General features: G+C 41.2%; 2 protein-coding genes across 2 annotated transcripts; one reads left to right on the forward strand and one right to left on the reverse strand.

The window, feature by feature from the left end:
* The first annotated feature begins 1,579 nt into the window (after positions 1-1,579).
* Positions 1,580-68,326, forward strand: LOC119895795 (myotonin-protein kinase). Its single transcript, XM_038709113.1, has 14 exons — positions 1,580-2,218; positions 10,412-10,495; positions 10,684-10,779; positions 10,916-11,064; positions 11,281-11,374; positions 11,558-11,755; positions 31,919-32,167; positions 37,242-37,321; positions 37,416-37,512; positions 37,662-37,816; positions 63,308-63,405; positions 64,194-64,255; positions 64,545-64,619; positions 67,323-68,326. The coding sequence occupies exons 2-14, from the start codon at positions 10,427-10,429 to the stop codon at positions 67,422-67,424; spliced, it is 1,524 nt and encodes a 507-aa protein (XP_038565041.1). The 5' UTR covers positions 1,580-2,218; positions 10,412-10,426; the 3' UTR covers positions 67,425-68,326.
* An 8,721-nt stretch (positions 68,327-77,047) lies between these two features.
* Positions 77,048-100,265, reverse strand: LOC119896173 (putative transcription factor ovo-like protein 3). The gene is made up of 3 exons (XM_038709661.1): positions 100,137-100,265; positions 79,621-79,810; positions 77,048-77,579 (listed from the first exon to the last, which is right to left on the reverse strand). Exons 1-3 carry the CDS (start codon positions 100,263-100,265, stop codon positions 77,257-77,259), a joined length of 642 nt encoding a protein of 213 aa, XP_038565589.1. The 3' UTR covers positions 77,048-77,256.
* Between the last annotated feature and the right edge of the window lie 8,060 nt (positions 100,266-108,325).

Consider the following 108,325-nt stretch of genomic DNA (forward strand, 5'->3'; position numbering starts at 1 on the left):
TACTGATACTATTATTACTATTAGTAATGCAGTAGTTACTACAAAAGCTAATACTCCTACGACTAATAATATTTCTTGTACTACTACCACCACTACAACTGCACTTACTAGTACTACTACTACTACTACTACTACCACCTGGTACTACAACTACCACTACTACTATTAGTAATGCAGTAGTTACTACCACAGCTGAGAATACTCCTACCATTATTAATACTTCTTGTACTACTACCACCACCACTACTGCATTAACTACTACTACGACCATCACACTGGTTCTACTACTACTATTAGTACTGTTAGTAATGCAGTAGTGCAGTAGTTACTACAACAGCTTCTAATACTCCTACCACTAATAATACTTCTTGTACTACTACCACCACCACTACTGCACTCACTAGTACTAGTACTACTAGTACTACTACCACCTGGTACAACTACTATTACTAATACTATAAGTACTATTAGTAATGCAGTAGTTACTACCACAGCTGCTAATACTCCTACCATTATTAATACTTCTTGTACTACTTCCACCACCACTACAGCACTACCTACTACTATTACCACTACTATTAGTACTATTAGTAATGCAGTAGTTACTACAACTGCTAATACTCCTATGACTACTAATACGTCTTGTACTACTACCACCACTACAACTGCACTTACTACTACTACTACTACTACTACTACTACCACCTGGTACTACAACTACCACTACTACTATTAGTAATGCAGTAGTTACTACCACAGCTGCTAATACTCCTACCATTATTAATACTTCTTGTACTACTACCACCACCACTACTACTGCATTAACAACTACTACTACTAACACCACCTGGTACTACTACTACTACTACTACTATTAGTACTGTTAGTAATGCAGTAGTGCAGTAGTTACTACAACAGCTTCTAATACTCCTACCACTAATAATACTTATTGTACTACTACCACCACCACTACTGCACTCACTAGTACTAGTACTACTACTACTACCACCACCTGGTACTACTACTACTACTACTACTATTAGTACTATTAGTAATGCAGTAGTTACTACCACAGCTGCTAATACTCCTACCATTATTAATACTTCTTGTGCTACTTCCACCTCCACTACAGCACAAACTACTACTACTACCACTACTATTAGTACTATTAGTACTGCAGAAGTTACTACCACATTCCGTCCCATCCGTTTCCATTATAAACTCAGAAACGGCTTGAAATCTTTGTAAAACTAAAACAGGGACTGTGAAAAAACTATAGAAGATATCAAAAAGTTGAATACAACATTAATAGCTTAAAGATTTTTGAACAATTGACAGTTGAACTGATGAATGTAGCTGAAAGTTTGCAGAAGTAGTAATTTGAAGATGTTTAAGGAGGAGTTGAAGATTTCTCCACTGACTTACATGTTAAAAAAATTACATGAAAAGCTTAATAGTTTAAAAAGTGTAAAAGGTATAAAAGTTATGTAATAGCATAAATGTCCTTAAAAAGCTGAACATTTTAATAGTTGAATGGTTTTTGTAGCACAGAGTATGCAGAAGTAGTTAGCACTCAAAAAACGTACGGAAGAAGAATTCAAAATAATATAGATTTGAATAACAATAGTGTGCTGCTTCACAGCATTCACACTAATAATAAAGGTTAGCAATAGTTGTCTAGTTGTTCTTGTAATTGTCAAGTGTCCCATCGCCCTTTCACGGTCACTCTGTCCCTCTGCTTCACTGTCACACGCCTCCTCCTCTGCCTGGCAGTGACCATGGCTATCCTCTCCTTCTGGCTATACTAACTAAATTGGCCCCAAGGTGTGTCGGACCACCAGGCAAATGCCAGATTACCAGTCCAGCCCTTGACAACACAAAGAGAGCCTGCAGGCTATGCAGAGGTGGTAGTACACTATGTGCTCACCAAGCAAGGTTTCGGTGCAGACAGGGCAGCAGATCTGGAAAAGTCTGTTTGCTCTGTTGAGAAGCATCAGTTTATTGGCCAGACAGCATGTGCCAAATGTACTTATGAGAGTGCAGTTTGAAGTGATTTATACCATAATTTTTAATACAAATAAAACTTTTGGTAGACACAATCTCTGTCTTCTCTCCTGCAATCACAGCTGAGACCCTGGTGAGGCAGGTGAAGAGGACTCGTATCAAAAGAGAGGACTTTCACATCCTGAAGGTCATCGGCCGAGGCACGTTTAGTGAGGTGAGCAGGAATAGTACTTTTGAAAGTATTTGAAATCAGCATGTTCTGACTCAGCATTGATTTAGAGTATTTATTTAGCTGCTTATACAATTTTACTTTCTCTTTTTATAAGCAATGGCATGGTGTTTTAATTAATAAATTGTCACCGGACCTGACTGCACTGGTGCTGCAAAGCAACATTATGTAGTATTTTTATCTTAAAATTTAGCTGAATTTGTTGAATATCCAAGATATTCTTGAAATATTAATCAAAGTATGAATATTCAAAATATTAATTATAATTAATAAATCTGAGGCACCACCCTGGAATGGACCAATAACCCAGTATGAGCAAAATAATCAGTCTAAATGGTTTTATGCACCTATAGGTGGCAAACAGAGAAGGGTGAATCTGTACACTGACCGTGGTAACCAACTCTTGCTACAACATTATACACAAAGAATCACAGCCAACGACTTGCCAACAATCTCTCTCCTGAACTACAAAAATGGTGACGCACTAGCGGCTAGCTGCAGGGGTCATATGGCGTGTGCATGTGGGGTTAATAAGCAGGAGGAGGAGAGAAAGGCACAAAGAAAAGCTATATATACAATATACCACAATCTATCCTTCAGCCACCAGCAGTGAACATTCATTCTGCAGTGGTTGCTGGCTTTGGATTAGATAGAACAGGGGTCAGCAACCTTTGGCACATGTGCCAGTGTGACCTTCTCTATTTTGTTCTGTCTGCTATCCCCAAACACTTCGCTGGAGTCAAGATGGATTGAGCACTCAGAATAGTTTATTCAGCAACAATGGGACACAAACACAACCACAGTTGCTCAGTATGAATGAGAAGTTGGTCAGAGGTCCACTCTTGCTTGAACCATAGCATGGCATTCCCAACTACTGTGGGTCACCCATAATGCGATCGTATAGTGGTACAGTTATATATAAAAAATATATAAATGTGAATATAAAAAAACATAAAAAAAAAAAAAGGTTACAAAAACATACGAAATTAAAACATATTCTAGGCTTTGTAATAGTAAGCTATCAACAATAAATGCAATAATATTTAATGACAATATTCAAAATAACTCGCCATAGACATATTACATGGATTACATTTTAACCCACTAAGGCTCCGTTTTATAAATATAGAACCAGGATATGCTGTGCAATGGAGTATAGCAGGCCTGTCGGCAGCCTACACAAATTTACTCCTGCCAGTTTAACTCGTCAACTACATACACTGCAATAAAATGCTTAACAGTTTTATATATAAACATACCTGCAACAATGGGACACAAACACAACCACAGTTGCTCAGCATGAATGAAATGTTGGTCAGAGGTCCGCTCTCGTTCGACGAGAAAGCACGGTTCCAGATTAATAGACTAGTCTGTCACGTACACCACAGAGCTCGTTAGCAGCTAGCCAAAATGCTATTTGTTACTACACATTCAACAAACAATAGCTTGTAGAGCACTATAACTACGAATTTTGCCAGTATGTCTTTGAAAATCAATATCAATGGTTAATGCTGACAGTTTTTACACCTCATAGGAAACGTAAACTACATTTATTGCTTAATATGTGTCCGAGCAGACAAAATCCCAACTTACCCATAGCATGGCATTCCCAACTACTGTGGGTCACCCATAATGCACTGCATTTAGCTCAAAACAACCTTTTGCTGGGAATTTCTGTTAACAAAATGATACCGCTGAGTAGATAGACCATGGTTAATAGTCCCAATTTTAACAGGAATTTAACCATAAACATATGTTAATTATTTACACTGTTACATACACCCCCTTAAATTCTGTTAAACTCCAGGCAACATCTAAGCATTACCAGAACAATTAAGGTCAATATGAAATTCTCCCATAAGGAGTGTAAAAGGAAAGGGTGGTACCATGCCCCATACTTATTACAGACCAAAGAAGATGCCATTTACATCTCCTGAACATCTAACACCACATAGCTCTCATTACATACTTCAAATCCAACCGAATAACAAAGTCCTCACTTGACCGAGACCCATACAAAACTTAAAAGTCTGATAGGCTAGACTTCAAACATTCTACTGAAAGTGAAAACAGAACTCGAGACAGGCAAGCTATTCTCAACCTTTTGTGTTGACATCTCATAAATCAACCTATTGGGGGGGTCTGACATGTCTCCCCAATCTTGTAGTGACTGCCCCAGTACGACCTGCATGTAACCTATGAGGCTGCGTGCTAACTGCGGAACATTGGTCAATGCCATCTGTAGAAGTTAAGCGAGCTACATCAACAGAGTCTGGATCAGGTAATTGAGCTGCACTGAGAGGGTCTGGATCAGGTAGGTCAGCTGCACTCACTGAGTCTGGATCAGGTGATGGGATCTGACATCGCCTCAGCCTCCTCCATTGTAGCGAAGCCATGTGCAGGACAGTCAAGAGTTCCAGCAAGGACATCGTCGGGGACGGAATCACTTCTTGCATCAGGGGATAAGTCACCATTCACAACAGGATCCAGAACTTCAGGATTATGCATGAGCCAGTCCATAGTCTGGGCATTGCGATCCACATTGCCCACCACCACTGAATCCTGCCCACTTCCACCAGCCACATCAACAGGGTATGAGCCCACAAGGGAGACTGGTGTTTCGACCACATCCAGGTAAAGAAAGTCAGCTGGGAGTAGAAGGTTCCTGTGCACAACTCTCTCTCTGCCAGTTTGAGCATCTTTTATCCTGTACACATTAATCCCGGACCTCACTGAAACAATGTCATAAGGGGATGAATCCCATTTATCAGCAAGCTTCCTCTTGCCCCTTTCACCACAATTGGCCAGCAAGACTCGATCACCCACAGCCAATGGGGAGCCCCTGACCTTGCGGTTATAGAGCCTGGCGTGACGTACTTGCTCTCCAAGACTGTGCTGTCGAGCAATCTGTGTGGCCTCACACAAGTCCTGCTTCAAGTGAATAACAAACTCATTACGGCTGACCACTTTTTCATCCTGGAGCACATGCTGGAACATGATGTTGATAGGAAGGCGCGGAACCTGCCCAAACATCAAGAAAAATTGGGTGATGCCAGTGGTCTCGTGTACTGTGCAGTTGTAGCAGAAGATCAATGTCTGCAAAACCTGTGGCCACTTGGCTTTTGTTGTCGGGGGAAGGGTTCTCAACATATTTCCAAGAGTCCTATTGAAGCATTCTGTGACACCATTACCCATTGGGTGATGGGTGGGGTGGTACGTGAGTGTGTGGTTTGTGCACCCCCGCCATCTCCAAAAGGTTTCTCATGAGACTGCTTTCAAAGTTGGCACCCTGATCCGAATGGATTCTTTTGGGGAAGCCATATACACAGAAAAAATCATCCCATAACCGACGAGCAACATGTTTTGCAGATTGGTTCCTACAGGGGAAGGCGTGTGCCATTTTTGAGGGTCCGTTACTACCAAGACATCGACTGTTTTCTTGTTGCTCAGTTCGGCAGACCAAAAGTCAATACACACTAATTCCATCGGTGCAGATGTCTGAATGTTTTCAAGGGGTGCACGAGCCTCAGATTCAGGCGTGTTGCCAACAACACATCTCTCACACTGGCGTACATGGTTCACTATCTCTCTTTCCATTCCAGTCCATAAAAAACGTTCCCTGGTGAGGGAGAGAGTACGTGGACAACCCTGATGGCCAGCAGCATCATGAATGCAGAGCAGGATCTGATGTTTAAGGCCATCCAGTACAATAAACTGGAAGAGCTTCTTATTCACCCGGTGGTTTTCCTCACTCTGTACAGGATCCCATTTTTTAGCTTTAGCTTTTTCCAGTGTCTGAGGAGCTTAGTGATGCAGGCAGGTTCAGATGCTGCTTCATGTCTGGTAGATTTCCTATGACGTTGCACATAAAATAAAACTCTACTTATCGTTGTATCCTGCTCCTGAAGGCAGACAATAGAAGGGTCCTCACCAAGCAGCTGTGGCAACGGTGGGTAAGCGCTAGGCAGACTGGCTAATCCACAACCCCCTTGGGCATCCAGCGCAGCTGACACCTCTTCTGGACTAATGGAACCCCCCACGTGCTGAGACACAGCCCCAGCACCAGGATCTGGCGACTCTGGCCCTGACTCCCGTACATCTTGACAATTATTGGTCAGCCTAAAAGCATCCTGCACTGTGCCCCTGACAATGCCATTGACCTCGTTCAGAAGTTGAACATAAGATTCTTTCAGCAATGGATGACTAACACATGATTGGACAAAGGGCTCACTGCTCAAGGCGTCTGCAACAGTGTTCTTAATACCTGGTACATACTCCAGATCAAAGTCATACGCTGCGAGCTTGGCCATCCATCTTTGTTCACAGGCGTCCAGGTGGGGCTTTATCAAGATGTAGGACAGGGGATTGTTATCTGTCCAAGCAGTGAAGTGCCATGTTAAGTCTGTTGTAACAAACCTTGGAGTAATAATGGATTGTGATTTTAAAATGGAGAAGCAGATCAATTCTGTTGTGAAAGTTTCTTTCAACTTAGGCTTCTTACTAAGCTTAAGCCCTTTTTATCCCTCACAGACTTTGAGAGGGTTATACATGCATTTGTCACAGCACGCCTTGACTAGTGCCATTAATGCTGCAATTAACGCCTTGACTTAGAAATAAAGTTTGATTGATTGATTGATTGATTGTCACGGCAAATATCTACATATGCAATTCATTATTAATTATTTAATTAATTACATTCATTTTTTTAATCGCTTGAAAGCCCTAATTATTATTTGTCTATTATTAACAGAAATTCACCACATGAAGCTTGAACAAGTAAGTTACAGTCAGGGCTTTACATTAACTTTTTTGCTCCAAAGTTACTAGCCACAGCATTTTAACTATCCACATTTTTGTTGTTGAGAAATTACATTTTATATGATTATATATTATTACATATGATTGTTTAGTTGACTATGGTGTGCTAAAACTGGCATGCTAAAATTTACTACCATTATCATTAGCTCTGATAAGGTTGTGTGTAAAGCTCCTTTTTCATGAAAACATGATAAGATAGACGAGACAAGATAAACACGTAACTAGAGTACCTTCTTATTGCATATAATAAAAGTGCTGCATTGGTGTAGAAGATTAATTGAAAAGATAAAAACTAAACATGAAAAAAAATTGCTTCAGAAACACTGTTTAAATATTCATTTATGACAGCATTAAAAACTGTATACAGGGTAGGAAAATGATCTGCATTAGAAACAAAGACCAAAGAAGAAGAAATACTTTTTGTCTAAGAAAAAATCCACAATTAAGGCAGGATTCAAATTTTATGTTGGCCTATATCATTTAGTGCGCTTTTGTTTTGCATCTGGATTACCTCAGAACTCTGACTGGATTTACATTTATCATTCTAAAAATGATGCAGAAAAACTAGTCCATGCATTTGTTACTTCTAGGCTGGATTACTGCAATTCCTTATTATCAGGCTGCTCGAAAAAGTCCATTAAGACTCTTCAGCTGATCCAGAATGCTGCAGCACGTGTTCTGACAGGAACCAGGAAAAGAGATCACATTTCTCCTGTTTTAGCTTCTCTGCACTGGCTTCCAGTAAAATCCAGAATAGAATTTAAAATCATTCTTCTTACCTACAAAGCTCTTAATGGTCAGGCACCATCTTATCTTAAAGAGCTCATAGTACCTTACTACCCCACCAGAGCACTGCACTCCCAGAATGCAGGGTTACTTGTGGTTCCTAGAGTCTCCAAAAGTAGACTAGGCGCCAGAGCGTTCAGCTATCAAGCTCCTCTCCTGTGGAACCAGGTTCCAGTTTGGGTTCAGGAGGCAGACACCATCTCCACATTTAAGAGTAGGCTTAAGACTTTCCTCTTTGATAAAGCTTATAGTTAGGGCTGGCTCAGGTAGTCCTGAACCATCCCTTAGTTATGCTGCTATAGGCCTAGACTGCCGGGGGATTTCCCATGATGCACTGAGCTCCTCTCTCCTCTACATTCTCTCCCTCTGTATGCAACCTCATCCCATTATTGCATGTTACTAACACAACTTCTCCCCTTTCTGGTAGTCTTGTGCTTTCTCGTCCCTCTCCTCTCTCCTCCTATCACTTCCTGCAGGTTTTCTGGCTCTGGAGCTGTGGAGTCTGGATCTGTGGCTGCGGGTCACCTGCTGCCCCCGTGTTCCTGCTCGACACCCTCTGCTGCAACGACTATTGTTGCTAGTCTTATTGTTATTATAATCATTAACATTACGATGGTTACCATTAACACTATTATAAATATCTGTACCATTTTTCATTTAGTCTATAGCAACATTACCTTCACTGTGTGTACCTCTGTGTGTATATTGTGTAGGCTGCCTCCCTCCCCTCTCTCTCTCCTTACATCTCTCTCTCCTTACATCTCTCTCTCTCTCTCTCTCTCTCACCCCAACCGGTCGAGGCAGATGGCCGCCCACCCTGAGCCATGGTTCTGCTCGAGGTTTCTGCCTCTTAAAGGAAGTTTTTCCTTGCCTCTGTCGCCTAGTGCTTGCTCTTGGTGGGAACTGTTGGGCTTCTGTAAATAACATCACAGAGTACGGTCTAGACCTGCTCTTTTATGAAAAGCGCTGTGAGATAACTGTTGTTGTGATTTGGCGCTATGTAAATAAAATTGAATTGAATTGAATTGAATCATGAGCTCTGGTCGCTCTGAATAACTGCGTCCACCTGAAACGAGTATACAGGTCTTTATTTTCCAGATTATTCCAATAAAAAAGCATCTACTGCTTTCCTACATGACATGAGTAGCCTACTTGTATTAAAACATAGAATCAACTCTGGAAAGATAGTTGCGATGTGATGATATGATGGGATGTGAGTGCAACCCTCCTGTTTTCTTTTTAAATACCACCATGTCCCTTAATCATGAAGATATCTGTAATTTTGCAGCATTAATGGCACTGTCCTCCTGCCTTTTCTCTTTCTCTTGTTCTCCTGCGCATTTTTCTCCACACTGGTCAGCCACGCACACTCACACTCATGTGCATCTCCACATCTTGTTTCCAGTGTTGTCGGTCAAGACAAAAGGCTTCACGAATGTACCAATGAGCAAACACTATGTGCAGGTATTCTTCATGGTGCCGTTGTTGTGCTGTAGCGTCACATTGCAATTAGTTTGTTATTTCAAGTGCCTTTTGACAAGATTACAATTTTTCAACACGCCAAAGTGGCTAGTGAGAGTGACTGTGTTACGTACCATATCTGAAATCTACCCGCATTTGGCAGGTGTTAATGTCAAGCCCTAGTTACAATAACAAAGTTATAAAACTATCTGCTGCCCAGACACAAGCCTCTTACTCAGGTCGCTTTTGGTAGCAACGATGATAGTGTCAGTCCTCTTTAGGAAGCGCAGCAAGGAGATATTTACCTCCACTGAGGAACTTGTAATGGGAGAGAGCTCTGGGCTCGGGTTCCTTTTATATCTTTGAACACAAAATGGCTAGGTATGAGTAGCTTGTTCTTTGTGTAAAGACTATAGCCAGTCTCAGTTACCTGAAGGCCCGTCATTGTCATGGATGTGAGGCCCAACAACGGAGAATACGCAGCAAGTCTGTTTTTGACAGCACAGAGCGATCCGGGCAGGAAGTCATAAACAGAACAGCATTGAGAAACCGGTCAATTTTCAAAATAAAAGACCCTGTGCAGAATCCTGATTGAATTTAAAATAAACACAATTAAAACAGCCAAAAAGATAAACCAGTTAACTACGTAGCCAACTTAACCATGGTAGAAGCAGAAAACCAAGCACTAATTAACAAAGCAACAAAATCTAAACATGTCAGCAAAATCAGGCAGGCAAAATGCTCTGCTTCAGCAATGGAAACCATTTCTTCTACAAAAATTGTTGTTTTGTGTTCTTGTGTCGTTTTATTTTTTTATTGGTCTAATTATCCTGGATATTACTAGGAACACATGTGCAACTAAATGCAATCCAATACAATTGGCCAGCTATAAATCCCACCTTTTGAAGGTTTTATTCAGTTTTTGTTGACACTGTGTCAGATACATGTTAATTCAACTCAACTCCACATCACTCTATCAAACAGTTTAAGATGACTCAGTGATTAGTCCTGACTTAAGCATGCATTGATCTCATGTCTTCAGTAATTCTTGCATCCATTTTTTGTATGCATGCTTCATGTTATTGTGGTTGTTTTTTCTTGTCACTGTTGCAGGTTGCTGTGGCCAGGATGAGAAGCACACAACAAGTTTATGCTCTGAAAATTATGAATAAGTGGGACTTGCTGAGGCGAGGAGAGGTACACACACAGACACAAAGCTGCAGTCACATTCACAGGACAAAAAAACATAGGAAAAAAGGAAAGAAAAGTCAAATTGTAGCATATGCTCTTTGATTTAAGATGGGTGTCCTTCAGTTATTTGTAGCTCAGTGTGACATTCATCTGGCCATCTGTCTTTCTGTTTTTTATGTTTGTGTCTCATACAGACAGCATGTTACCAGGAGGAGAGGGAGGTTTTGCTGAGGGGTGACAGACGCTGGATTACAGAGTTGCACTATGCCTTTCAGGATGACAACTTTCTGGTAAGTACAAACACGGCCAATAAGATGTGTCAATTAAATGTTTTGTACAAATATGACCTGCTAGGCTACAGCATATTCTGTATTTAACTTAAATCTCACTGACATTTTCCTCACCATCTGCTCTCTCCTACCCCAGTACCTGGTGATGGATTACTATGTAGGGGGGGACCTGCTGACTCTGCTCAGTAAGTTTGGAGATCGCATCCCTGAGGACATGGCTCAGTTCTACCTGGCTGAGATGGTCATGGCCATTGACTCTGTCCACAGACTAGGTTTTATACACAGGTAGATTATTAACTAAATTATAACTAAAGTTGGTGATAATATTGTTTTGATTGGATTGGATTTTAGTTTCAGACTGCAACATATCTCACAACATATGCAATCTCTCCTGGAACTGTAATATGACAAGTATAAAAGCACTGCAAACAAACTATGCCATGGTTTTGATATCTGACCTTTAGAGGTGACAATTGCCCCTCTACCCCATATGTTACACAGAGACATCAAACCTGACAACATCCTGCTGACAGCTGATGGACACATCAGACTAGGGGACTTTGGTTCCTGTCTGAGACTCCTAGAGGATGGGATGGTGAGGGTTGACACTTACATGTTTCAAGAGATACTCTCTAAACCCCAATCCCAACCCTAAACAAATCATGGTTTAAACATATTTTCATGTGAATAACAGTTTCACACAACATAACAAATGCCTGTAGACACTTTTTTTTTGTTTTGAAATACATTCCAATCCAGCCTACTGATTTCCTTGCAGGTTCACTCATCTCTAGCAGTTGGGACCCCTGACTATTTGTCTCCAGAGATTTTAAGGGCAGTAAAGGGAGGTGGAGGTTATGGTCCTGAATGTGACTGGTGGGCTCTGGGTATCTGTGCCTATGAGATGTTGCTGGGGAACACACCCTTCTATGCAGAGTCCATCTCTGAAACTTATGCCAAGATCATCCACTTTCAGGTACACTGACAAATTCTGCAAACAACGGTCATGTCAAAAATTGGCATATCAATTTAAATCTATCTATCTATCTATCTATCGTAAAACTTGACATGATTTGAGCTTTGTGACATGGTGCATTATCCTGCTGGAAGTAGCCATCAGAAGACTGTGGTCATGAAGTGATGGCCATGGTCAGCAACAATACTCAGGTAGTCTGTTGTGTTTAAACAATGCACAATTGATACTAAGGGGCCCAAAGTGTGCCAAGAAAATCCCCACCACCACCAGCCTGAACAGTTGATACAACGCAGGATGGATCCATGCTTTCATGTTGTTTACTCCAAATTCTGACTGTACCATCAGAATGTCGCAGCTGAAATCGAGACCCATGGGACATTATTTCAGCCTGTTACCTGGCAGAAATACCCTTCATACGTGGTATGGATACAACTGGGTTCATGAAAATTGTTATAAAAGATTAATTGGTAACTTGGATTAGAGATTTCTTATTCCTTCACTGCAAAATGTCCAATTTAAATTGTGTTACTGTGCAAAATGCTGACGGACAATAAAATAGTGGACAGCAATTATTAGTTTTGGAATATTAATATCTCAGTGCAAATGTCCTCTGCTTTTGTCTGCAAAGTAACTTCCATTTTTGATAAATGAAAGAAATGAAAAAATAATTGGATTAAATTGGAGTTCAACAACAAGCTCTTGGTGTGAGATAACAGCGCTACTGAATCTCTAGACAAACGGCAACAGAAATCAACGGATCACAAAATGACTCCTGAAAAGTATCAAACTGTGTGTGTGATTTCCTAGTCATGTTTTTACAGTACCAATCCTGATCTGAGTCCTTAAGTACTAAGTGCCCATGCAGAGTTTAAGCACGACCGTGCGAGGTCCCTATTGAATTTGCTCGGATTATTATTAGGGCCCGAGCACGACCGTGCGAGGTCCCTATTGAATTTGCTCAGATTATTAGGGCCCGAGCACGACCGTGCGAGGTCCCTATTGAATTTGCTCGGATTATATATATATATTTTATTAGGGCCCGAGCACGACCGTGTGAGGTCCCTATTGAATTTGCTCGGATTATATATATATATATATATATATATTTTTTTTTAGGGCCCGAGCACGACCGTGTGAGGTCCCTATTGAATTTGCTCGGATTATTTTTAGGGCCCGAGCACGACCGTGCGAGGTCCCTATTGAATCTGCTCGGATTATATTTAGGGCCCGAGCACGACCGTGCGAGGTCCCTATTGAAATTGCTCGGATTATATTTTATTAGGGCCCGAGCACGACCGTGTGAGGTCCCTATTGAATTTGCTCGGATTATATATTTTTTTTTTTCTGCAAAGTAGGCTCAACTGACATGGCCTAAACATTCTCGAAAACTCACCAAAATTTGCAAACGTGTCAGAACCGGTGAAAAATTTCGTATTCTACAAGTTTCGCACATGGGCGTTGCAAAATGACTCGCTAGCGCCACCTAGAAAATTGGAAAAAATTAGCCCCTCGTTCACGTTCAACCTACATGTACGAAATTTTCTGGGGACATGTATCATATCAAGACGCACAAAAAAGCCTCAAGAACCCATAGCCTAAAGTCAACAGGAAGTCGGCCATTTTGAATTTTACGGCCATTTTTGGATGATTTACACACTTCGTACTTTAACGAACTCCTCCTAGGGATTTAGTCGGATCGACGTCAAATTTCTGCTGTGCCTTCTAAAGGCATTGACGATGAAAAGTTGTGCTATTTGCGCGTTTTCGTCAATGGGCGTGTCCGTGGCGTCGATGATTCGCTATGAAACAGGAAGTTGTTGTAACTTCAGTGTACATGCTCACATCTGGACCAAACTGTACATCTAGGATGATAGTCCCGCCCTGAACACATGTACATGCCGACATTCACCCACAGTCATAGCGCCACCTGCTGGCAATAGAAAGTGACCTTTAACGAAGCAGCCCCCGCCGCATGTTTCACCTACGTGCACGAATTTTCTGTGGTACGTGTATCTTGTCCAGACGCACAAAAAAGTCTCTTGGAGCCATAGCCTAAACCCAACAGGAAGTCAGCTATTTTGAATTTTATGTCAAATTTTGGATGATTTACACACTTCGTACTTTAACGAACTCCTCCTAGGGATTTAGTCCGACCAACCTCAAATTTCTGCTGTGCCTTCTAAAGGCATTGAAGATGAAAAGTTGTGCTATTTGCAAGTTTTCGTCAATGGGCCTGTCCGTGGCGTGGCGTCAAAGATCAGCTCTTCGCCATGACACGGAAGTTGTCGTAGCTTCAGTGTACATGCTCACATCTGGACCAAACTGTACATGTAGGATGAGAGTCCCGCCCTGAACACATGTACATGCTGATATTCACCCACAGTCATAGCGCCACCTGCTGGCAACAGGAAGTGACTTTTAACGAAGCAGCCCCCGCCGCACGTTTCACCTACGTGCACGAATTTTCTGTGGTACGTGTATCTTGTCCAGACGCACAAAAAAGTCTCTTGGAGCCATAGCCTAAACCCAACAGGAAGTCGGCCATTTTGAATTTTACGTCAAATTTTGGATGATTTACACACTTCGTACTTTAACGAACTCCTCCTAGGGATTAAGTCCGACCGACCTCAAATTTCTGCTGTGCCTTCTAAAGGCATTGAAGATGAAAAGTTGTGCTATTTGCAAGTTTTCGTCAATGGGCGTGTCTGTGGCGTGGCGTCAAAGATCAAGTCTTCGCCATGACACAGGAAGTTGTTGTAACTTCAGTGTACATGCTAACATCTGAACCAAACTTTACGTGCTTGATAACTCTCCCACCCCGCTATGGAGGACCGATCCTGACACAGTCAGAAATAAATACAGAAATAAATAAATGCTCAATAAATAAATAAGCATCCAATTAAATACACAAAAAAATAAAGTAAATAAATAAATGTAGGTAGTAATTAAATTATACAAGGAGACATAAATGTATATTTTAATTAGTGCCTTTACTTATTCACCTTTGTTATAATTACCTTATTTATTTATTCTCCGTTATAATCTTCAACTTTATTTATTACTAATTTTTAAAATATTTATTTATGTGTGTGTTTTAATATTTTTGTCTGTTTTATTCTTCCTTTGTATTTTTCTACCTTATTTATTTTCACCCATGGTATTTATTTCTGCCTGTCCTTTTTAAATTTCTGCCTCATTATGCAAATGAGGAGGGGCTGTGTCTCAAGGGGTCATCTTCTCTGCTATTGGTGGACCAGTCAGACAGGAGAGCTCTAGGCCTACTCTGCCTGCAGACATCAACGATCTTGCCCCTCACACAGTCAGATGGCTTCCTTCAGTGCGCTGAGGTGTTTAACAACTCTGAAGACACTACCAGCCATGTCTTCCTTCTCTTTTCACGTAGACGCTCCGACAGACAGTGCTTTCAGTTTGCTGCATGCATGGACACAGAACTGCGGTACAGGGAGAAGCACACGGTCAGCTGGCTGCAGCTAAATCTGGAGTGCACTCGTATTCAATTCTGTATGGTAAATTCAGTTTTAACGGAGCAGAGCGAGCTGACAGGCAGAGTTAGAGACTTTTTCTGTCCGTTTCTCTCTTTACAAAGACGCATGTTGCAGTCAGAGTCTTCTCTGAAGAGGGCAATGAAGTCTCAGTAGTACCCGATGCGAGCACCACATACAACACAATTTATCAAATTACACAACGGATATACAGTATGAAAATAAGACTGATTGGATTATACTCACAGGAAGTATAAAACCTGTTACATGCGTAACACAGTAATGTCAGGGAAATTACTTTACTTAGAATTAAGTACTGCAGTTGTACATTTGAAATACCTTCCTAACTTTCTGATAGGAAGCCTTCTTGAGGTGGTATAAAACATTTCTTCTTATATTCTGATTTGAGTTGTGGACAACTATGACCACATGAATTAAAAAAATAAACATTTCACTGCCCAAGTCAGCTATAACACAAGTCTTGTTCATCAGACTACATGCTGTGGACAGATTTTGTCCCAGGATTTATTATGCATTTCTTCTTCTTCGTTGCATGATTTAGAATAATAAGGTGAGAAATGGGTCTATTCTGAGTTCATCCTGCACTGCAGCAGCTAATAAAGTCCATTTAATCCCAAAAACGCTTTTCTTTTAGGCAGGCTGGAGCAGAAAACAACTCACCTTTCTCAAGTTGTACAGTAATGTCACATGTGTATGAAGGTGGATCAAACCAGCTAATCTTAAATGTCAAAGTAGAGAGGAGCCTAGTAGGCCTATTTATTTTCATTCATTACACAATATGAATAAGCTATGCAGACAGTTGTAAAGAAAGAACATCTTTTTCTTCTGTTCTCTACTTGTTATAGTTACACAGTATTAGGGGTGTGGGCTGTATTAAAAGTATCCACTGTTCTCCCATGCTCTAACACACAGTAACGATAAATGTGTGCTGTTCTCACATTCTTCCTCTGTATGTACACATAAACAACAAGGCAGGGAAATATAAAAGGAATTTATTTTATTGTTTGGGTACATTATTGTTCAGTGTACATGTTCACATCTGAAACAAACTTTACGTGCTTGATAACTCTCCCACCCCGCAGACATCTACACGTCAATACCGATTTATATTCATAGCGGCAAGTGCTATGTAGCTCCACATAGGGGACACAGGAAGTGACATATAGCACATTCATGCGGCGTCGGAACCGCGTAGGAAATTCACAGCCGCACCGGCAGAGCTCCAGAATATGCGACTCGGCCGGCTCACACGCGGACGCGCTACAAGTGCGAGGGCCCGCCCAACGCTGCTTGCAGCTTTAATTAGGGCCCGAGCACGACCGTGTGAGGTCCCTATTGAATTTGCTCGGATTATTAGGGCCCGAGCACGACCGTGCGAGGTCCCTATTGAATTTGCTCGGATTATTTTTTTTTTTTTTTTTTTTTTTTTTTTTTTTTTTTTTCTGCAAAGTAGGCCCAAATGACATGGCCTAAACATACTCGAAAACTCACCAAAATTTGCAAACATGTCAGAACCGGTGAAAAATTTCGTATTCTACAAGTTTCGCACATGGGCGTGGCAAAATGACTCGCTAGCGCCACCTAGAAAATTGGAAATGATTAGCCCCTCGTTCACGTTCAACCTACATGTACGAAATTTTCTGGGGACATGTATCGTATCAAGACGCACAAAAAAGCCTCAAGAACCCATAGCCTAAAGTCAACAGGAAGTCGGCCATTTTGAATTTTATGGCCATTTTTGGATGATTTACATACTTCGTACTTTAACGAACTCCTCCTAGGGATTTAGTCGGATCGACGTCAAATTTCTGCTGTGCCTTCTAAAGGCATTGACGATGAAAAGTTGTGCTATTTGCGAGTTTTCGTCAATGGGCGTGTCCGTGGCGTCGATGATTCGCAATGAAACAGGAAGTTGTTGTAACTTCAGTGTACATGCTCACATCTGGACCAAACTGTACATGTAGGATGAGAGTCCCGCCCTGAACACATGTACATGCCGACATTCACCCACAGTCATAGCGCCACCTGCTGGCAACAGAAAGTGACCTTTAACGAAGCAGCCCCCGCCGCACGTTTCACCTACGTGCACGAATTTTCTGTGGTACGTGTATCTTGTCCAGACGCACAAAAAAGCCTCTTGGAGCCATAGCCTAAAATCAACAGGAAGTCGGCCATTTTGAATTTTACGTCAAATTTTGGATGATTTACACACTTCGTACTTTAACGAACTCCTCCTAGGGATTTAGTCCGACCGACCTCAAATTTGTGCTGTGCCTTCTAAAGGCATTGAAGATGAAAAGTTGTGCTATTTGCGAGTTTTCGTCAATGGGTGTGTCCGTGGCGTGGCGTCAGAGATCAAGTCTTCGCCATGACACAGGAAGTTGTTGTAACTTCAGTGTACATGCTCACATCTGAACCAAACTTTACGTGCTTGATAACTCTCCCACCCCGCTATGGAGGACCGATCCTGACACAGTCAGAAATAAATACAGAAATAAATAAATGCTCAATAAATAAATAAGCATCCAATTAAATACACAAAAAAATAAAGTAAATTAAAGCTGCAAGCAGCGTTGGGCGGGCCCTCGCACTTGTAAGCGCGTCCGCACGTGAGCTGGCCGAGTTGCACATTCTGGAGCTCTGCCGGTGCGGCTGTGAATTTCCTACGCGGTTCCGACGCCGCATGAATGTGCTATATGTCACTTCCTGTGTCCCCTATGTGGAGCTACATAGCACTTGCCGCTATGAATATAAATCGGTATTGACGTGTAGATGTCTGCGGGGTGGGAGAGTTATCAAGCACGTAAAGTTTGTTTCAGATGTGAACATGTACACTGAACAATAATGTACCCAAACAATAAAATAAATTCCTTTTATATTTCCCTGCCTTGTTGTTTATGTGTACATACAGAGGAAGAATGTGAGAACAGCACACATTTCATCGTTACTGTGTGTTAGAGCATGGGAGAACAGTGGATACTTTTAATACAGCCCACACCCCTAATACTGTGTAACTATAACAAGTAGAGAACAGAAGAAAAAGATGTTCTTTCTTTACAACTGTCTGCATAGCTTATTCATATTGTGTAATGAATGAAAATAAATAGGCCTACTAGGCTCCTCTCTACTTTGACATTTAAGATTAGCTTGTTTGATCCACCTTCATACACATGTGACATTACTGTACAACTTGAGAAAGGTGAGTTGTTTTCTGCTCCAGCCTGCCTAAAAGAAAAGCGTTTTTGGGATTAAATGGACTTTATTAGCTGCTGCAGTGCAGGATGAACTCAGAATAGACCCATTTCTCACCTTATTATTCTAAATCATGCAACGAAGAAGAAGAAATGCATAAGAAATCCTGGGACAAAATCTGTAGTCAAATACTGTACAGCATGTAGTCTGATGAACAAGACTTGTGTTATAGCTGACTTGGGCAGTGAAATTTTTTTAATTCATGTGGTCATAGTTGTCCACAACTCAAATCAGAATATAAGAAGAAATGTTTTATACCACCTCAAGAAGGCTTCCTATCAGAAAGGTAGGAAGGTATTTCAAATGTACAACTGCAGTACTTAAATCTAAGTAAAGTAATTTCCCTGACATTTTGTGTTACTTTACTTTTAATAAACCATGTAAGAGGTTTTATACTTCCTGTGAGTATAATCCAATCAATCTTATTTTCATACTGTATATCCGTTGTGTAATTTGATAAATTGTGTTGTATGTCGTGCTCGCATCTCAGAGAAGACTCTGACTGCAACATGCGTCTTTGTAAAGAGAGAAACAGACAGAAAAAGTCTCTAACTCTGCCTGTCAGCTCGCTCTGCTCCGTTAAAACTGAATTTACCATACAGAATTGAATACGAGTGCACTCCAGATTTAGCTGCAGCCAGCTGACCGTGTGCTTCTCCCTATACCGCAGTTCTGTGTCCATGCATGCAGCAAACTGAAAGCACTGTCTGTCGGAGCGTCTACGTGAAAAGAGAAGGAAGACATTGCTGGTAGTATTGTCTTCAGAGTTGTTAAACACCTCAGCGCACTGAAGGAAGCCATCTGACTGTGTGAGGGGCAAGATCGTTGATGTCTGCAGGCAGAGTAGGAGCTCTCCTGTCTGACTGGTCCACCAATAGCAGAGAAGATGACCCCTTGAGACACAGCCCCTCCTCATTTGCATAATGAGGCAGAAATGCATACAAAAATTTAAAAAGACAGGCAGAAATAAATACCATGGGTGAAAATAAATAAGGTAAATAAATACAAAGGAAGAATAAAACAGACAAAAATATTAAAACACACACATAAATAAATACATTAAAAAAATTAGTAATAAATAAAGTTGAATAAACAAATAAGGTAATTATAACAAAGGTGAATAAGTAAAGGCACTAATTAAAATATATACATTTATGTCTCCTTGTATAATTTAATTACTACCTACATTTATTTATTTACTTATTTTTTTGTGTATTTAATTGGATGCTTATTTATTTATTGAGCATTTATTTATTTCTGTATTTATTTCTGACTGTGTCAGGATCGGTCCTCCATAGCGGGGTGGGAGAGTTATCAAGCACGTAAAGTTTGGTTCAGATGTGAGCATGTACACTGAAGTTACAACAACTTCCTGTGTCATGGCGAAGACTTGATCTCTGACGCCACGCCACGGACACACCCATTGACGAAAACTCGCAAATAGCACAACTTTTCATCTTCAATGCCTTTAGAAGGCACAGCACAAATTTGAAGTCGGTCGGACTAAATCCCTAGGAGGAGTTCGTTAAAGTACGAAGTGTGTAAATCATCCAAAATTTGACGTAAAATTCAAATGGCCGACTTCCTGTTGATTTTAGGGCATCGCTCCAAGAGGCTTTTTTGTGCGTCTGGACAAGATACACGTACCACAGAAAATTCGTGCACGTAGGTAAAACGTGCGGCGGGGGCTGCTTCGTTAAAAGTCACTTCCTGTTGCCAGCAGGTGGCGCTATGACTGTCTGTGAATGTCAGCATGTACATGTGTTCAGGGCGGGACTCTCATCCTACATGTACAGTTTGGTCCAGATGTGAGCATGTACACTGAAGTTACGACAACTTCCGTGTCATGGCGAAGAGCTGATCTTTGACGCCACGCCACGGACACGCCCATTGACGAAAACTTGCAAATAGCACAACTTTTCATCTTCAATGCCTTTAGAAGGCACAGCACAAATTTGAGGTCGGTCGGACTAAATCCCTAGGAGGAGTTCGTTAAAGTACGAAGTGTGTAAATCATCCAAAATTTGACGTAAAATTCAAAATGGCCGACTTCCTGTTGATTTTAGGCATCGCTCCAAGAGGCTTTTTTGTGCGTCTGGACAAGATACACGTACCACAGAAAATTCGTGCACGTAGGTAAAACGTGCGGCGGGGGCTGCTTCGTTAAAAGTCACTTCCTGTTGCCAGCAGGTGGCGCTATGACTGTGTGAATGTCAGCATGTACATGTGTTCAGGGCGGGACTCTCATCCTACATGTACAGTTTGGTCCAGATGTGAGCATGTACACTGAAGTTACGACAACTTCCGTGTCATGGCGAAGAGCTGATCTTTGACGCCACGCCACGGACACGCCCATTGACGAAAACTTGCAAATAGCACAACTTTTCATCTTCAATGCCTTTAGAAGGCACAGCACAAATTTGAGGTCGGTCGGACTAAATCCCTAGGAGGAGTTCGTTAAAGTACGAAGTGTGTAAATCATCCAAAATTTGACGTAAAATTCAAAATGGCCGACTTCCTGTTGGGTTTAGGCTATGGCTCCAAGAGACTTTTTTGTGCGTCTGGACAAGATACACGTACCACAGAAAATTCGTGCACGTAGGTGAAACGTGCGGCGGGGGCTGCTTCGTTAAAGGTCACTTTCTGTTGCCAGCAGGTGGCGCTATGACTGTGGGTGAATGTCGGCATGTACATGTGTTCAGGGCGGGACTCTCATCCTACATGTACAGTTTCCGGATGTGAGCATGTACACTGAAGTTACAACAACTTCCTGTTTCATTGCGAATCATCGACGCCACGGACACGCCCATTGACGAAAACGCGCAAATAGCACAACTTTTCATCGTCAATGCCTTTAGAAGGCACAGCAGAAATTTGAGGTCGATCCGACTAAATCCCTAGGAGGAGTTCGTTAAAGTACGAAGTATGTAAATCATCCAAAAATGGCCATAAAATTCAAAATGGCCGACTTCCTGTTGACTTTAGGCTATGGGTTCTTGAGGCTTTTTTGTGCGTCTTGATACGATACATGTCCCCAGAAAATTTCGTACATGTAGGTTGAACGTGAACGAGGGGCTAATCATTTCCAATTTTCTAGGTGGCGCTAGCGAGTCATTTTGCCACGCCCATGTGCGAAACTTGTAGAATACGAAATTTTTCACCGGTTCTGACATGTTTGCAAATTTTGGTGAGTTTTCGAGTATGTTTAGGCCATGTCATTTGGGCCTACTTTGCAGAAAAAAAAAAAAAAAAAAAAAAAAAAAAAAAAAAAATCCGAGCAATTTCAATAGGGACCTCGCACGGTCGTGCTCGGGCCCTAATAAATAAATGTAGGTAGTAATTAAATTATACAAGGAGACATAAATGTTTATATTTTAATTAGTGCCTTTACTTATTCACCTTTGTTATAATTACCTTATTTGTTTATTCAACTTTATTTATTACTAATTTTTTAATGTATTTATTTATGTGTGTGTTTTAATATTTTTGTCTGTTTTATTCTTCCTTTGTATTTATTTACCTTATTTATTTTCACCCATGGTATTTATTTCTGCCTGTCTTTTTAAATTTTTGTATGCATTTCTGCCTCATTATGCAAATGAGGAGGGGCTGTGTCTCAAGGGGTCATCTTCTCTGCTATTGGTGGACCAGTCAGACAGGAGAGCTCCTGCTCTACCTGCAGACATCAACGATCTTGCCCCTCACACAGTCAGATGGCTTCCTTCAGTGCGCTGAGGTGTTTAACAACTCTGAAGACAATACTACCAGCAATGTCTTCCTTCTCTTTTCACGTAGAAGCACCGACAGACAGTGCTTTCAGTTTGCTGCATGCATGGACACAGAACTGCGGTATAGGGAGAAGCACACGGTCAGCTGGCTGCAGCTAAATCTGGAGTGCACTCGTATTCAATTCTGTATGGTAAATTCAGTTTTAACGGAGCAGAGCGAGCTGACAGGCAGAGTTAGAGACTTTTTCTGTCTGTTTCTCTCTTTACAAAGACACATGTTGCAGTCAGAGTCTTCTCTGAAGAGGGCAATGAAGTCTCAGTAGTACCCGATGCGAGCACCACATACAACACAATTTATCAAATTACACAACGGATATACAGTATGAAAATAAGATTGATTGGATTATACTCACAGGAAGTATAAAACCTGTTACATGCGTAACACAGTAATGTCAGGGAAATTACTTTACTTAGATTTCAGGACTGCAGTTGTACATTTGAAATACCTTCCTACCTTTCTGATAGGAAGCCTTCTTGAGGTGGTATAAAACATTTCTTCATATATTCTGATTTGAGTTGTGGACAACTATGACCACATGAATTAAAAAAATTAAACATTTCACTGCCCAAGTCAGCTATAACACAAGTCTTGTTCATTAGACTACATGCTGTACAGTATTTGTGGACAGATTTTGTCCCAGGATTTATTATGCATTTCTTCTTCTTCGTTGCATGGTTTAGAATAATAAGGTGAGAAATGGGTCTGTTCTGAGTTCATCCTGCACTGCAGCAGCTAATAAAGTCCATTTAATCCCAAAAACGCTTTTCTTTTAGGCAGGCTGGAGCAGAAAACAACTCACCTTTCTCAAGTTGTACAGTAATGTCACATGTGTATGAAGGTGGATCAAACAAGCTAATCTTAAATGTCAAAGTAGAGAGGAGCCTAGTAGGCCTATTTATTTTCATTCATTACACAATATGAATAAGCTATGCAGACAGTTGTAAAGAAAGAACATCTTTTTCTTCTGTTCTCTACTTGTTATAGTTACACAGTATTAGGGGTGTGGGCTGTATTAAAAGTATCCACTGTTCTCCCATGCTCTAACACACAGTAACGATGAAATGTGTGCTGTTCTCACATTCTTCCTCTGTATGTACACATAAACAACAAGGCAGGGAAATATAAAAGGAATTTATTTTATTGTTTGGGTACATTATTGTTCAGTGTACATGCTCACATCTGAAACAAACTTTACGTGCTTGATAACTCTCCCACCCCGCAGACATCTACACACCAATACCGATTTATATTCATAGCGGCAAGTGCTATGTAGCTCCACGTAGGGGACACAGGAAGTGACATATAGCACATTCATGCGGCGTCGGAACCGCGTAGGAAATTCACAGCCGCACCGGCAGAGCTCCAGAACGTGCAACTCGGCCAGCTCACACGCGGACGCGCTACAAGTGCGAGGGCCCGCCCAACGCTGCTTGCAGCTTTAATATATATATATATATATTTTTTTTTTTTCTGCAAAGTAGGCCCAAATGACATGGCCTAAACATACTCGAAAACTCACCAAAATTTGCAAACATGTCAGAACCGGTGAAAAATTTCGTATTCTACAAGTTTCGCACATGGGCGTGGCAAAATGACTCGCTAGCGCCACCTAGAAAATTGGAAATGATTAGCCCCTCGTTCACGTTCAACCTACATGTACGAAATTTTCTGGGGACATGTATCGTATCAAGATGCACAAAAAAGCCTCAAGAACCCATAGCCTAAAATCAACAGGAAGTCGGCCATTTTGAATTTTATGGCCATTTTTGGATGATTTACACACTTCGTACTTTAACGAACTCCTCCTAGGGATTTAGTCGGATCGACGTCAAATTTCTGCTGTGCCTTCTAAAGGCATTGACGATGAAAAGTTGTGCTATTTGCGAGTTTTCGTCAATGGCCGTGTCCGTGGCGTCAATGATTCGCAATGAAACAGGAAGTTGTTGTAACTTCAGTGTACATGCTCACATCTGGACCAAACTGTACATCTAGGATGAGAGTCCCGCCCTGAACACATGTACATGCCGACATTCACCCACAGTCATAGCGCCACCTGCTGGCAACACAAAGTGACCTTTAACGAAGCAGCCCCCGCCGCACGTTTCACCTACGTGCACGAATTTTCTGTGGTACGTGTATCTTGTCCAGACGCACAAAAAAGTCTCTTGGAGCCATAGCCTAAACCCAATAGGAAGTCGGCCATTTTGAATTTTACGTCAAATTTTGGATGATTTACACACTTCGTACTTTAATGAACTCCTCCTAGGGATTTAGTCCGACCGACTTCAAATTTGTGCTGTGCCTTCTAAAGGCATTGAAGATGAAAAGTTGTGCTATTTGCAAGTTTTCGTCAATGGGCGTGTCCGTGGCGTGGCGTCAAAGATCAACTCTTCGCCATGACACAGGAAGTTGTTGTAACTTCAGTGTACATGCTCACATCTGGACCAAAGTGTACATGTAGGATGAGAGTCCAGCCCTGAACACATGTACATGCCGACATTCACCCACAGTCATAGCGCCACCTGCTGGCAACAGGAAGTGACTTTTAACGAAGCAGCCCCTGCCGCACGTTTCACCTACGTGCACGAATTTTCTGTGGTACGTGTATCTTGTCCAGACGCACAAAAAAGCCTCTTGGAGCGATGCCCTAAAACCAACAGGAAGTCGGCCATTTTGAATTTTAAGTCACATTTTGGATGATTTACACACTTCGTACTTTAACGAACTCCTCCTAGGGATTTAGTCCGACCGACTTCAAATTTCTGCTGTGCCTTCTAAAGGCATTGAAGATGAAAAGTTGTGCTATTTGCGTGTTTTCGTCAATGGGTGTGTCCGTGGCGTGGCGTCAAAGATCAAGTCTTAGCCATGACACAGGAAGTTGTTGTAACTTCAGTGTACATGCTAACATCTGAACCAAACTTTACGTGCTTGATAACTCTCCCACCCCGCTATGGAGGACCGATCCTGACACAGTCAGAAATAAATACAGAAATAAATAAATGCTCAATAAATAAATAAGCTTCCAATTAAATACACAAAAAAATAAAGTAAATAAATAAATGTTGGCAGTAATTAAATTATACAAGGAGACATAAATGTATATATTTAATTAGTGCCTTTACTTATTCACCTTTGTTATAATTACCTTATTTATTTATTCTCCCTTATAATCTTCAACTTTATTTATTACTAATTTTTTTAATATATTTATTTATGTGTGTGTTTTAATATTTTTGTATGTTTTATTCTTCCTTTGTATTTTTCTACCTTATTTATTTTCACCCATGGTATTTATTTCTGCCTGTCCTTTTTAAATTTCTGTATGCATTTCTGCCTCATTATGCAAATGAGGAGGGGCTGTGTCTCAAGGGGTCATCTTCTCTGCTATTGGTGGACCAGTCAGACAGGAGAGCTCTAGGCCTACTCTGCCTGCAGACATCAACGATCTTGCCCCTCACACAGTCAGATGGCTTCCTTCAGTGCACTGAGGTGTTTAACAACTCTGAAGACACTACCAGCCATGTCTTCCTTCTCTTTTCACGTAGACACTCCGACAGACAGTGCTTTCAGTTTGCTGCATGCATGGACACAGAACTGCGGTACAGCACACAGTAACGATGAAATGTGTGCTGTTCTCACATTATTCCTCTGTATGTACACATAAACAACAAGGCAGGGAAATATAAAAGGAATTTATTTTATTGTTTGGGTACATTATTGTTCAGTGTACATGTTCACATCTGAAACAAACTTTACGTGCTTGATAACTCTCCCACCCCGCAGACATCTACACACCAATACCGATTTATATTCATAGCGGCAAGTGCTATGTAGCTCCACATAGAAAGTGACATATAGCACCTTCATGCGGCGTCGGAACCGCGTAGGAAATTCACAGCCGCACCGGCAGAGCTCCAGAATATGCAACTCGGCCGGCTCACACGCGGACGCGCTACAAGTGCGAGGGCCCGCCCAACGCTTCTTGCAGCTTTAATTATCTGCATATTTTTCCTTAATAATATGGCTGCACAGTTCACCATAGCATAAAATGCAGGGGGAGCAAAGAAAGCTGTCACTTCACACTACCGTATGAAGGATATTTGTCTTCATCCTAACTGTTAAGATAAAGGACACCCTACGCCTGCACAAATCTCAGACAGTTGAAGTCTGAAGGTACTATACCTTCTTGTTTCCTAATCAGCGTATTTTCTGTGACAAGATAGAAACAAAGGTCAAGGGCAAAACTGAACATCTTACGAAGTTCAGAGCTGGAAACGCAAAGAGCCAGCCTGGAAAGTTAACAATACTATTGCTTGAAGTGGGGTGGTACGCTCCGGCACCTCGACATTTTACTCTTTGGCGTACCGGGAGATTTCTTTGTGTACCAGGACTTCTCCCAAGCTGCTGGTACTCTCCTCTGCCCTCTCCAAAATCAGGTTCTCTGGCGCTACGTGATGCTCACCCGTTCTCGCCTGCCTGCCTGCCTGACTCAGCAGAGAGACGAGGGAGAAGAGAATTTTCACTGGGGACAGGTCAGAATCAGAATGTCTCCATCACTTTTTGAAAGCTTTTGTTAAAAATGTTCTGAACAACAGCAACAATAAATGGTAAATAACAAATGAAATGATGGACAAATTGTAATGCAGCTGAAATATAGAAGAAGCAAATGTGCATTGTCCAAAAGTTGATTACTCCATTAGATTCCATAGTATTTTTATATTTTGAATTGTCACCTGCCACCTTAATTTTGTTCCCCTTCATATAAATAAAGACATTTCCATAAATTGGTACAGAAAATGCCTCAAGAATGCAGGAAAGTCAGTATTTAATACACAAAGTCGTTAATGTTATGTAATGTTATTTACTAGTTTCATGTTACGGGTTAGGATAGAAGTGGGGGGGGGCAGGGTTCTGGCACCTATTTTTGTCAACTTCAAGCACTGATCAAGAATAGGTTAAGGGAACTGAAAACGAGGCTCTTTAGCACAAGGTGAATTCTAAATACCTTTTGTATTGTAACAAAGTCCAACCCTGTTTCCAGAAAAAGTTGGCATGCTGTCCATCCATCCATCGTCAACCGCTTAGCCTGTGTACAGGTCGTTGGAGGCTGGAGCCAATCCCAGCTTACATCAGGTGAAAGGTAGGATACACCATGGACAGGTCGCCAGTCCATCCCACACACATGTACAAACAACCACTTACACTCATACTTACACCTAAGGACAATTTTAGAGACACCAATTAACCTAGCCTGCATGTCTTTGGATGGTGGGAGGAAGACTGAGCATTGGCATGCTGTATAAAATGTAACCAGAAACAAAATGTAATCATGTGCAAAATATTGATACCCCTATATAATTGAAAATAGCAGAGTCAACTTATCAAATGTTGAAACTGAGACATGTTATTGTTTAGGAAAAGTATATGCCTATTTCAAAATTTTCTGCCAGCAACACTTTTCAGAGAAGTTGGGACAGGCTCATGTTTACCACTACGTTACATCACCTTGTCTTTTAACAGCACTCTGTAAGCATCTTTGAACTGAGGAGACCAACTGCTGTAACGTTGAAAGTGTAATGTTTTCCATTCTTGCCCAATCTAGGATTTCAGCTGCTCCACAGTTCGGGGTCTCCTTGCTGTATTTTATATTTCATAATGCGCCAAACATTTTCAATGTGTGACAAGTCGGGATTGCAGGCAGGCCAGTTTGGCACCCGGACTCTTTTACTACGGAACCATGCTGTTGTTAATTCGTTTAGAATGTGGTTTGGCATTGTCCTGCTGAAATAAGCATGGCTGTCCCTAAAAAAGACAGCTTCTACTTGGCAGTATATAATGCTCCAACATCTGTATATATCGTTAGCATTAATGGAGCCTTCATAAATGTGCAGGTTACCCGTGCCATGTGCACTAATGCATCCCCATACCATCACAGATGCTGCCTTTTACACTGGGCACTTATAATGAATTGGATGGCCCTCTCCTCTTAAGTCCAGAGTATGCGAGGTCCATGAATTCATATGTGGACTTGTTAGACCACATGCCAGTTTTCCACTTCGCCTTAGTCCATCTTAAATGAGCTTGGGCCCACAAAAGGCAGCAGCATTTCTGGTTTATATACAGTTTCCTCTTTGCATGGTAGAGTTCCAGCTTCCCTGTCTGGTTTTGATGCAGTGCTGTCTTAGAGCCTAAAGCCCACGGCTATCCAATAGCCTATTGGTTTTCAGCCTTATCCCTTGAGCACAGAGATTTCTTCTGTTTCTCTTAATTACTGTAGACAATGAAATGTCCAGATACATTATTCTTAAATGATGGAATGCTGGAATGTTCTTTTTACACCCAATCATGTTAGAAACCGGTTTCCAGATAACCTCATTAATTGTGAGATGTTCCACCAGGTCTATGTTTGTAGCTTGTAACTTTTCCAGTCTTTTATTGTCCTTGTCCCAACTTTTTTGAAAGGTGTTGCTGGCATCAAATCCAAAATGGGATTAATTTTTTCAAAAAACAATAACATTTTCAAGCTTCAATATTTATTAAGTTGTATTTGTGCTATGTTCAATTAAATATGGGGTATCAATGTTTTGCACAGGCTGGAAACAGGCAGGCAGGCAGGCAGGCAGGCAGGCAAGACAAGACAAACAGCAACCACAACACACTACAATGACCAGACAGAGACTGAACAGAAACAATAACATATATACACAGGGTTAATGAGCAGGGCGGGGGCAACACAGGTGACAGAGATGAGTCTAACAAGACACAGTCAGGCAGAGAGAGCAGGGGAAAACAGACATTAACTGGTTGCAAAACACAAGGCAAGAATCTAATTGGAACTCAAAACACAGAACACAAGCAGACAGATCACAAATAACCAACAGGGAAACAGAGTGGACTGGGATCAGACAAAAACACAGAGCAGATCGCCATCACGCAGGCAATGGAAAAAAACTAACTAACTAACACCGGCAATACTGAACCCAAAACTAAAGACAAAGCTGAAACCTAAGACAGACTAAATAACAGATACAGAAAAGACTAAAATACCAAAACTAACAATAAACTTAACAAAGCAGGCAGGCACACAGTGTGACATTTTCATGTCATTTGAGCACCTGCAGAGACATGTTACTGTTATCTCCAACTAAGATCCTTGCTGAGAGCTAATTTGGGTCCTGAAATGACTCCTGCCTGTCATGAATGTTGTTGAAAGATTTCTTTATGATGGGAACACACATAAATTTATTTCCAAAATGTATCGCCTGTTGTTGAGTGAGGGACCAAAACCAGGCGAGCATAAGTCTAGATGAAATGGGAGTCAGATCTCAATGTTACAATTGATGAACAGTTTGACAGAATTATGTCAAAACTGCTTGTCAACTATTATCAATGCCTGGTACAGATTGATTAACTATAATATTCTACATCAATTATAAAAAAATTTATAAAACTTACACTCAATTCAATTCAGAGATGTGCTTCAGGTGTGAAACTGAAGTTGGTTCCTTTTTGCACTGTACCTGGCTGTGTATGAAAGTTAGGCCTTTTTGGCATGATATCAGCTCCACTCTAACCAGGATCACAGGAGTTAATGTTCCTGCGGACCCTGAACTTTTTTTTATTGGGAAACTTTACAATTATTCGTAGTTCTCTAAACAATGCACAACTGCATGCATTGCAAGTTGTCCATTGTTTCATTTGTTATTTAACATTTATTGTTGCTGTTGTTCAGAACATTTTTAACAAAAGCTTTCAAAAAGTGATGGAGACATTCTGATTCTGACCTGTCAGTATTTTTAATATTCCCACCCTATCCAGGCTGTGATTGGTCGGTTCACGACAAGTGACATTGACAAGCTACATTCAGCACACGGCCACTTGAAAGGCACCAAGCTTCTCTTCTCCCTCGTCTCTCTCCGCCGACGGAGTTTAGCAGGCAGGCAGGCGAGAACGGGAACAGGTGAGCGTCACATAGCGCCCAGAGAACCTGATATGGAGAGGGCAAAGGACAGTACCGGCAGCTTGGAAGAAGTCGTGGTACACAAATAAATGTCCCAGTACGCCAAAGAGTAAAATGTCGTGGTGCCGGTGGTGCGTACCGCCCCACTTCAAGCACTTCTATGTGTGACTAAGAAGTGCATTGCAGTGTCATGGAAATTTGGCTCCCTTCTTGACAGGTGGTCTGTTGAGATGAATAGTTGTTTTCCCCTGGGAAAAAATCACTTATTGTCTCAGGAAACGATATAATACCTTTGAAAATTTGACATCTATTACTCCAAGTACTTAATGAAGTCGTTTGTATTGACCTTGTACACTGAATTTTTTTTTTGTGGGGAGGGACCGTAAGGTAAGGTTTGTTATGTCAGTATACTTTTGGTATACTGACATGTTTGTATGCATTATTTATATAAAACTGAAAATAAAATATTTCAAACAAACACTGACATCTGTACACCAACCTTCGTTTATGTAGAGACAGAGTCCCCTTGTCTTTCCCGTGAGCTCAGATCCGCGATCCGCATGGAAGGGATTAAATCCCGGTAGGTGAAGTGCACTGAAGTGCGGATGTGCTCGGTGAGCCAGGACTCTGTGAAACAGAGGGCGGCAGATCTACAAGAAGTCCAAGTTAGTTCTGTTGATTTGCAGCAGTTCATCCATTTTGTTTGCCAGAGAGTGGACATTTGCCAGGTGAATCGAATGGAGCACAGTACAAAAACCCTGCTGTCTCAGTTTAACCATTGCGCCAGCACGCTTTCCCCTTCGACGTCTGTGGTAGATCCCAAACAGAGCTGCCGCTCCTCCAACTAATAACTCTGGGAAAGTTCCAGGTTTAATAAGGAGTGGTGGAATAGTGTGAACAGTTAAAAGTCCAATGTTTGAGAGGTCTTCTCTGGTAAATGTTACCAGAGAGGGACGGCAGAAAACAGATTTAATAAAAATAAAAATATTTAAAAAATAAAAACACAAAAAGCACTACGGAGCGTAATCCATCCGCGGTGGATTTGAGTTACTGTTGCCTGCCTGTCATCTCGAATCAGTCTGCCCATTCTCCTCTGACCTCTGACATCAACAAGGCATTTTCATCCCCACAACTGCCACTCACTGGATATTTTCTCTTCAGACCATTCTCTGTAAACCCTAGAGATGGCTGTGCATGAAAATCCCAGTAGATCAGTTTCTGAAATACTCAGACCAGCTCGTCTGGCACCAACAACCATGTCACATTCAATGTCACTTAAATGCCCTTTCTTCCCCATTCTGATGCTCGGTTTGAACTTCAGCAAGTTGATACAGGTGTACCTAATAAAGTGGCTGTTGAGTGTATATATATGTGTGTGTGTGTGTATACTGGAAAACACTGGATTATGTACAGTAGAACTTCAACTGCAAATCACCCTCAGTGTGTTTTTTTTTCCAGGTTAAAATATAACATCACAGACAACTATGAGACTTTTTTGTTTGTGTGGTTTTGGTTATGCAAATATGATCACTCAAATTGGCACAGCTAGCAGCGATAATAGGCTACTACTAGTGGTATAGGAATTGATAGTGAAAATACCAGACATCTAAAAAAAATCTTTTCTTTTTTAATCCTAAGGAGTATTTTGAGTTTCCTCCTTCTGGCCCTAAGATTTCAGACAAGGCTTGTTTCTTCATTACTGGGCTCATCTGTGAGAGGGAAATCCGTCTGGGTAGGAAAGGCTCCAGTGACTTCAAGAGCCATCCATTCTTCTATGGACTAGATTGGAGTTCCCTGCATAAACTCCCTGCCCCTTTCCTGCCTGAAGTATCTAATCCAACTGACACTGCCAACTTTGACATCCTGGACGACTGTCGCAGTGAAATGGTATTGTCTTGACTTGAGAATGTTACTTACCATGTCACGCACTTATGCTGGAATCTAGGTTGTGTCTGAAAGAAAATTACATACTTACACATACTGTTAGCGACTTGGTTAACCATTCACACTTTTCTATGAGGAATGCGAGAAACCTAAGTATTGCGTTGCGCCATCTTATCTGCAGCCCTACAGATACAAATTATGCATTTATTGTTGTCTTTATGACATAAGTTCTCTAGAAAGGACCACACCATAAACAAGATATATTTTGGCTGCTTTGTGGGGAAGCTTTGGCAGGGGGTCCGCCATAGCACCAGGCACAGTCGACTCCCTCAGGACCCTACGAAGAGTAGGGAAGAGAGGAAGAAATAGGAGAAAGAAAAGGGGTGGGGGAAAGAGTGCACAATACAAGAGCAAAAGAGGAAGAGAGGGTTAGGAGTGCGTGAGTGCGTGTACATACTTACATACACTGCAAAAACTGAAATCTTAGTAAGATTACTTATCTTAATTGAAGGCAAAGATATTTCTTCTAACCAGGCAGCTTTCATGTTAGAGAATTTCACCTGTTTCAAGTTTTTTTGGCCTTAAGTAGCAAATGAAATGTTCTTGTTCTGTTGGCAGATAATTTTGCTTATTTAAATATTTCCCCCATTTTAATGCTGGTTTTTGAGAGCTCAGTTTTTGCAGTGTACATGACTGTCTAAAGTGGCAACATTGAGGTATACAATTCCAATACGGAACGGTAAGGCAAATTCCTTCGTTTTTGTTGTTCACTGAAGTTTTTTGGGTTTAAGATCAAAAGATGAGTATGAGACAAAAGTTCAGAATTTCAGCTTTTATTTCCTGGTATTCACATCTAGATGTGTTAACTTAGGACATATAGTATTTATATTAGACCACAGCATTCTGAGGTGAGCAAAAGTAATGGAATAAATCATCTTAAAGTAAATAACATTTAATATTTGGTGGCATAACCCTTGCTTGCAATAACTGCCTCAAGCCTGCGACCCATCGACATCACCAAATGGTTGCATTCTTCATTTGTGATGCTACTCCAGGCTTTTACCGCAGCTTCTTTCAGTTCTTGTTTGTTTCGGGGTGTTTCTCCCTTCAGTCTCCTCTTAAGGAGGTGAAATGCAGCTCTGTTGGGTTAAGGTCAGCTGATTGACTTGGTCAGTCTAAAACCTTCCACTTTTTCCTCTGATGAAGTCCTTTGTTTTGTTGGCAGTGTGCTTTGGCTCATTGTCCTGCTGCATGATAAACTTCCTCCCCATTAGTTTCAATGCAGACAAAATGTTTCTGTCCACTTCTGAATTCATTCTGCTGCTACCATCAACAGTTCCATCATCAATAAATATTAATGAGCCTGTTCCAGAAGCAGCCATGCACGCCCAAGCCATGACATTACCTCCACCATGCTTCACAGCTTGTTTGCTTCGGATCATAAGCACTTCCTTTCTTTCTCCACACTTTGGCCTTTCCATCACTTTGCTAGAGATTAATCTTGGTCTCATCAGTCCATAAGATTGTGTTCCAGAACTTTTGCTGCTCAATTTCAATCTGGCCTTCCGATTCTTGCTGCTGATGAGTGGTTTGCATCTTGTGGTGTGGCCTCTATATTTCTGTTCTCTGAGTCTTCTTCCAACAGCGGATTGTGATACCTTCACCCCTGCACTGTGGAGGTCGTTGCTGATGTCACTTACTTATGTTTTGGGGGTTTTCTTCACAGCTCTCACCATATTTCTGTCATCACCTACTGTTGTTTTCCTTGTCCGACCTGTTGGACGTCTGTTGCTCAGTACACCAGTAGTTTCTTTCTTTTTCAGGACATTCCACATTGTTGTGCTTGCTATGCCCAATGTTTGTCCAATGGCTCTGGTCGATTTTCCTTCTTTTCTCAGCTTGACAATATTTTTCTCCCATAGACAGCTCTCTGGTCTTCATGTTGGTTTATCCTCTTTAACAGGAAATGCAGTCTTTATAGGTTTGAATCAAGGATGAAAACTTAGATTAGTCATGCAGAGCTATTTAATGTTTGGACAATCAACCTAAAAGGCAACACCTGGGCAACAAGAAACATCTGGCAGTCACATGTTCCAGTAGTTCAAACAAAGGGTGGTTTGACCTGAGTTATTTAACACATCTAGATGTGAATACCAGGAAATGTGAGCTGAAATTCTGAACTCTTGTCTCATCCTCATCTTTTGATCTTAAACCCAAATGTCTTAAGTGAAAAACAAAAACAAAGGAATTTGCCTTACCGTTCCATTACTTTTAGAGGGGACTCTAGTCCTGCTTCTGAAACTTTGCTGATAGCCTCAGTTTACTAGCAAAGACCACACTATGAACAAGATATGTTTAAATGATTTATAAACAAAAACAAAAAAATAGGAGCAAAGCTTGGACTCTACAGCTCGGTCTAAAGCTTTGGTGGGAAATGTGCTGTAGCACTTGGGCACAACGGACCCCCAAAACCTTCAGCGACTTGAGGCAAGATTGAGCACATCTGAGATCTTTAAGATCTGAACGAATGTGGCAATGATACCCTTGGGAGGACCAATGGTCCATGACATGAAGTGCTCTGGGATACTATTGCGGGAGGCCCAGGTGGCAGCTACGTTTCAGAAGAAGTGACCAGCGTAATGGACGGGAGAAATGCCAGACAAGGACTGTGCGTGGCAGAAGTGCTGGTGAAACCAGAATCGAGTAGACGCTTGTCTGGACTCAGATGAATAAATTGCAAGTAGGATCTTTAAAGTATTCAACGGGGACTGGACTTTAAAGTAAAAGAAGGGTGTACGCAATTGATTTTGGTTCACTTTTTTCATTTATTTAAAACCTGTCCCACCCAACAGCCTGGTATACAGTATGAGGAGCTGGATACCATGTTGTGCCAGACAGATTTTGCTTTAGCAAGAGTGTTTTAATATACTCCTTTGTATTCTTTATTATTTATTTAATTATGTATTTATTTGTCACCGGGCCGGACAGGGGGGCAGAAATGGGGATGGGGGGCACAAATATCAAACAAACAGACACCACAGAGACAGGACAGCACATGCAAGAGAACACGGATGGAGACTACATCTATGTCTCCATCACTGCCCACATGAGGTCAGACTAGAAAGGCGCTATACAAATACGGAGCATTTACATTACATTTAGACCTCATGTGGGCAATGATGGAGAAACCAGGAGGAGAGTGATGGGAGGAACAGCCTGCCTGATCTTAACAAGAGTGGGGTTTTGTTATTGGACTTACTGGACAAAAACGAACACCATGTCCGAGCATAAGGTTGGTCATAAGTGTACTTAAGAACACCTTAGACCAAAGATCGATGATTGACTTTGTGGTCAAATCTAAGGCCGTAAGGGAGGTTGGGGACATGGAATCCGAGAGAAAGCCGGGCCTGAGTTAGGTGGTGCTCAGCTTGGGGGGAGAACTGCTGACCTGGACGGGGGATATTGTCGAGCACTGGAAAGACCATTTTGAAAATCTTGAAGACTCAGGGAAGCCTCAGCCATATGCCTGGCAGAGGTTGCTGAGGCAGTCAAAAAGATTCTTGGTGGCAAGGCACTGGTTGTAGATGAGATTCACCCTGAGATGCTAAAGGCTTTGGACATTGTTGGGCTGTCTTGGCATCGTCAACGTCGCATGGAGGTTGGGGACAGTACCTATGAAGTGACAGACTAGGGTGCTGGTTCCCATTTTCAAAAAGGGTATGCTTCAACTATTGGGGTATCATACTGCTCAGCCTCCCTGGGGAATTTTATTCTAGGATGCTGGATGCATCATCTTCGATGCATAGCACTGGTTCTGGATCCAAGTCTCTGTTGGGGAGGTCATGGGAGTTTGACCATCTAATCTACCTAAACTTTGAACTAGAGAAGGCTTATGACCATGTCCCCAGGGGAATCCTGTGGGGGTACTGCTGGAGTATGGGGTACCGGGGCCATTGCTATGAGCCATCCAGTCCTTGTATAACCAAAGTGGAGCTGTGAGGATGTAGGAAGCTCAGAGGAGAGATGCTTCTTCATACTGAATGTAGCCAGCTGTGGTAGTTCGGGCATCTGACAAGGATGCCTCCTGGACACCTTCCTTTCGAGATTTTCCAGGCATGCCCAACTGGGAGGAGATCCCAGATCCCCACTGAGTGTGCTTGAGGTGATGATGATGTTGGGTTAGGAGTGTATTTCTATAAAAATCATAAGTGGCCCGATTAAGGTGTGGTCCTGCTTCTGAAACTCTGCTGATAGCTTCAATTAACAGAGCTGAGATGTGAGCTAATGTTACGACCCAGTTCGTGTAGGAAAAGGGAAGCAACATAAACCAGAATGTTTTTGGTAAAAAGGCAAGTTATTTATTTGCAGGGTTTTTACAAAAGAACAGAAAACTGGCTGGCAGGCGCTGCTTAAAGCAATGAACAAAATATAACAGATAGAGATCTCTTCAAAACAAGAGATTAACTACAGACTACTCTGAAAACAAAGTAAAACAAAAACTCTCTGTCTTGTTCAACAATAACCAAACACAAGGTGAGCAGCACCCTCTAAGCCTAATGTCTCTAAACATAAAGTTAAACTACACGTGTCTTGTTGTCATCAGTGATTACCACTAAGGGCCTTACCCAGTTTCATACACAAACTCAGTTTAAGGCAACACAGGGAACCCTACATTAACACAGGCTAATACTGGTAGTTTTCAACTACTTCAAACAGTATCTAACTCCACCACAAGGTTACTACATAAAATATCACATTCACTAGGATATGGCAAAACACAAACAAGGCGAACTACAGGGGGATGGTCTTGATGGTGGTAGAGGATTGGAGGAGATAGCCAGACGCCGCTCCAATTATATCACCGGCCGGAATCAGGAAGTAGTCAGGTCTCTCAGCCAATCCTCTGCAACGAATCGCAAATCCTGCGGCACAACACAGATACACAATACATAGATAACAGCAGTGGCCGTAACAGCAAAGAACCTGAAAAAAATCATATTGTGGCTCCATGTGAAAATGACACAGCTTAACAAAATAACACCAGCTGGTGGTTGTTGGTATCTGTTGTGTTCTGCAGGAGACGCTGTCTGATGTAATGGACAGAGCTCCAATAGGAGTACACTTGGCTTTTGTTGGATACTCTTACACCACTACAAGGTGAACTTACATTCATGATTCAAGTTGTATGTGCATCAAACAACTCTAACTGGGATATTCCTGGCATATTGTTTAATTGGTCTCTTTTTTATAGTCAGATGGGTGCCATTGACCGCAGTCAAGACATCTTGATGCAAATTGACCACACAAGGCTCAATGACTGTGAGAGTCTTTACACACCGGAGAAACTGGTGAGACATAATCACCCTGAAGAATGTACAGTTACTTATAACCGAATTAGCAACATTTATAAGACAGCTTTGTATTTTCAGGTATTGATTACAAATATGTGTTTTTTCATTGTTATGCTGGGCCTGATATATCCATGGTTTGAATTCAGAGCCAGCTGTGGCAGCTTACAGACACTGTACCAGATAACCTGCCTACATTGCTGGAGCTACCGCTCACTCTGGATCAGGGTCCTACTGGAACCACCCACACCTCAACTGAGAATGAAACTGACCAAATATCAGGACTCAATGAAGACTTGCAGAGGTATCAATTCACACTAATACCATTTTTAACCACTGTTCTCATCTCAGGGCGTCCAATACCAACGTTTTCAGCAAAAGTGACAAAGCGTAGTTATTTGACGCTAAAGGTACCCTTTGTGTTGCTGCAACGTAGCAAACGGTGGTGTTTGATACGGACACTGAAGGGTACCTTTAGCGTCAAATAATTATGCTTTGTCATGCTGTCTGAAAGCGTTGGTAATGATGCACTGAGATGAGAGCGCATTGTTTTAATCAATCCATATTCTTCATTTGGTGGGATGACCCATACTCATTTTTAATCAATATCTCTCATATTTCAGTAGACTTTGTGTTTCTTTGGATGACAAGCCTTAATATGCTTTTATATAGATTTTATATATTTATATTGTTTGTATTGGGCCCTCTTCGAGATAATATTGCACACGTCATTTCCTTCATCGAGTCTTCCCACTACAGACATTTTCTTTCTCACAACAAGGTTTATTGCTCCAAAGTGCAAGTCAATATGAGAATCAGAATCAGAATGAGGTTTATTGCCAGGTACATTTTCACATATGAGGAATTTGCCTTGGTATATTGGTATAAATAAAGTAAAGAGACCAAAAATGTACATAAGTAGTATAGTATATTCAATTCAATTTTATTTATATAGCTCAGAGCACTTTTCATGAAAGAGCAGTGGCCTGTACTATGAAGCGAGGTAACTGGCTTATTGAGATAACTTCAGGAGTAACTTTGTGATGTCGGGTGTAACTTCCCGGTTAACCCGTACTACGAAAGGTGGATAGGTGTTACCCAAGGTCTGTTGCCATGGTAATTTACGCCGCATCTCTAAACTGCTTCGAGCAGGTTTTGTTCATGGTTAACTCGAGGTTACCCTGCACGTGGACTACACACCACATCTGTACTCAGTGTTAATCTCTTCATAAAATGTTTAGATTTCATCCTGATTTGTTCCACTGCGGTTGCAATGAAGTTCTGAACACAGCAACATCACAGACAGCAAGCCCTGCAGCCTCTGTGATTTTAGAGGGGAATCTTAATTAACGGGATAGTTTCTTAGATGTAGCCCCTCTGTAGTCTATAATTGAATTCTCCAAAGTGTTTTCACATATTTAGATAGATTATTTTAGGCCCCTACGTGTCCAAAATATAGGGAGCCAGGGATGGGGTTAATAACGAGAAAAGAAAAAAAAAACTCCTACATGAAAGCGTGAAATTTACAAGAAGAAAAATCAGAAATTCCCTGAAATTAATGTCATAAAAAAAATCGAAAATCACTCTGTTTTCTTCTGAATACGCCCAATCCAAGGCAAAGTCTCTAAATTGCATAGTAGTTAAACTCAGGAGTATTTCCTCACTGCTAAATCTGATTGCAAAGTTTAGGATAACTTTCCAGTGCATGTGTGTGTGATGTTGCAGCCTCTCATAAGTGTGTGACTGTAATGTCACAGAATATTCAAGTTTTTTACTTGTAGATTAATCTTGGAAATTAAATTCTGTCTCGGATTATTAGCCTACCCCTCTCCGCTGGCTCCTTTTTTTCTATTACAATGGACTTTATGTGCAGTTGTACAACCACCACCAATGTGTAGCACCCACCTGGGTGATGCACGGCAGCCATTTAGCGCCAGAACGCTCACCACACATCAGCTTGAGGCAGATAATAATTGTCGGCATTAATTAATTAATGCGTTGATAACGAGTTAACAACGTTCTCAACCTTTTTTGGGCCAGCGCCCCCCTATTCATTATCCAGGTCCCTTACCACCCCACATCAAAAAAGATGTTTTCTATTTGCCCTGAATATTGTTGATTTTTTTTATTGTTACTATTGTTATTAAAAACATGGAAAAGGTAACAGCACTGTAAAATCCGATTAGTTAACCTTACTCAAAAAAAGCATGCAAACTGATTGCACTTAAAAAACTAAGTATAGTGGAACAGGTATTGCGTGTTGTATTAACAAATCCTTGTTTAGTCTAGTAAACTTACTCTTGAGTTTAAGTAACTAAAACAAATGTGTGCGGTGTACTTGACAATTTACTTTAGATGTACTCCTGACTGTAGTATGGACTACTCAGGATTACTATTTCAAACAACTAAGTAGTGCCATGGGAACTTTACTTTATGTGTACTCTAAACACAATTATTTAAGTTGGGCTAACTAATGTGACAATTCCTGCAACTTAGAATTTCTTGTTTTTAGTTACTTGAAGAGCGATTCTGATTTACTTGTTAAAACCAAGCAAACCGATTGCCTTGAAAAGACCAAGTAACTGTTATTTGTGTAAATTAAGTACTTCAAACGTTCTTTTTTTTTTTTCATTTTACCTACTTTCCATTTACAGTAATCAAATGACATTGAGATACAATCTCAAACACCATATGCTCACCTATATGTTCTGCGAACTCACTGTACACTTGTCACACACCAGAGAATAAGTATAAAGTATCATAAAATAGAAATATTTAACACACAACCACATTATAGTTGAAACGTGTTTATTCTTTGAACTTTAACCATTGGTATTTAGTTTCCAATGTTAAAATGAAAGTCTAAATCTGGTATAAAGTATGCATTTACTTGACTTTTATAATTTTATTCTGATTGTATTTTATCATCTTAAAAATTTTGGCACAGTATTTCCAGATTTTGAGTAATATTATTGTTAACTTTTTTTAACTGGATTATTTATAGGAGTATGAATTTCTGAGAAATATACTTGATTTTACGAGTGTATAAGGTACAGAGATGTTTACTTGGAAAACCCAGTCGAATCTGCACCTTAGACAGCTGATAGAAATACTAATTGGTTTCAAGCAGATTAAAATGTAAGTCATTACTATAAGTGATCAGTACCACTTGAAGACAACATTCAGACTAAAATGATCAATGTCAAGGTATTAGCGCCAACCCCAGAATATGTCTTCTCATAGAACCAGAACGCGCACAAACGCTTATTACACTGCCATAAAATATACAAATAAAAACATTCTTCAAATGAGTGAAAGGGTGTGAATAACAGACTCTGTTGGACTAAATGTATGCCTATCTGCACATATACATACCAAAATTGTTCTTCAATAATCTTCCAGTAATAATTGGCTGCCAATGTATTTGGCTGCATAAAAAGACAGACCCTGACCTTTAATTCAACATAATCCTGAACAACTGCATTACTTTTGTAATAACAATAAAGTTCAAAGACCAATCTTGGTAAAGAATCAACGGCTGACAAGTACAAGTGACATCTAGTTAGTGTACAAAAATGACAACAGATCTCACACATGTATGAATGACCATACATATAAACAATATGAAAGGAGTGCCTTAATTTAGTTTACAATTAAAAGCAACTGCATCCACTTTCATAAACAAATGATATTGTATGACAAATGTCAGTCTTGATTTTTACCATTCTAACTCAACAGGAGATTTTTAAGAGTTTGAAGTTTGGGGGGGAGTTTCTCCCAGGCCAAGCATCACTTGTTGAAAGAAGTTGAATGTGTTTTTCATGGCTTTAGGGTAGTCCAAGTGTAGTGCATAGGACAGCCCAAACAAGAGGCAAAGTGCTTGAGGTAGGTTCAGGAGATTGTCCATTACAATACCTCCCTCAAGAATGATAGCAGTAGACACTGGGTCAAGATGGAGATGATTTGGAGAGAGAGGCGCAACCCAACAGATACCTGGGCCCAGGCCTCATTACTGTCAGAATCCTGTATACAACCAAAGAAAAGCAACATTACAACAGGTAAATTTTGATAGGCATTGTCAATTGTCATCAAGTGATCTGTCCTACACCCAGCTTAAGAAACATGAATAAAATTAAGCTCTGATGTCTGTCTTAATGTACAATTTATTCAGATGTTATTGCTGTTACAGCTAGAGTATGTGAGGAAGAGAAATGTTCTACCTCTTGTGCAGAACCCACAATTGCAGCATGGCAAGTGGGCTTAGCATTGTTGCACTCAGCAGTGCAAGACAGTGACATGGACTGCAAAAGGAGTTAGTTGAATGGCTGCTTCATCTTTTGTTTAGGGGATTTTTTTGTGTTGTTTTTTTATCTCAACTGAATCTTAAATTTGCAAAAGCTGTATTTCTCTCATTTCACAGGAGCTAGGCTAGTAGCATCACCCTGCTGGCATACACTGAACTGTCACAGCATGCTGCCCATCTTTGTGATATACAGTATGTGCTCCTTTAAGATGTGAGAACTTACAAAGGAGGTGTTGTAGAAGTTACTGGGGTCATCACCAAGTAGAACAGGGATGCCTTGGAGAACAAGGGTACGCACTGCTGTCACATCTGGTTTCTAGAATTGGATAGAACAAATAAAGTTCAAGATTACGCAACATTCAAAAGTTACAATACAAACCCAGTTTTAAAAGTGTATATGAAAAAGGTGTCACCATTTACGCTTAACAGTGCAGAGAACAGTTGCCGATTGGAGTAGTTATTTGATCTAATCCACAGCAAAAACTTAACAAGTCTGTAGTCGACTGACCCTTGAATCAATTTGCTGCACAATTTCAGCCAGTTTCTCTCCAACACTTCCTTTCTTGGACTTGAAGATTGTGACAAAGCGTGGTGTGTAGCGGTCAACAGCACCAAAAAAGTCATTCTCCAGGTTTGTTGTAGCTATCCTGTTGAACTCAGCAAACACCTACAAGACACGGAAAAAAATTAGAGTGAGTAGACTGGCATGAGCCAGTGTGTAAATTTTGGAAAACCTTTTGTTACCAGTCCTAAAACCTAAATGCACACTTTATCATAGGAAAAACAAAAAAGCATATCAATATCTGTACATACTTGTCTCTCTGTAAAAAGAGCTGGCCAGCGTTCCTTCAGGGTTTTCACTGGAGGTTCAGCCTCCACAATCTCCAGTCTCCGCAGTGGGAAGGTCTGGTCCATCTTAGATGCAATAACAGTTCCACTGATCAATGAACAAGAATGATGCAGAATCCAAATGGAAGGCCATCATCTTCTGGTGTCTTACAGCCATAGTGTGTGCAACATTCTTGAAATTACGAGTGTCATGCACTACCTTTTTGAGCTTTTTTTGAATTTGTGCTTCCCTTCAAAACGCATTGTCCACACATCAACTAGTGGTCCAAAGGTTTCTATCATTTGAGGGTAATGTTCAATAAAATGATGTTTTGGATGGAGTTTGAAGGCCGGAAAAGTTTGCTGCAGTAACTCTCTATGTTCTGAGATTTTGCAAACCAGAAAGTGGATTAACTCTTCAGTAAAGTGTGATGAAATTACTAGTTCTAGTATATCTTTTAGATGCATCAGTATCTCCCATGCTTCGTCTCCTTCTGGGATAACATGGCCTATCATCAATGGAAGCAGCCTCAGCAGAGCCCAGTTTTCGTGACCGTTGCCCCAATGGTTTTCTAAGAGATGAAGATTTTCGGAATGATCTGTGGTTGGTCAGCTTTATCTGAGAATGTGTAAGGAAACTGCCTAATAGCCTTATTCAAAGAGTCCAAAGAAACATACTTCTTGGTCATCAAATCCTGAAGACACAGTGACATTTCTGCTGGTATTATACCCTCTAAAAAGTCATGCAGAATGTCAGGTGGAAAACCATCCACAACATGAAAGCGTTTCAAGTTTTCATTCAGTGGACACCCTCTTTTTACACCATGATGCCTGGCCATAGTATGGCCATGTATAACCTCTTGCACATCCTTGGCTGGTGTAGACCTGATCTGACCTCCTTATCCTGTATGTTATCTTGCTTACACATACAAAACCGACAAAAGAGATCTGCTGCAAAACTCTCCTGGAATCCTGCCAAAGTGTGAGCCCCTAAGTTGTCCGCTGCTACATACAATACAGTGCCTTTAACACTTTCTGCTAGCTGTTCAACATACACACTGTGTTCCTCAAGAGTAACAAAAGATCCTGAATGAGAGGACAAAGAACTTCTGCATAGCCATGTTCTTTCACAGTCTTGACCTTACATAAAAGTGCAAATTGTATAGAGTGAAGAGCTGACCGATATTTGGAGTCAAGATTAGCAAGTACCCAATATACTGCCTATAGTTTGTGTTTTTTCTTGGATGTTCCCAGTGGATTAGCAACCTCAAATCATCTATATATAGCCCAAGAGCGATCCAAAATTCTTCCACATTCAAAAGAACATTCTCTTTAAAATGAGAGCCATCTCTGAATGAGTGGTATCCTTCTGGTGAAGCACCACATTCTACATGCAGCACCTTATCCAAAATATCATTATTGCTTAACAAACGCCTGCAACATTTTCAGTGTGGGGACATATACAACAGAACTATCTCTGTCAAGACGAAACACAATTGGCATAACGAGAGGAAATTCTTGCTGTATATAAGACGCTCTCCTGCTAGCTGTTGATAAGGATCCTCCTGCAGAGGTGAATTTCAGCAGGACATTAGTTTGTGAAACTACATTTACAACGTCACTCACTATGGAATTATCCACATCACCACAATGCTGACTGATAATAAGCATTACAGAACAAAGCTTGTTTTCCAATTTAAATATAAAAACATATATACACACACATATATATATATATATAAAATACTGATAAATCAGTGCATTAGCAGCATTTTATTTACATTTGATCTTCAAGACTTTTGCAAGAGTCACAAGATAAATCTGAACCTATCAGATGATAATTTGTACAGGAAAGAAGAAAGAATAATTCATACATATACATTTCAAATATAAATAGATCAGAATGTTTCATCTATTTTACACAAGTTTAGAGAAGTGAATTCATCTCAACTATTTAGCACCTTTCATTTAAACATGCAACAATGTGTTTGACTGTAGGATTAATGTTAAAACAACTCATACTGTAGACATGTGAAACATGACAAAGAGACACACCTACACTAAACTGATCTATGTTTTATATTTAAGGTGTCCCTGTAACACCCTGCAACAGACACCAATTTCAGTGACAGTTGGGAGGGAGAGAAACAATACAGCAAGCTAAGTGGTGGTGTGGCCCTGCAGTTCCCTCTTTGATGAAGAAGTGTTAAAAATTCTAATTAATGTTAAAAGGTTAACTTAAGTTAATATTGTGACAGCCACTTGCCAACTGTCATCATGTATTCTCCACGTTTTGGCTTTGCAAAAGACTAAACAGAAACTAGTAGTAAAGAAACTTATGTTCTCCTAATTGTCCGACCAATGTGGGTGCAAACTGGGTGTAGCCTAGTTTACAAATTGCCTTGTTTTGTGTTTCCTCTACACACTAGATGCAGCAAAATTCATTAATACATTAATTTGTAACTCGGAAATTTCTGCGTTGTTGATACCCAACATTCGACCAAAATACATCCACTGTGTCAACTCGGGGAAAACTAAAAATTGCTATAGCTACATTTAAAATGTGAGCATTTCCACTTTCAGTTAAAACAGATTTTCAGGTGAATCCCTGGATGGTGTTGGAAAGCTCCAAAACATGCCCGAACATGTTCTCTGCCTGTTAGCTTGTTAATGTTTGACAAATGTTAGCTAATATTGAGGCAGCAGACAGAAACACAAATTCACACATAAATATTAACCTAACTTGCTTGAAAACTTACCTTATTTTTCCACAATCGATGAAATCGTTAAATTTCCAGCCAATGTGTCTGCATAGTCCGACCGGCACCACTGTGGTCCTGAGCAGGGGACTGAACGTTGGTGGCTTCTACTGAGCATGCTCAGACCCAGCCCTGATTGTTCTTAGGATGAGTTCCAAATAGTCGCTCTAAGCAAGTTAAGATATATTCAAACAAAGTTATATTCACTCAAAACAATACAGCAAGCATTATTGATACCCCACTACAGCTCATTTATGCAAGTTATGACAGCTATTGGAATTTACAGTGAAAAAAGCCATGTGAAAAGTACTTATATTTAACTAATAAGTGAATGTTCCTCCCAGAAACTGTGTCTGAAGCAAGATACTGTTTTCCTGGATGGGCCACTTAATAAGTTGGGGGTATGGGGGTCCTCCCCCAGAAGATTTTGAGCATTAAACACTTAATTTCTTGCATTCTGGTGAAAATTTCTCCTCCAATTTCTGCCTTTTCTGCACCAATTTATGGTGGAAATGTCTACAAATTCAGTTGGCAGGTGACAATTAAAAATATATAATAGAATATAATCTAGTGACACTCTCAGGCATTCTTATTCTTATTTTTCCTGAGCTCCTGTAGATCAACTTATTTAATATTATGCCTGCTGAGTCAATACACATGATTAAGTCTTCCCATCTCTTTTGTGGGGAAGTAACCTACAAATTTGTCTGTGGCCCCTTTTCATCTCAGTAATAAATTAATCTGTTTTATTTCAGTTATTGACTGGACTTTATTAGCTCTTCTGTTAATAACTTATCATAACTCAGTGTTTCCCACAGAATGACAGTGTAACTGTGGCGCAGCTGTGCAGCATGCTAGCCTCGAAAACCCAGCTGTATTCTAACATTAACTTAGCGCTCCTTATTAGCTAGGCTCCTTACATGCTTGCTAATAACTTTTAATAGCTGGGTCTCCGACATTGACGGCGTTGTGCAGCTGTGTTCACGAGGGAGAGAGAGCGATAGATTGTGGGATGGATGAGAGACGAGCGAGAGGATGTGCTGCGCGAATACGTGCTGCCTGCAGCTCAAACACGGTTTTAAATAGGCCTAGTAAAAAAAATCGAAAACCAATATGTGGCGGTCAGTGTTGATATTGTGGCAGGCCGCCACAAAAAAAAATGATAAATGACGTATGGGAAACACTGTAACTTATCTGCTCATGGTCAAAACTTTCTGCACATTCTCCCACGTATCTGAGTTCTCTGACATGTAAATAAAAAAAGTCGTAATGGGAGACTAACGTCATTAGCCTATTTAAAGTTAATTCATAATATTTTACTACATGCCCTATACTGCATGATGTTACTGATTCGGTGGAAGTATCCCCTCGCCGTCTAACAGACAAAACTGAATGAGATGAGGAGGTGCTCATGCCGGGGAATACGAAACTAACCAACAACACCTAGCTGTGATCAGACTGTGGAATAATTCCACACACGTTAACTTCAGCACCTCTGATAAAGTGCCGCTTACAATCCCCAACAGAGCAAGACAAGTCTTAAGTTTTTGACGTTACATTTTTATAGCCTACTGAAACTACAGTATATATCTGCTTTGGCACAAACTGTCTGCGACTCACAGCGCGAGGAGGGTCCACGTCACTCGCTGGTGTCGCAGAGAAGTTGCTTTCAGGGTGAGTCCTACAGCGGAATATCCCTCTTGTAAAATGTGTAACCACTGAGATAACAAGACGTTCACGGTGTATTCCTCAGAGAAATAAACACTTTTCCACAAAGAAAGAGAACGTCAATTTTCCAGAGTTTACACAGTAAACGCCATGTGGGTAAAATTTTAGAGATGATACTCTAACTTCCCGTTCCCGTGAAGGCAGCACAGAGCTGCACCACAAGTAGCTGACGGAGAAAAAATACACAACTAAACTGGCAGGTTTTAATGTTGTAGACAACAGTTTTTTTTGCAAGTACTTTAAAGTTTAAACTCGTAATGTTGTGAATCTTAAGTGTAAATTCGCCTTAGAATTTCCAACTAACAAACGCCATCCAAAAGCAGCTCAGTGCCCCCCCTTCCAAAATATTGGTTCCAGCACCCCCCATCGTCCTCGGAACGCCCCCTGGAGGGAAACACTAGTGTAAGATAAAAAAGATATTTAAGAAGTTGTTGTTAATTCTAAAGCATTTTAAACAGCTCAGGTTCTAATTCAAGAAGACCCTGAAATTAATTAGTTTCCACAATGACCATCAGGTCAGGATGGAAATGTTACATCACACTGACCATGAGAACATGCCATATTGCATTCGCGTAGGAGCCATTATACATGAGGGGGACATGTCCCCCCCACATTTCAAAATCTATGTTTTGTCCCCCTCACTTTTTTTGGCGATTTCGGTGTTGGCTCATCGGAGGTGGTTTGAATGACTAGTCTATCAATCAATCAATCACACACCGCATCAGACATGATTAAACGGTTGAAACGTGGACAAAAATCCTGTTGGCCTATAGAAAACATGTGACACAAGGCAAAGGTGGTGCTGAAAAGTTAAGAGAGAAAAAAAGAGTTCGGGTGCAGCAAAGTGCCTGAATAGGCTACGTTTCTTTTGTGCTGCTGTTACTTATAGCCTACCTGAAGACAGCAGTGAGGATTCCTGCAGGGTGGGTAGTAACTTGTTACAAATAACGCACATTTGCTAATAAATACATTTAAAAAAAAGTAATTGGCACCTTTTCACGTACCTTTTTTTAAAACTCTACTTTTACTCTTTACTCCAGTATTTTCTTTAGGCCAGTAATCTACTCTTAATTTCTCTACATTTTCCATTCATACCTTCATAAGTTAACCAGTCTGTAATCTGCATTTTGCTTCATTAACCGAAATGATCCAGTCTGTGTGTGCGCAGTTACACAGAAGAGCGCCTGGTCTCGGGCACTTGTCACAGTCACAGAGCTGGGCGCAAACATTTAGAAAATCAGGCAAACACCTTTTTCAGATTAAGGCTTTATTGTTCTAATAATGTAACTTAAATCCAGTGAGCACACACCATGGCACTGCACTATGGTAGAAAGCAGCCTGCGTTGCTCTTTAACAAGCCGGCAAATAAATATATTATTTACTTTACTTTCCATTAACGACGCATTAAAAGCGTATTTAGTCTCTACAGAGATGGATATTAGCCTGTTAGGTTTTTTGTTGTTTTTTTTACATTGGTTAGGCCTACTATTACTATAGCAATGTCCGACGGTAAGTCCATAAACAGAAGCTCGCCGGTGAAACTAATCTTGACTTTCACTCATCAGCTACCAGCTGTTATTTATTCAGGAAACAATAATTTTTGAGATGCACAGAGAGAGAGAGAGAAAATATGGGTGGATAAAACAGTCCTGTTGGGCTTTACGCATGACGCACAGCTTCCCCTGCTTCAACATCGAGCTGCTCCGTGTTGCTGCCACAATAATTCTTTGCGTTGTGAAGATTATTTAGATGCTTTAGGAATAACCAGATTGTATTGGCTGCCTGTGCTACTGCAAAGCAAGAGGTTTGGTTGGCTACATGTCCATAATAAAAGATACAGATTGCTGCTGTAAGAGTTATACTTAAAAGTGAACGTGACTCTACTTTCACCTAATGTTAGAGGGACTGAAATAAAACAGGACTGTATAATCACTTCCGACTACACATCACGCTTTATGGGGATGTGTGCAAATAAAAAAAGCATTACAACAACAACTTTCTTTCAAGCAAAATGTTTACTACGTGTATAAAAGCCACACAGAAATAAAACGCAGTACTGACAATATTTACATAATATACAAATTGTCATGTTTTAACTTTTAAACAATATTTATATATAGAGACTATATAAGACTAACTATGTATTGAAAAAACACAGAAAAGCCCCACTATTTGCATAATTTGCATGATATGAGCATAGCCCTGTGTCCGAGCTGGTTGAAACCTGGAGATGGAGAGTGATGGCTGGGTCTTTGTCCGACAGTGGAGCTGGCTGCTGAGTAGATGGGGGTGCAGGTTGCTGTTGGGGTCCTGGTGGTGACCTGGTGGCAGGCACAGGTCATGCTGCCTGTGTTTCACTGGGCCCTGGGCAGCTGGAAATCCTCTCAAAAAAACAAAAACAAATTGGGACTTGCATTTTCAAATTGAAAAGAAAGTTTACACATCCTCTCTTCCTTTAGGTCCCCCTCACATACACACATCACTTTACACCTAACAAGAATGTGGAGGATGTGTGAGGCTTTGACAGATTTTCCTTCAGCTAATCTTCTCTGTATCTATTCCAAATTATTATCTGTGCTGCCTGCCCTGTCCACCCCAAATCTGAGCAAGTAACACCTGAATGAGATGTGGGAATATTGTCTCTTCTATTTACACTCATTCAGTATAAATATACTGAACATAAATGGATAAAATGACATGATAGACCACATCTGTACTATGATAAAATAGTCAATGGCCAAAACATTTACTCATCACTACAAGAGATAATGTTATTCATATTGTGAATGGAGGTGAAGATATATCACATTAGTTATCAAAAGGATATCACCTAGAACAGCCTACATGCCTACAATGTTACAATTTGTAAGTGTATCCCAGTTTTACACAAGAAAGTAATTTTTACACAAAGTAAACTAAAGGGGCAGTCAATTTGTCAAAGTTCATGACAACTTACTGAAACACAAAGCAGCACAGCTTATTTTAGCCAAGATGGTCACATTTAGCCAAGCACTAAGTGCACCATTGCGAAAAAGGTTTAATAAAATAAATACACTTACCCGTCGTCAAATGGATCTCTTTTGTGTAATCCTCCTCATTGTAAGAATCAAAACAGTCAGGCCCCGAAACTCGTCTCTCATCCTCGTCGCTGCTCTCCAAAACCGCTGCAAGAACTTCTTTCAATGTAGGCGCCATTTTCTGTCTTATTATATTTCCTCTTCTTTATACATGTTTTTTCCATGTTTTTCTCGCAGACTTTTCCGCCCTTTCTCGTCAGCTCGGTATTTTTCCCCACTGTGAGGTGATGGGTGGGTCCTTAGGGATTTTGAGAGTGTCTATTGGTTAGCATCATACAAAATGCAGACAGACAGGCTAACCCACCAATTACGCAAGGTGAAAGGCCATCTTGTCTTCCCCCTAGCTCGTTGTGTGAGTCGCGTACCATCTAGAATAAGGACTTTGAAGCTGAGAATTCTGTAGATTAAGGCAATATCTGAACCTTTTCTGTGTGCCGCTTGATCCTAGGAGATATTAATAGAAACATTTAGTAAACACCGAGTTGACGCGCCCCCGCGTCAACCGACCTCAGGGGTTAACAGAAATAGCTAAAGATAATAAACCAGCAAGGCAAATTACATTCCCTAGAAATAACTATGTTGCAGCTGTTTCTAACCTGATAAACAGCAGATGAAATATATTATTATACTTTTACTTGAGTAGGTTTGTAATTTTTTCCTCTAAATTTTTATGGTAGTAATTGTAAGTGAGTAAGGATTTTGAGTACTCTACCCACCACTGGCCAGTGGCACCAGTACTAGCGCTAACATGGTAAACATGAGACAGCAGAGATGAGGGCAAGAGCAGAACAGAGTCAAAGCCAGCACAGTCCAAAGCACCAGTTTATGGTAAGACTGATGATGATATGACTTATTTAGGCCTAGTTTTCTACTCAAGGGCTCAGCTGAAGTGATTTAGGAGAGTTAGAAAGATGTTTCTAGTTTTGAAAATGTATTGTAAAGGCTCATTTAGATATGTACTCTACTTGCATAAAATTCTCAAGAATGCAGGAATAAATGTCTCTGAAGGCCCAGAGGCGCCAACAAATGCTTTGTCTGGAGAGTGGGCTGACCAGGGACAAACTCCTGGGCCACTTTTTTATAAACTTGTGTCCTGAGGACTCCTCACTCATTTCTACAGTAAAAGTCTATCTTAGACCAAAAGCATGTCAGAGTTTGCATTGAAGACAGCACTGTGTTCACAAATATTTGTTGCAGGGAGAGTCAGGGCCAAGTGAGACACAGGGAATATCACAGACAGCTCACAAGTGTAACATTGGGATAACTTTAATGCCAGAAACTGGAGCTTGAATGCATGTGGTAATTCCTTTCCGCAGGGGACAGCGTCCTTGACCCATAGGTAATAACCCTCAACCTTCCCTCCTGGCGTTGCTACAACAATGCTCCAAGGCCTTTTTCTGACGCATCTGTGTTTAACACAAATGGCAGGTCAAAGTTGGGGTAGGCTAACACAGGTGGGCTGGACAAGATGTTTATCAGTTGGTCAAGGACTCCTTGATGATCCTGGGTCCACTGTATGGGAGGGCTCGAAGACAGCTGGCTTCCCTTCCCCTTAACTGTTTTAAACTGAGAGTGCGGTGTGGTTTCCTTTCATGTGTAGAAGGTTATACAACAGCTTTGCAATCCTGACTGAAGTCCTGCACATAGCCTCTCTAGTAGCTTAGAAATTCCAGCAGCTTTCGAACATCTCCAACAGAGTTTGGGGTGCTTTCCCTTAAAGCCTGGACGGCTGCTATGTCTCTGGTATCAATCCACACTCCTTTGGCTGAGACAAGCCTCCCCACATAGCGCACCTCCTGTCAGGATTCAGAGGGAGCCCAAGAAGCAGACCGGACAAGTGATGGTGATTTCAACGGTTTCTGAGTCTCTGCAATACTTATCGGACATGTTGGATGTGCTCAGTTAGGTCCTTGGAAAAAATTATAATATCGTCCAGGTACACAAAAACAAAACGGCCCAACATGTCTCTGAGAACTTCATTAACTAGACTGAAAAACAGGAGCATTTGTAAGTCTGAAAGGCATGACCAGGTACTCGAAATGTCCTAAAGGAGTATTAAAGGCTGTCTTCCACTCGTCATCTTGTCTGATGCGCACCAGGTGGTAGGCGTTTCGCAGGTCCAATTTTGTGAAGACTGTCGCCCCCTGGAGGGAATCAAAGGCAACAGACATCAGAGGTAGGGATACTTGTTGTTAATAGTTATGTTATTGAGGCCCCGGAAGTCAATGCAAGGTCGTAGGCTCTTATCCTTCTTACTCACAAAGAAGAATCCTGCCCCTAGTGGCGAGGAGGATGGCCTGATGATGCCAGCGGCTAAGGAGTCCTTAATATATGTCTCCATTGCCTCCCACTCAGGTTTGGAGATGTTATACAGGCAGCCCCCGGGCAATTTGGCACCTAGCAACAGGTCTATACTACAGTGTTACGTCCCCGTCAAACAGAAAATGGGCAAGCGGGTGCTGCGTAAAACAAAGAACCAAATATAACAAAAAGAGATCCCTCCTAAATGAGGGATTACTAAACTACTTACAGAAAGAATAAACAAAAAACCTCTCTAGCCGTCGTTCAAAAACCAAAACACTGGGAGCGCAGCACCCCTAAACCTAGTGTATCTAAAACAAGTAATTTCTAACAGGTGTAAGTAATCAGTGATGAGCTTCTCCTAGTCCAATTCTGCAGACCAACACTTAGATCAAACCGAGTGAGTTACCGACTCTCAATAACACACAGATCTAATGAACAAGGAAATGGTTGTTTCCACTAAGGACACGCACACACAGAGTTCAGTGTCAAGACCAGCGTCGAGGCAAACTACATGGCAAATGGTAGCTGCCCCAACTCAGCAGCAGACCAGCCTATTTGCCCTCAGCAGCCGTAACATCCAGTCATAAGGACGATGGGGGGTAGACACAGGGCCTGATGTCTGCTAAATACTTCCTTGAGGTCATGATATACCGAGGGAACATGACATGGCATGACAGAACACACTCCAGTTTATGATCTTGGCTGCAGGCCAATCTATATAGGGATTGTGCTTAGTTAACCAAGTGTAACCAAGGATAACAGGCAAAAAGGGTCTAAGACAAAAAAACTAATTTCCTCAATATGATTACCTGAGAGCTGGAGCCGGACTGGACCGGTCTTAGTAGTCACCCGGGCCAGGAGTCTGCCGTCTAGGGTGTTAGCTTCTAAGGGAGCCTCCAGAGGCACCGTGGGGAGGCCCAGCTGTTTAACTACCAGAGAATCCAAAAAACTTCCGTCCGCTCCTGAATCGATCAAAGCTTGCAGAGTTATGGACTGACCTTTATGGAGGAGGGAAAGGTGGAACGGAGCCCGCAGACGGGAAGCTTGCTCGCTAGGATGCTTCCTCCTACTAGTGAGCCTGCCTGTTTGACTGCAGTTGAGGGCGGGTGGCGATGTAGTGACCGGGCTGGCCGCAGTAGAGACAGCTGTTAGTTGTCCTGCATCTCAGACGTTCCTCCTCATCCAAACGAGTACGGCCCAGCTGCATCGGCTCGGCACCCGGGGAGCTCTCCCTCCTGGAGAAACTCTGAGGAACTGGAGCAGGGTGAGAGGGGGCGGGGCCCGCCGAACCAGAGATGCGGGGAACACGGAAGTGCTCGTAACCTCCAGCCTGGCGTTTCTCCCTCCAGCATTCCCGGCAGCGGTTGTCAATGTGGATAGCGAGGGAGATTAACTCATCCAAACTGGGACTCTGGGTAAGAGATAAGCTCATCCTTCAACAGGTCAGACAAACCATTAGCAAAAACAGCAGTTAGTGACTCATCATTCCACCCACTCTCCACCGCCAAAGTGCGGAACTCAATGGCATACTCGACGTATGTGGCGGTGGCCGGCGAGTCCTTCTCCCATGCAGTGGAAGCCCATACCAACACGTCACCTCGGAGGAGACCGATTAGGTAAGCAATCTTAGATCTCTCGGTCGAATAGGTGCGAGGCTGCTGATCAAAGGCAAGTCCACATTGCAACAAAAAAGCACGACATTGACCAAGATTACCGTCATACCTCTCAGGTGCAGTAATCCAGGGCTCCTGATCGGAGGCGGAGACTGAGGGAGAAGCGGTGGCAGCAGAAGGCACGGGTACGGGAGCGGCGCTGGCTTGCGAACTGAGTTGGGCTCGGATGGCGGTCACACTGGAGGCGAGGGTCCGTAATCCAGTCGTGATTTCACGGAGGGACTGACCATGTTGTCCTAAAACAGACTCTTGATGAGTTATGGCTTGACGTACCTTGTCCAAATCCGCTGGGTCTGTCATGGACGGATCGTACTGTCAGGATTCAGAGGGAGCCCCAGAAGCAGACCGGACAAGTGATGGTGATTTTAACTTTTTATTTGACAAAGTGTAATTGTGCGAGGGGGGTTGCTGGCAGGTAAGAGTCGGGGTCCAGAGGTGAGAGACGTTCCTGAGAGTGGCTGGCTGACTGGCTTGGAGGGTGAAGGTCCACACATGATTCTACGAGAGACGTGAGCAGAGTTGTTCTTGGACTGAGTATCCAGGGCTGGTCTCCAGAGATGATTCCTGAGACAGAGAGAGAGACGGTTAGTTGTGGGCACAAAAACAGACGAGAGGCGAGTAGCTCAGGCAGGTAGAAACAGGCGGGCAGAAACAGGTAACTTAGCTCTATTACTGGCTGGAAAGCGTTAACATACATAATACTTCACAACGATCCGGCATTGACTGGATGTGTGGTTGCTCCTAAAATACTACTGGGTTGATGAGGTGCAGGTGCGGTGACGACCTCTGTCAGGTGCGCCCCCCGAACACTGCCAGGAAAGTGACACAAACACCACAGGACAAGATGAAAACATAACAAGCACCCAGCACGCGAATCCCAGAACAAAACAAACACTCAAATAATCATCATGGCCGGGGGTTCGTGACACCTCCTCCTTAAATAACTCACACTTGGCAGGCCTGAGTTTAATGCCGTGGTGTGGGAGAGCCCTCAGGACCCGCCTCAATCCCTTCACATCGTCATCAAAGGATTTGGCATAGCACATCATCTAGGTACGGGATGAAACATTCATTCCATAGAGAGTCCAACACCTACTCCATACATCTCTGGAATGCAGCTGGGGCATTTGAGAGGCCGAAGGGATGCAGACTCACTCATAAAGGCCCCATGGGGTGATGAACGAGTTTACCTGACCACTTTGTGCATAGATGACTTTGGTGCGGGTGTTGCGACCCAGACGACATCTCCTTTCAATTTCCTCGCTGGTTGTTTTGATGACTTGTCTCAGCAGGGCTTCATCTGTAACTGACAGGTCAAAGAGAAATGGCTTTAACTCCCTCCTGATATCATCATGCTTGTCGCTTAGTCCCAGGTAAATTGTATACATGTTAAAACAGGCAAAATAGAACCATTTATCTACATAACATACTTAATCATAGAAGAAGCACAAATCAAGGACTGATTACCAAATCAACAAAATCTAATCATGTCAGCAAAATCCGTGTATGGTTTGTTCTTTGGTTCGTTTAGAAACCAAATCTGAGAAGGAGAGGGGAAAAAAGTTGTTTTTCTGTTTTAAAACCAAAATGGAAAAATATTGATTTTGATATTTAATGTGTCCGATTTGCGTAGCTTTGTGTGACACTTGATACACCTGCAGCAGATACACTTGGTGGTGCCTGATAAAATGTAGGCTAATTAAGATGAGCTTGAACATCAACATAGCCTAAGTGGAGTTTTAGTTAGAAAAACCGGAGGCCGTTTGTAACTCACTAGTAACTTGAACAGGAATGCCTCAGACGTCGCCTGAGAATCCTCTGGTTTTTAAGATTTATTCACTATCAAATTAATTCAGTGATAGTTGTCAGTACATCCAATTTGACCGGTGGTTAATGCCACTGACTTTAGTACAGGTGATCGTGGGTTCGATTCCCGGTCAGGGCGGGGGGTATCCAGGTGGACCCTTAGGCAAGGTCCTTAATGCTACTTGCCTATCTCAGACATGAGTGAAACCGCAAATACAAGAGCCATACTGGCTCGGACGTCGCCCAGGTGCGTGTCAGGTGCTAGGGAACCAGGGCAACCCGATAACAAATGGGCTACTGAAACAAGACATTCATGGAATAGGAGCGGAAAATATGGATCTGATGCAATGCTACTATAGAAGCAATCCCAGTGAAAGGGGTTACATGCAGAGACTGTGGGATATATGGATGCTTCGAAACCCATCATCAACACTGACAAAGAAACAACTCCTAGCTCAGTGTTCTAACATCCGCAAACGGCAGCTCCTATCACAACTAGAGATTGATGAGGTACAACAAATATGCTACGGCAAGGGGGAGCCAGGACGACAGGTCAGCGGGGAGATGTCGTCGTCGTCATCATCCCCACACTGAGAAATTGGGTCCCAAGCCCCAATAACAACAAGCCCTTACGGCACAGAATCACTCAACATAAGGGCGACTGACCTATGATTGAAGATCATAACTAAGCTGGACCCCCAAGTACAACAACCAAGATTGCCAAGGCTAAGTGACAAAGTACCCTCTGAAAGTCTGCTAGAAGATGTGAATGCAGCACTACATACTACTACATACTACTACATACTCGCTACTAAAGCCATAACCAGACCAATGAGCTGATCCTTGAGATGCTTGGCTATAAGATGAAGAGAGGTTAGTCAGCTCTCAGAGCTACAGAAAGGTGCAAAAGAAGGGGCTACCTAAGAAATATAACAACCTGTCGATACCTGAGACTCTGGAGACTGCCAAACAAAGACTTACCGCTCTGGCTACCCGCCTAAAGAGATACAAGGATGAAGCAGAAGCCAGGAGAGTAAACCGGATGTTCTCTACTGAACCATCCAAAGTGTACTCTCAGTGGCTGGGTAATAACACAAGATCAGATCCACCCAGGGCTGAGACTGAACTGGAAGAACATATGGGAGAAAGGGGCATCCCACAACAGCAATGCTTAGTGGCTAGTGAATCTAAGAACAGATCACAGCAATCTCCCAGAACAAGATCCAGTAACCATTAGAACGGCAGACATCCAAGAAAAAGTGGCAGGTATGAAGAGCTAGACAGCACCAGGCCCTGACATGATCCACACCTACTGGCTGAAGAAACTAACTGCACTCCATGACCACCTGGCAGCACAAATGAACCAACTGCTGATGGATGGGACCCACCCAGAATGGTTAACCCAAGGACAGACAGTCCTGACCATGAAGGGTCCCCAGAAGGGAACAATCCCATCCAACTACCGGCCAATAACCTGCCTCTGCACAATATGGGAGCTCCTGTCAGCCATCATAGCGACTAAGATGAGTAGGCACATGGCTCAATACATGGACAGGGCTCAGAGGGGAATGGGTAGTAATACCAGGGGAGCCAAGCACCAGCTACTGGTTGATAGAGCAGTCACTCGAGACTGCAAGACCAGGCAGACCAATCTGTGCACCGCCCGGATTGACTACAAGAAAGCCTACGACTCATTGCCACATACATGGATACTGGAATGCTTGGAAATGTACAAGATCAACAGGACACTAATAGCCTTCATCAAGAACTCAATGGGGCTGTGGAAAGTGCGGCATATACCAAGGTGATGCACTATCCCTGCTGCTGTTCTGCAGCTTCTGGACAAGTGTGGCCGCATGGTATCAGAAAGAGGGAAGATGATCAGAACCAAGGGGATTGAACTACCAGAGGGCCACATTGCAGATGTTCAGGACAGCTACAAATACCTTGGGGTGCCGCAGGTTAACGGAAACTATGAGGAGGCAGCAAGGAAGTCCGCCACAGCCAAATACTTACAGAGAGAAAGGCAGGTCCTGAAAAGTCAGCTGAATGGGGGGGGGGAACAAGATCTGAACCATCACAACACATACGCCCTGCCAGTCATCAGATACCCCGCTGGTATAATAAACTGGCCAAAGGAGGAGATAGAGGTTACTGACATCAAGACAAGAAAGCTCCTCACAATGCATGGAGGGTTCCACCCCAAATCCAGCACCCTGAGACTGTACACTAGTGTTTCTCAACGGGGGCGGTACCGCCCCCCAGAGGGCGTTCCAAGGACGATTGGGGGCGCTGGAACCAATATTTTGGAAGGGGGGGGCACTGAGCTGCTTTTGGGCGGCATTTGTTGGTTGGAAATTCTAAGGCGAGTTTACACTTAAGATTCACAACAATACAAGTTTAAACTTTAAACTACTTGCAAAAAGCTGTGGTCTGCAACATTAAAACCTGCCAGTTTAGTCCACTGCGACTGGACAAAACTGTGTATTTTTTCTCCGTCAGCTACTTCTGGTGCAGCTTCGTGCTGCCTTCATGGGAACAGGAAGTCTCTAAAATTTTGTTATCTCTAAAATTTTATCCACTGTGTAAACTCTGGAAAATTGACGTTCTCTTTCTTGGTGGAAAAGTGTTTATTTCTCTGAGGAATACATCGTGAACGTCTTGTTATCTCAGTGGTTACACATTCACAAAAAGGGATCTTCTGCTGTCGGACTTCCTGAAAGCAACTTCTCTGCGACACCAGCGAGTGACATGGACCCACCTCGCGCTGTGAGTCGCAGACAGTTTGTGCCAAAGCGGACTGTTAGATCCCGAGTTACCCCTGTTCAGGAGGTACTGGACCAGCTCTCCATCGTAAAGGGTCTGATCCTCTAGGCCTATGGGTATTACCCTATTAGGTATAACTGAGGACTGTTTAAGCTGGTGTCGAAGAGATTCGCCTAGCTTCTCACTGTCTTTTTCTGAACGCCTTCCCTGCTTACTCTGAAATGGCACCTGACTGAATAGCCCTAGAGCAAAATACCACCCCAGCCACGCCCGTTAACGACAGCTCTCTTCTCATTGATCAGTGCACTTGGTATAGTTGCTAGGATTGTGTTTAGTGGCCAAGAAAATAGCCCCCAAGGATAAGTTAATTTCGTTGGCTAGAGCCTATAGAGACCTATAAGAACCTTAAAGATGTTAAACACACTTTACTTTACTTTTCAATGTCTACTACTTGTACTTTAAATGCAGTGATTATATATTTTATTGCAAAATTAAGCAAGGGCAAGCATACAACTTAAACTGATTAAAACTTGAGTAAACTGATAAACCCTTATTATGATAGCTGAGCTTGAGTATTTTGATGTCTTCTTTTTGGAGAGAAAGGAAGGGGAAGGAGTTGTCCTGGCCAAGGAGTTCTTTCCCTCTTCTGCTGGGCTGATGACTCTGGTGGAAACTTGAGGCTTTGTCCAAAGCCCTCAAATTGTCTTCAAAAGTCTTCAGTCTTCGTTGCAGTTGAGTGAGAGACAATCTTCAGAGTCCAATGATTCTTCAGTTGGTTTGGATGTTGTGGTTACCCTCTGTGGCGCGATCTCTTGAAGTATTCTCTAGTTGTTTGCTGCTAAAATCCCCGTCTCTTGTCTTGGGCTCTTGGTCCGGTGCGGTGATGGTCTTGCTCCGAGTCCGATGCCTCTGAGGTCTGCCGAGGAATAACCCCGATCTCTCTCTGACTCCTCTTTATATATTGTATTCCGTAGCTGTGTTTTCTTTGTCCAATCAGCCACCACCTTTTTTCTGTCTACGTGACATACGTCACATAGTTTGTTCATCCTTAAATTCAGTTGGGCCAGAGATGTCCATTTCATTTCCCCTTGCTGACCCTTCGCTCCCAATGACTCATAGTCATGATGTCTTCACCCAAACTTAGTGACCTTTTGCACAGTTATTTAACCTTTACCCAAATTCTCCTTACTTTAACCATATTATGTATTTTACAATCCGAGTATCAATTCAATTTATTAATTTTCAATATCAATGAGATATCCTGATTTTCAATCATCATATCATGTTTAATACCAAATATCTTTCTTTTAATCATTATTCAATATATTGCTTATAGCATTGTTAAGCTCTGTGTTTTGCAGATGGAAGTATGTTGCACTTCCCTTTTCTCACTCACTTTTGTTACTAAAGGGAGAAAGGCTCCAGTTTTCTTCTTTGCGACCTGACAGCAAGAGCGCTGGGATCTCAACTTATTTGACAGGACATATACTGCAGTTTCAGTAGGCTATAAAAATATAACGTTAAAAACTGAAGCCCTGTCTTGCTCTGTTGGGGATTGTAAGCGGCACTTTATCAGATGTGCTGAAGTTAACGTGTGTGGAATTATTCGTGAGCTTTCTGTTTGATCACAGGTGTTGTTGGTTAGTTTCGTATTCCCCGGCATGAGCACCTCCTCGTCTCATTCAGTTTTGTCTGTTAGACGGCGAGGGGATACTTCCAGCAAATCAGTAACATCATGCAGTATAGGGCATGTAGTAAAATATTATGAATTCTCTTTAAATAGGCTAATGACGTTAGTCTCCCATTACGACTTTTTATATTCACATGTCAGAGAACTCAGATATGTGGGAGAGATTCTGAATGAGCAGAAAGGTTTGAACATGAGCAAATATGTTACAGTGTTTCCCATACGTTCATTTATTTGTGGCGGCCTGCCACAATATCAGTGCTTACTGCCACATATTGAATTTCGATTTTTTTTACTAGGCCTATTTAAAACCGTATTTGAGCTGCAGGCAGCGCGTATTCACGCAGCACATCCTCTCGCTCATCTCTCATCCGTCCCTCAATCTCTCACTCTCTCTCCCTCGTGAACACAGCTGCACAACGCCATCAATGTCGGAGACCCAGCTATTAAAAGTTATTAGCAAGCATGTAAGGAGCCTAGCTAATAAGGAGCGCTAAGTTAATGTTTACAGTATACAGCTGGGTTTTCAAGGCTAGCATGCTGTACAGCTGCGCCACAGTTACACTGTCATTCTGTGGGAAACACTGAGTTATAAGTTATTAACAGATGAGCTAATAAAGTCCAGTCAATAACTGAATTAAAACGGATTAATTTATTACGGAGATGAAAAGGGGACACAAACACATTTGTAGGTTACTTCCCCACAAAAGAGGAGGTAAGACTTAATCATGTGTGTTGACTCAGCAGGGATGATATTAAATAAGTTGATCTACAGGAGAAAAATATTTAAAAGCGATAAGAATGCCTGAGAGCCTCACTAGATTATATTCTATAATAATTATATATTTTGAATTGTCACCTGCAACCTGAATTTTTAGACATTAAATTGGTGCAGAAAAGGCAGAAATTGGAGGAGACATTTTCACCAGAATGCAGGAAAGTGAGTGTATAATGCTCAAAATCTTCTGGGGGAGGACCCCATACCCCCCACTTATTAAGTGCACCATCCAAGAAAACAGTATCTGGCTTCAGACACAGTTTCTGTGAGGAACATTCACTTATTAGTTAAATATAATTACTTTTCACATGGATTTTTTGATACCTTTTCCATGTTTTTAATAACAATAGCAACAATAGCAAACAATAAAAAAAATCAATAATATTCAGGGCAAATAGCAAACATCTTTTTTGATGGGGGGCGGTAAGGGACCTGGATAATGGACAGGGGGGCGCTGGCCCAAAAAAAGGTTGAGAACCACTGCTGCACACCAAGCGTAGCGAGGGAGGCCGAGGGCAAGTGAGTGTCAACACCACTGCCCAGGATGAAACGACAAAGATCCAAGAATACATCAGGAAGATGGCCCCCAAAGATGAAGGGCTTAGTCAGTACCTCAGCCAGCAGAAACCCGAGGGTGAGGACAAGGAAGACGAAGAACCTTCATGGAGGGACAAGCCGCTGAAATCCATAGAGGCTGGGGTCTACCACACCAGACTGCATCCTTGCAGACTGTGCAAGGATGCCCCTAAGACATTAAATCACATAACAGCAGGGTGTAAGATGCAGTCAGGAAGTGCGTACAGGGAACGTCATAACCAGGTAGCTGGAATAGTGTACAGGAACATCTGCCTGAGCAGAGGCAGGGGTTGGATGTAGCTCAGGAGAGTCAGGGATTTGCAGCAGCTCAGGAGCCAATTCAACCAGCAGCCCAGCAACAGCAAGTGGTTGCAGAATGGTGACTGAAGACTGCTGCTGTTCAACAAGCACAGGGAGCATCTTTAGTTCTGTAACAAAGGTGCAAAGTAAGGGGGCTGCTGCAGCTCAGCTACAGGTCAGTAAGCCACTTCTGCAATCCAGCAATGGATTGCTGTGGCACAGAAGTCATTCAGCAAGGTCAGACACAAGGAGCAAGAGTCCGCTGGACCGTTGACTGAAGACCAAGAGCAGCTGTTAGCTGGCCTGCCAACTGGACACTGGGCCAGCAGGGGTCAGCCGGACTGTCAACTGGATAAAGGGAGCCGAAGTCGGATGGGCCGTGGATGAAACACGAGGTGCAAGATTTAGACAGTTCAGTGGTGAGGAGGAGGAGCTGGGCAGCAGAGAGGCATGATTATGGTGAGAGCCATGTCTCCTTCTGGAAGGCTTTACTGAAGGTGGCTCCGGAGTAGGGGGTGCGATATGCATTGTCTACGATATCTTTTTTTAATATAATTTTTGCTTGAACAATGTGTGAGCAGACATTGAGTATGCTACATCAGTCACCTGCAAAAAAACTATAAATAATTGTCCGCGCAGTCACTGTGGCATGTGTCAAGCATGTTTAGTGAAGTTTAAAATGAGTGAACGAAGCACCAGGTGATTAAACACTGATAGCACTAGCATCATAACCTTTCAAACTGAAAGAATAAATACAAACATCGCTAGGGAAACAGGGAATAATCCAGACACAAACAGCAAGACGCAAAACACGGATATTAACCATCAAACAGTGTAGAACAATGTGTGAGCAACGAGGGAAAGGAATAGTTCAACTAAATACTAGCAGCAATACTAAAACTAGCATCATAGAGTACGGTCTAGACCTGCTCTTTTATGAAAAGCGCTGTGAGATAACTGTTGTTGTGATTTGGCGCTATATAAACAAAATTGAATTGAAATTGAATTGAATTAAATACACCAGGGGCAGTGAACATAATGGCACACAAGTGAAGTCACTAGACAATCAGTGAGACAGAAAGTAAAACAAGACCATAACGCCAAACTTCAAAGTAAAACAGTAAAACACCCACCACTCCAGATCTTTGACAGACATTACATCATCCCTGCTTCATTGAACTCAGACGAACTTTCCTTCTTTGTCCACCAGACGGTTACAAGAAGCTGAGAGGAAATATTTTGAGCTGGAGAAAGAAATGGAGGGATTGAAGAGGGAGATACAGGACTGGCGAACCCCCAAGGAAAAAGGCAAGAGAACAACACCCCTGCTTCTTTATTACACCCTCATGTTCATTATCATCATAATCATCCATTTATACAGCCTCCTGCTGCTCTCTCTTTCCCTGTATATTGTATGCAGTTATGCCATGACACCATAGGAACCAATATCATACTTAAAGATAGGGGTGTTTTTCTCTAAAAACTGCCAAATATCCATACAGGAGAACATTAAAAGCCAAGGCCATATAGAGGTAGATATGTAGCATAATGTTGTCAAATTCTCTTAAGAACAGCATAAATGTGAGGTGGAATCAGTGTTGCACTGTCCCGGCAGCGTATGCTTATACTGGATACATGCGTCAGTCAAAATATGGTGGTAAATACCCGCTTTAAGAATAGCCTTGGAATGCGGGATCTTGGATGCCCATAAATCAATACAGTGTCATGAGCTTTTAAAAGTATTGAGGGTCTTCTTGCTGCTGGACTGATGGATGAAGATGTTGTGAACAATTACTAAAACACTTGTTTTTGCAAAAGCATGTGGACAAAAAGCATGTACCTCGCTCCATGTGTGATAATAAAAACAGTCAATGACTTGTACTTCACTTCTGTTATTGCTTTCTTCATCACTTCTTCTCTCCCTCATTTCACACTCGCACTATCATCCCTTTCATCAAAACACATTTGTGCTGCTTTTAGTTTTGTGTCTTTGTTATTACTAATCTGGCTGGCCAGCTGTGCACCCCAAGGCTGAATGCCTGCACCAGTGCTGCACATCATAGACTCTGATGTTCCTCTTTCTCCTCCAATCACAGAGCTGAGTATCTGCCCAGTCTCTCTTGCTCTGACGGCCCACTGTATGGACGCACCATGGGATGTAAGCCTATCTTTAATCCACTGTCATATTTTCTTTCTCTGTCCGACATGGAAAACAAAAATACTTTTAAACAGCATGTTACCTGTGTGATTCTTAATTCATTTGCAGAAGCTTTGCAGTTGTTGCGTAAGTAACAAAGACCAGGCTTGCTAACGGGCAAACCGAGTTTCTCTGTATGACATGAAATGTGTACAGCCGGCCAAGGTCCATCCTATTCAGTAGGCCAGGTTCTATTTTTGGTTCTACAAAGCTGCTGTCTGTTAACTGGTCTGACTTGCATGTGTTACAGAGGGAGAAAGTGCCCCCTGCCTGCCATTACCCACTGATGATTCCTCTCCATCGCCACCTGCTACTGTTCCACAGGGTACAGACAAAATACTTAAACAATCAGTCAATAAGGATTCAACTGATGTGATTTGAATGCAATGCTGATATTTTTATACCATTGATGTTTTGTAGTGTATGTGGGATATTATTTCAAGAGTGGTAGAAGAGGTATTCAGTTATTTTACTTACCTAAGTAACAATAGCAATACCACATTGTGGAAACACTCCAGTACTTCATTTGCTGCATTCAAATCTCTGCATAAGTAAAAGTGTGGATGTCTAATGAGATAAATATTTCAAAAGCTTAAAAGGTGTACGATTGTCTTAAAATAAGTCTTTGCTGCTTTAAAGCATACATGGACCATAACCTACATATCCCACAATGCATGTCGATTTTGTGATGACATCCCGCTGTAGCAGTCTGTATGTATTGTCTGCTATTTTAATTTTTCAATTAGTTTGGCCGAGTCTCCATTACTCTGGTTGTTTAGTGATCATTCAGAGCACCTGCTGGACAGGGAGTGTTGCACAGACTCCTCAGCAGGGATTGAGTGCGGCTGTGTGATTCCCTCTTGGCCAATCAGAATATGGTGACACCCACTCTGGAAGGCATAAGAAGAGGGCATACCTGCACACCAGTGGCTCATTCCTGAAGCATTCTGAACCCTATGCAATGTGTGAAGAACTCAATCCTTAGACAAACCCAGCCAAATCTCTGTCCTTTGGAGGCTGCTGAGATCCCTTTTGCTGTCTCCTCTGTTTATTGCAGTATATGTAAATAACAGTACTGTGACCTTTAGTTCAGAGTGGACATAAAGCCCATAGCTCTTAAAGCAGCCCTGGTGTTAAAACATAAGTGTTTTTGTGTAACGACTTGTCTGTGGCATGGTGGCGAAGTTTGATGCTACGCCATCAAACAGGAAGTTGTAACTTCACTATACATACTCACATTTCTACCACATTTCACATGTTTGAAAAGGGTCACACCCTAAACACATCTAAAGGCCAAAATTCACTCAACTTCATAGCACCACCTACTGGCATCAGGAAGTGTCCGAACAATGTAGCCCTGGTGCAGTGAATCACCTAGACGCACATTTGTGGCACATGTATCATCCCAAAACACACAACAGCCTCTTAGGGCCATAGCCTAAACCCAACAATAAGTCAGCTGTTTTGATTATACAGTGAAATTTCAGCCCATTTATGCCCTTTTACAGGGTCCGAACTTAACGAACCCCTCCTAGAGAATTAGTCTGATCATCTAATTTTTGCTGTGCAGTCTAAACCCACTGAAGATTAAAAGTCATACAAACTGTTAGTATTCGAGCGTGCCCGTGTCGAGGTGTCGAAAATCGACTCGCCACAAAACAGGAAATTGTTATAACTTCAGTGTACATCGACATATCCACCAATATTCACTGAGTCATAGCGCCACCTGCTGGCAAAAGGATATGTCACGCTTTATGCTATGATGGACTACTCCTAGCAGGTTGGACATCAACTTCAAAACTATCCCGGGAACCCTTAACACACTGAAATGTCATGTGAGTTCTCGGTTAACGTTGTGGCGGCTTCGCCACGACACAGGAAGTTGTTGTTGTTGTTGTTGTTGTTGTTGTTGTAATTTGACTGCACATGTTCAGATCTATACGAAATTTTACAAGTTGAATAGTCCCACTCTGAAACGAAATGTCTGTGGCACATGTATCATGTCCAGACGTATAATACAGCCTCTTGGAGCGATGCTCTAAACCCCACAGGAAGTCAGCCTATTTTTCGATGATTTACACACTTCATACTTTAACAAACACACCTCCTAAAGAATTAGTCTGACTTCAGATTTTCGCTGTGCAGTCTAAAGCCACCGACAATTAAAAGGCCATCTACAAGCCAATTTTCACTCTTAGTCATAGCGCCACCTGCTGGCAAGAGGAAGTGACTGCTTTTATGTTGTGATGAACCACTTCTTGCAGGGTGGCTATAGCTACTTAAAAACTATCTCAGAAAACCGTTAACATTGATGTCACATTGATGTCCTGTTGTAAAGATTGTGAGTTTTCCTTCAACGGTGTGGCGGCAAAGTTTCATGCTTCACCATCAAACAGGAGGTTTGCAGCCCGGGAAACAGGCAGGCAGATGCTGGCTTGTTGAGGTGAGAGATTGAGGTTGCCTTGTTGGTGGGGGACTGATAGAGATGGAAACATAAAAACTGTGGCCTCCTTAGGAACAAAACCCCACATCTCAGTTTTAGCAGCCCACCTCTCTAGAGCCAGTGAGCAGATTTGGTTCCCCATAACCGGAGCATTTGGCTTCTTTCCACATTTTGTGAAGTTCCATAAAGTCCGTAACAAAATAATACAGTTCATGGGAGGTTGTGTCAGCGGGGTCCATTTTTGGCCAGTTCATTCTGTTACGTTCAACTGAACGCAGAAAACAGTTTTGGACCCAAAATGCAGACACGGCGGTGGAACAGGTAGAGTGATAGTGGGGTTTATTGCAACACAATGAAACTTACAGGTGATGTCAGCAGTCCAAAAAACACAAAGGGTCCAACAGAAACCAAAAAAACTCCACAAAGGGGAAATTAAGGTGTACAAAATATTATTATTATTATTATTATTATTTATTTATTTATTTATTTATTTATTTATTTATTTATTTTAAAGACCAAAATTAATCCGGTATTTGATTTATTTTTTTTATAGAATAAATAACCTTTTGTGTCTTTGTCCTCCAGGTTCGCCTGCCACAGGTGACTAGTGAGTCATACCTGCTGGTGTGTGCAGAAGGAGGGGAGGTCCAAGCTTGGGAGAGACACTGTTATAGTGAGCTCTCCTGAATGCGCCTTAAGGTGGCACATACTGATTTCTCCCACTATAACAGGACCAAAGACAGAGCAATAGCTCTATGATCACTCCCTGCCCCACTCCTCAGCTTTCAAAACTTCACAAGATGAAGAAGAATCAGGACTAAAACGCCTCCAAACAGAGCTTCTCGGAATGTCATTAGTGATGTTCCAAATTAAGTTTCCCAACTGATATATTGAGAAAGGTAGGTCAGACTGCTGGGAGCTAATGATGAAAGAATGATAAGGACATTTTCTCACCTACCTTGCCTTCTTACCAGACAACACGTACCAGACTGATATTCATGATAAAGATGCACTGAGCAAGGGTTAGAGAGCATGCACTTTAATGTGTGACAATGATTGATGTTTGAGACAATGCACATCTTCAGGCATTGACCATGTTGGGGCATTTAGCTGTTACACAAGAGAAATCTTATTTACTGTATCATATCTGCACCTGTGAGTTGTTTGTCCTTATGATGCACTACTATAGACATGGTTTGTTGCTGTGCCTGTTGTAGTATTCAAAAGGTTACTAATGATGACTAATGTCTGTCTTAACCACAACACATACCACTACAGGCTATTGCGTTGTTAACAAGTACCCCTGACTGCAGTGTGCAGATTGGGCAGAGCTCAACGTGGGCGGAGTCAAACGTTTGACGCTGCCACATGATAGAACTGCATGCGCAGAAGAAAAATAATTGCCCCAAATGATGTGAAATTGCATATTCACCCTTCCTCAAAGTGGCCAGAGTCAAACGTTTAATAGTTGGGAAGTTAGGGTGGAAGATGTGCAGTGTAGACACCCTATATGAAATGTATGACTACTTACAAAAACCTTTTCTATATTTATTAAATAATTAAACTGATTTTTCTCTACTTTCCACAAACCATCCTGAACTTATGTGCTATTTTTTTTTTTTCTATTTAGTACAAAAAATGTTTGCAAATATCTCTGGCATACCTGTAGAGGGAACTGGACAGTAAAAGTGAGGGACAGGAAAAACAGCCGGAAGGATGTGGATTCATTAAATGACAATCCACCAGTGCTTGAAGTGGGCACCTCGACATTTTACTCAGCCCAGCCTGTTCTCATCGCAGGCATCATATACACACACGCTTAACAAGTGTAGTTATTTCAAGGAAAACGTCAATTCTGTGTGTACAGGAGACTCTACCTGGAGACTCTGTATATGACACTCTGGGGTGACTGGAATTCTAGCCGCGCTAGCCGACAAACTCAACAAAGGACTAAGATAGCTGAACAAGACAGATTAACACAATTATAATAACCAAACAGATATCAAATCAGGCAGAGCTCACAATAAATACTAACAGACTGGACACAGGACAACAGACAGGACTGAACCCCAAAACACTATAAAGCAGATACTGAACTGATCAAATAACCAAAACTCAAGAGAGCTAAACTAAACATAGCTGACAGGCAGAATGTGACAATGATTAACTCTGAAATACCCACTTTTTGTTGTGGAAAACTCAGGCAGGTTCTGTGGGCTTTAGGGGGGAAAGGAGCAGAGAGGGAGAGGGGGCTACAGAGAGGAGTCCTAACTGTCATCATTGAGATTTGAAAATAAGGGAAATACATAAACGTACAATGTTATTCTATGTTGTATGTACAATTCCACATTATACTGTTAGTATATTGTTAATATTACTTATAGTTACCACTAGTATAGGCCTAATATTATTTCAGTGGGTTGTTTTCATTTATTAAATCCTTGTGCACAGTCTACATCTTTTACATGGGTTTACCAGAGGAAAGAGTAGCAAACACTTACAGTCAGCAGATCATTTTGATTTTATAAAGGTTAAAAATACGGGAGATTTACGAGGAAACATTTAAGCGGGAGGATACCTGGTGCAAATGGGAAAATACAGGAGAAACTTGAAAATGGGAGGGTTGGCATGAGAGGAGTAGAGAGAAGAGTGGTCTGTGTTAAGCTACATCCACACTACTACAGGTTTTTAAAACAGTTTGATAACGAAAGCCATCTTCTCTTTCCACAGCAGCGTTTTAGCTGCGTATCAGTCGATCTCCATCCGCAAATGTACACTGGGCACGCGTGTGCCAGTGTAAACATAAAACAAATAGTCTACTCCAGTTGCAGAAGATTTGGCAAAATATTTCAGTAATAGATGAACAACCACACCAGGTTGTTTTTTGTATGGTTTTTTGCATTGACCCACAACGAAGTGGAACTGTTACTGAAAGCAACATGGAAGTACAGAGACTGTGGTGGCAGAAAACAGACTAGACAAAGTAAATACGGCAACATGCACAGCACAAGTGTTACTTACAGAGTGCAAAATATTTTAATAAAAAAACTGTTTTGGCTTTGCATGACTTATAAGACTGAATCAGAAAGCCAAATATGAGTGTCTATGTAATCATTTTATAAAGCCCTACCAGGTCTCCGTTTTAAAGCGAAAATGGAGAGAGAGAGGGGCAGTCAGCTGATTGAGCTGCTAAACGGCTACTCTCTCTTTGCATCAGGAAACCCACACTGAAGAATCTGTCTCTCTGTCTGATGTGCTGTGGGTCAAGACAATTAAACTCTGACGGCGTGTGTGTGTGAGATGACCACGTGTCACATGATCGCTCCTGCTTGTTGTTCTGCTGCTCAGCTCTCATTGTAAATAATTAACTGGGCACATCAATTGCTTCCTCTCTGAAAAGGACTTTGGTGCTAGCCAGCTTTGAAACCTACTCAGACCGCTTAGTTTTAACTGCTGCTGAAAATTTGTCTGGCGAGTATTGCATCATCTGATGGGCTTTTCTGATCCACCCTTTTAGAGACCACTGATCAAAGTAGTTAAAGCAATTATCGGCCGATTACGATTGGTGATCGATCAGAGTACCCTTACACAGCTCGGGTGCCTTGCAAGCAGCTGTGTGTAGAAAGTGGTCAATGTCACATTTTGTGAACCGAGCAATCGCAGCCTGGATGGGGCAAGACATTAAAAATAATGACAGATAGGTGTCATTTACACTGAGGATGCTGGGGACATGTCAGAATCAGAATGTGTCCGTTTTTTGAAAGCTTTTGTTAAAAACAGCTTGCATCAAGAAATGTTAATAACAAATGAAACAATGCACAATCAGAAAGAATGCAATAGAAATATTCAAGAAACAAATGTGCATTGTCCAAAAAAGTAACTTAAGCTAAAACAAGCTGTTTAAGTTCCGGAATGCTGCGGAGGAGTGCAGACATGTGTTCGTGAGCTCTCGGTGGTGGTACCTAGCATCTGCCTTTATCCTGATTTTAATCTCTCATCACTTTAATTTGTGTGCAAGAGGCAAAGCCATTAAGAACACTTTTGTATGGCAAGCTACAATCTTTGACATAAAAAGTGAAAAAACTATAACTCAAACTTTGCGACACCTGGACGCTGTAACCACAAGAAACATGGTGGGCGGGGAAAAGGAAACATCCTTCAGCAAACTTCTCGATGCTATTCAAGAAACTAAAGACGACCTCACATAGCATATTGACAAGAAAACAGCTGGCATACAAACATTAACAAAAATCAAGTCCTCGCTCTCTACACTGGCGGCACAGGTTGAGGAGATACAGACACGAGTGAGTGCAAATGAAGACGATATCAAAGATACGCGCGACCGTGTTGGTGAAATGAAGAAACTGATAACGCATCTCAAAGACAAAACTGATGACTTAGAAAACAGCAGCAGGAGGTCTAACATTAGGATAATAAATTTGCCGGCACAAGCAGAGGTCGTGATACTGTAGGATTTTTGGAAAAGTTTATACCACAAATCCTGGTTAATGATAACTTCGCCTCACCTGTCACCCTGGAAAGAGCACACCGCAAATTCCTGAACTTCAGAGACAAAGAAGGAGAGATGACATACGAGAACAATCGTTCTACCCAGATTACAGTGCAGACCTGCAGTGTAGGAGAGACGAGTTCCGTGACGTGAAGAGGATACTGCAAGAGAAGGAGATGGAATACGTGCTGATCTTCCCAGCCCAGCTTCGCGTCAAACATCAGGGAACAGTCAAGTTTTTCTCCACTCCAGCTGAAGTGAAACACTTTTTGAAAGATCTCCCAAGTGAGTAGCATGAATGTAACCAAAGTGTCTGCAGTACATACTCGGCTACAGACACTGTTGAGAAGGGTTGTGATTCAAGCTATGACATAATAGCCTAATCCTGTTATCTTCAAATGTTTAAAATAACTGGACCATGGCTGATGATAAACTGCAGACCCTGCCTGCAGGCTAATGAACGTGAAGTTATGGTTTACACCACAATGATCAAATGGGATCACACTTCATTTAACCAACTTCTCTATCTTGTACATATTTCTGCCTTATCTCTAATATTGTAAAATTGCAAACGTTCCCGTATACAAACTGTTACGAGTGGTTAGTTTTTAATTATCAGCTGTTGCTGGAGCCACCTCTGTTGCTTTAATGTTTTGGGGTTACATATGGTTTCTCACTAAAACCCCAATTTCTACTTACTCACATATTCAGCTTACTCTCACGTTCAGATTCAGTCTTATTATTATACCCTTGTTCATTATGTTACTACATCTAAACTCAATGTAGGAGTATATCCAGACATCCTTACAGGCGAATAGAATGATACTTATCCTTCTGAGACATCTATATGAACTGGGTAAATTAACATGTATATCTTGGAATATTAGAGGGGTCAACTCACCAATTAAGAGGAAGAAAATGCTGACATATTTAATGTAGAAATTGCCTTTATCCAAGAGAGCCACCTCACTGACTTAACATTTAAAACTGCACAGGTAATGTGTTCTATTCTTCTTACTCCTCAAAAGCAAGAGGTGTCGCCTTGCTCATTAACTTTAAATTAAATTCAGTTGAAAAGGATAAAAACAGCAGATTTTTGCTTGTAGATTGTGAAATAAATAGGAACAAGATATCTATATATATAGGCCCAATTATGATGACTCTTTAACAATCTGATTATGAAATTGGCTACAATTGGAGGTCAATGTGTTGTGGGTGGAGACTTTAACTTAGTCTTAAACCCTCTTTTGGATCGATCATTACCCAAAACATCTTCACTATCAAAGGCGGCAACAGGACTAAACCAAGGTATGAAAGACATAGGCATAATTGACGTGTGGTGAAATCTTTATCCAAACCAGAGGGATTTCTTTCTTTTCACCTATGCATAATACACACTCTAGAATTGACATGTTCCTGGTGCCACAAGTTATGATAGTCTCAGTAATGCTCCTATCTAGCAGCTACCTTCTCAGATCATAATCCCATCAAACTCTCCTGGTTGACTGATACTCCACAGCCCACAACCCACAGGTGGAGATTTAAAAATGACATGTTGAAAGACCCTGAGTTTATTTCATATAGGACTACCTATATTGAAATATTTCTTGATGCCAATTCAAATTCCTCTTCACATGCCAAAATTTGGGAGGCTCTTAAAGCCTATATGAGAGGTCAGATTTTATCATACAGTGCCCACAAGGTAAAACAAATTAGAGAGACTAACCAAATTGGAAAGACACATTAGAAAGCAAGAACAGGAATACATTGCCACCAAAAAGGACACTTTAACACACTTAACAAAAACAAGGATGCAATATAATAATCTATGCACCAGCAAAGAGGAAGCAGCTATGGCCAGAACTAGATATCACTATTATGAATTCGGGAACAAACCAAGTAAACTCTTGGCTTGGCAAATTAAAAAGGAAGCATCTGATAAATTTATACACTCAATATTAACAGAGGATGGCAGACTCCTTGATAATTCACCATCCATTAATGCAGAATTCAAACAATTTTACGAAAATTTATATTAAACTGGGCAGGACACTGATAATACTGGAGTAAAAAGGTGATTGCAAAATTGCAAGATGAGGATAGAGATCTGCTTCATGCGGGTTTTCAGAAACGGAGGTACTCCAAGCCATTAATTATTTACAAAATAACAAGACTCCCGGACCAGACGGCTTCCCTGTCGGGTATTATAAGGCCTTTTTCTAAAAAAAACTCCACTTGTGAACATGATTAAAGCTCTAGAAAATAAAAAATTACCAGACTCGTTGGAAATTGCAACAATCACACTGCTTCCAAAACCGGGCAAGGACAGACAGAAATGTGACTCATACAGACCCCTCAGCCTATTAAATGCAGACTATAAGATACTATCCAAACTAATTGCTCTCAGACTGGAAAACGTTATATCAAAGATAATACACGCTGACCAAACAGGTTTCGTTAAAAACAGATATGGAGCAGACGATGTGCAGCGACTGCTCCATATACTGAACACCGCTCAAAAATATCAAAATCCTATGCTAATAATGTCTATGGACCAAATTTGGACCAAATACCAAATTTTAGGAATTATTATCTTGCTTCGCAGTACAGATCGATTTGGATCTGGCATGCAGAGAATAGTGAGGTAAGATGGGTCCCAATAGAACAAAATGAGTTGAAGTCTATGCCTTTTTAAAGGATATTCCATTCATAGGCACAAAAAAATGTTTAGCCACACTCACAAACAACTCAATAATACTGAACACATTTGCTGCTTGGCAAGAATCTCACTCACTTCTTGACACAAATGTTTCTTTTCTTAGAAGGGCACCTTTGTGGGGCAATCCCAACCTCTCACACCACATAGTTGACTCAGTGTCGCGGGGGTGGAGGGAAAGAGGAATCCAAACAGTTGCTGACTTATATATTGATGATACATTTGTTAACTTCCAACAACTAAATGAAAAATTCAACCTTTCCAAAGATAGTTACTTCAAATTCCTACAAATTAGAGACTGGGTTAAGGAGATATCCAAAGAAACATTCCCATATATCCCAAAAGAAACTCCTCTTGAAACCCATCTATGTAACAAATTACACGGATCAACAAAAACAAAAACAAAAACATCTTCCATATATGGGATCATCAATGGAGCGTTACCAGTTTATGATAAAACATATACAAAAGAGAAATGGGGAAAAAGACCTAGACTGTATTTATGAGGAGCCAGATTGGTGTCATCTATTGGAACAAGCACAGACTGTGCTAACCTCCACAAAACACAGGCAAATTCAATTTAATATATTCCATTGGACATACTATACACCTTATAGGTTACATAAAATTGACAGCAAAATTTCTTCTAACTGTCAGAGATGTAAAGTGACCAATGGTGATCTTATACACATGCTATGGAGTTGCCCAATGATAGAAGAATTTTGGAAACGTGTCATTGAATTAACCTCAAGGATAATAGCAAGTCAAATTGAACAGGACCCAAATCTATGGATCCCTGGGGACACAATCTCTATTAATGCGAACTACTACAAGAAATACTTTCTTACTTGCGAGCACTGCAGTAAAGAAATGTATTCTGCTCAACTGAAAATCTGAAAATTCACCATCAGTAAGACATTGGATGAACGAGCTTGTGTCTTATTGCACACCCGAAAAGATATTATATAATGTGAGAGGGAAGCATGCAGCATTTAGGAAAATAGAAGTAATGTATAGACTTATATAGGTATATATGTATACAGATGAGTATATGTATAAGATGTATATAGACTGTTTAGATATATAAATGAAAGGAAACTGAGAACCATACATAGGAAGAGGGTGGGAGGTGGGATGGGAAAGGTTTGTGTAATACTTGTGTTTTTGTTCTGTATTGATCTTATTTACTTTACGTTTACGTTATTTTTTTAATTTTATTTTGCTTTTGATGTTCAAAATTGAAAATCATTATGCTTGTAAGGTATGTCTGTAGTGTTATACATTTGTGTATATTCCTTTTGTAAAATACGATTTTCAATGTATCAAACTGTGGACCCTTCCAACACACAATTAACATCTTGTAAGAGCTTCTGTTAATAAAAACAAATCTTAAAAAAAAACAAAAAACAAGCTGTTGATTACTGCATTATATTCCAATAATATATTTTTATATTTTGAATTGTCACCTGCCACCTTAATTTTGTTTCAATTAATGAAAATACACTTCCACCATAAATTGACTGAAAATGTCTTCAGAATGCAGAAAATTAAGTGTTTAATGCTCAAAGTCTTCTGTGGTGGGTTTGCCCGATGGTGTTTTGTTTTAATTATCTTAGTCTGAGCCATTTCTGTCTCCATAACAGGTTCATGGTCGTCGCCATATTGTGTCTCCATGTTTCTAGAGTAGCTGACAACAGACAAATGGCACTCCAGCGCTGTTCTTTGGCTTGTGGTTGGATTAATTTCATGTAGTTACTCTCTCTCCGGCGCTCTGTTTTGGCTTTGTCGGCTATGTTCATGAGACAAGTGGATTGTCTCATGAACATAGCCGACAAAGCCAAAACACTAAATCACTAAATAAAAAGGCAGCTTTCAGTATAGAAGCTCAGATCAGCCAGCTAAAACGTGGACAGAAATGTGACGTTAGCTTCGTGAGACAAACAGATGATGATTATTTTTGGCAATAAAACAGTAACAGCAGGGAAGCTCAGTAGCTAAACTTCACATTTTACTGCCCTGGTAGAAAACATGTATTTCTTTTTACTGCTAATGGTGATAAGATAACAAGATCGTGTGCCAAGTGACCAATAATGAATATTTTCCAAATTTGCAATAATTTGTACTTTCACATGCTAAATGTCCATTAAAAATGTTTTGCCACAAGCTGAAATTATGGCAGTACTACTTTGTGTTTCTGTTGCGGTGGTGGGAACAGAAACTCAAAGTGCTCATGGGGTGGCACAGGTTCCTTTATGGTTTCAGTCTGATTCATTACTTTGGTTTTTGCTAATTGCTCAAATACATTTAAGGTAAATATAAATATATTTACTTCACTAAAGAGGTTATAAGGTGCTTTAAGAATGAAAATTGAGTTGCACATTTTAGTGAAATAAAGGGGGAAAGAATGGTTGATATAGTGGAACGTAATGTAGAGTTTAACAAGTGAAGACATGTTGCAGGCCCAGTCTCAATGTGATAAGTGACCTACATGAGTAAAGGAGTGTGGCACAAATTCCTATATTTACAGTTAAGAGGCAAACATAATCTGAATCATTAAGTGGAATCAATAAAATGTTTCATGATTCAAATAAGACACAAGAGCCTGTATTTGCCTTCATCAAGAGGCAGCTGAGAACGTTTTCTACACGACATTCTGGCAGTCACTCTCACCCTCTTTCTTACTTGCACTCACTTGGGCCAGCAACTCACTCTAAGAGGGAGAAATATAAAGTCCTGACCTTCACCCTTATCTGAAAAAACACTTTCTCATACATGGCAGAGTTCATGCTGCACATCGATTGTATGCTTGTTGTCTCCATCACCGTTTGGCTACCACAGTGAGTGCGAGCGTTATTCTGGACTGTAAGCTGTAGCTATGAAATGAAATGCAGATATTGTGGGATTCATTTAGAGGAAAGGCCAATATGGATTCCAAGGGTAAAATACAAAAGTATATCTTTCTTGACTTGCTGTAAATGATTGTGAATGACTTGGTTGATTCCTGAGAAATGCATCTATAAACAATAAAGACATTAATCTTTTTTATCCTTTATTTTTATTGTAACAATAAACATAGCACAAGAGAAAATGTAAAAAACACTAAAATAAAAAAAACAGCATAAAAAGTAGTGTTGATTAAAAACAGGAACTACTGAATGAGCATAGAGGGTACATACGTAGATTGCCTAGGTGTTACACAGTTGAATACTTCATAAAAACGAATGTCTAACTATTTACTTTATGAATGGCTTATGGAACAGCTATAATGTAGTTCAGTTAAATTATAAGGAACTCTACATATAATATGCAGGGGTTGAGTACAGAATATAGGGGTTGAGTTTACGGTCTGCTGATGCAAAGCTGCTGTTCTCATGCGCCTGGCGGCGGTAGTACCTGCGGAGGGCAGGACTACCGGGGTGACACTGTCTCACATGGAGAAAGTACTCATCAGGGCGGCTTGAGGTGTAACCACAGTCCTCACACACAAAGATTTTGGACCGTCTCTGACGGTAGGCATATTGTTGATGAACACCGTGAATCTTCCTCATATGGGACTCGAGAGAGCAACGTTGTGTAAAGGCTTTTTCACACAGCTCACACTTGTAGGGACGGATACCTGGGGGAGACAAAATACGGTTTTGTTCCTCTGCATATTTGTGTGCATGCACTACATTCAGACAGACAAAAGTGCCTTTGCAGTTGTGTGACAAATTTTGCAACCAAGGACTCCCTGTCTGAGGGAGTTGTTTAAAAGCAGGCTAAGCACAAATAATCAAATGTACACCTCAAGGCAAAAAGAGACATGCATAAAAGATTGTTGCTGAAGGATTGTCTTTTGCACCTTAAATTCAATTTTATTTATATAGCACCAATTCATAAAAAAAGTTATTTCATTGCACTTTTCATTAGGGCTGCACGAAAAAGTATTATTGCGATTATTGTGGACAATATTGCGATTTGATTATAATGGAACAAATGGTACCTTGAGTCTACTTGCTTGATTGTCAAGGAAAACGCGCAAAATACTGACATTTTGAAATGTGTATTTCTCAACTTAAACAAAGTTAAACAATATTTATAACAATAACTTTAGTAAAACAGATGTAAAACAGAACAAGGGGTGCGTGTTGCTCTCAGGAGGAGACATTAAAAAGAGAAAAGGCACACTGGCATCCTGGATCTAAATCTACATCTGTCCACTGAAGAGGCTCCATCCACAACGTGGAGGAGGAACTAGTGTAAATGAGTGTATTAGTATAATATTAAATAAAAAGTATAATGTTCAGTTAATAGTATACTGTTAGTAGGCTATAATGTTAAAATATTAATTACTATGGTCATTATAATTTCATATAATAGTATACTATTTTACCGCTAGTTTAATATTAAATCCAGTTATAGCTGTTTTATTTCTGTGGTTTGTTTTTATTTATTTAATCCTTGTGCAAGCAAAATTATTTATTTGTCTCTAATTTGTTAATGCTAAGTATTAACTTGTCAATAATCATATATATATCATAAGCACATCAAACTTTTTCTAATGTGCCACCCCATCCAGGCTGTGATTGGTCGGTTGACGAGAAGTGACTGACTTTATGAAAAGTTGAAAAACAAAAGGTAGCAATACAGCTAACCGGCCGGCAATCCAGAGCCAAACCTTTATCTTTTCTATCTTTACTATCGGATTTTCACATTTTTATTTAGTCAGTTTAATGTGTTTTAACATAACGTGTCCACCCTGTTACCCTAGGTTTTGAGAAGATCATTCAAATAAAAAAATTTCAAGAACTGTCTGTGAAAAATGATAGATTCCTCATATAGTATTGAAGGTTATGCTAGCCATTATGCTCACGCAGGCAGGTAAAAGGCTAACTTTAGCTCTTAATGTCCACGCTGCTAGTGTCCACCTTGCTGAAAACCTAACAGGGTGGACATTTATATAGTATATACTGGTGTTTTGTCCACCCTGTTATGTTGGTATTTATCCTTCAAAGTTTATTGAAATTACCAAATAGTAAGTGTATATTTGTATTTACATAAAGATATGGAAGGGATTGACTATACGGGCAAGAGACATTGAGTAATTCTTATCATAATTCACTTTCCTTGAGGGGAAAAAAAGTGGAAAAATGCATCCCCTTCCATTTATGTGCACTTGTTTTACTCAATATAGGCCTTGCCTATGCTGTTTAAAAATTATGTTATTGTAAAACAAATATCTAATAAGAGTGAGGGACATATAATTTCTATAAATGTCATTTTAGTAGCAATCATACCCTGAAAAAACTTTTAAACAGTTATGTCTAAGTCCTTAACAGGTTGGACATTTCCCACGTGTCACATGTTGTTAATATATTGAAATTGAATTCCATAAAGATGCCTGAGCTCGACCAATATGTTTTTCATAAAGTTATTTTATATAATCGAACTTATAGGTAATATAGGTAAATAAACTATTTATTTATCCCAAGTTATGAAGTCCAAATGGCACCCTATAAAAAAATGACCTGAACACATTATGTTCTCCAGTCAGCGCCACATGGCAGCCTCTGCCATCAGTGTGTGAATGTGATATTGTGTAAAGAGCTGTGAGAGACTGGAAGACTAGAAAGGTGCTATATAAGTACAGTCCATTTACTGTTGATTTAATTCCTGACCTGTGTGTGTTCGCATATGCCTCTTGAGGTCAAAGGTATCGTTGAATCCTTTGCCACAGAATCGACAAGGATGTCTCTTCACCAAGCTGTGGCACTTCAGGTGGCGAGTCAACATGCGCTGCAGAGGGAATATCTTGTGGCACACTGAGCACACAAAGTCGCCTGAGCCGGGGGATGTACGCGGACGGGGCTGGTAGGGAGAGATAAGAGAAAAAATAGGCTTAATATGACAGTATGATAACTCTGATCAGCTTCATGTTTCTTTCTCTGCTCTTTGTAGCTTACAAGGTGCAGTTATCAATACATTGTTAAAAGCAATGTAAACAACCCTCAATAATTTCCTCTACCTGTAGGAAGAAGATACAAAGCTCCTGGAAAACACAATTCCCAGTCCTCCACTACAGCTGGCACAGAATGACAGCTTTTTTGCCTATAGTTATTTTGATGGCTTTAGCACTGCTATGGACTTGTTCTGAATGTTTTCTTTTTTGTGACAGTTTTAACATGTCATCATCATCAGACATCTCTTCATTTTCAGCAAAGTCCTCACACATTGACAGATTATCACGCAAATCATCAGTGTGTTCCAAACTGTTGGGACACTGTTTATTCTGCTCTTTGTTTGACCCTGTCTCTGTAACGCTATCAGCCTGCTTACTATCATCGCCAGAGCATACAGGGAGGGGTCCTCGGGAGCCTGGCCGGGGTGGTGTACAGCCCCGGTAGGTTCCAGCACCCGCGACAACCCCTCTCCACCATGGTCTCTGACGAGGCATAAACTGGACTGTAACTGGACCCGTCTACTTTAAAGTTAAAAGACAGATTGAGATCATCAGTGTTGTCTTTAAAAACCATGAAAACCTGCCTCCGGTGGACCCGTCTACTTTAAAGTTAAAAGACAGATTGAGATCATCAGTGTTGTCTTTAAAAACCATGAAAACCTGCCTCCGGTGACACACGACATGTTTGCGCAAAGGGAATTTGCAGCCCAAAGAGACCATTTTGATCGGGGAGATGAGCTGCACGTGCCGAGATAGCTCTTTAGTCAGCACTTCATTTTAATGAACGGGGGGGGGGCATTAGAAATGACGATCTTTCTTGCAGGACTAACCAGCGGGAGAATGGGAGTGAAAGTGTCATGAATAACTACATCTGTTTCGACCACATCACTAACTTTGGCCGTGCTGTCCAAAAATATAACAATGGCTCCATTCATGGGGGAGGCAGACTTCACGCTACCGCAGCCCCCCACCTCTCCAACCACTAAACGGGCCTCCTCTACCGAACACTGTACTGCGAGTAGACCAGTGCTCCCCACCCACCCAGCACCCCACCGCTGCACAGCGAACAACCAAAACGGCCAAATGCCACGCAATCATCAACACCAATGCACAAGTGACGAGCCCAACGCGCACACTGCGCGAGCACGGCAACACACAATGCCACCGTGCACCCGCCAATAAAAGTCCGCCGTCCCCCAACCGCCGGAAAAAACTAAGGCCGCCGGCGCCAGCCGACATCCCCCATGCCCAGCACGCCCCCGGCCGCCGTGCAAAACCAGCCAAACTAGCAATGAGGCAAAATCAACCAGCTCAACTGCATGCCACCACCAACCCACCCACCCGTCAAGGGCCGAGAACTCCAGGCACAAGCACAGAACAAACCGGAGCCCTGCCCAGCACCCACACTGCACATCCCGAAAACTAACTATATACCTCAGTATCCAGAGGGGTCCAACATCTGGCCGACAGAGAAATGGGGAAGCATGGATCCGAGGCCAACGAAGCAAAACAGGGACGCAAACTGGTCCCTCCAAGCCAACGAGGAAATGCCTCCCCCGGACTCCAATGCACAAACTAAACGCCCAGCAGCCATTCAGAGACCCTGCCCAGGGAAAAAGCACTAGGACAATCGCCCTACAATCCCACCGCAGCCCTCCAAACCGCAACCGGATTAACCCGCGCAGAGACCCCCACCCCCAGAAGCCAGGGCACCCCGCGACCCCCCAAAGCGCATGTCCCGGGGTAAGCTGTACCCCGCCCCAAGGAAGAACAGCAGAAAGCGTTGCCGGGAAGCTCCCTGCCGCCAGGGAGCGATAACGTGGGAGAACCAGGCCAACGGTCCCCCAGCCCAGCCAGAGGCATCCCTCCCCAGAGTGCAGGCAGTGCCAGCAGCCCCCGAGGCCGATCTAATCCCTGGACGGGGGCCCAGCCCCCCCAGTCAAGCACCCCCAAGGAGGAGCACCAAAACCTAACCCGACAACACCGGCCATGCGCCCCAGAGACTCCCGAATGCCCCCACTGAGAGAGAGCTGGCAGGGGGAAGCAGCGGGAACCCCACCCCTGCCGAAGAGGGCCCAGGAGAGGAGACAACAGGCCCCCAGGCCCAGGGACACACCACCCGCCCAGAAATGAGCAAAAGCCACAAGCCCGAGTCCCCAGATCCCTAGGTCATGTGTTTAACTTGTAACCATTCCAATAATTACAATGATTAAGTAATTGTTTCCTTTTTATCAAATGCTTAAAACTAAGAACTGTATAACCGTTTGACAATTAAGGTTTGATTGTAGGGAGATATTTGATTACGCGCAAATAGATTTTTGAATGTAAATGCTCTGTACTTGAATAGCGCCTTTCTAGTCTTTTCGACCACTCAAAGCGCTTTTACACTACATCTGCATTCACCAGTCATACACATTCATACACTGAGCCTAAGAGCTCAAATGGAAACTAACATACACACATTGGCAGAACAGAATCAGCAGAACAGCCGCCAGGGGCAAATCGGGGTTCGCCGACCTTCCGATTAACGGCCAACCCGCTCTACCTCCTGAGCCACAGCTCATTGACATATCATCATTAGGGAAACCGGAAATAAGCCCTCACGGAAACAAGGACTGCTCCTCCGGGGAACCACACCCCACAGTAAGACTAAAACCCTGCTTTCTGTGATCAGTGATGTCCAATAGTTTGCTAATCCATTATCTTTAATCCTTATTAGTTATTCTCATAGCTTGCGTTTATTAGTTGCCCTTATGAATCAAATTCTCCCTACAAGAGAACCCAATTTACAATAGAACTCAACATTCTTGTTGTTTACATCATGTTTGTTTAGCCATTGTTTATTTCTTTGATGTGTATTTAACCGCATTTATTTCACCGTAATCACAGGAACTGTGTGTGTATTGTCTAACTCCAAGTCCCTGTCACGAGGATTTACTCCTTCGATATGAGATTGACTGATTTAAGATAATTGAGCGATTATTACCTAACTGATGTCTAGTGAATAATTGTATAATTATTAAAATGCTACCCAGAGGTCCGGAGACTCTGGGCGAATTGAATCTCCGGTGGTGCCCTTCTTTTGAGGTTTATGAGTTAATATTTCAGAAATATTAAGGCTCTGGAACAGCCTGCCCGAGGAAATCAGGTCGGCTGAGTCAGTGAACTCTTTCAAGTCCCTTCTTAAAACATACTTTTATAGGAGAGCCTTTCCCGATCTTATTTGACTTTATTTTATCCCTTTTATTTTATTGTATTTTACTAATTTTATATTAATGTTTCATGCTCTTATCTTGTTTTTTTGTATTATTCTTTACACTTGTTAAAGCACTTTGTAACTTGTTTTTGAAAAGTGCTCTACAAATAAGGATTATTATTATTATTATTATTATTATTATTATTATTATTATTATACAGTAATATTACAAAAAATGATCAGTACAAGATATGCACTGCTGACGTATTGCGGTAAGCGTGTCGACTCATTTCCGTTTCCGGTGCTTTCCGGTGCAGCGGCCAACTGTTCGCTAAACACTTATTCTTTACAGTAATTTTGCCTAAGCATCTTTTAGTGACTGCTGTTCAATCTCATAGTTGTTCTAAAGTTGCCAAATCTGACCAGTGATGACATGTATAGCCGCATGTCGTCATTCTGCCGCTGGTTGTCGAGGTGGTGTCCAGCAAACGATGTGGGCTTTGTTGATCATTGGCAGACTTTCTGGGGAAGACCTGGTCTGATCCGGAGAGACGGCATCCATCCCACTTGGGAAGGAGCAGCTCTCATTTCTAGAAATCTGGCCAAGTTTATTAGTGGACCAAATCCATGACAACCCAGAGTTGAGACCAGGAGGCAGAGTCGCAGTTTAACACACTTCTCTGCTCCTCCATTTCAGGAGTTACTTAGTGAAAATCCTATAGTGACGGTGTCTGTCCCCCGACCATCAAAATTATTTAAAAAGGTAAACAGAAGAGGAGCTGTGCATAAAAACCTCATAAAAATTAAAACCACAAGAGCAATAGTGCAAATGAATAGGAGAGTTAAATGTGGACTCAGATCTCTCTCTTCTAAAGGTGTACTAGTAAATGAACTAATATCAGATTATGATATTGATTTATTTTGTCTTACTGAAACCTGGCTGGGTGATGGAGAATGTTAGCCTAAATGAATCCACCCCTCCCAGTCATATTAATACTCACATTCCTCGAGGCACAGGCTGAGGAGGTGGAGTTGCAGCTATCTTCGACTCTAGCCTACTAATCAGCTCTAAACCTAAACCAAACTATAACTCATTTGAAAGTCTTGTTCTTAGTCTTTCGCACCCAAGTTGGAAATCACTGCAACCAGTTCTCTTCGTTATAGTGTACCGAGCACCTGGCCCGTATTCTGAATTCTTATCTGAATTTGCAGAGTTTTTGTCAACTTATTATTGTAGGGGATTTTAATATTCATGTGGATGTTGAGAATGACAGCTTTAGTACTGCGTTTATCTCTCTGTTAGATTCCATTGGCTTCTCTCAGAGTGTTCATGAACCGACTCACTGTTTTAACCACACCCTCGACCTTGTTTTGGTGTATGGTATTGAAATTGAACATTTAGTGGTGTTCCCACAGAATCCCTCTTTATCCGACCACTGTTTGATAACTTTTGAGTTTGTATTGCTGAACTACTCGCCATTGGGCAAAAATTTCTATACAAGATGTCTGTCTGATAGTGCTATAGCTAAATTTAAGGATGTGATTCCATCAGCTCTAAATACATTATCTAGTCACAAAGTAACGGAGGACTCCTATGCTAGTTTCAGTCCCTCCCAAATCGATCATCTTGTTGATAGTGCTGCAGGCTCACTGCGAATGACACTCGACTCTGTAGCCCCTCTAAAAAAGAAAATACTAAAACAAAGACGGTTAGCTCCATGGTATAATACTGAAACTCGCAAATTAAAGCAAATATCGCGGAAACTTGAGAGGAATTGGCGTTCCACCAAAGTGGAAAATTCTCGTTTAATTTGGCAAGATAGTCTTAAAACTTATAGGAAGGCCCTCCGTAATGCTAGAGCAGCGTACTACTCGTCATTAATAGAGGAAAATAGGAACAACCCCAGGTTTCTTTTCAGCACTGTAGCCAGGCTGACAGAGAGTCACAGCTCTATTGAGCCAGTATTCCCATAGCTCTCAGTAGTTACGACTTAATGAGCTTCTTTAATGATAAAATTCTTGACCATCTATTAGAAACAAAATTCACCAAGGCCTGCCCTCAATTGGCACCGACTTATCTCTTAACTCAGGAACCTTAGAAACAGTTGTAGAACCAGATACATGTTTAGACTGTTTTGCTTCCCTCAATCTTTACCAACTAACTTCAATAATTTCTTCATCTAAACCATCAACCTGCCTCTTAGACCCCATCCCGACTAGGCTGCTTAAAGATGTTTTACCCTTAGTCAGCACCTCTATACTAGATATGATCAATCTATCTTTATCAACAGGCTATGTACCACAGTACTTTAAAGTAGCTGTAATTAAACCTCTTCTGAAAAAGCCCAAACTTGATCCGGATGTTTTAGCCAACTATAGACCTATATCTAACCTTCCATTTCTCTCTAAGGTTCTGGAGAAAGCAGTTGCTAAACAGCTGTGTGACTTTCTACAGAGCAATAGTTTATTTGAGGATTTTCAGGATTTAGAGCTCATCATAGCACAGAGACAGCACTGGTGAAAATTACTAATGACCTCCTTATTGCATCAGACAAAGGACTTGTCTCTGTACTGGTTTTATTAGATCTTAGTGCTGCATTTGATACCATTGACCATCAGATCCTATTGCAGAGACTGGAATATTTCATTGGCATTAAAGGAACCGCTCTAAGCTGGTTTAAGTCCTATTTATCGGATCGATTTCAGTTTGTACATGTTAACGATGAGTCCTCCATGCATGCCAAAGTTAGTCATGGAGTTCCTCAAGGATCCGTCCTCGGACCAATCCTCTTCACTTTATATATGCTTCCTTTAGGCAATATTATCAGGAAATATTCCATAAGCTTTCATTGTTATGCAGATGATGTTATTGCTCTGGGGCCTAAGCACCTCCGTGACGCATTATCTAAAGATATAGTTTCCCTGGATGGCATCGCCCTGGCCTCCAGCACCACTGTGAGGAATCTTGGAGTTATCTTTGATCAGGACATGTCGTTTAAGTCTCACATTAAGCAAATTTCAAGGACCGCCTTTTTTCACCTACGTAATATTGCGAAAATCAGGAACATCCTGTCTAAAAATGATGCAGAAAAACTAGTCCATGCATTTGTTACTTCTAGGCTGGATTACTGCAATTCCTTATTATCAGGCTGCTCGAAAAAGTCCATTAAGACTCTTCAGCTGATCCAGAATGCTGCAGCACGTGTTCTGACAGGAACCAGGAAAAGAGATCACATTTCTCCTGTTTTAGCTTCTTTGCATTGGCTTCCAGTAAAATCCAGAATAGAATTTAAAATCATTCTTCTTACCTACAAAGCTCTTAATGGTCAGGCACCATCTTATCTTAAAGAGCTCATAGTACCTTACTACCCCACCAGAGCACTGCGCTCCCTGAATGCAGGGTTACTTGTGGTTCCTATAGTCTCCAAAAGTAGACTAGGAGCCAGAGCGTTCAGCTATCAAGCTCCTCTCCTGTGGAACCAGGTTCCAGTTTGGGTTCAGGAGGCAGACACCATCTCCACATTTAAGAGTAGGCTTAAGACTTTCCTCTTTGATAAAGCTTATAGTTAGGGCTGGCTCAGGTGAGTCCTGAACCATCCCTTAGTTATGCTGCTATAGGCCTAGACTGCCGGGGGATTTCCTATGATGCACTGAGCTCCTCTCTCCTCTACTTTCCCTCTGTATGCAACCTCATCCCATTATTGCATGTTACTAACACAACTTCTCCCCTTTCTGGTAGTCTTGTGCTTTCTCGTCTCTCTCCTCCTGTCACTTCCTGCAGGTTTTCTGGCTCTGGAGCTGTGGAGTCTGGATCTGTGGTTGCGGGTCACCTGCTGCCCCCGTGTTCCTGCTCGACACCCTCTGCTGCAACGACTATTGTTGCTAGTCTTATTGTTATTATTGTTATTATAATCATTAACATTACGATTGTTACCATTAACACTATTATAAATATCTGTACCATTTTTCATTTAGTCTATAGCAACATCACCTTCACTGTCTGTACCTCTGTGTGTATATTGTGTAGGCTGCTCTCTCTCTCTCTCTCTCTCTCTCTCTCTCTCTCTCTCTCTCTCTCTCTCTCTCTCTCTCTCTCTCTCTCTCTCTCCTTCACCCCCAACCGGTCGAGGCAGATGGCCGCCCACCCTGAGCCATGTTTCTGCTCGAGGTTTCTGCCTCTTAAAAGGAAGTTTTTCCTTGCCTCTGTCGCCTAGTGCTTGCTCTTGGTGGGAACTGTTGGGCTTCTGTAAATATCATCACAGAGTACGGTCTAGACCTGCTCTTTTATGAAAAGCGCTGTGAGATAACTGTTGTTGTGATTTGGTGCTATATAAATAAAATTGAAATTGAATTAAAACTCTGGGGGCGGTGATAAAAAACAACCAAAACTCTCTAGATTACCAGGTAACAGAACAAGAATTAACAGAAGTCATCCAGTCCCTGAAAGGAAAGAAGGCTTGTGGTATTGATGGAATCCTCAACGAAATGATTAAATACTACCATAAAATCAGATTGGCTATACTAAAACTATTCAATACTATTTTATCAACTGGAACTTTTCCAGACATCTGGAACAAAGGTTTAATAACCCCAATTCATAAATCCGGAGATAAATATGACCCAAATAACTACAGAGGAATATGTGTATCCAGTAACCTGGGAAAAATATTCTGCAACATCATTAATAAATGACTTGTCAACTTTCTTGATAACCACAATATTCTGCATAAATGCCAAATAGTTTTTTTGCCAAACTGCCGCACAACGGACCATATATTTACCCTCCAGACTCTAATTGATCAAGAATTAAACATTAAGAAAAGAAAGGTATATGCCTATCTTGTTGACTTCCAAAAAGCCTTTGACTCCATCTGGCACGAGGGCCTTTTCTATAGGCTACTTAAAAGTAGCATTGGAGGAAAAACACATGATTTGATTAAGAACATGTATACAAAAAGTGAATGTGCCACAAAGATTGGAAACAAACAAACAGCGTTCTTCTCCCAGGGCCAGGGAGTGAGGCAGGGATGCAATCTCAGTCCAATTCTTTTAAATCTATATATCAATGAATTAGCAAACCAATTAGCAAACCTCAACATGGCTGTGAAAGATCTGAGGGACAAAGCAAGGAGAGCTTTCTATGCAATAATAAGATCTAAAAATCTATATTCCAATTGATTCAATAATTCTATATGGTAGCAAAATTTGGGGGTGAAAACTAAATAATGAATTTGACAAATGGGACAAAACAATCATAGAATCTTTCCATACTGAGTTCTGTAAGAGCATCCTGCAGGTGCAGAGAAAAACAGCAAATAACCTGTGCAGAGCAGAGCTCGGCCAATACCCCCTCTTACTAAAAATACAGAAAAGATCAATTACATTTTGGAAAGAAACGAAGAAAACACAAAGTAAATTACAATGTTATCTGACCCTAAAAAGAGAATTCACACTGGCAAATTACCTGAGCACAATAAAATGTCCTAAAAGGGTCGCCATAGACAGAGCTGGCTACCACAAGAGGAGAGACTCAGTGTGACACAGCACTTTCTAACCTCATGCCCTAAATATAAAATACTAAGACAAAAACACTTTGCAAACATTTCCCAAATATACCCCGAATTCAAATTCATATCAGACACACAGAAACTCCACTATTTACTGGGAGAAATCCCCAAATGTGAATGTGAATGTCTTCTCATGCCGTGAAGTGAGGACAACCAGTGGAACCTCAGACTGATAAATGAAAATTTCTACAATTCTTTATTATTATTTGATTGTTTGATATTTTAGTAATTGTTTTGTTTTTACATTTAATACTGATTTTTTAAATTATTATTTTTTAAATCAATTAATTATTATTAAAAAAATTTGTCTATTAATACACATGCATGCGCGCGCGCACGCACACACACACACACACGTTTACGCTATTATTATTTAAAACATTTTTTAATATATTATAATAACACACACTCGTTATGGTTTCATTTATTTATTAAATTTTTTAATATATTATTATAATAAAACACACACGTTACTGTTTTATTTATTTATTTAATATAAATTTTTTATATATTTTAATCAAGCGTCAAACTTCCGGTCTCCCGCCTGAATGCCAATACGGAAGCATCTGAAACAGCAATTCATCGAGTGGCCACTTGAGGCTGGCTGCAGAAGGGAGTCCATTGACCCCCATGTTAAAATGCCCAACTTTACAGCAGAATAAAACATGTTTACAGCCTGGTTCAAAAAATGTTTTTTTAGAACTCACCTGTTTTAAATTACAATAAACCTTTAAGTTCTGCATTATTAGGGCGTGGCAGCTTTGATTGACGGACACCTTTAGCTGCTGCCACTCCTAGCACTCGCTCCTAGCCTCACTCAGCTACACAGAGCTCTGAGGCTCAGCCTGTCGGAGCCTTTTGGACATTTCTACATGCAGATATCAGATGAATAATGGCCGGCTGTGCAGTTCATTGGAGAGAGAACCTTCACTTCCATCCTAGCCTGCTTTAGTGTTCAATTTATCCAGCAGGCAGCAGCCTTTTGGTAAATGGTGCTGTGGTAATGATGGTTGTCATGTCAGCCATGTCCTTTCTTATTGGTAGTAAGTGCTGCCATCTTGAAACATCTCTTTTCCTACGACCTACTTAGATGCCCTAATAACAACCTCCATTGCCAAAGTAAAATGTGTGGTAAACTTGTGCACACACTGTAGTAAGCTGTGCAGTTGTGAAACATATCTGAATGTCCTGAAAATATACCCTCACTAGCCCTTTGGGTATGTATGGTGCTTTCAAGTAGTCCACAGTAATAGAATGCAATGCATTTGCTAAATCTAAGAATACTACATTAAAGTCTCTCCTTTCCCTCTGGCTTGACTGAATATAATTCTTGTGTGCTCCAATCAACTAGAAAAACTAGAAAACCAACAGAACCAACAGTCATGGCTGCAACAGGCAATGCATGCTGCCAATTTGGTGTAATTGAAAGGGGCGTGTTCAAAATTAAGCAGTGTGGAGCTCAATTTGTGAGGAACAGGTGGCCCTCATTTAAAGACAAAGGCTGCATTTTGTACATGCTGGTTATAGTGCATTTCTCTCTGACAATAGGAGTAAAAGGGGTCATTCCAGACATTGTTCAGAAGAACAGCGTACTTTGAAAAAGTAGTGGAAAAATAAAAAGTTGACTGGAGAGGGGAAAACATATAAAGAAGTGCAGAAAATGATAGGCTGCTCAGCTAAAATTATCTCAAATGCTTTAAAATGGCAACCAAAACCAGAAAGACGTGGAAGAAAACGGAAAACTACCACTCGAATGGATCGAAGAATAGCCAGAATGGCAAAGACTCCAGGGAGATCAAAGAAGGTCTACAGTTACCTGTGAGTACTGTAACAATTAGAAGACGCCTATGCGAAGCCAAGCTATCAGCAAGAAACCCCTGCAAAGTCCCATTGTTGCAAAAACGACATGTGCTGAAGAGGTTAGAATTTGCCAAAGAACACACTGACTGGCCTAAAGAGAAATGGCGCAACATTTTGTGGACTGATGAAAGCAAGATTGTTCTTTTTGGGTCTAGGGGCCACAAACAGTTTGTCAGACGATCCCCAAACACTGAATTCAAGCCACAGTACACTGTGAAAACAGTGAAGCATGGTGGGGCAAGCATTATGATATTGGGATGTTTCTCATACTACAGTGTCGGGCCTGTTTATCGCATACCAGGGATAATGGACCAGTTTGAATACATCAAAATACTTGTAGAGGTCATGTTGCCTTATGCTGAAGAGGAAATGCCCTTGAAATGGTTGTTTCAACAAGACAACGACCCTAAACACACCAGTAAGCGAGCAACATCTTAGTTCCAGACGAACAAGATTAACGTTATGGTGTGGCCAGCCCAATCCCCGGATCTTAATCCAATAGAAAACTTGTGGGGTGACATCAAAAATGCTGTATCTGAGGCAAAACCAAGAAATGCCAAGGATTGTGGAATGTAGTCCAATCGTCCTGGGCTGGAATACCTTCAGTTGCCAGAAGTTGGTTGGCTCCATGCAACACAGATGTGAAGCAGTTCTGAGAAACAGTGGTCATTCAACTAAATACTAGGTTCAGTGATTGACAGGAAAGCTAAATCTTCAAACATTTTTCAGTTTATACAGTAAATATTTGAGTTTTTAAAGAAATGTGGAGACACTGTTATTTTTTCGAACAGCCTAATATTCTTTTTTCCTCACTTTCTGTGAAGTAATGACAAATTAGATGATTTTTTTCTTCATGTTTTGATTTGAAAAAGAATGTGCAGTGTTCCCAATGCATTTGCGTGTATAGAAATAAAAGCTTTTTAAAGGATTTGGGTCTTTAGTCACTTTTTTCAACACACTGCTATTGTTTAGAACAATATGTATGTGAGGTGGAGTGGCTGACAGTGTGGTGCAGCAATAACAACCTGCTCCTGAACACCATAAAGACCAAGGAGCTCATTATAGGCTACAGGAAAAAGAAAACAAACCAAGCACTAATCATCAACGGGGGACTGTGTGGGGCGGGTGGCAGACTTCCGCTTCCTGGGAGTCCACATTGAGGACGGTCTAACCTGGAGCAGGAACACCTCTGAGCTGCTAAAAAAGGCCCAGCAGAGACTTTATTTTCTGAGAGTACTCAGGAGGAACAATATCACACAGAGGCTGCTGGTGTCCTTCTACCAAGCCTCCATTGAGAGCATGTTGACACACTGCATGTGTGTGGTACACCAGCTGCACAGTGGTTTACAGGAAAGCGCTCCAGAGGGTCATCGACACCGCACAGAAGATCATTGGCTGCCCTCTTCTCACACTGGAAGAACTACACAGTTCCCACTGACACCTCTCATCCAGGCCACCCCCTGTTCAAACTGTTACTGTCTGGCAGACGGTACAGATCCATCAGCGCAAAAGCAAAAACAAATGGACTCAAAAATAGCTTTTACCCATCAGCAATAACTGTAATCAACGCTGATAAATTGAATTGAACTGAACTGATTGAGGGATTGGTGCAATAAGTGTGACTGTGTATGTGTATATGAATGCCTGTTCATGCTGCTTTATATTTTAGGAATGATGCACTGGCTGGTCTGCACTTTGACGTTTCGTTGTACATGTGACAATGACAATAAAGTTTTCTATTTTTTAAATGTAAATGCTCCGTACTTGTATAGCGCCTTTCTAGTCTTTTCGACCACTCAAAGCGCTTTTACACTACATCTGCATTCACCGGTCACACACATTCATACACTGAGCCTAAGTGCTCAAACGGAAACTAACATTCACACTCATTCGTACTGGCGGAATAGCCGCCAGGGGCAATTCGGGGTTCAGTATCTTGCCCAAGGACACTTCGACACGCAACCAGGGGGAGCCAGGCATTGAACCGCCGACCTCCCGATTAACAGCCAACCCGCTCTACCTCCTGAGCCACAGCCGCCCCAAAACCGCTTATCCTGCGTGTACAGGGTCGTGGGGAGCTGGAGCCAATCCCAGCTGACATCGGGCACAAGGCAGGGTACACCCTGGACAGGTCGCCAGTCCATCGCAGGTCCTCAAATGTAAATGTAAATGCTCCGTACTTGTATAGCGCCTTTCTAGTCTTTTTGACCACTCAAAGCGCTTTTTACACTACATCTGCATTCACCAGTCATACACATTCATACACTGAGCCTAAGTGCTCAAACGGAAACTAACATTCACACTCATTCATAAATCGGGGTTCAGTATCTTGCCCAAGTACACTTCGACATGCAAAGCCAGGGATTGAACCGCCGACCTTTCGATTAACTCTACCTCCTGAGCCACAGCCGCCCCCTCAAGAACTCTATTATGCAGTATATAATTGAAAACTATGTTAAAATATGAGTAATGGAATCACAAACTGATATACTTTGGTTTCTTATTTTACAGTTAATGTTACTAATAGTCTAATGTCCAGTGACTAAGGCCGGTTCAGTTAACATTTCCAATTCCATAAAAATCCTGTTTTAATGTGTTATGTATCTGTATGTGTTAGGAAGTTGTTCTTCAAATACACTAGTTGACCTTTTCCTTAAAAAAACAACTACATTTTTGTAGGAATGCACTGAATGGAAAGACCAAAACATTTACTGGGAACAAGCCTACTCAAGATTACAGACATCCCGGAGCATAAATATTTTTCTTTCATATTAGACTATATAGTAGCTTAATTGAAATATACACTATGTATATACTGACTATAAAGTTTTTCAGAGTCTGCCGACTTGTTGCGGCCCCGCAGTGCTGTTTAAGTTAAAATCAGCACTGATCCAGTGTGTCTGAGCAGTGCAGTGGTTAAGTGCTTGCCCTGCCAACCCCAAGATTGGTGGTTCACATCCAGGGATTGGCATGTTGACTGCAATACTGAACTGAAGAAATGGTTCTGCAAATACATTTACATCCTTAATGTTCTTGACAACTTACAAAACTTTGAACACACGCCAGGAGGGTCAAAAAACAAAAAGAAGTTGGCCATTTTGGATTTAATTGTCATATTTGGCAATTTACACACTCTGCACTTAAACTCATCCTAGAGAATTTGTCCGTGCGTTTCAAATTCAGTTATAGTTATAGCGCCTCCTACTGGCAACAGGAAGTAAGCCTTGTGTGACACCCATTATGCGATTAAAATAAATTTTCTCAACATGATATACTGGGACATAACGTATCATTACTGGGTGCTCCTTTGCACCACATAGAGGACACAGGAAGTGACTTTCAAGTATTTTGTGCAGCGTCCAAAGTGCAGAAAGTGGGCCCGTCCAACGCTGATTTCTGCTTTAATATTTAACTGAATTAGTCTGTGGCATGTGATTCTTTTACCTGTAGGTAGCGCTAAAGGATTTTAAATTTCTGATGGAGCAGTACTTTGCAGCAGCATTGGTAGCAGTCACAGCTCTCACACGTATTTACTTAAGTAAATGCCCGTTCTAGTTATTATTTATTCCGCCGTTTTTTCTTCTCCTGTACCATCTGTCCAATAAACTTGGTTTCAACTTCAAATTGTACATCTTCTTCATGAGATGGGTGGTATTACCTGTATTGCTGATATCTGTAATGGTTTTATATTAATATTTTTATGCATTTTAAAATGAATGGGTTCCTATGGGAGCAGGGACTCCACTCCACTAGACTCTCAGCAGATTTCCCATGATGCATGGCGCTGAAGAAAGTTTTTTTACTAACAAGTTGCAAACTATTTGTTTGAAATACAAAAGTTACTTTGTTTTTTTAAACGTATCTGCATAGAATATAGTGTTTTTTTGTTGGTAATTGTCATTCTTGTGGTGGTTTACTATTGAAACCAGGAGTGAAGTACCTCTTTCATTTGATAAGAACGGCTGCATTGGTAGGTAGCTTACAGTCACATTTGCATTGACTTCACTAGTAATTTCAGACTGTCTTCTTCTTCTCTCTTCAACTTGCATAATTTTTCTCCTTAATTCTTCTGTAGACCCATTCTATATATTTTTGTGCTCAAGCAAAAATGACAGCTAAAAAGCGAATTTTTTTTAAGGCAAATTCACTTGCAGTGTGTACTTTCAAAATTGTATGTTGCCAGTCTTGCTAAATGCAATCATTGTTTACATGTAATTAAGCCTTTCACAGCATAATTCTTTGGCTGTTTATTTTCTTCTTCAACAGCGGAGTAGACGTCACAGAAAAAAAATTAATAAGCAAAACATGCCTTCTATTGGTGCTTAGGAGGCTTTTTTTTTTGCAAGAATAAGACACATGATTGACAAAGAAACTTGGAAGCCTTCCCTCCGCAGTGTATCTGAGTAGTCTGGTGGTTGAGGTCTTGCTTTTCGGATCCAGAGATTGATTGATCAAACCTCATTAACAGCATGTTAACCAAAAGAGGCAAAACTTAACACGTTTGCTGAGCAAGTGTGCAGCACATCATTGAGTATCTTAGCTGATGGAGCCGCACATTAGTGTTGTGTCGTTCAGTTGACCTAATCTTGTATGTGACTCAGGACGAACGGGTAGTCACAGTAATTTGTTCATTTTTACTCATGGGTGAATAGTTTTGGACTCTTACGTTCACTCATCACACGGCAGCTGCCTGGGCTTCGTCAGGCTGAGTTACTGCCAGCGCCAGAGAATGAGAGGCTGGTCGGTTGTCAGGTAACAGTCACTGGACTGACATTATATATCTATTTTGATAATTTTGTGACATTTAACAAAGCATAATGTTAATACAGCGCAGTGATGTTGTGCCAGATAGGTGCTTCGGATATACCTGGACAGTTTGATGTACATACGTCACTAGGGGGCGCTACAAGCGCAAGACAGGTGTTTAACATTACACATATTACACTATAAATCCCATATTCATTCTCCAGTCATCACAAATCTCTCAGGATATGTCCTCATAAGTAAATGAAACATGCAACAAGTTTCATTCAAATCAAACAACCAAGGTGCTATAAATGCAAACAAACTGCAGGGAATAAAACGCAAAACAAGCTACAAAATGCATATTGTTTGTCCAATCAACACAAAACTTGCAGGATATGTCTACATAAGCACCTCACACATACCCTAAAAGTCTCATTCAAATTGACCACTAGGAGGCGCTATGAATGCATAATAATTGGATGTGGAATGAAACAAATCAAGCTACAGATCAGAAAATGCTAGTCCATTCTAGTTACAAAACTTGCAGAATGTGTTTTGTAACAATATTCAACCATATGTCTGAAATTCTTTTAACGCCGATATTGCGAAAAAATGTATGAACCCGCGAATCGCCGCTTGCGGCTATTTTAGCGATTGTTTTTGTGTTGGCAATCTGCTTTTCTCAAATTCCTGTGAGCTGGAATGAGCTAGAAACATGAAACTTGGCACAGTAACTCAAACAGAGGTGCTTACGCTTCCACAGAAATATTACACCAATTGGCCAAATGGTGGCGCTGTAATTAAGGCACAAAAATTACAGGTTTTGAAAGGCCACCTACTTCACACCATAAGTCCGATAAACGTGAAATTTCTCAAAGAAGTCCAGAAGTCAACCACTAGAGGGTACTTTAAATGTATCTTAACTGGACGTGGAATGATACAAATAAAGCTATTGATCAGAAAATGGTTGTCCAGTTGTTACAAAACTTGCAGGATGTGTTTTACAACAATGTTGAACCATATGTGTTGAGCTAAATGCTCCGGCATATGTCATAATTTATAACAAATCAGTTATTTGTAAAATGTTTTCTGTAGTTTTAAACATTTGACTCTTATCTATCAAAACCTTAACATATTTTGTTGTACTTTTGTTCAAAGTACTATTTATAACAATAAAAAAGTATTTTTTTATACTGCATTATGTCATGGTTTCTTGGTATGGTCTCAACATAACAAATACAAGGGATAATCTTGGTTTATGTTAAGAGTTTCTTAAAATAACGGGGGGGAAATATCGGCTGATATATCGCCATATCAGATTTTAAAATCCTCAAATATTGAAATAACTGTGTTACTGTGAATAACTGTGAAATAACTGTGACTTAAAAATCCCATATATTAATAGTCATATATCGGCTGTTATAAATGCCGATACAGATATATCAGCATTGTCTTTATATCGGCTGATAATATCTGCAAAACGATAAATCGGTTGGGCTCAAGTCTGGATGACTCCTAGTCCACCATTTCCTCCCCTGACTATAGACCCGTTGCCCTGACATCTGTGTTAATGAAGTCTTTTGAGCTCCTTGTGTTGTCCCACCTTAAATCCATCACAGATCCACTCCTAGACCCCCTGCAATTTGTCTACAGAGCCAACAGGTCTGTAGACGATGTAGTAAACATGGTCCTTCATTACAACCTCCAGCTCCTGGATCCAGGAACCTACACCAGGATCCTGTTTGTGGACTTCAGCTCTGCTTCAACACCATCATCCCGGCCCTGCTGCAGGACAAGCTCTCCCAGCTGAACATGCCTGACTCCACCTGCAGGTGGATCACAGACTTTCTGACGGACAGGAAGCATAAACTGATATGCTGCGAAGACAGAGAGCTGCTTTCTGCCCCCTAGTTGCACGCATATCTCTGTGATGACGTTGCACAGAAACCCGTCTCTAATGCAGCAGTCTGCAGCTTTTTTGACCTTTTAAGTTACTTTTTTGTGGACAATGGACATTTGTATTTTCTATATTTGAATTGCATTGCATGTTTTCTTATTGTTCAAATAAACCTTTCTCAAATCATTTTCACTTGTTAGCTTGCACCAAGAAATGTTAAGTATTTGAACAATTTTAACAAATGCTTTCAAAAAGTGATGGGGACAAAATCAGCCATTCTCAAAATGTGGTGAGGACATGTCCCCAGCATCCCCAGTGGAAATGATGTGCAGCGCACACACAGTGACAAGACGTACACCCGCTGCCTCCCCTCCCACTCTCCCTACCAAACGTTAGACAGTCAATGAACATAAAGCTGTTACTGTGATGCAGAGACAGTGCACAGTTAAAATGAAAGTTCAATGTGTTACAGATTAATAACTTACCACTCTGAAACTCTTGCTCCAGTCTATGTTGCGAATCTGGTTCGGGAACATGTACAGCTGAACCGAAGCAGTTTTTACTGACTTGTCAAGACCTGCTCTACTCTGCTTCTGATTGGCTAGTATTCCTTAACTAGGTACTGCGCATGTGCAACAAAGATATTTTAGAAGTTAGATGCATCACTCTGTTTTATCTACAGAGTGGTCAACACATAGGGTGAAAAGAGGTGCTGCAGCAATGTGCTGTATGACAAAAATATGGTGTTTTTTGACAATTAAACTGAAAATGAGCATAATATGACTACTTTAAATGTTAAATAGGGTACAGAGGAGCCTAGTAGGCCTATTTATTTTCATTCTTTACACACATTACACAAGGTGAATAAACTAGTTGTAAAAAATCTTGAATGTTCTCCACTTGTTATCCTGTAGTTACACAGTAATATTAGGGGTGTAGGCTGTATCCCATGCTCTATAATAACACAGTATTGGATATGTGCTGTTCTCCCATTCTTCCTCTGTATAAGGAGTTTATTCTACTGTTTTAAGATTAACTTATTTGTTGCTCTTCTTGTTCTTGTTTTTGTCCTCCTGATAAGGATCCAAGTGAGATGACCACAGCATGCTGCCTCCTCTTCTTTCTGTGCTTTATATCAAAAATTTTAAAGTGCATTAAAGTTAACTTTAGCTTTCCTCGTAGCTTAAAAAACTACATGTATTATTCATGGGATTTCTTACTCACCACTGCATCTCCCAACACAACGCCACGTTGAATTTTCAGCCTGAATAGACATTTTGTTGAAACAGAGCAGCTGTTAGTGTTAGAGTGTCACGAGCTGCTCCAATACGAGTGCACTCCATTTAGCTGCGGCTAGTTGACCGTGTGGTTCTGACAAACAACGGCTCACTTTCCTACAGTTCTGTGTCCGTGTATGTTGCTAACTGAAAATACTGTAGGTCAGAGCGTCCACGCAAAAAAGAAGATAGACATTGCAAGTAGTATTGTCTTCAAATGCAGTTGCTAAACATCTCAGTTCACTGACGGAAGCCATCTCCTGTGACTGTGTGAGGCACAAGCTTGTTGATGTGTGCATTTAGACTCGACCTCTGCTGTCTGACTGTCAACCAATAGGCGAGACCCAAGGCACACAGGCCGCTCATTTGCATAATAAGGCAGAAATGCAGAAAGGGGAGACAGAAATAATATTAAAAAACATATATTAAAACACATGCATAAATACATTTAAAAAATAAGTAGTTAATAAATGAAGTTTAACATTATACTGGACAATAAATAAATTAGGTAATTAATATGGTGGGGTGGTGATAGCGTAATAGATAAGACACATACCTTTGGTTCGAGTTCAATTCCCCACTGTGTAATATCCACCAATGTGTCCCTGAGCAAAACAATAACCCCTAGTTGCTCCAGAGGTGTGCAACCTCTGACAAACTTTATAATTGTAAGTCGCTTTAGAAAGATGAATAAATAAAAATGCTAATTAAAAGAGATAAATTTATGTCTCATTGTAAAATTAAATTAATGACTACATTTATTTTTCTGTATTTTTGTGCATTTAATAGGATGTTTCTTAATTTATTGAGCATTTATTTATTTCCGATTATGTCACGATCCGTCCTCCATATGTAGATTGTGTTCGATTTTTAGATTTTGAATTGTCACCTGCCGCCTGAATTTTTACCTTTACATAAATAAAACATTTCCACCATAACAATTCTCCAGAATGTAGAAAATGCAGTATTTAACGTTCAGTTTTATGGGGAATGACTCCCAGACCCCCGCTTAATATGTCATTTCCAATGTTGAAACAAAACTATGCCCTTGCTTGGCTGCCTACTCTCACCAGTCTCCTGTTATTTGGTGCTACCTTTTGTTTCCTGCTCAGGGGCAGGGATGCTGATGTCCTTTGAACTTTGATTAGCCTTTTGCTAGACTTCACCTTCACATTTGATTGACTTTTTAAAAAGTACTGATCAATACCGGATCCCTGGTACTATCAAAGCACCATTTTTCCCTTGGTGTATTCTAAGACTGCTGCTGGAAGTCCCATTACTCAAGCCACAGGGCATACAGCATGTAAACAGTATACAGATACAAACTGGAATGATACAGTGGCTTCCACTGAATCACTCTCCCTGCTTGTTGGTCAATAACCAGGGGTCCTGCTTGTGAGTCATCTTCCACCCTTGCTCTAAATCCACCCTTGCTCTTTTTGCTTACGCTGCCCCAAGTAATGCCAGTCCATGTGTCCAGTCCATTTCCTCTAGTCAGCTTTCTTTCCAGGCTGTTACTTTGTCTTTCCCTAGTTGAAAGCTGCCCTTTTCACAGCAGTCACTAGCTGGTGCTAGCTATGACAGTTATCAATACACAGTAAAAAATAAAAAAAAAGTGCTAACAGTTTGGTGAGCATAACTTTGGAAGGCCAGTAAATGCCACAATTCTTTACAAGACAGGCCTGACCTTACCTTCACTCTGCTGACCAGTGCCATTGTACTGGGATGGTAGAAGGAGCCCCGGAGCATCAGTGTGGACCAATCTGGCCTGGTGTCAGCCCCTGGTCCTCCTGATGCTGCCAAAGGCACTGGCCCTCTCATTCCTGCTGGTGGCCCACATCCTAAGGTGACTACTGGCTGAGGCAGAGTGGCAGGCTGTTGGGTGTCAGGACTGCAGGATATCTGCTCCTTAGCCTTTTCACTTACTAAAAAGGCATAAAATTTAAACAACTGTGTACTTTATGCGTAAATGAACAAGATTAAATTGATTACTATATATAAATTATACAGCTTAACACAGATAAACCCACTTATATGTTTACTTTGCTTACTTTCGACTACTGAAAATAAATTTAAAGATACTTGAAATGCTTACCTACTGTGTTTTCTTTCCACTGAAGCTGTTCTGGCTCTTTCCATTGCCACGCTCCACATGCCCCACGTTTCTTTTTCACAAGAAAAGACCTTGGCATCCTTTGAACTATCTCAATCTTATTCCTCTTTTTCTTCTCTTTTGATCTGTCTTTTAAATGGTTCAACTCAACCTCTGATCCTTGCACTGGAATGCCACACTGCTTTTAGTGTTTGCTCTGTTACAGACAAACCTAGATATCCAGCCCTTACACCCAAACCTCAACCCTCGACAACCTGCAGGTACAGTATCCCAGCAAAATCACAGTGCTCATTTCCATGACACTCTCTGGGAAGAGTGGTAAAGATTTAGAGCTGGAGAGAAGGGGGGTAGGAGGATCAGTGTTTTGACTCGAGTACACCTGTGTTGACTGTGCACGCGCGCCATTTTAACTGGTCCCCCACTGGTTTTGCATGTCAGGTAGTGAGAAGCTTAGGAGCTTCCCATTCAAGTGGCCCTTGGCATGCAAATATTTGCCCCGGACCAAGCCCTGGGCCCAGACAAAGGGCATGGTCTGAGTAACAGGAGCAAGCACAGAGGAGCCACAGCCTTAACTGCTAGGTAAATCAGCCCTTTCTCTTTTTTAGCCTCTTTCTGTTGCAATTGTTTGGTGGGATTACAGAGCTTCCAATAATGCATACAAGGGCCATTCACACACTCTGTCAAGCTCATGCTGTCCATTGACTGTTTTTTTTTTTTACATAATTGCAAATACATGGCAAATTCTTTCCTGTTGCTCCCTGCCGCTTGCTCAGAGCATGCTGGGATATAAACAGCAGCCCCTGTAGCCCTGAACAGAAAAAGGAGATTTATAAAATGTATGGATTAAAATGCCAAAAACAGTCAGATCTCAACAACAAATTCCCAAAGTAAACTGCACAACCATGTCTAATTGCCTGCAGAGTCGGTGTGTGCTTAAGAGGAAAATGGACTGCGTGCATCCTATTATACTGGACTCATGACAAATACAAATGCAGTCTGAGACTAAACACCATCATGCAAATCACAACAGAGGTCAGTCCAAGAACATGAGGAGGATCATGTCCGTACTATACAGAGGTATAAACACACCTCAGCCCCTCCTTACTGCTACATTAAGCATATATATTCACAGTACTGTAGATATTGGCCCACTGATGAAGAAAGTACAGGAAGTTATCAAACTCTTTCATAAACAGTATGTTAAAAATAGAACAGTTCACACTTAACTTATCCAGTCTATCAGGGGTTGTCAATGGGATAGTAACAGTGGAAACAAATTGTTGCTACAATATTGAAATTGGTAATAGTGATATTTTCACACATAATTATATCACAACTTTTAGAATTTTACACAAAGTTCACAATACTCTTATTCCATAGGTTTATGCTGAAGACAAACATTCTATGCATACATTGAAATTGATTTTTGAGTGTGAAGTAGTATTCATAATATTAATTTGTGTAAGTGTAAATGTCTACAGAGTAATTTAATGCTACTTTGATTATATGGGTTAATGGGGGGTGGTGATGGGGCAGTGGATAAGACACATGCCTTTGATGTGAGAAACCAGGGTTCAACTCCCCACTGTGACATGTCCACCAATGTGTCCCTGAGCAAGACAATAACCCCTAGTTGCTCCAGAGGCGTGATACCTCTGACATACATAGCAATTGTAAATGCCTACAGGAGACTGTTCACTGTACTGTGTGTTGTTGCCTTCCGGAGCTGCGCTCTAACTGTATGCAAAGCACAGCCTGTGTGCTGCAGCATGGAAATGAAATGGTAAAAAGGCAGCTCCCCTTTACTATGTACTAGACCAAAACTGGCCCTTAAAGTGATACCTGTCTTTTCAGTAAATACAGTTGATGATTACATTGACAGAAAAAAGAAATTTTTCCCAGATGAGAGGTTCCTTACAAATGAAGAGCCAAACATTCGACATACATAAAGCAACAAAGGGATACAGACAGATACAAAAGGACAACATCAACAATGTCATCAACAATAAATCACATACAGGAGTTAATATGCAAAATGAAATTGAAATTCATACCATGTGAAAATATGCCAGAGTGTATGTATTCAATGAAACATCTGTAAAAGAGGGTCATCATCTCAGTAGAAACATTAAGAGTTCATTTTTCTCAGGATAAAAAGTCTTTGCTGAATCTTTTGATGTAGCATCAAAATGGGATTCAAAAAACAGTTTGTTATTCAAAACAATATCCAAATATTTGTGGGTGAGGGGGAGAGAGAGAGAGAGACAGAGAGAGAGAGATTTTTGATTTTTCAAAACACACTTTTATTAGTCAGTACTCACTCTATAAAACCATACACCATACATTTATATCATCAACACATCGGCATACACCAGCTGATCGGCCTGTACAGAACACAGCACCCTGCCATGAGCCCACACTGACAGAAAAGTTTCCAAGTCCTGATTAGCTCTGTAAAAACTGAAATCTAACAATAACCTGGACTTCACCATTCTCACAAACAACATCTTCACATTGACTGTTTGATCTGTCTCCACCTTCTTTCTCCTGCTCACATACACGGCCATCTCAGCCTGACCCAAGACAAAGTTTAGCAGCTGACATTTGTTCTTCTGATGAGTGTATTTAAAACCACAAATAAAAACCTGTTTAGTAAAAAACTCTTTAAAACCCCTAAAGATGTTTTCCAGCAGAACAAACAGAGACATGAGACGAGTGCACTCTAAAAAACAGTGAAACACGGTCTCCCTCTGCAGAAGAAGGACCTCTGCACAGAAAGGACACTGGTCCTGTACATTCCCATTCAGCACAGACACAAAATAATTTACAGTCAGTATTCCATGACCCTCCACAGTAGGTCTGCATGTCTCTTTGTCGGGGGGGGGGTTTATACAGAGACCTCCAGGCAGGTCGAAAATCAGGGCTTAAACCCAAATAAGTCCTCCAGGGGGTGTCGCTACATCCAGTGTCTTTTTGTTGAGAGTTTTTACCAACAGTCTGTACAGTGTTCTTCCTGTGGCATCACTCAGAGACACACCAGCAGAGTTGACCAGTAAAGGTCCCATCATCATCAAACATCGGTCAAGTCAGGAGACAGAGTGGTGGCAGGACACAAGTCAGCGTGGTCTGGCAGCAGAGAGCCGTCTCTATAGCCCATCAGGAGAGAGACCTCATGTCCCTTCAGCTGATGTCTCCAGTGGCTCAGTAACAGACTGACATAGCAGCTCGTCCTCAGCCCCAGACGAACAGCCAGACGGTCAGCTCCTCCACCTGCCCGAGTGTGGAGATCCTGGCAGTGCGGAACTTTTCAGAAAGAGTGGGTGAAACACCCCCCAAGACAGTCCAGACGTCCTCCAAACAGTACAGTCTCCTTAAGGAGCCAGTACAAGGAGTCAGTGTGTCCCTGTCTCTGTTTGTTCATCAACATCTATACTTTAAAAACACTTTGGTAAAACCCAGGCAGAGAGGACGAGCACACATCTTTTAAGTTCATTAAAAACAGACGAGCTCAGTCCCAGTCCACCAAAGTGCTGCAGAATACAGCAGGACAGTGGCCTCCACACCAGGTCTGCAGGCCCAGTGAGGAGTCTCTGGACAAACTGCAAGCGGAGAGTAGCCCCCCTGCTGGCCAAGTGGACCAGGCCCTGCCCTCCTTCCTCTTTTGTAAAGAAATCGTGCTCTGAGGAATCCAGTGTAACTTGTCCCAGAAAAAAATCCACTAATACTCTTAATACTCTTTGTATGATTGACAGGAGAGAAGGTGGGGGGGTCAATACAAGCCAAAACGGGGCCACAGAGCTGAAGAAACCAAATTATTTGCAACCAAAACCCGACCTTTAAAAGACATTTTCCAGAAGAGGCCTCCAGGCAGACTGAGCTGACTCCTCAGCCTCTCTCCCACCATCACAGCCTCACTCTTCACCCAGTTCACATTAGCAGATGATATCAGACCATCCAGATTTAAGGTTTCCTCCAACACATCAATATCTCTCTGCTTATTCACCAGGACAATGATATCATCGGCATATGCAGACAGTTTAAAAAGAACGTTACATTTAGGAAAACAGACAACAATGTTGGTTCAATGGCTATAGAATATAACAACGTGAATGACAGACCCCATCACCTGCCTGAGTCTGGAAGCCAGGACTTTAGACAGGAATTTGTAGTCTGAGCAAAGTAGTGACACAGCTCCTGCAAATCACCCTTCTTGGTAGCAGAGTGATCACTGCCTTCCTGCAGCTCAGAGGCAGACGACCCGTCTCAAAACTGTCACCAAGAAACTCCAGCAGATCCTGTCCCAGCACACACCAGAAAGACTTGTAAAACTCCACAGGAAGGCCGTCAATCCCTGGAGCTCAACCACTCTGCAGAGTCATGATAGCAAGACAGCATGATATAGGGCTCAGGAGGTAGAGCGGGTTGGCTGTTAATCGGAAGGTCGGCGGTTCACACAACCGTGGCTCCCCCTGGTTGTGTGTCGAAGTGTCCTTGGGCAACATACTGAACCCCGAATTGCCCCTGGCGGCTGTTCCGCCAGTGTATGAATGTGTGTGACTGGTGAATGCAAATGTAGTGTAAAAGCGCTTTGAGTGGTCGAAGAGACTAGAAAGGCGCTACACAAATACAGAGCATTTACATATAGTTCAGGTAGAGACAGCTGAGCTTCCAGCTCTACATTGTGTTCATCACTGACCTGTGGAAGATCAGCATAGCATCTTCTACCTCTGGATGGTCTGTCAGCTCGCTTGTGTACAGTTCTTTATGGAACTGCGTGCTTTTTGATCTCGAATCGAATGGAGTGAAAAATCCGCCAGAATGAAAAATCTTTCTATGCCCGTTTTTCTCCAACCCAAAGAAGAAATGTGACGGGACGTTCATCTGTGTGGCATCCAGGAACCGAGACTTCCCCAGAGCCCCCTGATCTGTCACACCCAGCAGGTTGGCCAAAGCCAACTTTTTAGATTTTTGGGAATCTAAGTGTCCCTGATTTCGTGTTGCCCTACTAGTTTCCACCACTTCAATCTCCAGATTCTTCAAAGATCTGATAATGTCCCTGGTGACATTGCGAGTGTACTGCTGACACAACTATTTAATCTGGCTTTTTCAAAAGTCCCACCACTGCTGAATACATTTAAAATCAGGGGGGAGAGAGAGGGGGAGGGGGGGAGGGGATAGGGGGGTGGGTGGGAAGGGGAGAGAGAGGGAGAGAAGGGGATAGGGGGATGGAGAGAAAAGCAGCCAACACAAAATCCACACAGAAATACAAATATACTGTAAACCCAAAAATGTTCAGAGTACTCAAAATATTTGATACTGATTACCTCAAAATTTGTCATTTAAATATTATTACATTTTCTTTAAGAACTTTAATTTCTGCATACTAAATTACATTGATTCACTGATGCTTATTAAAATTTAATTCCACTGACTAATTCTTTACTCTATTAAATGTAATTGTGCACAACTTAAACTCACTCAACAAAATTACTACTCGTCAACTTAAAATTTACAAAATGCCTATTTTCAGATAGTAGTCCTCAAAAATACGAATACAACTCCATTATTACAATTCAAGTTCTCTTTATTAAGCAATCAGTATAAAAACTTCTACCATCATTTCTACATTTCACAGAAACAAAATGTCACAGTGAAACTTGTTTCCATCAGACGGAAAAATATTCTCTTTCTCGTAAGGCACATCTTACATAAAGCTGAATAGACTATTTAAGTAACTAACTGCTTGATCAGATAATTAACCAGCAACAATTTTGATAATCGATTTGTTTTCATTCTTTAATGCAATAATGTTGCAGAATTTCCTTATTTTTTGGTGTTAAGTGATAATATCTTGAGCAAAGTCTATTGAGCTAAACAAAATTACCTTTTACTATTTGTGGAAAAAGCGACTATGCATAATTTTATTCCATCAGCAGCATGTTTACTTAAATAATATAAAAGGGAGCTTTAAATGCAGAGTAAGAAAAAAATGACCAATGAATTAAAATAAACAAATAAATTAAAAAGGAATTTTTATGGAATCACAAGCAAATAAAGATAGCTAATAACAATTGTTTAAAATAAGAAGTCCCACATAATACAAATGTTGTGTGAGATAGACGAGGTAATGGAAATATGAGGTAATGGAAATATGAAATTGTTAAAAAAATAAAATGTTTCCTAATGTTTAAATATACTGCAAAGATGAGTATGTATCACAAAGTTGGCATATAAAGACTATTTGATAGAATTGGTGGGAAAATGTTTTTAAATGTTTCACTTTGACAGGAAATATAGCAAGAGAAATCTTTTTTTTTTTTTTGATTATTATTCATTTTATTTCTTTATTTTTACCTTTTCAGGATTCATCTCATACTATTATTTGTAGTAAAATTTGCTGAATACATTTCTGAAGTCATCGTAATAGACTTAGGTTGTTGTGGTTGCTAAAACGCATTTCTTAATCACCATTATAATAATGCTGTATAAAACTTATGTTTTGTAAGAGTATGCTTCAGGACAGACAGAATGAATGTATTTTTACTTTTGCTCTTATTCTTTCCTTACTCTCACATAGCTAAGCCAATCAAAGTATTGCTTAAGTGTATATTGTGATCATTATTTTAAATATAAAATTGAAAATTTGAAAATGTTGTTCAAAAATTTTGGAAATGAAAATGTTGCTGAAGTGCCACCATACAGGCAGAAAAACCTCCAGCTAAGAAGCTCAAAATGGCTCGTATGATCAGATTATATAAAACCAGAAACATGTCAACTTCCAGTGTGGAGCCCGTGAAACTAACCCATGCCCCACTTTCTCCGACCGACTCTGGTCAGGGTGCTAGTGGCATCTTTGGGATTGAGCCTGAACATTACATCCTGACCGATCCTGTCGGCGTGTCGGGAGACTTTTAATCATTAATTTATGTTGCTGTGGCTCGTGCATAAATGCGCACAATGTCTTTGGAGAGGCGCTTCACCTCGCCAGCCGCTGTTCAGTGTTAATTTTTACAATCCTGCTGCCCATCCACACATCACATTCAACAGTAGCAACATCAGTGGTATCAAAGTGAAATGACATTAAGGAATGCGGTTAGAACAGCGCTTTGGTGAAGGGCAGAAAGTTCGATCATGCATTAGATTATTTTTAATAATTAATACAATTTATGAATACAACATCAACACTGCAGAGTCGTGCTCCAGCCATGTGTTGGTCCAGCTGCATGTCACGCCTCTTTTAAACGTCACAGTGGCTGAAAAGACTTCTGCAAAGGATACACCGGTGCATCCTCATTTATAGCTCCTGGATGTGCATTTTAGGAATTGAGATGTCCTTCAAGATGGCACGTTGAGATCAATTTCCGGGTCACAGGCTCGAGGAGGCACAAATTTGGGAAATGTGAAAGTCCCATAACCTGCTTGGAGCAATTTTGAGATGCAGCGTAAATTGCCATGGCAACAGACCTCCATTAACACCCATCCACCTTTCGTAGTACGGGTTAATTGGGAAGTTACACCCGACATCACAAAGTTACTCCTGAAGTTATCTGGATAAGTCAGTTACCTTGCTTCTTAATACAGGCCACAGAACAAGCAAACATTTAAATACCAGGTAACGAGCAGGGTGGGACCAAGATCAGGTGGAGTGAGGTAATAGACAGAATACAGGCAAGCAGGTGAAGCCAACTGAGAGGAACATACAGGAAAAAAACTGAACACTCAATAGATGAAAACTAAACAGGACATGAAACAAGCAGACTGAACACAG

This window comes from Micropterus salmoides, unplaced genomic scaffold (genome assembly GCF_014851395.1).
Source record: "Micropterus salmoides isolate LMB-PRFRI ecotype aquatic unplaced genomic scaffold, ASM1485139v1 Ms_hic_scaffold_9, whole genome shotgun sequence".
NCBI lineage: Eukaryota > Metazoa > Chordata > Actinopteri > Centrarchiformes > Centrarchidae > Micropterus > Micropterus salmoides.

Coding starts and splice junctions, on each gene's coding strand:
- LOC119895795 (XM_038709113.1), top strand. CDS start 10,427: ATGAGAAGCACACAACAAGTTTATGCTCTGAAAATTATGAATAAGTGG. Junction 37,322..37,415: donor TACTCTTACACCACTACAAG/GTGAACTTACAT, acceptor TCTTTTTTATAG/TCAGATGGGTGCCATTGACC. Junction 64,256..64,544: donor GTATGGACGCACCATGGGAT/GTAAGCCTATCT, acceptor CATGTGTTACAG/AGGGAGAAAGTGCCCCCTGC.
- LOC119896173 (XM_038709661.1), bottom strand. CDS start 100,265: ATGAGAGGGCCAGTGCCTTTGGCAGCATCAGGAGGACCAGGGGCTGAC. Junction 79,811..100,136: donor CACTGGTCAGCAGAGTGAAG/GTAAGGTCAGGC, acceptor TCTCCCTACCAG/CCCCGTCCGCGTACATCCCC. Junction 77,580..79,620: donor GCATATGCGAACACACACAG/GTCAGGAATTAA, acceptor TGTCTCCCCCAG/GTATCCGTCCCTACAAGTGT.